This window comes from Spea bombifrons, chromosome 13 (genome assembly GCF_027358695.1).
Source record: "Spea bombifrons isolate aSpeBom1 chromosome 13, aSpeBom1.2.pri, whole genome shotgun sequence".
Taxonomy (NCBI): domain Eukaryota; kingdom Metazoa; phylum Chordata; class Amphibia; order Anura; family Pelobatidae; genus Spea; species Spea bombifrons.
In genome coordinates, this window is record NC_071099.1 from 17,987,441 (window position 1) to 18,104,274 (window position 116,834).

The 116,834-nt window shown below is 43.5% G+C and overlaps 9 protein-coding genes across 13 annotated transcripts; all 9 read left to right on the forward strand.

Moving 5' to 3' along the window:
• Nucleotides 1–3,115: 3,115 nt before the first annotated feature.
• On the forward strand, nt 3,116–33,745 carry LOC128471661 (rho GTPase-activating protein 39-like). 2 transcript variants are annotated; one of them, XM_053453625.1, is made up of 10 exons: nt 3,116–3,290; nt 15,302–15,733; nt 22,178–23,417; nt 25,110–25,662; nt 28,148–28,240; nt 29,109–29,182; nt 30,476–30,675; nt 31,156–31,247; nt 32,817–32,986; nt 33,250–33,745. In XM_053453625.1, exons 1-10 carry the CDS (start codon nt 3,280–3,282, stop codon nt 33,442–33,444), a joined length of 3,060 nt encoding a protein of 1,019 aa, XP_053309600.1. In that variant the 5' UTR covers nt 3,116–3,279; the 3' UTR covers nt 33,445–33,745. The 2 variants fall into 2 exon arrangements, with proteins under 2 accessions (XP_053309600.1, XP_053309601.1); XM_053453626.1 differs by lacking the exons at nt 3,116–3,290; nt 15,302–15,733 and adding an exon at nt 19,450–19,599.
• Nucleotides 33,746–42,529: 8,784 nt separating this feature from the next.
• On the forward strand, nt 42,530–65,481 carry PHF20 (PHD finger protein 20). Of its 4 annotated transcripts, XM_053453274.1 has the most exons (20): nt 42,530–42,830; nt 47,436–47,555; nt 47,744–47,915; nt 49,130–49,214; nt 49,418–49,497; nt 49,635–50,022; nt 50,330–50,437; nt 50,796–51,026; nt 51,422–51,601; nt 53,195–53,251; nt 56,358–56,633; nt 58,203–58,379; nt 58,717–58,809; nt 59,430–59,594; nt 60,043–60,212; nt 61,157–61,256; nt 61,798–61,993; nt 62,107–62,500; nt 63,368–63,542; nt 64,221–65,481. In XM_053453274.1, the coding sequence occupies exons 2-20, from the start codon at nt 47,473–47,475 to the stop codon at nt 64,361–64,363; spliced, it is 3,273 nt and encodes a 1,090-aa protein (XP_053309249.1). In that variant the 5' UTR covers nt 42,530–42,830; nt 47,436–47,472; the 3' UTR covers nt 64,364–65,481. The 4 variants fall into 4 exon arrangements, with proteins under 4 accessions (XP_053309249.1, XP_053309251.1, XP_053309250.1 ...); XM_053453276.1 differs by lacking the exon at nt 56,358–56,633; XM_053453275.1 differs by lacking the exon at nt 53,195–53,251.
• Nucleotides 65,482–68,360: 2,879 nt separating this feature from the next.
• Nucleotides 68,361–70,993, forward strand: LOC128471412 (small integral membrane protein 19). The gene is made up of 4 exons (XM_053453353.1): nt 68,361–68,432; nt 69,636–69,772; nt 69,976–70,100; nt 70,920–70,993. The coding sequence occupies exons 2-4, from the start codon at nt 69,639–69,641 to the stop codon at nt 70,973–70,975; spliced, it is 315 nt and encodes a 104-aa protein (XP_053309328.1). The 5' UTR covers nt 68,361–68,432; nt 69,636–69,638; the 3' UTR covers nt 70,976–70,993.
• A 1,616-nt stretch (nt 70,994–72,609) lies between these two features.
• On the forward strand, nt 72,610–74,562 carry LOC128470923 (proprotein convertase subtilisin/kexin type 4-like). The gene has a single exon (XM_053452776.1). It carries the CDS (start codon nt 72,610–72,612, stop codon nt 74,560–74,562), a length of 1,953 nt encoding a protein of 650 aa, XP_053308751.1.
• A 5,310-nt stretch (nt 74,563–79,872) lies between these two features.
• Nucleotides 79,873–82,056, forward strand: LOC128470925 (proprotein convertase subtilisin/kexin type 4-like). The gene has a single exon (XM_053452777.1). The coding sequence runs from the start codon at nt 79,873–79,875 to the stop codon at nt 82,054–82,056; it is 2,184 nt and encodes a 727-aa protein (XP_053308752.1).
• A 5,283-nt stretch (nt 82,057–87,339) lies between these two features.
• LOC128470926 (proprotein convertase subtilisin/kexin type 4-like) lies at nt 87,340–89,523 on the forward strand. Its single transcript, XM_053452778.1, has one exon. The coding sequence runs from the start codon at nt 87,340–87,342 to the stop codon at nt 89,521–89,523; it is 2,184 nt and encodes a 727-aa protein (XP_053308753.1).
• A 5,466-nt stretch (nt 89,524–94,989) lies between these two features.
• LOC128470927 (proprotein convertase subtilisin/kexin type 4-like) lies at nt 94,990–97,173 on the forward strand. Its single transcript, XM_053452779.1, has one exon. The coding sequence runs from the start codon at nt 94,990–94,992 to the stop codon at nt 97,171–97,173; it is 2,184 nt and encodes a 727-aa protein (XP_053308754.1).
• A 5,102-nt stretch (nt 97,174–102,275) lies between these two features.
• On the forward strand, nt 102,276–104,459 carry LOC128470928 (proprotein convertase subtilisin/kexin type 4-like). The gene has a single exon (XM_053452780.1). The coding sequence runs from the start codon at nt 102,276–102,278 to the stop codon at nt 104,457–104,459; it is 2,184 nt and encodes a 727-aa protein (XP_053308755.1).
• A 5,359-nt stretch (nt 104,460–109,818) lies between these two features.
• Nucleotides 109,819–115,850, forward strand: EDEM2 (ER degradation enhancing alpha-mannosidase like protein 2). The gene is made up of 11 exons (XM_053453809.1): nt 109,819–109,950; nt 110,125–110,235; nt 110,595–110,634; nt 111,261–111,366; nt 112,014–112,139; nt 112,749–112,960; nt 113,309–113,450; nt 113,615–113,739; nt 114,270–114,414; nt 114,927–115,048; nt 115,142–115,850. The coding sequence occupies exons 1-11, from the start codon at nt 109,844–109,846 to the stop codon at nt 115,598–115,600; spliced, it is 1,695 nt and encodes a 564-aa protein (XP_053309784.1). The 5' UTR covers nt 109,819–109,843; the 3' UTR covers nt 115,601–115,850.
• The last annotated feature ends 984 nt before the right edge of the window (nt 115,851–116,834 follow it).

The following is a 116,834-nucleotide window of genomic DNA, read 5'->3' on the forward strand; positions in this document are numbered from 1 at the left end:
TCCAAGCCTTAACGGCTCAAAAATATTTTATATAATCCAAATCTAATTTTAGGACAATCACAATGTTTATGTATTGGACATTTAGTGTGTTCTTAAATAATTATTTTTTTTGTATAAAGCCAACAATTTTAAGCAGTTTGTGGACAAACTAATACTTAAAAAGCTTACAAGGGAAGATATGCATACAAGATTGGGATTGTAAATGAAAAGGGAGATATCCATATGCAAGGAGATTGTAGTGGAAAGTTTGAAAAGTGGTTTTATCACCATAGCAACCCATGGAACAGTCCAGTCGTCAAGGACATGCCATTGTAATGGTGATAAAAGCACTTTTTATACGTAACCAACGATGAGTCTATACAGTACAAATTTAATTAGCACTTCTATTACATCACATCATAGCAAACCCATGCATCAAGAATAATATTTTGTTACACAATACATGGCCCAATTTCCCAATTAAGGAATCTCAAGCTATAATAAGAGAAAAAAATACACGTAGTAATGTATAAATACCTTAATAAAATGCTGGATCATGTTTAAGGAGAAAAATTCTAGTTGTTATAACTAAACTTCATTTGGTGTCCATGGCAACCACTTTACAAGTTTCTTCCAACAATTGCACTAAATAGGGCCCAAAGCATTTTGAGACCCCATTATTTTCAACAGGGACGATTTAACTTTCCTAATATACATTATTAAAATAACCGGTCCATTTTCCTAAATTAAATTAATTAATGGTTATTATATGTAATCTCCCCAACAGAAAATTTTATATAAAAAAAAACCATGGATATTTAATACTCGTAACGGAATCCAGCCAGCTGCTTCCCAGCGCCATGAGAACGTAGGTTTTCAAGGTCTTGTCATATGGCCTCAGGAGGCTCCATCAGTAGTAGACATATCGGTGATGATGACAGAAAGTCCTCAAAATCATCGAACCAAGTTACCAAGTGTTTAACCCCTTAAGGACAATGGGCGGTCCCAAAACCCATTGAAAACATTAAGGGGTTAAAGGAGGAAGTCTCAAGAAACAAATATTTTCTTTTTGAACAAAACGAATAAAACACACGTTGCAGATAAAAACAAACTGACCATCCAGCCTTTTCCTTACGATTATTTACTTGTTTTATCCGTGAATATACAGTTGCTAAATTTTCCTGCTACAGTTCTGATGTACAGCACGGCTGTTTCAATCTCTAGATAGTAAATAAAATGACACAATCAGAAAGCATTTCCACAGCTGCCACCCCAATTTTTTTTTAAATATACAGAGACAGGGAGCAGGAGGGGGGCAATTTTGAAACCAGGGGTCACGACTGATTACAAGGACCTCTGCATTAAAACTTCGTTATTGGTCTGAAATAATTGAAGTCGGCATCACACACTAGATGGAGCTACAATAAATTAATTTACTGTCCACTTAAAGCACTGAGAATTCAGGGAACTTTTTTAATGTACAATAACTTCGTATTATTGGCACTAAAGTCTTGTTTTAAAGTGTCTTCTGGAGTACATCGATATCATGTTTCGTGAATCTGTGGAAGTCCAAGCCTTCGGCGTCTTTCCGCACCTTATAGTCTAGGGAACATGCCAAGTCAGTGTTGGTTTGAGTTGCTCCAAGGTTTAGGACTTCATTAAATGAACTAATTAGAACTTGTTGGTTTTGTGTTTCAAAAGGTTTAATTGCTTTGGAAGAATTGGAAAGGACAATGTTGTAACTGTGGGTTGTTGGGTTCAATGGCACAATGTGGCAAACCCACCATTACTTATTAACTAAACATAGCAAGGATTCATTGCATGCACAGTGAAAACTATAAATATTGGGATTCTGTCACACTATACGGCCATACATTGCTTACCCCAACGCTGCGTCAAAGTACCCAAAACTGCGTCAAGTTTGGCATTTGAACCCAAAAGGAGACTCTCGAGCAATTTAGTTAATTTAGTTGACTGAACTGGAAAAAGTTGCATTTGGGAAAATGAGTGATACTCTTAAAGTTAAGGTTTGACGAGGTGATCTCTGAATCAGGTTATAGTGGGAGCCACCATTTACAGAATTGATTTACAGGCCAAGCACAAGCAATTCACCAAAGAATACAATGGGCAAGTTTTGCTCGGCCAATGTAAGTTCAATTTAGGGGAAAATTCACTTAGATCACTGGCCACTTTAGGTCCTGGCATGTCAACCAAGCTCCAAGAAAGCTTCTCTGTGTTGCACAACTTGGGGAGAATGTTATAAATGGCAACTTATACTCAAGTGGAGCCCCCCCTCAGAGAAACTCAAACAATAGTGTATTCACAAAGCATTACTTGTGATTTTCCCCAATTATGGCTGCCATGTTCAAACTAGCAAGTCAGCTCCATTCTGATGTTCTACAGTTGAGTGAGACAAATTTAGATTTTTGGTTTCTTCTCGGCTATGAGCGTCACTCCAGAAAAGAAAGTTTAATAGGTAGAAGGTCTGGGCCATTCATCGGCTGATCTCATCATAACTTAACAGACTCTAAAGAAATTAGGAATTATGTGCACATAGCGATGACCTCTATCCTGACCGGCAAACATAAGCGATAGAGTGGCCATTCCGTTTTCTGGGTATGGGATGAATAATAAATATATAATAAATAATATACTGAAACTAATCTGGGAGCCCTGCTTCTAAATATACTTCTCTTCGGAGATAATTATGGACATCATTTCTGCAATTGTGTAACATACATAATGATTACTTGAGCTGTGCCAGGTGTGATCACCATGGGTACCTTCTAAACCTAATATGAAAATTAAACATGAGATCTAGAATACTTTCCGGGGGGGGGGAGCTTAGTTACTTGTGGGTCCTGTGCAGTGGAAGGGAAGGCATGTTTGCCAATGACATCTCCATGGGACCTCCTAGATGGGACCCCCCCCCCCTCCACTCCCTCTGTGAGTTAAACCTGCAGAGTGGAGTAAGATTCCCTGGCAGGCAATGGGTTAAGCCCCCTCCCTTCTCCTGCCTCTTTTGTGAGGGGAATGCAATCCATGTCCCAGCTCTGAAGCCAGAGAGGGGGAGGATGTGCTGGGAGTGGAATCGGATTACACATCCTGCCTGGGAAGGGAGAGCCTGACTCACTGCACACACAGGGGAGGGGAAGACACTCTGCTCCCTTACACACTTTACCGAGACTGGATCCCAACTGATCATAACAGGGATCCCAGCACCCAACCGATCCCCAAACAAGGACTAACTGCTGAACTCCTGGCTCTGGACCAGACCATGTGAAGGGGGGCATCAGAAACATGGCTGACAGGTAAGGGGGGTCTGGGCAGCCTGTTGCACAGTGGATGAAGTTGGGGGCACTTCGTGTAAGAAGCGCTGCCAGCATCTCCTAGCTTTGGCTTAGAGCTGTATGGAGTAACATCTGGCTTCAGACCACATGAAATCATTCCCGAGGTGTTCGGTGTGTTGGGACATATTGCCTCTTAGAATCCGAAACCACAAAGTTAAGCGTTTCGGGATCACTCCGGGTCCTGCAGCGGTTAATTCGAATTGGAGCTGTGTAATGTAGCTGTATTAGTGCTTATGGTCTATGGGTAATGGGGACTGTATATGTGATCATTTAATACCTATCTCCATATAGATGTTTGATATATTGTATATAATAATAATATTTGGGTAATCTAATCATGTTTGCTAAACATTATTATTATACTGTGAAAAGTTGTAGCATTGCTCTGTTTTTATATAATGTATGTGTGATATATGTGGATATTTCAGATACAATTATTTCAGTACTGTGTGTGTATGTGTATACACACACACACACACACACACACACACACACACACACATATAGGTATATGTATATATTGCTTTGTGGTGTTGATCTGTGTGTAAATGGTCTGAATAAATATCTGATACTAACTGCATATTCTATAAAAAAAATCTAACTTTTAGATTTAATTGGTTGCTGAAACATGGGGTAGAATACAAAGTTATTGGTACAGTATGGGGAGTCTGGTGACAAGGGAAAGCTGTTTAGATGTGATCGCTAACATAATAAATGTATAACATGAACTGTCCCAAGAGCCAGTCATACTGATGAAGCTGCAGTCCCGTATGCATAAATACAATATGTATAATAAACTTAGGGGAACAGCAGTCTATTTTTACTTAGTGAATTATATTATAGATTCCAGTTGGTAGATAAGTGGAACTGCATCCCAGCAGAAGTGGTAGCGGGAATTTAAATATGCATCGAGTAATCATAAAGCTATCCTGAATCTAAGATGAGGCCAAGGACCGATTAAGGTCTGAGTCGCTACATCAATAAAGACACTGGAAGACCCGATTGGGTCTGATCTGCCATCAAATTCTATCTTTCTATGAAGTAATCTTGTTAGAATTTACCTTGTATGTGGCCAGCTAAAAATAAAAATGGCTAATTTCTAAACGGCTACACTTTACATGTTTATACAAATGAAATGATTTTATCCTGTACATTATTATTATTTATTGTGTTATATAGCGCCATCATATTCCGCAGCGATGTACAATGGGTAAACAGGACATAAGTAGTACATAACAGTGTGACTTACAGAAACAAGGGGCACGGAGGGCCCTGCTCAAAGGAGCTCACAATCTAGAGATCTTTTGGTATTTAACAATAGAAATGGAAATGAGGACAGGACTGGATGAGCATTAGCTGGGAGCGTCTTGTGTTAGGATATAGGGCAGTACAGAGTTGGTAATATTAGAGGGAGACGTAACCGTGTGATTGCAGGCATGGGGCTGGAGGTGGTGAATTAGGGCACATTTTTGGGTCAGATTCTGCATATGGGATTTAACTTGATCTCTTCAAGCAGCAGCTGCAAAACTCTTTAATGAAAGGAGTGTGAATTGTCTTCCAGCCAGGGTTTCGGGGCAGAGCGTCGTCAAACAGGCTTGGCTGATCTCTTCAGAATGTAATAATTGCAGCTTTGACAGAACTTCACAATATTCCCCTCCCCGTTTTTATTAGCCAGAAATGTGAGATATTGATATTAGATTGCAAGCCCTTGTGATCATGAGTTGGTTTTTTTTTTCTATGAACATGAGGAATGGCCCCTTTTAGGGTCGGATGGAGGAGACGTTAAGTGAATATTGTTTCTGGATATGAGAACAGGAGAGTTTTTTTTTTCTGGAGTCTTTCTTTTAGCCGCTTCATTCAGCCGAGTGGATTCCAGAGACTGTAACGTTTTAAACGCACGTTAAATCGCCCTACTTCCTGCTTCTAAAAGACCGTTTGCTTTCAGATACATTAACTTTTAAATATTCCATGGAAAAACAATATGGCCACTGTTCCATTGTATGTCGGCCATAGACATAGGTCCATAGAACATTAACCTGTTCAGTGCCAGGACTTGCATGCAATACGGCTGATGTTAAAGAAATGTATATGTTATTGGGGTAAACATGGAATTTGACAGCAGATAAGAACCATTTGGCCCGTCTAGTCTGCTCGTTTATCCTCATGTAAAGACTCAGACTTTGATCAGTCCTCGTTCTTGTCTTAGGTTCAGGATAACTATATGCCTATCCCATGCATGTTCAAATTTCCTTACTCTATTAGCGTCTACCTCTTCTGCAGAGGAACTGCTCCACTTATCTACTACCGTCTCAGTAAAGTAAAAAAATATTGTCAAATAGCCTTAGGGCCGAGAAACCTTGAGACATATGATTGTATTTGGTTTTCTTTAGTACTTTTGTATGCTTCTAATAACTGTTGGGGGCTGGGAGTTCCTATTCATCTTACTTGCTGGGGGCTTCTCTTTGTGAAATTGGGACGGGATGGTAGCTTAGAAAAGTATGAACCGGTACCCGCTGATTTCCCGGATGGCGGTACGACCAGGGAAGGCTGTATGTTAGGATACGCGTGTGAGGGGTACGGTGGTTACGTTGTTACATGCTATGAAGTTCTAGGCCAGCAATGCCTACTATTCCATTCAGTCAGGCACGATGCGGATGATAGGGATTGTTAATCATCTTAACGCTGCTGCTCTTTCCTCCCCATGGTTTTATGTCATATTGGAGTTTACGAATTGTTTCAGTTGATGCAGGGAAGTACCTCTCAATATTGCGGGCAACTTAAATACTCAATATCATCTTAAGACTTGACGTTGGCAAATGGCCTTCCCCTTCTCAGTCCCAGGATGCCCATGTGATGCCCGTCTCTTTCCCAAACATACAATGCACCCTTCCCTGCATTTCTATTGAGACGGGACTTTCTTGACTGATTTAGGACAGTTGGTCACTAGGCCAGTCAGACTGTCCCATCCTTAGATGTTTGTAGCAAGAATGAACCGTGTATAACAGGAGAAACTTTATTCCATCCGGGGGGGGGGGTACCTGCTCTACAATCCTCCGGCAATGCGGTATGTGATGCAAACATGATCCGGCTTCCACGACACGCAGAGAGCGCAGGTTAAAGTATGAACAGTGCGTGTATTGTTTCAAACCTGTCTTTACTCAGCTGTTTAAGCCATCAGATCAGGTATAAGTGACACGCTAATTATTACGCTGCTCACACGGTCCAGGAATAAGAAGTATTTTGGGGGGGGGGGGTTTTGGCAATTCAAATAGAATCGTGAAGCCGGCCGGGCAATTCTAACTCTGAGCGAAACCAGAAAATGGGGGGGTGGCGGGGGGGTAAGCAGCGCGTTTGATACAGAATTCCTCAACGCGTGTGATTCAGACACATCATTTGAAGCCGACATGTTGAGTCTTGTCCGCACCGTATACCTCTCTCGTCCTGTGGGCTCTTGTCTAAAATATGCTTTTTTTTTTTCTTTTACAATAGATAATCGCACAACAAATACGATTTGAAATGGAATTGGTGGGGAGTTTTTCGGCACCCCAGCTGTGTGTATTCACCTTTTTATTTAGTGTTCAAAAGAAATTAGGAGAAAAGGCTGAATGGAAGTAAAACTGTACATAACAGAGTAGGGGTATTAACTCTTTCTGGTATAGGGCCTGCGGCGGGCTGTGGGCTTCTATTTTTGAATGATTTATCTAACGCATATGAACTAGGTGTCTGCCGGTGTTACGTCTGCGGTGCTCCTTGTTACTAATAATGCGGATAAGTGATACATGTAACTAAAAACCGGCCAGACTTTGTCGGGGACACTTGTGATGAAGCTCTATGTCGGTGCCACAAGGATCAGCGCTGACCCCTGAACCATCAGAGTGGGCATTTTATGGGTGGCGGATCAGGAAACCCATCACCTACTTCTCTTGGACATATATATACGTCACGTGTCGCTAAACTCTACCATTACGTACGGCGAGTAATTGATTCCCTCCTGCGGAGGGAGGGCTGGCCGCGTTCAGCCTGGGGGCAAATCCAGTGCAGTAACCTGGTAATAAATCTGCCCCAGAACCAATTTGCCAGGAAATGTGTGCTCTGTATGTATACTATCCTGCCCCGTCCAAATGTATTTCCAGAACGCATAGGAAATCCAATGAAAACACCGAAAACCTTGAACTCAAAGCAGCCAGGGATTAATTGCCCCTCTGCCCCCTTTCCACCCTTTCCTTGCTCCTCTTGTGAGTTTAAACACCCCACATACTGCGGGGCAGCTCTCTCACCCGTGCTGATCGGCAACACGTGAAACATATATGTGCGCTGGAAAAAAATGGCCGCAGTGGTCACTTTAATGGCAAACCTTTCCCCGGCTGTTGTCGTCTAATAGCAGATCGATGACAGTTTAACCGAAACGTGTTTTTCAAGCTACGTCGCATGCGTTGCGATTCTCCCCCCCTCGCGTTGTGTAACCTGTACACAAGAATACTAAAGACATGGAATTTGCCAAGGGGGATGGCGGGGCGGCGCGTGCGTTTTCCTTTCCGGGGTAGTTACGCAGGGGTATTTTTGCGGTGACTGCAGAGCTTTCCCTCGCTATTTAGTTGGGGATTTCTATGGGAAAATTGTTGTTTTTTTGGATTCACATAATTGACGTCAAAAGTCGATTACAACCCTCTTTATTACAAAATGTACCTTTTTTTCCCCTACTATTCCTGGAGAAAATCCAATTTGTCAGCAATATGCTTTCCTGCATGTTTTAGACTAAACATGTTATGCGATGGGTAACGGGGTAACAGGGCGCTCTTACTGCCCCATTGAAGTTGCCGGCCGGGGGAGGGGCAGCCGATGTGTATTAGCCCGTCTGGGAGCTTTAGGCCAGTGAATGATGATGGTTTTGTGGTCAATTGGCATGCGTGAAGAAGGGGGAGATGTCACACCTTCACAATGAGTCTGGGGCAGATGTGTCTTTTCCTTTCTCAATTCATCAATCACCCCCCTGGGCCTTCTTCCTTCTTACCCCATTGTTCCCTGGGGATGTTTTTTTATGCATTCGCCATCTTATTACTCATTTAGTGGGTTATATCGCGTCAAAACAAATATATATGTTTACAAACATATTGCTGGTTAATTTAATTTGTGTCTTTTTCTGACTGTTACAAAGAATAGATCTTCTCATAACAGCGCACGGGGCTCTAGATATAGAAAATGACATTAAATGTTTTAATTAAAGTACAAGAGCAAAGTTTAATTCAGAGGAGGAGAAATGTTAGAACAAGAGGCCATAAGGAAGGAAGTTTTATTTTTACTGAGAGTGTGGTAGGTAAATGGAACAGCCCTCCTGCCGATGTGGTAGCGGTTGATACAGTTAAGGAGTGTAAACGTGTATTTGTCCCCTGAATCTCAGATTAAGGTTTGAAGGTTTTCTGGGGACGTGACGAGGCAGGGATCGACGCAGATTTGGTGTCCATTGAAATGTAAAGCTGAATTAACCGGTGTCGTGATCTTTTAGGTGCCGGCAGGGAGCGGGGGTCCTGGCACAATAGGCTAGCGTTTCCTTTAAGAAGAGGGATTGCCATTGTCAAAACTAGAATTTGTTGTGTTAGATGAGTGCTTTTCAGGCGATTTGACTCAAAGATGAGGCGTCGTAGACCGGGCACGAGGTGTGTCGGGTAATGCGTTTACACTCATTGTGTTTTGATCGGCTGAGCGTTTGTGTTGGGCCTTGGGAAGTGTCCTCTGCCGAGTAATATCTCATGATCGCTGGAGGTCACGTGTTAATATCTTTCATTTAGAGAATAATGGGCAGAATGGATAACTGAATTCATCCGCATCTCCTTCCTGTCATTAATACGATAGCGATTAGCCGACCTAATTTACTGATAAACCCAATCCATTCAATGATTAACCCTCCGCTGATCTGCTTCCCTTATATGACTTTTACTACGCTCAGCCCTGTTTGTTCAGCCAAATGAGCAACACTTGGAAACGACGACTCTGCTCAGCACACAGCGGGTCCCGGTCTAACTGGCGTCCTATGTTTTCGAAAGAATTTGGCACCAGATCTTCCCCATGAAAAGAGAAAAAACCCATTAGGAATACAGCGTTAATTATTAGTGCGCTTTATTATTATCATTACGGAGATCATTGGAGAGACTTGTCTCTTCTGTTAAATCCAGTGGATTTCTTTAAACATGGCAGCCTTGGGTGCTGTTCTGTTGGGAATTCTAGCTACTGGGTTCCAACTGGGTTTATCTGAAGGGTTACTTCTCTAAGTGATGTGTCTTCAAGCTTTGAACTTACACTTATCTCCTGCGTGCAGCTCAAGTGTTCCTCGGTGAAATGATAGTCTTATTAACCCCCAGATTTTTCCAAGAAACACCACGGAGGAACGCTTCACAACTCGTGGATATGTCTAGAGAAAGAGGGCATAAAACCCCTCATGTTGGTACGTCTTGGCACGTTGTCTTGAATACCCGTCAATTTGAGGGATAATGTGGGGGGCCTTCATGTTATCCCTGAATTAAAAGAGCTCTGGGATCCACTATGGAAGGTGGACAGGGCTTGGTAGGGTTTGTGGTAATGGGCAAGTTGGGCTGAAGTATATTTTTTTATATATAACTTATATATAACTTATTTTTTTGTTTTTACCCTAATCGTGCCATGTGCTGGTCTAAAAAAAGCGGATAAGTGCCTTTGTCTGGGCGCATTCTTGGTAACACATTAATACTGTATTTATATGTTTTGGAGTGACTCCCGGACCTTTTTTTTTTTTAAATTTAATTTATTTCAGATTGCTTGTTATGTTATTTCTTTTTTAATCCCCAATTGACAATTATAATAAGACTCGGGGTTAATACTAAACAGCTGAACAACACATGAAAGTCTGGAAGAACATCATTACTTACAAAAAGCGCCAGCCTGTGTCACAGTCCATAGGAATGCCAAAACACGGAAAACTTACTATTAAAAATGTAGCTCTTCCCGATACTGTTCCAAATATGTGAGTTTATGGTCATAAATAACGACAAATACTTATCAGGCGCTGGTGATGTTTAATGAACTTAATGATGTAAAATATACTCTAACCATATTGATGATTCACAGAAGCAATATAACGCTTTCATTATTCATTGTTCAGGAACAGAGGGAGCTTGTGCTATGGATTACTGGAGATAGGTGAAGTCTACTTGTCCTTCTAAACCTCATTTATTTGTAAAATAAGTAAATAAAATAATCGAACTATTAGTGTCTTTTTTGGTAACTTTTTATAAAAATCTATCACGGTTCGGTGGGGCCATCAGCGGGAAAATTCCATTGGTTCTATATTTAGAATTCCTAGTAAATGTAGCCCAGTGTTGCTTAAACATACTCTTGTGTGCCTGCTCCTTACTCGCGCTGCTCTTCTCGGATGGGATCGCTCATCACCATTGATCTGGTCCTAACAAGGGAGGTTTTTTTTCTCTCAATCGCATGCATGAGACCTCGTAAAACTCCAGTGCCGCTTTAAACAGTCTGTGTATGAGCAGAAACCTATAGATTCGTTGCCTGTAGCAAAGTGGTGGATGGGAAATTCAGCGCAGAGCAGTAAGGGAGAACAGACGCATCATTGTTTGAGATTTTTTTTTTTTTAGGTCGTGTCTCGTGCCTTTTGTTAAGCGAAGCATTTATTTTGGGGCAGAAACCATCGTAACGCGGGGGTCAAAGTAACAAGTTGCAAAACAATGCCAGTGAAGGGGTTAATGATCTCTCTGTCCTGTAAAGATATTTGAACACGTTCCTTATAAAGAAGTTCCACATTTCGGGATTACAATGAGTTTAGGATATCCCCCCCCCCCCGTTTCCCCCTTCGTCGTGGCTTTCTGACCAAGACGGCACATTTGGTTCCGAAGATATTTCCCACTTAATCAAATCCCATCTGCTTTAAATTTTATTTTAAACGTTTTATCTTCCCGTGGATCTGTTGGCAAGTCAGAGGCAAAAATAATCAAGATTTCCATTGTTTTCCTTTTGCACAAAAGCATAAAAACCCAGGGAAGTTTTCTGCACAGTGGCTTGAAACAGAAACGTCTATTAAGTACAGGGTACTGGCAGCCGATGCTCTGGTCTGAGTAGGGACCATGGATGGAAATTTTATTTCCTTGGCATCTGCCTTTTCTTAGACAGCGGCCGGCGGCTGCCTGAGCTTTAGGACTCCAGCCGAGTTCTTATTACTCGACGGATTTTTGGCCGAGACGTTCCTCACGCTAGAGGTTTTTTGTGTAAGGAGTTACATTGACCGCAGTGCCAAGAAGTGAATCGGAAAAAGCAAACTGCAGCCTTCACCCAATTTACTGCCGTGTGCGTGGGGTCACGGGGGGACGATTTATAATTCTTTAAAGGAGTTAATGCCGGTTGTGCTCTTCTAGAAGAAGCCGAGGCTTTGTCTAAACAACTTTATGGTCCTGGGTGCGCCGTGCACCTGTGCATCTGTCACCTATATGGGACGAAAGATAAGTGGACTAAAAATATATATAAAGAATAACACCACTAAAAAAAGACTTGATACTATAAAAAAGTGTAGATTATACCACCATAAGCCTTTACTGCTTTCTGAAATAGCAGAATGGCAGGAAACGCAAAATACATAAAAACCCCAATAACTTTATATAACTTATATAATGGAAAACCATTGATTCCAGATGGCTGAGACACTGAATACTTCATTCAAAACACCAAGTCAACATCCAATTCCAAATGTAATTAAACTCCCAAATACAGTTCTAACAACATATGGCAGTGATTGCAAACATTTTAATGACGAATTATAGCTTTTCCTAAGCCTATGAAAAATGGATCTATTATGGGCGCATAACGTTCTTTATCTTATTTATTTTTTTACAAAAAGAATGAGCAGGGGACGTATGGAACGGTGTAAAGAAAATAAAAGTCTTTATAGCAGAAACAATATGGCAGACTAGATGGGCCAAATGGTTTTTATCTGCTGCCAATTTCTATGTTTCTGCAGTGTCCAGTGAAATGGGTGCAGGTGGATCAGTTAGTGTGTCTCTCTCCAACGTGGGCCAAATCATGAGCCACCTGAACACGTGTAAAGAGTAGTGAAGACTTGGTCCAGTGTTGGGTAACTGAGGTCTAGAACATGACGCCTGTAGTGCAGGTTCTAGGTTGCATAAAGATCAAGATCCCGATAAGTAGAACTCGATGGGTTTGTTCTAGATGGTAGCTCTATCATTCCTTAAAATAAACCTCGCCAAAACAAAATTGACCCCAAATAAAAACCGTTTGGCTGCTGTTTATGTACATCGACAGACTGCCTTTCATTTTCAAAAGGTTTCTGTTAGATGTTTTTTTAGAAATGACGTGAGAAAGAGAAACCCATGCTTGCTGTTGGCATTAGATCACAGCATGAGCGCATCCAACCTGGCACTATACAAAACTAAATCTCAGGGAGTGACTACCCAAACATGTCACGGCTGGATGTATGGGAAGATGCAAACCATAGACCGGCCGCGGTGGAGCGATCTAGTACTGAGCATTACATTCTTCTGAATACTTATTTATGAAGGTGGTTCTGAACATTAACCGACCTCATAAAACCTGTATATCCTCTGTACAAATGGCCAAGTGCCACCCAGCAAAGCTTCTGAAAAGTACAAAGGCCCTGAAGCTACCCGTGTGTCTGCCAGATGACAGGAACAAGTTTCTGAAATAAACTTCAGGGGAAGTTTTTTGCCAATTAGAAGCCGAAACAGTGAGTAAATTTAAACATGTACCGGGTCGGCATACGGCTATCCTGTATCTAAGACAAGACCAAGGACTGAGGCTTTACATCAAAAAAATTAATGATTATCAGCGGTCAGATTCTGTGGTTCTGTGTTACTATTATCTGAAAGGACCAGAGACTCTATTGGACTACAATTCCCATGATGTTGAGGGGAGTTATAGTAAGAAATAGCCAAGAGCAGCCGGGTGGATGTTGTTGCTCTCCAGACATTCAATGCACTTTTAATGCTTTAAATTTAAACAATTTCCCCTTGCGAATTCATGGTGGGGTTCATGAGAATCCCCACTCCGCATGTCCTTATCCGTAAGAGATAAATTCAGCCAGACACATCTCCTGCTTACCTGCGAGCAAGCGTTTTAGGGAGTCACAGAGTACTTTACATGCATTCTTCATTAGACGCTGCGCTGTGTACACGCGTGTATTTATGGCAGCTTTTGTACTCATAACTGTTTAAAGTGGCAAGTTTTGGGGTTTTTTAGAGATTTTTTTTTATGTTCCTGTAAACTGGAAAACAGAAATTCCATTTGTGTTTACCCATTTCCCATTAGAGAAAATCCAGTTAAATATTAACTACTTGAGTAAACCAAGTCCTCGCTATACGACCGAGTCGGCTTTACCGAAACAGAATGTGTGTTGCTTTCATCGGCTCAGTAGGACTCGGCAGGTTCAAGGTGCAGCGGAGAGGAATGAATGGAGGGGGTGATAAAAGTAAATAAACCCAGACTTATGCCTGAACGTCGCTTTTGTAGAACCGTTGTCCACAAAAAATTAAACTTGAAAGGGAAAGCTGATAAAATAATGTGAAAGGGTTCCGTTGTAGCTCTGTTATGGGACCTCACTAATATCAAATATAGCACAGTATCTGTATTGGGTATGGTATGAAAAAATGATTTACCTCTAAAATAAATCCTAATGTATTTAAAATAAGATGTGCACACATTAAAATGTACAAACTAAAGTACCTGGCCAACAATAAACCTTCTTCACCGGTACCGAGAGTTCCTTGCATTACAACAAGGACAGAGGTTACAAGAACTCTGAAAATAGAGCTCTGTATCCCATGAAGAATAGCAGACGGGGGCAGAGAACATTAAATAACAGAGAAAAAAACACATTGGGGTCTTTCGCTAAAAGGCGAGTCGTCAGGAGAGTTGTGATTTCAGCTCCTTGACTTCCCTATATATTATGAAGGATCAACCCCAGCAAGCTTCTGCTGGAAGAAGAGCTTGGCCGGCCCTGTATAATGCATAGCTGAGATCTCTTCAACTATTGAATTATGTTGGGCCAACCCTGACCTGGCCTGCATTGACCTTTCTCAAAAATAGCAGAATAATTTACACACCAGAGCCAAGGGCCCACTGTTACCCCGTCCTGTACTAATGGAATAATGGTGCAAACAATTCTATGCCGTCTTTTCACTAAATGTAGAGTAAGCCCCAAAACAGATTCTAATAAATCTCAAGTGACAATCCAAGCATTATCCAACCTGTCAGACGAACGGAGTGCCCTCTTAACCATCTACCCTGCCAGCTTAATGACAAATCTGGAAAAGCCCATGAAGTTCTCGGAGCTCGCAGCCAACTTGGCAAGGCAACATCCGGGGTCGTAGGTGTACGTCTTAAATGGCCAGTCCTGCCCAAGCACAAGTAGCCAAGTAACGGAGAGTTGGAGACCGTTTAAAGCCAGGATCTCCACGCCATACAATAGCCATAGAAGCATTGGATTTACAAAGATTTCATACGTTTTAGTGGTGTGACACGACGAGGTTAATATTTTGAAAGTTCTTATCACATTTAGAAGGTTTTGGTAATGAAGGCCGCTCTCTGCTACTAGTTACAAGCGAGCGCAGGAAACATTTTCTTCCTCTCTCTTGTAATATAGACACATTGTGTGAAGGCAACATGTGTTATGTAGATAAAACACCCAAAGCAGATCTATAATTTTATCAAATCCAGCATACTTTATAAACCCTTATAATGTTTATATCTTAAAAACAGCAATGTATACATATTAAAACTCATTTTATTTGTGTACCACCATTCGGTTATCCTAACTTTCTTTTTTTCAAGCTATAAGTAGTTTTGTTATTTTAAAAGCTTTGGAGACGCCAGTTACTCCATAAGTCATTAATTACTCTTTGTATCATCATTTAAAAAAAGATTTGTCCTTTATCTCCTGCCCCTTTATTGTTTTGCAGCTCAGACTGGGTGGAAATCATCGAGCCGCGCTCCCAAGAGCGGATGTATGTAAACCTAACAACTGGAGAATGTGGTTGGGAGCCCCCACCAGATGTCCACATCCGCCAATCTGGTGAAAACCAGTGGTGGGAGCTCTACGACCAGCAAAGTGGACGGTTTTACTATTACAATGCTCTGAACCATCAGACAGTGTGGCATCGACCCCAGCAATGTGACATCGTGCCTCTGGCCAAGCTTCAAGCCGTAAAGCGCGCCTCTCAGCCCAATCTCACCGGGCGGGCCAGCCAGGAGCGGATCTCTCATTCCGGCAGCATCGGCAGCGATGGAGGAAACGCGGCGAATGATGTTCTGGTGCTTCAGGATGCTGAGTTTGGAAAGGACGGAAATAAAAGGAAGGGAGACAGCATGGACAGCCGAACGAGTTCAGGGAGGTGAGTCGGTCGTAACTATGAGTGCTGCTGAAATTAAATATCTAATCCATAATATGCCCTACGATGCAATTTGATGTATGCTTGCTTTCCATCCTAACAAAGGCCATCCTTGGGGTCTGGGCAGCACCTTTCTCCTGTGCCCCATTCTGCATTAACCTGCTTGGTAACGGAAAAAACCTACTGGAGGTTTCCCCACAGGTTACCCTTCAAGGCACCTCCTCGGTCACCTCTGTGGCAGGGCTGGCTCTGGTCCTAATTGATATCGATAAATTATTAGACATTTTGGGATGTATTTACAGCCAAAAAAATCTACATGAGTCCAATGTTGCAATAAGTGGGTTATATTGAGTGGTCCCGCTTTCTTCCACCAGCATGGCACGCTGTAAGGCTAATTTCCCCGCTCATTAAGTAGGGGGGTAACAGCCGTGCAGAGTGTTTCACGTAGACGCTGCAGGGCGCATGAATGCTGCGGGGATTTAATTAGTGGAAACTGATGAAAACAAGATGTCGTGACTTTAAAGGCTGCCGGGATAGCAGGGAATTAGCGTCTTTCATGTGACTCAGAGTTATCTAAAGAGGGAAGGAGCGGCTACCGAGTTAGGTGGTTGGAGCTCACAGTTTACCGAGTATACTCTCTGGGGCCCGGGGTTTGTGCAGGTGTGCGGCTCCGCTCAATGAGTACACACGGTTTCTGCTACTTTAAGTTGACTTTTCATTAGCAGATCACCTAGCAGTCACCTGACACAATTACAAGGTGTTCACGTCCTTACAAAAATAAATACCCGGGTTATGACGAACCTGCCAATGAAGTGCTATTACAAACAATGCGGGCAGCTCGCCGTAACAAGGAATCCGCTTGCGGAAATCTGCAGCCGCGGCCCGACCCTGGCGTCTGTGTCCGGGTTTCAGGAGCGCATGCTGGGGCTCACTGCAGCTTGTCCTGCGGGGCTTGCCAAACAGGCCTTTAAAAGATTGTTCACAGCAAACTGGCAAATGGCTCGGGACACCTTTTTTATAGCTAACAGATGTTACCGCTTACACCCATCCTGGATTCCTGATCCAGTATGAACTAGACGGGGAGTGAACAAATCTCCAGTACCATCTGGTACTCGCAGGGTTAAACAGACACACCGGCAGTGTGCATTTATTTCAGAATACTTTAATTTACTTGCCTTTAAAAGTAAATTCTCTAATATTAAGTTACCCGTGACTGTATTTATATGTATTGTGCCCAAGGGCCTGTCCTACTTGAGTTTACAGTGCTTAGTGTTTAAAGTGCCAGCGTGTAGTGTTGTATAATGGACGGTTTTTGGGACATATAGGAATAACACGTGATTACGTATAATGTTTGCGTTGAGCTCTGCTTGCATGCACGCAGATAGCGACACACGTCTCCATGTGCCCGCACGCTGCCTCGCTTACACCCTCAGGCTGGCAGGGTAGCTGGCGCTGTAGCGTTTGCTGACCCGAGCAGCTGTTGCTGGAATCCGTTCAGTCAGCAGATATCCGTGTGTGTCCTATCTTACCAGCCGAACAATGCGGCCTTTCATGAGCGGACTCGCACGGCCCTTGCAGAGAGGACAGCTGCAGCATTGTCTGATTCGGGATTGGAGAGGAAACTAATCGAGATGCCTTCCCGATACCATCACTAACCGCTGTCTGAAAGATATTCCCCTGCGCAGGAACTTTATAATGTCACTAAATGAGCCTTTTATGTTCTTTGAACCCAGATTACCAATCTTCTTCCCGTCGTTGCCATGTGCTTGCTTTCTGGTCCATATGGAGACTACTTACTAAGGCGTATGTTCAGGGTCCCCCTATAGGGGGCATAGTCCTTCGCAGACCTCCCTTATGCCCCTCTTTTTCCAGGAGCTGGGTATGCATATATGACTGTGTGCTACAGCCCTAAAAGTTATAATAATATGTATAAAAAACATTTAAAAAGTCTATTCAGTTGAAATATATTTATTCTTTTTAATTAGACAAATATTTTGCTTATGAGACGAGTAGCTCTGTGTAAAAGCTATCAGAAGCAAAATAAATAATCCTGGTAATAAAGTATCAGTAGTTAGGTGAAGGAGATGCAGGTCCCCCGAATGGAGACGTGCAAATTACTACAATTCAGTTCAAACTAAGAAAACCTTCTTTATAAGTGATGGATTTTATTGTATGCTTAACATTTACTACCCAGCTTTATACACGGCGGTGTACCTTTTAAGCATGGGGGGGAGTGCTTTATGGACAGGTGTTGGACTCGAGCCTTCGGTACAGAAATAGCTCCTGGTTTGTATCGGGCGGCAGGTGCGATTAGTAATTTAGTAAGAGCAGAAATATGAATCAGAGCCGACAGCTGCTGTTTGTTTAGTTTCGATGCCATGTTTAACATGTGTGAGCGAGGAGTAGGACGGGGATGGTTTGTGCTGGGGGGAGAAGGCTGTGTGGAGGGCAAACGAGGGATGATGATGGATGTTGAGACGTCCGTCAGACAAGCAACCCGCTTCTGTGCATTGCATACGATGCTTGCGAGGAGTGTGTCGGGTGTAAGCTGGAGCAGATCCCGCCATAAATCCTGGGAGGAAATTATTCTTCGCGGATGTTCATAAACTCCACCGGCGTACACTTCCTGATTACACAATTCACACTTGTTGTTGTGCTTGTGAATGCACATGCGCGGCAACCGGCACAGATAATGAGTTTACCGACGTAGATCGCTTTCACTATGTAAAGGGCATCGCAGGTAGTTATATGCCCGCTGGTATGAACGCTAGTGCCGACGCAAAGAGGTAAAAAAAAAAAAAAAGCAAAAGAGCTTGAGTGACATATAAATTTATAAAAAACAAAAAAAAATAACACTGGAGGAACATGCTTTCGAAAAGGACAGGACCGTTATTTTATAAACATTAAATAACTGCCCCCTTCTTGTTCCGTTGAATACTCCGAGGGCTATAATTCCACCGTACTAGAAACTATTATTAACACCAGCAAGCGCCGGCGGAAAGATGGCTTCTTATATCCGAATGTCTTCTGCCGGCAGGATCGGTTTTACTCCCTGGATGAATTTCAAAACTTCGCCGCCGCGCCGATAACTCGCTTCTGACCTTCTTGTAATGATAATTACGCTAAATATGGAGGGTGCCAGTTTTAAATCAGTAGTTGAACTCTTTTTATAGGTGGAAACATACTATACTATACTAGTTACTGTGTTAAATCCTCCTGTTCACAATGATTTCAAAAATATTCCGTTTTTATAATGTTTTTTATTGTTTAAGAAAAAAACCTTGAAAATATGTAGACAAGCAGAAAGTTTTGAAGAACAGAACAAGGAGTATCGGGAAGGGATAACTCGGCTTTCATCGTGGTGTTGGTGACAGGTGGAACACATTGTGGATTATTTTCTGTGTCTCTGGAAGGGGCTGTCCGTGTTATGATGTCATAGCGATGCTTTGCCCACATAAAAAAAAAGTTGTTTTTATTTAGAAACAGAACCGGAGTGTTCCCGGCTACGGCTCCGTTTCCTGAAAGCCAAACATAATAAAACGTGTAATTACTGCTTGACAATGACAGGAAGAGCTATTCTGAGGAGGACGGGGCAAGGAAAGTCTTTGGAGGTCGAGCTACTGTGGGAGAAGGTAGTCGCCACATACGAGAGCCGGGGGGTAGAGAGAGAGAGAGAGCGCTGCCCAGAGTCATAAATAGCGGACGGATCCTGAGAGGTCCACATGATATTCCTCCGGGAAAGCCGGACTTGGATAGTTGACTTTGGAGTCCTTAGGAACAGTTAGTAGATTTTCAGCTTAATGCACCTGCGGTCTAGTTTGTACTCGCCGTCAACAGGTCCTGGGCAACATGATCCTGCATGACTCGAGGTGAGAAAAAACGACGTTCTACCACTAGCCCACTCTTTACTTGATAGACATTAGAGATGTTAACTGGTGAGTTCTAATCACAGATTCTTGCTGGTCCTATCTGGCCGAATATAATTAATTAATATAGATTTCCTTTTATATGTAAAGCCAGCCTAACGGAAGCAATTCTATGATTTTGTTATTAAACATTGTCCCTTTATGTACAGCTTCATTCGGGTCTTTATATACTGTATATTTATATAAATATATGTTTGAGCTCTCCGACTGTGCAGACAAACACTCAACATTGATGTAACTTTTATTAGAATGCTGGTGGAAGTCGTGAGCATCGGGACAGTCAGGAGGTATTTTATTACCAAGAGAGAAATATTTGGAATATAAAATTCTTTAAGACTGAGCAATTTGGGTGGTTAATCGCATTCATGGTTATTTTATCAAAAAACCAAAATGTACAGAATATTTGACTGTTGCGTTATTTGTAACCCGCTCCCCTGCCTCGAACGCATTTATTAACGATCCTTTACTATAACGATATTGTTCATATTTGCTTTCTTATTTTTTCGTGGGAATTTTTCATTTATTTTCTTGTCCAGGCTCAGAGAACGTATGAGAAACGTTGATTAGGTGCGGCTGATGCGGGATTCATTATAAATGCCACCTCCACTGGAGGAATAAAATCCAACAAGTGTTCCTCGCAGCGTCTGATGAGTAATATTCAGCCCACATTCACAGAGGTCTGTTTCACGGCGTTCTCATGCGCGGGTGCAACAGCCTCTGCACAGCACAGCCATTTAGGGCTTTGTTTAATAGTTAATAGCTGGGCCAACTCCGCAGCAACTCAATGAATTCACTGTATGCCGAGTTACTTTGAGCCGTTATGCGTTACAACGTACCCTGCCGAGGACTCCGCTGGACTTATTTTGAACCCTGTATCTTCAGACTCTCAGCAAGATCACCGCAAAGCTTTAAAGAAGATCTGCCACTTTCCCCAAATCTTTTATATCTCACGGTTCCGAGAACTAACCCTATGCCATGGCGATTACATATTAAAATAAGCAATCTATACAACGCAGCCCCTCTGCCACACAGCAGGGAGCCAATCGGCCGCTTGGGGCACAGCGCATCGGTCAAAGGTGGAGTGCTGGCATATGACATCATATTCTGGCGCTGAGTGGGCGGCTGGCGGGGCTACCTAGGGTTCGGCCTAGGGCAGCCGTTGGGTTCTGGCAGCGTTTGTAAGAGTAGGTGAGGAGAAAGGAGAGAACGTTAGGAGAGGAAAATGATTACATAAAACTGGCATTGCCACGGGCTGCCACCAATCTCACCTTCTCTGCAGTGAAGCTTTAAGCCAATTACCTGATTGACAAACAAACAAAAAAAAAAGCTAACGGAATAGGGAGTTTTAGTAAAAATATGTAATTATACTAAAAGCCACGAGAGCCTTTCCTCTTTAACACAGAATGTGATCCAAGGAGCCATTGGTTACTTCATTTAACACTTATTGGCAGTTTTAAACTCGGGACTAAACCCATGCCAGTCCTGGCCTTAACTAATAAATGTCTTTGACTAGTATTCTTCGGGGTATTTAAATACGTCTCATACAGAAGTATACGTCTCATGCTGAAAGACTCCTTGTTCTAAATGCATTACAGGGAAAAGTATGTTTTTCGTACGGCGCTGTACACGCTTTACATCTGTGGATTAACCTTAATCTCCAACCATTGTAATTCTGAGGTTAACAAAGTCCTACAGCGGGTTCTATTTACAAAGGAAATCTCCATTTATTTTCCAATTACCAATCTACCCCCCCGCCCCCCCTCTTCTTTATACCGTGTTTATCCTTTTTTTTTAAATTTTTTTTAATCCCTCCTCTATAATTTCACTATTCTCAACTTTCTCTATCTCGCACCAACACAAAAGCTGGATTGTCACCCTTAATCCCCGAAACATTTATCGAGTTCCTATTTCCTGTTGTCCGGAGCGCTGTGGGACCCAACCCAGCCGAGTCCCTGGCAGGCGATTGTGCGAACATTGAGTCTGAAACGTCACAACAATCCCATTGTTCTAATCTGACAGCGGATGCGTAAAGGTCTAAGTGTGAAGGACTGCTAAAGGCTCCCGAAATAGAAAGCAATGCAGTCGTTTTCTCGTCAACACCAACAACTACCGGATAATATAACAGAGCTTGAGGCATTATTTACCCGTTTCTGGATGTTTTTGAATATTTCAACACCTTTTCTTTTTTTTTGTTCATTAAAACTAATCTAATAGCATTCTTTTAATGTGATATTAGAAGAAAAAAATCTAATTGTATGGTAATCTGACTCGATCTGATATTGGATTGTTATCACAATGTATAGCGGGGGGGGACAAGACTATGGGTGGCTTTAATATTTAACATCTAAATATAAAGTAGCAATTTTGCACACTCCAAATCTTAAAAATTACCCATAATAGAGAGGATAATAGGGCCCCTGCCGAACTGGAATCATAAACCTCTCCTGCCCCTTGCGTGTCACAAGTGCCATTGTCCTTACTTTGCCCGTTAAAACTCTCGTTTTATGGTTTTCTCTTGCAGATGGCAGCCCGTGCCCGGGACAAAGGCAGCCATGCTGGTGAAGGTGAACAGTCTCAGGCAGGCTCCTGCATCCCCAACCTGTGCACCCCAGCAAAACAGCATCCCGAAAAACTCTTCTACTAAAACCGCTGGACACGCGCAGCCTTTCGCCGAGAAATCTGGTGGGGATCCCAAGCAGTCCATGCAGATTAAAAAGACTGATAATGGTGGCTTTTGTCTGGTTTTATCCAACGGGGCCAATGGCCAGACCCCACAGAGAACGCCCACAGGCACACTTCAGCCGCCATCTCCCAGATATGGCTCTCCGCCTCCCATATATGACGAACCTTCAATGGATTCTCCCATTTATGATGAACCACCTGCAGAGATGGACTTTGAAAGCATGACTGCACGTTCGGTTTCTCCACCTTTGTCCCCAACCGGTAGCCTCCACAGTCAACCTCTGCCCCCAAAACTCCTTCCCTATCCAAGTGTTCACCAGCATAAACACAAGAGGAACCCATCCGCCACAGAATACAGTCCAGCGGGTAGGGAGTACATTAAGCACATGGTGAATGTTGACCAGTCCTCGAAACAGACTACATCTCCCACTGGGTCCCTTGACGCTCCATCCAGACATCAGCCTGGTCAACTGGCCCTGAAGGAGAGTTTCAAACATTCTTGGAGGGTTTTGGAAGCTAATGTTCTTAAGAACATGGAGGCCCACCATAATCGCCAGAACAGCCTTCCTCAAGACTACCCCACGGTTGTGAGTCAGCAGGATTCCGGCTACTCTACGGGACCTTCCCCAAGCTTGAGGAAAAAGAGGGGTAGGCGGCAAGGTGCTGGTCAGATAAGACCAGGCTCGGTGGGCAGCAGCAGTGAGCTTAATGCGCTGAATGAGAAGCTGATTGCCGAGATGAGGACAGTGGTCACCAGGTCCCCTGTCTGCAGGGGAAGCAAGGCCAGCCTGGACACCGAGATGCTAGAAAGCACTGTTGCTGCCGACAATAATAAAGTGAGGTTTCGGATGGACTCCTTAAAAAAATGTGGTGGGACAGGGTCGAGGGACGATGTCACAGCCAGCAGTAGATCTTTGTACAGACCTGTTCCCGAGCGCCGTGAGAACGTCGGCGTAGAGGCACCAGCACAAGAAGTGGTCCGGCAGAAACGAACGTACGAGAAGATAGATTTCCTGGAGAAAAAGGTCACCAGTCAGATCAGCTTACTTTCATCAGAGTCAACAAAGACGGCATCTCAGGTAAGGAACTCGCAGCCCTTTGTCGTATATTTGAGCAGGTTTGGGTTTTTTAAGGTTACAAGTTGTTTCAAGCCAAGGCATGCAGACACTTTGTTTACTACAGATGTCTAGTCATGTGTTAGGTATGACTTGTTTAAGAAGTGTCTGCCCTATCTGGAGTTTGTCGCCATGTACTATCGAGGCACAAATCTAGATTTAAGCTCTTGTTGCCTAATTCGGCTTGCCCTTAAAGCCTTAAAGTTCGCCGTGAGGTAGCCGGTTAGAAGAGGAGCAGGGAGTTGGGGAGGTGGTGGTGGGGTGGTTTGTTGTATACTTGTTATGGATGGATGTCTGCCATGGGGAGATGACCCAGGAGGAAGTCCTTAGATCTGATTAATGTTTTACTTTGATTTGATGGTCCAGTTTGGTCCAAAATCTGAAATTCACAGGGTCATATCTAGACACTAACCAGGCATTTTTGAAAGATTTTTGTGTTCTTTACAGTTCCATAAATTAAACATCATTAGGTGGATGCCAGATAATTGGGTTAAAAGAGGCTAGTTTTGGGTGCAGGTGACACATTATGCTTTCCATTCTTGTTTTCTGGATTGTGCTGTTATTTAAATATAGAAACCTAATTGTTAAGTGTATTCCTGGACAGCCAAAGGAATTTTAGTTTTGGACCAGCAGATCCCACCTTTAACCGCTGCACCGCACCTTCAGCCACAAACGGATTTATTTTGGTGTGGAAAGCGAAAACCACGGACTGTTATTATTATCCAAGCTTCATTCCAAGTGTGATGGCATAAAGATGAGTGTCCTCCCTGTAACACTGTGCATATTGGATCTATTTGAAGACTTAAATATCCGCTAATCAGATCGTGCCTTTAAGTGCGTGTATGACGTAAAATTTTGTATAGTAAATAAAAAAAACTAAAATGTGCTCCTAAATTTCCTGTTCATTCTCAACCAAAAGAGGCAGGTAACGTTCTATTGGCTGAATCTGTATTTTTTAAATAGTATGTTGGTGGCCGATAATGCAGGTCCCATATCACTGCCCCATTATTGTTCCTCCAGGGCAGGCGGTGACGTGCATAGTTGTGTTACGCTTGTTATATTAATGCACACAAAAAACACTTACATAATCCTTTAATCTATACGTAGAATAGACCGTGTGTAGATCATTGTTTTTTGTGCATCCAGAAGGGAAATAATGTGCAGCAAAGTACACGGCGGTCAGACCTCCCATCACGCCATTTTTATTTATTGTACCATGGTGGGAGCCCCTTGTGTTTTACATTTTCTATTGTTTTACATTTTCTATACTTTAATTGATCACCCAGCGGTTAGATTATATTCTCCCTCCTGTATCTGAACAGCTTCTATTTCTAGATACGCACCAGCACTCCGCCTTTTATTCCTTTCTTCCTCGCTCAGACGCGTCGTGTTATCCTCTGAAGATTAGAAAGGATTTTTGGGGATATTTACAACTGTTTCTGAAGTTAAGAATAATGAGCGTTGTATTGTTCTCTGGATGTAGGTGTTGGTTTGACTACCATTTATCGCTTCCATAAAGCATGATAAAACGTCACAGGGCTCAGCGATACGCTATCAGATACCGGCTACGTGATCTTTGAGGACAAAAGTTTCCATTTGTTAAAATCTTAGTGATACTTTGTGGTGATATACTGACCCGGTGCTCTCTTCTTGCAGAGTGGAACTTTGGAAGCTAACCCAACGTGCGAGAGCCGGGCCCAGACGGGATTTGGACCTGGATACCAATTTCCATATACTACTTTACGGAAACCCCTATCTCAGACTAGCATGGTGGACTGGGCTTCAAAGAACCTTAATATGCACACTCAAGGCATTTTCCGTAGGAGGATTTCCATCTCGAACATGCTCTCGTGGAACGGAGGCTCCATCAAGAAGCCCATGCTGATAACAAGCAACCGTGTCATCAAGAAGGAAGCCTGTGAGATGTTTAAGATGGTGCAGGTCTACATGGGTGATCGCCAGGCAAGGACTGACAGGAACCAGGTGGCGCTGGTCCTGGTGACCAAATGTTGGAGCTTGCAAGGGTTGAGGGATGAACTCTATATGCAGCTGGTGAGACAGACCACCAATAACATGTCCTACCGGAGTTTGTCCTTGGGATGGGAACTCATAGCCATAAGCTTGGGCTTCTTCTCTCCATCGCCTAAATTTCAGTCGTATTTGGAAGGATATATCTACAAACACCTGGACGAAGTCAGCGATCTTAACAGTAAGTTTTCCGTTTGTAGAGACTTTACCCCCAGGCATTGTGTAGTTATTTATGTTGTTAGGTTTGTGTACTTCAACCTGGACCTCACAGCGCACACTCCTGTGTTCTATAATTCCCAGAATGTTTCTTGTTTGTGTCTTACTGTTTGTGGTTATCGGGCCTTTATCTTGGGCCTTGTTTTATATCCCCCTTATTGTTACATCTTGAGTCTCTCTCTGCAAGTTTATAGTGTCCCCTCTCCTGAGTGCACCTCGTTCACCCATGATGGTGCCAGCAGCACTTAGACGCAGTTGAGTTGCCTATTTGCCCACCTCGAAAGCCCCATGCGGCCGCACTGATGCGGTCAAACGTCAGGGTGCATCCCCCATGGCCGCAGAATGTTCTTACAGGATGAGGGTCTGTCCGGGAAGACATGCGCTAAAATGAACGACGCTTTCATATAAATTGTTTCCTGTACGAGTGTAAGAAGCCGTTCCGAATGCCAGCAGGATGTTAGAAGTTGCGTTATCAGGTAAAGCGGAGGGGGTCGTTCCACGGGTCGGCCCTTTCCTGGACTACTCGGTATGCCATCTGAAGAAGAAAATATCAGAAAGCGTAGCAACATGTCCAGCTCAGGGAAATCAGGAGCGGGGGTATGCCGGAATCATTCAAATACACGAAGGGGAGCAACGGAGCGTAGGAGAGACGGAGAAAGGGACGAGACGTCACAGATCTACCGGCTCCAATGTAGTATGCAAAGTATTGCTTCCCAGAGAGGGTGGTAGATAAACAAATAAGGCACGTTTTTCATGCACATATTCAAGAATAATATTAAAAAAAGGTGATGCGTATTTTAGATTAAAATTTTAACATTTTGACAAACTTCAAAAATTGTTCACAAACTTACATAGATAGTTTGAAACAAGTCTTGCTATATAGTTATATCAAATATATATACATTTGGCGTAATTGCCCATAAACCCAAATATTTCCCGCGCTGCACTTATTTCCCCGCACGCGGCAGCGGGGTATTCTGAGATATATTTCATGTGTAGACGGCAGGCGGTATAATCTGCTCGCGCTCTGTAATCAGGGGGTGTCTGATCAGGGTCAGAACGCGTCTCCTGCCATCTATAAACACGGTAATTATACGCCTGCGCGTCTGTCACTTTCTGTATATATTTACTGCATAAATTACGGTGCGGTGTACTTCCGTGTCTTAATAGTTTCCAACAGCCCTGAATTTTCTGGAACAGTCACAGTAACTGGACGGATGTCTGGGAACTCCCGCAGAATGTGCTTTGTTGGTGGGGGACACTGCAATATTGTTCTTGTTTTGTAATCTTCCGCGTGTTCGCTGAGTGCTAGGTACGCCTTTGTATGTGTCAAAGGGGTTCTAGGTTCAGCTGAGTCTAGAACCACTTGATGTGATACAGCTGATACATTTTATATAACGTTGTGACCTATTTAGGTCTGCGTATGTAATTTAATTTCACAGTAATGTGATAACCAGCAAAGCTTCTGAGCTCCTAGAAAAGAGGATTGGGTGCCAAAGGAGTTACTTGGGGTTCATCTGCTGGGAGGCTGTTCCATTAATCTACCACCTTCTCAATCCTAACCTGAAAACTTCAGTTTTATTCAGCACTTTAATTACCTATGTGTTATGTCCAAATACCCCCAACCCCCACCCATAATGTACCCCCACCCCCCACCCACAATGTATTGAAACAGTTTAAAAAAAATAGTTTTAAGTTTATTTTTCCTGGGGTTTCTGATGCAAAAGAGCCGCCGGTAACAGCCTTGAGTTTTGTGTCGGGCGAGCGTGGAAGGGAGGAGCGGATCCAGCCGTTCACAGCGAGATAACACGGCGGGGAAACAGACGGGACGGATAAGGGACAATGCTGCGCATGAATTCCGTTATTAAAGGGGCCGCTGATAGCCCAAACCCCGGGCTGTTTGAAGCCGGCAAAATAAGCAGACTTGTTTATTTTACTTCTGTTCAGCGGGAACGCGGTCCCAAGTTCTGTTTATGATCTCCACTCAAAAGAGAGATTTCTGTCGCTTTCCCCAAATATTACGTTTTGTAGACCAGTAAACTAAATGAACAAACAAAACCAATAACGCAATAATTCAGCGCATGCCCAACAAATACCATTCAAAACCCCCATCTAGGGCATAAATATTGGGGATTCCATCGCATTCATTTTTTTTTTCAAGAAAAGATCTTATTTTCTTAAATAAATGTAACGCTAAAAGCAGTGAAGGTGAGGGGAAGCTGGTTTACTGCTGACCATGCGCAGGGGGTGGAAGACAGTCATGGCAGTCGCCCAGCTGGACAGTCATTCCGGGGTCGAGATTGTCCTGACCGACAACACAAGAGTGCCTGCATCTTTGTACTTTGCACACAAGGGTTCTTTGTGGAAGGGTTTATTAGCGAGAAAGCGAGGGGCTTCCACGGATGAACGGCCTCCGGGATAAACTCTTGTTGTTGTTGTTCGTTTTTCAGTTACCCAGCGGATCGAGGAGTTTCAAGAAATGAAGAACAAGAAGAATTCCAAATCCCGCAAAAAGAGGAAGCAGAATGGGGATGAAGATGAAGGTAAATCCAACCGCAACGACGGCATCCCTCCTAGAAAGATAAGCAGGGTTTATTATAAGACGGGTCAGGCTCCCATTTAACTGTAATTTATCAGATTATAACCCAAAAACTCTCTGCTGCTCTTTCTATCGTTATCCGTGGAGAGGCGCTCTCTGCCATGGGCATGATATATAGCCCCTCGATACTTTGTGTGCCATTTTATTCTCTTGTATATAGAAGCTGGTTTGCGGGTCTCGTGACTTGGTTTCGGGGGTTTTGTTCCCGGGGGGATGCCGTAGCCTGCTTTACGCACATCTGTCTTCTTTCAAACCTCGTTCCCCCCCCTTTGGGGCATATTTGTGTTTATTTTTCCCTAAAATAAATCTACAGAGCAGTGATGTCAGGCTTGTGGTTTCTTACCCCCCGCGTGTCCCGGCACAGCACGGTCTGGAGGATATTAAGCAAAATAATTCTCATCACTGAACCGATATTGAGAAAAGAACGCAGGCAGTGAAATTGTCTTCTATATTGTTTTGGTGAAATTGTATATTTTATGACGTATTACTGCAGGAAAACCTTGTTTATCTGTCCGCTAGGAGCATTTTATACCTGCATGCCACCCACCGTACCCCCAAACGATTCTTTAATCACGTTACAGGTTTCCTCATTATTGCTGGGAATGTTTAATTGTCACGTGACACGAAGGCAGGCACTCATGGGTCGTTGCCATACTGCATGGATTTTAATGGAATTTAAACCTTAAAGTCTTGTTTGCAGTTAGAATTGGCGGATGGTACATAACGTCCATGACCCCGCGTTGGATCTTATTGTCTATTGAGCCTTGGACGCCGCTGAAGCCCGGATCTAATGCCGCTTTATTTTTTTTTAGGTTTAGCCATCAGCACCTATGCCAAGTACTGCTACCGCAAGCTGCAAAAAGTTGCAATTACCGGAGGAAAGAAGGTAAATAAACCAAATAAAAAAAAACCCACGTATACGCTCTGTGTGTGTAATAAGTGACCGCGTCGGCTGCCGGCGGGTTAAACAGAGAGAACCGAACGATGCCCCCAACGTTTCATTCATTAATTCATGAAGGCGGTTAATGTTCAGGGAGGTGAAGTTTTCTTCGCCTTTCTTTGCGAAGCTCGGACGGATTCTCTGGCCCCCGCGCAAGCTGCGGGTTTCGTTCATTTGATTTATTTACTTTGGATTTGGTTGTGGATTTTAACATCCCCATGTAAGGACTCGCCATTAACTCTCAGCAGGGGAGCGCCGGCGGCCGTGCCTCGACGGCCAAACATCTGACAGATCCACCATCGCAAAGGAAGAACGTACGCGCGCTCTAAATATTCTATCCCACCCGCACTCTAAATGTTCGAACCCACCCGCGCTCTAAATGCTCTAACCCACCCGCGCTCTAAATATTCTAACCCAAGCGCGCTCTAAATATTCTAACCCAAGCGCGCTCTAAATACTCTAACCCACCCGCGCTCTAAATACTCTAACCCACCCGCGCTCTAAATACTCTAACCCACCCGCGCTCTAAATACTCTAACCCACCCGCGCTCTAAATACTCTAACCCACCCGCGCTCTACTCTAACCCACCCGTGCTCTAAATACTCTAACCCACCCGCGCTCTAAATACTCTAACCCACCCGCGCTCTAAATACTCTTACCCACCCGCGCTCTAAATATTCTATCCCACCCGCACTCTAAATGTTCGAACCCACCCGCGCTCTAAATGCTCTAACCCACCCGCGCTCTAAATATTCTAACCCAAGCGCGCTCTAAATATTCTAACCCAAGCGCGCTCTGAATACTCTAACCCACCCGCGCTCTTTTAGTTTTAAAAGTCGCCATCTATTTTCAAAGATGCCCGTACTCCGCGTTCACAGAGATTACCAGGGACTTCCGCAGACACCGGTGCACATGTATGGAGAATTTGTTTTACGAGACTATTATTCTTGTTATGTGGAGCAAACTCCATGGGGCTCCTACGATATAGGACAAGGGTGTCCAACCTGCGGCCCTCCAGCTGCTGCAGGACTACATCTCCCATAATGCTCTTTCAGCTAAGGGGCTGGCTGAGGAGGATGGGAGATGTAGTCCTGCAGTAGCTGGAGGGCCGCAGGTTGGACAGCCTTCATATAGGAGAATACGGAATTGACACAAATGTATATTTAAATAGAATTAACGCGTGTTACAGCCTAGGAGAAGAGGGCTTATGGTCATTGCAATTCAATTCTCTGTTACAGGGCCTCAGGAAGCCAACACTCGAGGAGATCGATCAAGCCCGGCAGGCCATTGTGACTCCATCGCTGTTTGGGAGTTCTCTGGAGGAGATCATGGAGCGCCAACGGGACGTTTATCCTGACCGAAGACTGCCCTGGGTGCAGACCCAGCTCTCCCATCAAGTGCTGGCCTTGGGAGGCGAGAAGACGGAAGGGATATTCAGGTGATTAATTCACCAGCAAACGCTTCCACTTATTTATAGAGCCGGCAGATTTTGTAGCGCCAGCACTTACCACGCGCAGGGGCAACCTGGCAGCACATTGCACGTGGAAGGGGTTATGCCCACACGGCTTTTGTGGAACCAACAAGTTCCGTGGTCCTCGTTCACCAAAAGCGAGTGCCATATGAGTGGTTATTCAGCAACAACCGGCTCGTTAAGTATCCTAAGCAGATTGTACATTAATTTATTTACATCTCTGCTGATTTATGTTTATACAGCTAGACCTGAGAAGTGTTATTTGTTAGTATTAAATAAGTGACTTTCTTTAACACAGAATGGAGTCCTCATCACGGAATTCTTAGACTTTGAAACATTTTTGCACTTGACTTTAGCACCGTAACGCTGATGTTGCCAGAGGGGCTAGAAAGAAAGTGCAATGAATGACTGGGCTGTGTTGGTCTGTAACATTTATCTTCTATGCAGGGTCCCTGGAGATATCGACGAGGTGAATGCCCTTAAAGTGCAAGTGGAACAGTGGAGAATACCAGAGAACCTCTCCGACCCAACTATTCCAGGTATAACCGTGCGGCTGTCTTTAAAATCTATCATTATCTCTGTCTCTGTGTCTCTCTGTCTGTCTCTGTGTCTCTCTCTATCTATCTATCTATCTATCTGCATCACTGAGATTTTACTGTGGCCGCGCGTAATGAAGCAGCCCCCCAAACTACTGACACACACGCGTTTCAACGTCTTGCCTTCACTCTACATTATGATGGGCCAACCCCAGCGAGCTTCTTGTCTGACCCTGTATGATGTATACTTAAAACCGTGAGATGTTTTTGGTCTCTTCACCCATTGAACTTCTAACTGGAGGAGCCGGCCTGTGTTGGTGATCACGGCCTGGATTTTATGTAAGAAATGAAGCCGCTGCATAGGGCTGACTCTTATATCATCAAGCGCATGCAGAAGAAAGCCCCAGAGACGTAGCGCACCCTGGGTACTTAAACCCAAGGGGAACCGACAAGCACAAAAACCATGGCAACCATTCTCTTTATTCAGACGCGTTTTTATAATGGTTATAGCGCGGCCGGCGGAAGTTCCTGCTCTCAGCTTTGTGCCCGGTTACTGAGCTGTGAAATGGTTGAAGTTTGCGCTGGGTGTAACGTTATTAAATAGCTTAAGCTTTGAGGAATTTATCCACGCAACAGGCAGAGCTTTATATGTGAGACAGCTGAGCTTTCAGAGTTGGGTCAATCAAACCCTTTTTTACCAAACAAATATGAGATGCATGACCAAAAACCTACAACCTCTTCGTAGCCAGTCCTATGGTGCCTTTCGCTTGGAAACAGACGACCCTAGGCGTATATTTCAGCCTCCATTGGCCTCGTCCGTGGGGCATGTTGGTATGTTGGAGCAAGGAGGTCCATGTCTGGATCGCCTTTACATTTTACAAGACACTTTCTTTGCCAGGGACAGCCACACAAATTGTTACTCACTGAGTGCGGGTAACTGAGTGGAGTGCGGTGGGATTGGGGGAATCTAAGGGCGATGGCCATTTGTTACCAAACAGGTTACTGAATGTAGAGGCCACTTTTCGTGAAGCACACTTGGATTTATGGGACTTTACAAGTCAACGTGGAAAGCAAATAATGACATTTACCAAGGCTCGGTGTCTGATTAAAGTGCCTCCGTCTGTAAACAGAGCGTTTCTGTATGTACATAATGGAAACGGTAACCTATTGATATTGTCAGACTTATCTCTAACAATCCATTCCAAATAATGACTTCCCTAATAATGGAAGCGTTTATTCGCTGATCTGCCGTAATAAGCGCGATAAAATGTTCCAGGAAAAAAAATGCCAGCCGCCTGCGCCGGTTGTGAAACAGGATGGTCCGGAATGATTGTCACCTTGGCGGCTCCTAAACACCTCTAATAATAGACGGGTGAGGAGCTGCCAAGAGCTAGCAGGTAGTTCAGCCACCCAGGGTGTTAGATAAGCATTCAGTCTTAAAAGGTGGGGAACGAGTGTATTGAATCAATTTGTTAAATGAAACGAAACAAAATCACTCGAGAAAATAGTTTCCCGCGCTGTAGCGAGGGCGCTCTGATGCTGTATAACGGAGCCGTCTCTTTCTCCTCCTAGCATCTCTCCTGAAGTTGTGGTATCGAGAGCTTGAGGAACCCCTGATCCCGCAGCAGTTTTACAAGCAGTGCATCAGTAACTACGAAAACCCCGATGCAGCGGTCGCTGTGGTCCAGCAGCTTCCAGAGCTCAACAGACTGGTCCTGTGTTATCTCATCCATTTCCTTCAGGTAGGACAACCGTTTCATGCTGGTTCCTGCTTTCCGTTAAACAGTCGTTGGGCAACAACGATCCTCTAGCTAGTGGGGTAAAATCGTAAATAGAGGTCACGTAGGAGGCAGTTTGTGACCGGACTCTGAGTTACAAGTGGCCCACATGATGAGATGGATGTCCAGCGTGTCTCTTGAGTTCCACCAACGGATCCAACCATTTCTGCATTTATACCTCCAGCTGATTCTATAAATGTATTTAATTTATTTCTCGTTTCCCCTAGATTTTCTCCCAGCCATCCAAAGTGGGCACAACAAAGATGGATGTCAACAATCTGGCCATGGTAATGGCTCCCAATTGTTTGCGGTGCCAGTCAGATGACCCCAGGATCATATTCGAGAACACCCGCAAGGAGATGTCCTTTCTGCGGATGCTGATCGTCCATTTGGACACCAGCTTTGTCAGGGGTTTACTTTGAAGCTGGAGCCCGTTGATGTCTCGGATCTGATTCTTGTTTCATGTACATAATCCATATTTCTCACAAGTGTATAGCCATGGTTCTTTAATTTAAAGCTTTGTCAGAAGTAATCGGGCACTTTGTTCTGTTTTAGATAAGGTTCTGTTACATGTTTCCGAAATCCGTGTGAATTACAGCAGGCTCCAGATTCGAGTCTGGTTTTCCGCAATGTGAAAAAAAAATATTTCTTATTCTGTCCATCAAGAATCTGGTATCAGGAGTTTTACTTTGCAAACAAAGCAGTGAATCTCCAGCTTCTGCGGCAGATAAACCCCTGGCTGGATTTGGAGAAACACAATTCCTTTTTAAAATATTTTTTATTCGCCCGGAGGAATTGCTCCTCCGTATATTTTCATTTTATTTAACTAGAATTGTTACTTTTTGATAGTATCGTGAGGCTAATGTGATTGCCCACAAACAATACATCTATCCACCTGAGAGAGAATACTTTGTAACCTAATAACTGAAACATATTTCTGTGTCTTGGCAAGCAATTTACTGCCGTTTACTGTAAAGATTCTCATTTTAACCTTTTATGATCCAATGTCACTTAGGAGCATGTGGCAGTCAGCAAATGTGAATTGTATTGCTATATATATATATATATATATATATATATATATATATATATATATATATATATATATATATTCTAAAGATCCCCGCTGCAGTGAAATTACCCGTGTAATAAGGCCCTGCATCCAGCTACAATTAACAAAAAAATGACAAAACACTAATTGAATTTGTAAGTGTGCGGTCGTCTATTTATTTATTTTTTTTAATGCTTGACCCCTCTTGAAAACATATTTAAAAATCCATGTTAAAAATGTGGTTGTGTTTAGGTCAATAGGATATTGAGTTTGTTTTATAATATCCCTGGTTACTAATATTCTGAATCTCACCAAAATCTCACAAAAAAGAAGTAATTAAGTGCTCTGTCCGCAGCACTTTCATTAAGATAAATTGTATTTAATATATTTGTGTATATTTATGGCATTGATCCAGTAAGTGTGTGGCTGGATGTATATACCTGTGTGGCTATGCGTGTTTGAATTTGCGTGTGTGTATATAAGTAAAGCGAGATATACATGTATATATACACATGCATGTGGTATATGTAAATATTTGGCACATACACAATCTTGTGATAAAGGGCTCAGCGTGCCTTACGTACAGAGCTGTATTTTTTCCACTTTGCTACCACGGGAAATAGTTTTTTTGTGTATTCTCTTTGTGTTCTATGCTAGCAGGAAGAACATTATAGTTTTACTTGGCCCTCTAGAACTTAATTAGTTAAATGTCCGTTGAAATGGACGCTGCATGTACATTAGGTTGACATGATGGTCACCCTCGTTAAAAAGGGAGCCAAACAGTAGCTCTCCACCTCCGCAGCCCAGTGGTGAATGGTCAGCCGTAGGTTTGCCAAGCGTCATGGCGGTTATATGTCAGCTGGGCAGCTAGCCAATGGCTACCTCTCCATTCCCATGTACATAAAGTCATGGGGTAGATTGCCAAGTCTTCTGCCGAGGTGCTCATCACATTTCATGACAAAGCGCAGAATGACTTCTTCACTGTATGGGGATGAACCACTAGTCCGAGTTACACAAAGTAACACCACTGCTATACTGAACCCAACTTCCACGTTACCTTTGTGAATAGCCGTTATCTACCTGATCGGTGGAAACGTAAGCCAAGTAGTAGTATGGAAAACGTATCCATAGAAATACAAACTGTTGGATTCCGTATATTCATAAATAGCTGGCGGCTGTTAATCAAAAGGGGTCTTGGTAATTTGATTTTAACACGGATCACACGCCTACCCACTTCACGTCAAAGTGGATCATTTCCAAGCCCAACACTTGTATTTTGGGGTTCAGTCATACCCCGGTTTGGAGCGCGGCCGATTGGGAGCGGAAACGTTCTTCTGACCGACTCCTGGCGCATTTCCCAGGATCTTCTGTTTCCCCGAATCCCAGTACCTGCTTATTAAGTTATTCTTTCTTGTTGTTATAACTGTGATCGTTAAATGTTTTTACCGTAGGGCCGCAAGTGACACCGGAAAGCACCTGCTAATGACACGTGTGTATATTCCTAAATGTCTCACTGACCTGCGTGAATGATTATTATATTCTGCATGGGTTAAGAGATGAATAAAGAAAATGCTAGAGTAAATATGACCTTTGTTTGCTGTGGATGGATTGCTTTAGTTGTGAAAGACCTTCGAGGGAAGATTGATGACTTAGAAATGGCTTTTGTGCGCAGTAAGAACCCACGACTATCTTTTTATACCAAGATGTATAAATTACTGTATATAGAATATTAAGTCTATTGATTTTTTATTTTTTTCCCCTTTTTTTTTTCCGTGTCTCGACTGCCACCTTTAGTTAATGTTTAGACCAGCCAAGTGGCAATTCAGCTGCCTTTGCCTCTGTCTCGGCAGCAATGGTGTAAATAATTAAGAAATAACGCCACGTTTTCACATAACGCAGACAGATTGCCCTTAATTCCGAACAGCCTTTCATTGTTGCCTGTTTACAACGTTTGTGCCATTTGGTAAAGTTACTGTACAATATATTTTGGGATTTTAAAGATGATTTGTGCGTTTCTCTAGAGGGCTTTAGCATTTTTTTGATCCTGTTCTTCATGTAAATTACACTGGACCTTTAATTCCGTTGTTTGACGATTACATTGCTGGCGCTTCTGCTTTTGTATTTTGTTCAAATAAAAAAAACTAAACACTTTGCTGCATACGTATACCGCGTCACCTTCATTCTTATTATTCCCATGCCAGGGAAAATGTTTTTTTGGGGACTTGTGCCATTATTGTTCCAAAAAAGCTAGAGGATGCCGTGTTTTTGTGTATGCTTCTTTAATAAACATACTTCTTAGGTTTGTAATAATCAAGGCTCTAAATATTAACATTTTTGCCCAAATTAGTACTTTTAATGTGACCTATTCAGATGTTTAATTATGCCTAAGAATGCAGTTATTGTTACCGAAATCATTCCAAGCTGTTTGTTTTATTTTCGAGTTCAGTTGCAAAGCTTGGAATGAAAAACGATGTAAAAATAGAGGCAAATAATGAATGGAACGCACACTCCGTGTCTGACTCCACGCACCGATCACTTGGATTTACACGTTTAGTATTACTATGTACATGTTGAGCCTTTTGCTTTATCTTTTACATGTTCTCCATCAGCACCTCCAAAACATCAAAAGGAGACATTTATTTTGGGTGGAAGTAGTGGTTTATAGTCACTAGCACTGCATAGCTCTCAACATTTCAGGTGGCCAGAGCTGGGCACTGAGACAGAAGCCAGGATATGATGTCATTTTACAAACTCGAAAAGTTACTCTGTGGCGACAGCACAGACCATCTTGGTTAAAGTGTACATCTAAAAAGTGGACCCAAGCAGCTCTGTCCTTTTTTCTCCTCCGATATTCCTTTTTAGCAAGACTTCAGAATGTTTGGTATGAATACATTATACATTGTTTTATATAAAGCCATCATATTCCATAGCGCTGTACAATTGGTTCTATATACACTAGGGTATTCAGGCTGAAGGCCACCTTAGCACCCCAGCCACCCCTAGCACTCACCTAAGAGGCCGTCGTCCTCTCTGCTGAGTGGCAGGATACAATGTCATATCCTGCCACTTAAGGTCATGCAGTGGGGATAAGACGTGTTATTAAGGCTTTGTGTACAATCTCTGATCTCTCCAACTGGATCACTGGAGTAAACAGTGCACCCGGGGCCTGATCTCCTGTTAGGACCGCAACTTTGTCTGGACTTCGTCTGGATATGAAGCACACAAAATGGTCCAAGTGGTCACCTTAACATGTTTCTGGTGTGATCTATTTCTTTGATACTGAGCTTTATTCTTTCTATTTGATTTGCTTGCGTTTTGCATGCGCATGTTCATCGGACAGCTTCAAAATCTGAATGCAAATGAGAACTTTTGCATGTTTGTGGAGCACAAAGAGACATCGCTGCCTGATCTGTATCGAGACCTGAGGTTTTCAGAAAACAAGAGCTCCCTCTGCTGGCCACATGGCAAATGACACGCTTGTTACGACTACTGTTCACAAAGGGTCAAATAAATGTACAAATGTTGAATTTTTGCTAAATTCCATTCAAGTAAATTCCATTCTTTCCCGTATTTAATAGGACAGTTTAATGTCCCTGACACCCCCAATAATACTAATGAAAAAGGACTTTTAGGCATATAAAATGGATCTTTTAGTAGCTGCTTAGTATGGTTTATATGATATGTATCTCGTTGGTCCATAACTGCACAATACAAATGTAATTAAAAAACAATGCGTGTCCTCTTAGTATAGAACGAGGTGACCCTGTCACATTAATATGTTTTTAAGCTCAGCAGCAGATTGCGTTGCGCTGTTGGCCAGTGGCCGACCAGACATTTGCCCCGGCGTAGCAGGTGGCCACTCCAGGCCCCTGTACAACCACTTCTCATTCGGGAGGACTACGGCCCCTCGGTGGGGACATATTTCAGTCCCACATTAAAGTTAATAATCGAGGAGGAAGCTCAACAGCATAAAGTGAAAAGCCGACCCATCTACTACAAATCACAGATTTAATAAAGACTGTGATAAGTCCAATTTTATTGTACAAAAAAACAAAACCCTCTGTTAAAATGATATGAAGCAAATCAAACACCAAATCTGAGCCAAAAAAAGTTCCAAAATGTAAAAACCACCTGGAAATCCCACACTCCAGCTCAGAAATATTACGACTGCATATTGTTTTTCATGACATTTTAATAGCAGGTCCAGGTTACTCTCCAGGAAAATGGATTAGTTATTTTTATGTGTGTTGGCTCTCAAAGAGATCAGAACCCGACGCATTAGATGCTTTATTCACTGCGGCGTGAAAAGAAGACTGTGGCACGCGTATGAGGGGCGACGCTGTCTCACGTGTACAAAGGTCCTGTATGGATTTGGCGTGGAGGTAAACAGGCAGGCAAAGAAAGGCTACCAGGCACACGGCCAAGGGGCCAGTAACCCCTCCGACACATTTCCAAGGCTGCTCAGACATTTAATGTAATAATGTTGCCTGTGGCCACCTACTGAATACAAGTAGCCACATGCAACATTGTACATCTAGGCAGATGCCAGGCGGCCACAAGCCTGCGATCCGGGGGGTCCAGTGTTGTAAGTGGGAGATTGTCAGGTTCATCATACTGACTCCGAAGGGTACTTTAGTCACATGGACCACGAACAGACAAAGACCAAGAGTCACCAGGTGGGGACTAGGGTAGAATTATAGGTAACACAAGGGTAGGTAAAGGGATGCCCACAATTTATCCTCTAGAATCATCCTGACCCAAATGAAATGATTGCTAAGGAAGATTATTATTGATAAGTGAGCTTTATAATTCAGTGATTAAAATTCAACAGTCACAATGTTTCGGATGTGAAATATCAGATGCAGAGGATTATGTTTCATCTAATATTTACCCAATGCTCTGTGATGTATCATCATCAGGACATCATCTGGAACTGCCAAAGACATTAGGATGTGGAAAATCTATGTTTTTCTCCCAGGAGTTTTCATGCAGTTAATTAAGGCTGCTGTGTTGTAATAGAACATTGTTCTCTTCCAAACTATGGTTCTGTAGATGTAGTTATCACGATTGCCAGGAGTAGCTGTTAGACGCTGCCAAACGGTTAGTTTCAGTGCATACAAATGCTTTTTTCACCCTCAATGTTTCCAATGTTGTCTTCTAGTAAAGATTTAAACCGAGTGAGCGGGTATCACTCTGGGCTCAATGTCTGGCTCCACAACTGTGCCGGTCGGCGCTGATCCAGCTCATCTATCTGGATTTTTCTTATGTGGTGGCAAGTCCAGCTTGGCTCATGCGCAGCTCAAGGAGCCAAGTCAGGGATCTGGAATGGCCCCAGCTTGGCTCCTGCGCCATCATCAGGCTCGTCAACTCTGGTAAGCAAGCATTGTAGAGAACGTTGTATCTGTTAAAGATTGTGCTCATGAGATTAGCCAATCCTCAAACGTTCTACCAATGTCAAACACATGGCTCCGATTTAGGGGCCTGTGAGCCGGGCTGACGTTCCTTGCCAGCAAACCCCTTCTGCATCTCATGGAAATAGATTACTATGCAATGTGCTATAAAATACGTCCATGCGCTCACAATTCTTATGTCTTTGCCATTTACTCCAGTGCCTCTGTTTGTCTCCCTTTGATGGGGTGATGTCAGGACAGTCTCGAAGGGGCCTGCTTTTTTTCCACTGGTTTGTTCCATTTTTACTGCAAACCCCCCCCCCTATATTTCGGAGTCAGATTTGCTTGAGTGTCTAGTTTGAGAGTGAGTGGCTGCTTAGAATCCTGTCATTTATTCTCATCCAACAACCTAATGTGGGCTCTCACATGCTGTTCTTGATTGAGATACTTTGTACCATTAAAGATCGGACGAAAACGCGATGTCCAATCGCTTGCATAAACGGGTTTGTGTGCACAACGGTAGACTTGTGGAAATGGTCCAAAAACGTCAGGTCAGCATTACAATAGAATCCCCGCCTATACGTCTATTGTCTTAGTGTTGTGTATACCCACAGACATAAAAGTGCAACAATGTATGTTATCTTCTGTGAAACTATTTTGTATAAAAGCTATTTATTCATGAGTTTAACAAAACTGTATGAGCTCTTTACTGAAAATCACCTGGCTCGAGTATTTTCTTGGTCATGCCCTCACTTGTATCTCATAAGGAATAAATTACTCACTTGAGAACATAATTAGAATGATTTCAAATCACCTTGGAATGATAAACAACTGAAAAAGCTCTCCGGTAGCTACAAAAAAATATTTGCCTTTTGGACATTAACAGGGAAATTTTCAAGTGTGACTGCTTATTGAAAAATGTACACATGCGCGCACATGACGTCGTATGTCTTAAACAGATCTCACTAACACAAAGGGCTTACAGCGATCAAGCATAAACAGGTTGGGAGGCCATATCTGAAAGAACCACGCGTCATTCATCTTATCCAGAAACCATAGGAATCAAAATCAATAAAATAAAAACCGCCATAGCATGAACAAAAGTGAAAATGGGCGGCTTGTAATTTGAGCGTTATTACAAAAATCTAAAATTCAATAGAGAAAAATGGAATGGTATCTCTCCATCCATGAATTTGGGGAAAACTGTATCGCATACACAGCCAATCACATGCATAGACACAGTCATGTGACAAGGGGAATGCTTGTTAGCACTCCCTTTGTCTCTCGTCTCTGCCTGGTTCCTTCTGACAGCGATCTTGAGCTTTCCCTGGGAAGTTATTTATTTTCCCCTGACCCTAAGGGGTTAATTTTGAGTTTGCTTTTCATGTATTTTGCGTAGTTAGCGTGGCAGCGGTTAGTTGGTGGGGGGGGAATAGAAAACCTAAAACAAATAAAAACATTGCAAAAATATAGGGTGTTTTTTTTTATATAAAGTATATTCTTACAAATAATGTTTTATATATATATTTATATCTTAAAATGGATTTAAAAAAAAGTCATTCTTGTCACCAAAAAAAACAATTATAACGGTTGAAAGTAGACGTAGCAAAAATATGAAAATTGCCCTGGTCCTTAAAGGGTTAAAAGTCCTCTTATGAGCCTAAAACTTGGCATGGCATACTTCCCAATATATCAAACGGCATTCTTATTTTGCGGGGTGTGGTAAGAGGTGCGGCGCACGGCGCAGCTTTTTTAGTTGTTTATCTACCAAGAATTTCTCTGTGACTTCGTTACCCTCTGCTAAGACTTTTAACTCCTGGAAAAAAAAAAAGGACAAGGACTCCGGTCATAAAGGACTTTCCCTCCTACAGGGGGGCGCTTGGGGATCCCGCAGGAGCCACGATATCCACCGTGCCATGCAACAAAACCTACACGACACATACGAAATCTGTAGATCGTCGCCGGTCGGGCAACAAAAATAATGACTGTCCAACCGGTAGCCTTCTGGGCCATTCCTAAAAGCCATAGGGTTCCATTGGCACCAGCCACATCTTATGCTTTATAATGGTCTGTGGCCTTGCATGTATTATTTATTGTTTTATATAACGCCATCGTATTCTGCAGCGCTGTACACCGGGATGAACATAGTTCTGGATAATTTGGCTCATGGTGGTATACTCTGGGTAGATCTCCTTGTTATGGCATGACTGTGCCTAGGGCCCCAGCCTCCCTGCGCTGAGCGCTGTCTAGTGGTTTACTTGTGAATCCAGGCTCTAAAGCAGGGCGAGCGTTTTCTGCGGCGGGCCTCTTCATCAGAAACGTACGTTTGTGCGCGGCTACCGTTGCAGACCTCATGCGGGTCGCCCCTGAAATTCTGGTGCGCTGCATGTGGCCCACGGGCCCCGTGTTGGACCCCTCTGCTCCAAAGGATAACGCACTGGAAGCATGGAACGTACATAACGGATACCGCACACACGGGCAATCAGGGATCCATGATGAAAACCCAGTTTGATAGACTAACAAATATAAATGGGAATAATTGCCCCTTTAATCCGGTCTTTCGCTGAGAAACGCGTTGATCGCCCCTCTTTTGCTGTTATTTTCATAGTTAAATAATCAGCAAATGCTGTAACATAACCCTTGGATACAGTAATACCCAGCAAAGGAAAGACGATTTTGGGCCAAATGAGGGATTCTCACTGCTAAAGAAGGACACTTCTGAGGTATTCTAAGAGGATGCGCAAAAGCCCCGCATTTATTATCCTTTAATAACAATGGCTGCTGAGGATGACACTTAGTGACGTTTGAATTCGAAAGACAATTCCACTCAGAAGCCTTCATTTCACTAACTCCCGAGATACAATACAGAGCCGCAGCCACCCCGACCGCACTCTGCACAATGAGTCAGCAGCAGGATGCCTGGCGCGCCGCTCGCTGGGACCGACCCGCCCTGGTGTATCGACACGAAGGGGATGGAAAGGAAAAGGAAAAAAAAAAAAATCGGCGCCAAACGAGCGTCAGCTGATGTTTCCCGCCTCCAACGAAGGAAGACTACGCCCCGCCCCTATCGCGCGCAACATCCTAGTGGTGTACCCCGGAGCACGCGCCGCCCCCCTCTCCGCTCCACATGCTTGGCTGACAGGGGGCGCGCGCGTTCTCAATCCATCCTCGCTCCATGTCCACGCGCCCCTGCCATGCCGTGCAGTGTTAATGAGGAGGAGGTGGAAGGCAAACTAATAGAAGGAAGCCGCGGAGGTCCTGAGGAGACCGGGTTCCGAGAGGGAAGCAAGACGCGGAATTAAAAAAAAAACAACAAACACCAAAACCGGAAAGGAATGAGAAGACGTCACTGGTCCAATGAACTGAGGTAATTAGTTAATGCATCCCTACGTTACGAGCTCCCTGTTCCTCTGACACGCGTATCCGTGGGCGGCGTGCGCGATTAGAGCAGAAGATGGTTGGCGGAGTTGGATGCGCAGCTGGCGTTTGCCGGTAGTATAGCTGCGTGGGGTGGGAAGGCCGCGGTGGTAGTGACGTAATTTACCAGCGCCCACACTTTTTCTGCCCTCCGTTAGCTCACTGCATGGTCATGAATTGCTGAGGAGACCATAAGGTTGTTGGGGTGTGGGGCCCAAAGCGGCCGGTCTCTTTCCCTGGCTGGTAATGATGGAGACACGGCTATGCCAATCGGCAATCTCTGTGTAGTGACTGACTGATCCACGGGCCAATAGTTAGCTAGGGGCGTGGTTACGCGTTCACACCAGGTCCCTTTAAAGCTGTATCCGTAGACACGTTTTTTTCCGGATTGTTTTTATCCCATTCGTTTAATTTTCGTTATACACCCGAGCAGGTCAATAAACGAAAACGTGATTCTTTTTTCTTTATAGTTTCAACCTCCGCCGGGCGTATTTACAAAAGCTTTATTTATATGACGCAGCCTGTTGGTGGACACTAGTTTCCTGCGATTTCTTACGATCTGTGTGGGCATTAATATTGATGTCACGATAACATTATCTTTACCACTTTTTGATCTGCCATGGGGGTCCTGCGACATCAGCCGCATCCATTACATTTGTCTCCATGTGTCAACAGTCACATGCCTCTGCCTAATCTCCCATAATACTTTGTGTGTAGATTTTTTTTTTTTAATCGAATTACTTTTCACCAGTGATAATGTAATGATTGTATTGTCGTAAAGTGATCGACCCTTCGGTATAAAGTCACGTGGTACACTTACCCTGTGAAATGTCCCCTGGGATTAATGCAGCGCTCGTATGCAGTGTGCTAGCGCTGGATCCTTATACTGTACCCGCGGGGAGGGCTGAGCTTTCCCTCCTGCAGAAGCCTTTGCACAGCCATGAAGCTATTGTCTGGCAGCGCACACAGGAAGCCGTCCTTTGCCGTCAGGCTATGGCTTCCAATAGTTTTGCCCAATGGTAGCTCTCAGCAGGTGCATGTGTCCTATAATTGATCCTCAGTATGTCATATTAAATGATCTTATTCCTCCCCATTACTTGTTTTCCATCCCCAGGCTGGGATACATTCCTAGGTTATCAACAGGAAATCCATGACTGTTTTGTTTTTTTTATTATTATTATTTCCTAAAGCACCATACCAATATATATATATATATATATATATATATATATATATATATATACACCATTATATAAGATCTACAGAGTAGGCAGATGAGGCATGCAAACCGTTGAAGGCAGGTGTAACAGAAAGAAAGGTGTGCTTTATTAACAGATTATATTGCAAAAATTAAGGCGTATTTGCGGCTGCGGATATATTTTTCCTACCATTTCTGCGATTAATTAGAATAAAAGGAAGAAGCAAAGCTGTTCTCAGGCTTAGTGTTTACACTCATGTTTACACCCGGTGTTGGCATCATCTTACGTTTACCTCGCGTTCTGTCAGCGGTGAAGAATAATCGTTCTTTTACGTCTCCGCAATGCGTTCGCTCTCTACTTTGGTAATTAAAACTGTCGCGATGAGACAATGTGACAGTGTCTCTGAACTTACTGTTTGTCAAAATGTGCGTCTAGTCTTTACTTAAGACTTAATTTCATACCCCGACTTAACAATGTTTCAGTTACGTGCTGACGTTAAGTCATAGCTGTGAAATATTTCTTCGTTTAGTTATTTTCTGTGCCGGCTGATATTGGCTTTCTTCTGTCCGCACCTCTGATTTACATATTAGTTCAACTATGTATGTAAGCTTGCAAATGGCTCAGTTATGTTGCTTCTGTTTTTCCCCGACAATGCGAAAGAGAGAGAAAAAAATTAACCCCTTAATGACAAAGCCCGCACATGTACGGGCTCAAAATGCATATATTTTGCATTTGCGGTTTAGGGACCGCCCATTGTCCTTAAGGGGTTAATAAATATTACATTCTTAATAGTGTAAATTAAAGGTGACACCAACCATAAGTCTGCCTTTTTGTTTTAGTCCTCTGCTTGTATAAGGATATCTGGTATAAAGATATACAGTAGCTCTAATGCTATGATTCATATGTATGAGATAACAGGAGAAAAGTATAGTTAAAATGATACCATTTAATATACCGGGTATGATATATACCGGACCTCCCCAGATATGCTTTATGCCCCCTAGAAGTTTCACTCTGCCCCCCTGAAATGACACTCTGCTTCCTAGAAGTGCCGCCCACCCCCGATTTACCAATGCACCCACAGACTCCCTGGTGTCTAGCGGGCCGGTGGGTGGACATCTGCACGATGCGTGCAGGCAACCTCCGCTGCCGACACTTCCGTCGGGGCTTCTATGGTGGAGCACTGGAAGGTTATGTCACGCCGATGCTCCACCATTGAAGCCCTGTCGGAGGTTCCGCCAGCGGGGGTTGTCTAAGTGCATCGCGCAGACGTCCACGGCTGCCGGAGAGGAGGATCCATGTCCCCTGTAGTGCTGCAGGGGACCTGGATCCTAACCCTGCTGCTTACCCACAGCAGGGATAAATGAAAAAGAGAAAAAAACACCCGCCGGACTGCATGTCCCAGGCGTCTGCCGATACGAACTGCGCATCCCTCCGCTAAACCCCGAATATAAGCTGCACCCCCACTTTAAAGACCGGTGCGGGGAACTCTGATCTCTGACAGCCAGGGAAGGTCTGCGCGATGCACGCAGACAACCTCCGCTGCTAGCCACACCTCCTTCCGGCTGCAGTGGAAGTTGTCTACGCGAATCGCGTATACATCTACACGCTGCCCCAGCTGCACACCGGGGACTCTGAAGTACCGGTAAGTGGGGCGGGGGGTTGAGACAGGAGGATCCAGATCCCCTGCAGCTGCGGAGCACCTTAGTAGGCAGTGGTTCCATATTTCTGATGGTTTATGGCAGATTAAAGTCCCTTGCAATGGGCACAACTTAAGTCAATGAAACTGCCTGTTTTTGGTTATTTGTGTTAAGTGCAGTCCCGGAGGTGTTTAGTTTGTTTTCGCCTCCGGGAAGCTGAGATTTGTGTGGCAGGAACAGCATTAACTGATCAATTTCCATTCCACCTCCATGCGCCGTTTAAGTACCGTGGGCATTGTGGGCACTTTCGTGGGTTATCCATCAGGTTAACGGCTTAGGGACTTGTGATGTGTTCAGTCCATACTTTTGTGCTCTTGGTCCATATACTTCTAGTATTGATTTATACAGAGGTAGCCGTTGCTTTACTGCCTAGTTTGCGTATTCAGGTTAACCCCTGCCTAGGCTATCAGTCTGGGCGAAGGGACCCTGTAAGGGGTCTTATCCAAGAGAGTACCGATAAAAGAGCTCGATCTCCTAGCTGTTTGTGTTGGACAAAGGCCAGGAAGCTCGTTTTGGGCGATTTTATGTTGATTCGGTTGAACGTATTCCTTGCCGCTCCTGAGTTCTGTGTATCGTCCAGCGCTAGATGTTTGTGCGTTCTTGAATTAGAAAGTGGCTGATTGCGCAAGGTATTAAGTACGTTTAGCTGCGTGGCTTGTGTATAACGGAAGGCCGCTCTTGTTATGACAGCTGGGTCACTGAAGTGTTCAAAGTGAGCATTATATACAGTGCTGTGTACAGTAATTTACTTTTTTCCTTTTGTTCCCATAAACTTTGTTTATATGCAGACATGGAGGCTGTCGTCCGTGTCGGTTGTGATATTTTGGGAGACTTTACCCTGCACAATCACAACACTGAGCCGATTCCTTGTCAATGAAGTCCCTCGCCGTCTTCGTCTGAGCGATTAAGAATGAGCCATTGTGTCTCCCGCAGGCAGGATTTTAAGGAGTCGCTCTGTTTAGTAGATTAGGCTACGATAACCGAGCTCGACGGTATACACAACATAATACCGTGTCATGCAAAACCTGGAAATGTTTAGAAAACAAAACTTTATGAAAGTGTATTTTTAATCTGATACTAGTAATGAAAAACTGATGGGAGTTCCCCTTTAACATCAAAAGGTATTATTACACTAAGAACGTTGGAAAGCGGGTATTGTTACACCGAGAACGTTTGAAAGCCTGAGAAGATGCTCATGCGTTCTGTGGTTTCTTATGGTGATCGTCTGTGGCCCCCCGAAGACTTGAGGGATCTGCTTGCTGCCAGCAGCATATTTCACCCGTTTTCTTTTTTTTCTTCATATGAAGGCACTAATCTAATGCCCGCCAAAGTTAGCGTACTATGTAAAGTGGCATGGCCGTCCAAAATATATATATATATATACTGCATTAGAGGAGTGAAGATCTTGTGTCATGCAGGTTACAGGGACTCCGGATGCGGTGATTGGGACTGTGGGGAGATTGATGATTTGACCCTTCAGTGAGCTGCTAAAAAAAAACTTGCGCATGTTACAAGCTAGCTGTATTATTTTTGATATGCCGTTTCTTAAAAAAACATTTTTTTCCATTTGACTAATATTTATATATGTTATATATTAAACCCCTCATGTCAACTGTAATTAGGAAAAAGCTAACTTTTGCTTCCCATTTTTCCCAGGTCTTTGAATGGCTTGTTCAAAAGCTGATTGTATAAAATGACAAAAAACCCACCAAATAGGCGAGGAATTACCTTTGAAGTTGGTGCGCAGCTGGAGGCTCGTGATCGATTAAAGAAATGGTATGTAGATATCTGGGATTCCTCTAGACTCCTATGTGGATCTGCTGCTTTGGAAAGCCTGTGTAATCATCGCTCCTATTACATCCCCACTCATGTTGCAAGATAATGCAGCCGCTATAGCATATTGTGATGGTACCGGAGGTGTGCGTCACATCTCTTTGTGACATTTTCCCGTCGCTCTTGTGTAGGTATGCTGCTCATATTGAAGAAATAGACTATGAGGAAGGCAAAGTACTTATCCACTTCAAAAGGTGGAACCACCGTTATGATGAATGGTTTTGCTGGGATAGTCCCTATCTCCGCCCGCTAGAGAAGATTCAGCTGAGACGAGAAGGCTTGGTGGAAGAGGAGCCGCAGGCCGTAAGTACCCTTTGTTCAAATCTCGGCTGTCCTGGCACGTTTATAAAACAAATGTTTTATTCTTCTCTGGTACATAGCTTTCTATGATGGAGGACATTTGGGTATATATATAAACACAATACAATATCAGTGTTACACTCCAATAAAGGAGGATATCAGTTGCATTAACTGATCTTTCCCCCAACCATAAGTTATGGGGCTGCCCCATATCTCTGGAACTCACTTTCACCTAAACTCCAGCTCTCTACCCAGAGCTTACCTGCCACTAATACATCCTCCGCACCAACTCTCCCCTTTCTCCATACATCATGTTTCTCCTTACCCCCTTCCCTCTAGAGTGTAAGCTTGCGAGCAAGGCCCTCTCTACCTAATGTATCGCTTCATTTTAGGCTGGCAGTCCTAGATGTGTCAGACCCCTTGAATGTATGCACTGTGAGAAATGCTGGAGAAACAAATAAAAGATAATAAATATTGCACTGCCTGAGTGCTCTGCTGCTGGCAAATCACACATAATGTAGACCAACTGCTGTCACAATGTGAAAAACATACATCACATTTCACTTCTCTGCAGAACTTTTGGCAGGGTGTGAGTGTGCATTTGTGTGTCCTTATGCACACTTTTTTATGCATGGTGTATAAGAGTAGCTCCTTTATTCTTAAGTTTGTTTTCTTTTCTTCTCTCAAGGAAAACTTAATTACAAAATAAGAGTTGTGCAGTTTTCAGGATTTTAAGATTAAAACACTGTGGCATTTAACCACAAGAGGGCGCTCCCAGGCCTGCTCCCAGGCTTACCCTATTCATTAAAATGTTCTTCCTTTGCCTAAAGAAATGTGGAGATTCTGTAAAGAAAATGTCATATATGACGATATAGATGTTTTGGAAATGACATAGTTAATACAGAGCCGCATGTGCTTTGCTGTCTCTTATCTAACAGAATAAACAACTCAACCAAATTAGTCGGGGGGGGGCTGCATTGATGGGTAAGCCCCCACATAACGATTAACACTGCGTCTTCGATATTGGGTCTGAAGGCAGAAACACACAAAGCCTAACTAGACCTAGCAAGTGCAATGATCTTGTTTGTTCAAAGGTATCCTTTTTGGGGCTAAACCTGCCGAGGTTAGGCGATCTTTCCAGTGGCAAAAGCAGTAAAATGAAATAATTTGTGGTTGTCTTGTGCAAATATTAAATAAGCGTTGTATTTTTTTGATAGGTTTTTCGTGTGAATGAACAGGTTTTAGCTTGTTGGTCTGACTGCCGATTCTATCCAGCAAAAATAACCGCTGTCAACAAAGATGGTAAGAGACCACGTTCCTATTTTCTTATAAAGTGCAGTAACTTACATAGGGGTCCTGTAGCCGTTACTCTGTGCCAGGCCTTAAAAGTAGAAAAAGTAGACATAAAGTAGACGTAAGCAAACGCTGGTCCTTGAATGCCGTATATTGAAGGGGTTGAAAGAGGCTTTCGTATAGGTCCTCGTAACTATTGTTATCCTTTCTAGGTACATACACTGTGAAATTTTTTGATGGAGTAGTTCAGACGGTCAAAAACATTCACGTGAAGGCTTTCTCTAAGGATCAGGTAAAAATATTTGAAGTGTATATATCAGATTTTACTTGCACTGCAGATAAATGTCTGCTTTTAAATTGGGGGCTTTAGAGGAAAAGCTCTTGTGCATGTTTACATTTGGGTTTTATTTATTTTTTGGTTTTCTTCAGTCAAATTTGTCTCGTTCAAAGCCAAGAGAAAGAGGGACTGAAAACTCTTCACCTTCTGACAAGCACAGAGGAAAGTTTAGAGAACAGAAGAAGTCCACAGAGAATACTACGATAGACAAAGAGAAGCCACTAGCCGCTGATCAGAAGCAGTCGGCCCAGTCTGAGAAGGAAAAGAAGCTGTTGGTAAGCGAGAAGAGCAAACCTACTGAAAAAAACATTGCAAAGAATGAGAAGGAGGACAAGGAAAATATATCTGAAAATGAAAGGGAGACCTCTGGGGAAACGCAGCCGGATGACAGGAGCGCACAGAATGACATCTCCAGAGTTCCTCTTGAAAACGGAGAGAGGAGAAGAAAACGTGATCGGTCCTCCTCTTTGCCATCGTCAGGTTGGTGAATTGATGCTTTCTATCCCTGCTAATTACTGGCCGGTACAGCTGAACAACGTTGCGGTCTTTGGGATTTGCCTTTGTCGTCTGGTCATTTAAGGTCGATTGTGTTCTTAGGTGTTAGGAATTACTGGAATTGTAGTTAATGCTACTTGGTCTAAAGGCCATGAGTCTTTTGTAAGAATTCCCAGGAATTCTTGGATCAGTACGACAACACGGCCTAGAGCATCGTCTTGAGCTGTGTAGCCTCTATCGTGTATGTAGTTTTACTGCTTGTCAATTTACCCTTATTTTCGTCTTTCTTCAGAACCTGGATCTCAAACGCTGCAGCCGGTCACGCTGGAACTGAGAAGACGGAAGATCTCCGTAGGGTCAGAAGTTCAAATTAAAAGAGCTCGTCTTGACAAAAGCACAAGTTAGTTTATGAAAATTCTGGTGTTTACCAAAGAACGTGTTCCTTTGTCATTAATACAGATTGGCTGATGCCAAATGTGATACTCAGCTCTAATTCTAAATAAATGGGCATTGTTTTTTTTTTTTTTGCAAAATATTTATATAACTCCTTGCAAACCCACTATATGGTATAGTAGTATTTTCCACTCATCCTAAAACAGCAAAACCTTTACTGGTCAGTGGAAAACTACCCTTAAATATAATTGGCAAAGGTAGAGGGCAGCATTGGATTAACAGGTCACAGTAGTAGAGATTTTTGATGTAACCTAGGAAACATGTTTGCTTTAAGATGTTTAACATATTTAACTGTTTATTTGAAGCGAAAAGTGTTTCTGCCGATGCAACAGAAAAAACTGAAAATGGTGCGTCGGGTGAGGAGCTGAGGCCTGAGGCGGAGGACGTTTGTAAAGATGACGACGACGAGAAGTCATCCCAGCTCCTGGTGAATGAGAAATCTGAAATGCTCGGTGTTGATGAAACGGCTGAGGCACCTGCTGAAAAGGAAGAATCCTTACCAAAAACGGAGCCAGCATGTGAAGAGTTGCAGGAAGGTATGGCGTCCTTTATGTACCCTGTTTATCGGTTACGTGGAATGTATGTTTACAGTTTCAGAATCTTTATGGTTTACATTTATCATACTATTCTTTTTGAATTCTGGTAATTGAATATTTTATTTGACCCATTTTTTTTCTTTTAACCAATTTGGATTGCTGTTGATAGTAACCCATGTGCTTGAGACATCATTCTTGATTTCTGTGCTTATGACACAAGGTTTTGATGCTTGACGTAGGAAGGAGCGGTGGAGCCCTGTGGTCTGCAGTCTACAGAAATCCTGTGCTTAACGTCCTTTTTGCATGTAGCCTGTAGTATAATAGCAGTACGAGGAGGTTTTGTGTGTTTGTGCATTGACTGTTAATAGCTATTTTTTTTCTAATTGACCGTACAGTCAAGACGGAAACCTTGCCAGCAGCTGACGCAGAGCATCTTGAAACAAAGGAACCTTTTAAACAAGAGGACATCGCACGCGAGGCCACAGCTGACATTCCCACCTCCGTCACGGAGGACAAACCTAAGCAGGAGGAGCCATCAGCGCAGAATGAGACTCAGACTGCTGCTCCTGTAACAGGTTAACATCTCTCGCTATTAATCTGTACACACCTGCTGCTTTCATAAATATATTTTGGGGCTGAAACCCCCAAATGGCATTCTTAACTTGTAAACTCTGACAATAGAGGCAAGAGGTGAACATTTCAATCCAACCCTATGATGGGGATTTGTTTTGTCTGTACCAATGTATGGAATAGTTTGCCTCCTTCGTGTCCTGGCGACTTGATTTGCTGTTCCGTGTCTTTTATGGTTGGATTAAAGTTCTTGGATCCCATAAGGCGAGGGTAACGAGCTCGTGGCAATCTAATGTGGGATTGACGTAATATATTCTCTTCTTTTGGTCTTTTACGTGCACACAGTTTGTGGTTATGATACATCGGTGGCTTATTGCCTGTACTAAATAGTCTAGTCTGCAGGTAGAGAAGTAACCTTTTATTTTAAAGATTTCCCTTTAAAATATACGATTACCTGAAATCTCTCTAGACTCCTTGTACTTTGAAAGTTCATATAGCAGTAACACAGTTCACAGATTAAAGGAACATGGTTGTAAGCTTCATTGATCACTGAAGGGGGGGGACTTCACGCGACGTTTGTAATGACCAGAATAGTTTCCATTGAACTAGACAAGGAAATATACGTTACTTTAATGTAACTTTTTTTGTAACCGTGTGCATCTCAAAAGGGGATAGGGCTCACGCTTTATTAAACAGGGACAAACTCTCTAAACTATGCGTTGTAGTGCACTACAGTGGAGTCCTAAACATCACGGTGGGTGGTGGGCATTTTAGATTTATTTTAGATTTCAATTTCATACTACCCAAGCTACAGGGACTCCTGATAATAAGAGTTTGTTGTAGGCAACTATATGCATGTAGACAGAAAGACCCACCGAGTACAAAGCTGTGTGTGTGTGTGTATATAATATATTTATATTTGTTTTGGCAATCATTTGGATTTATTTGGGAAAGGCTGAGTGCAAGCACCTTGGAATATAAATTATATTATATAGGTCTTTAAATTGCACTGTAATGTTATTACCATCAATCTTCATGTTTTGAAGGAAATCCTCTTCGTGTGTGTTTTTTGTGTCTATTGTTTCTTTATAACAGTCTTGGACCCCAAAACAACCTTCCCCACCTTTCACCATGATTGCCAGCACCGTGTCGTGTAAGATTAGCCAGATGCTGAACACTTATGCTAGAGGAATCTCCTCGGGCAACTCTGTCCCTTATCTAAAGCGGCTTAAAGTTCTGAGAATGCGTTTGGCTCTCTTCCCATTCTGGCCAATCTGTCTGAGGCCGATAGTTGATTCCATTGTTACTCTGGGCTTCCAAATTCTGGAATTCCATCATAGATGATTTTAAACTTTTTATTATTATTAGTTATATGCCAACATAGGGAAATAATATAATGGACAGGTAATTGCTGGTAGCGAGCTGCGATATTTATATATAAAGCTTGTCAGTGCAGACTATGGGGGTACGCTTTTTGTCGACTCTCTGGAAATGGTTGTTGGAACCATGCGAACGATTCCGTTTTTTGGGTCAGTACAATTAAATGGATGCAAGCAATCATTGGTTCTAATTTATTTTGTCTGGGTTTTTTTCTCTAGCTCCTCTGAAGCGGAATCCTCGAACTGACCACTCTGCTAAATACAGCAGAGAACCCTGTAAGCAGCTTTATTTTACTACATGCTTGGCACCTTTTAACGTAAAGGGAAGCGCGATATTGCAATTTCCCGGCCCGATTAACATGATGTGCACTTGGCTTTCTGTCACTTGCTTTGTCTCCTTTAGCAGCACTCCAGACCTCTTGCTTCATGCTAATGCTGATCCAAATGCATATTATGTTGCATTAATTTGACGCCATGGGTGGAGTTGTGTAGTAATTTAGTTGGAGGAGTTCACAAACTGCTCAGCGCCCAACAGATTGAGGATCATTTAACGCAGGGCTTGAAAAAAACAACCCATGTTGCCATGGCGATAATAAATTGCGTCCCGGCTCCTAGGGTTTGGCAGGGGTTCCGTTCTGCTTTTCCACTGAAACAGAGGTTAAAATCAATTGTGATTTACAAAAACCTACAGTATAAGTACACAACATCAACATTTTTGGTGAACAATTGAATATTTCAAATGTTTTTTTTTTTAAATAATGCTTTAAGTTTAATTCTCCTGGGTAACATTTTCACCGAAAACAAGATTTGTGATATCTCTCTAGCCTCAGGTTTATATTTTTAAAAAAGAGAAGTAGAATTACTTTAAGCAGATTTACTGGCACATGTATCACATGGCCCTTTGGGGCCAAGCTTTTTGCTGGTTTTCCAGAAGTGTCATGAAACATGGCACCTGATTTATGAAGACATTTTGTGTATATATATATATATGTTTCTATCTTCTCTCTTGTTTTATGTTAGTCTGCATCTCTGCAGGCATAACCTGGTGCGAACTTCCACTAAAGTTAAAAATTGTGATTCGCTTTTCACTTCATATATTTTCAGAGAATGCTTACTTCTCGTGTGCCACAAAAGCATAGTGTGGTTCATGGTTCCTATGGAAATTAATGGGACTTTCCTGTCACTGATTGGCTGATTAAAGCAGCCAAAAGTGATGTGAAAACAGGAATATGCGGGAACGGTTTTCTGCGGCTTCCTCTAAAGGATTCTTTCAGCAGGCTATTTAGTTTGCAAGTTGTAAAAGCTCTAGGGCTGCGTTGAACGCCGGCTATGGCGTCGCTACGGCGACTGCACCGTTCTCTAAGTGCAATCGAGTCCAAGCAGGTTCCCTGGATCATCGACGTGGTTGAAATCACACCCAGCCTCTGAATTTGTTGTATCTTTAGAGTACGTGATTACGTTTAAGGGGTGGGGGGGGCAATCTTTGTCTTACCGCTTTCATATTCTATGAACATCCTTTAACAACCAGCTGTCCGCTTTGTGAAGCTTTTAAATGCATGTGAATGTTGCAGCGTCCCTTTAAATCTACAAGTTTGTCAGCCTGGCATTACCCTGTTGGAAATCATCTTACCTTGATGTGTGTGTGTGTTTTAGCGCTAGGGACATGGTACTTGGCTCCTATACACAGAATCCCAGACAACATATTACTCCACTACAGAGCCTTTTACTATCTAACCATAGAAATCCCCCCCAGAGGTTGCCGCTGTTATCGTTACTATGTAGATGTCATCACGTTGACTTGGTTTGTCATCTGAATTTAGTTTCAGTGTTGCCGCGCATGCATTTCCCCCGTGTTCCTTGTGTAATGTGCTTATGTCTGTCTAGTTACCGTATCCGTGTTCCAGGACGTCTCTTAACCATTGTTTACTTATCATGAAGTTTGCTCTGTGCCAAACTAACTTTGTAGGCTTGGATTGCTTTCTTTGTTGCTTAGTATATTTATGGTGCGTTTGTTCCGCTCATTGGATGTGAAACTGCAACTATTAAGGAATGCTGAAAATGTATATGGCTTTGTTGTGATTTACATTTTGAATATTATATTTCTTATGTCTTCCTTGCAGTATTCTTGTAACGCTGTATGTGTTTTCCCATAAATTAGTGAAATAATCACATGTTCTCATTGTAAGAAATTTCACATATGGTGTTTTCTTTTTTTTCTTTTTTTTTGTTTTTTTGTTTTTTATAAATATGTTTGACTACAATGAGGACCACTTGTTTTATATGTAAAATTATTCGACTACATTTGGCCAAGTATTATAATATTGTGTCTGTGTATAATCATACGTTAACTGCTTCCTACCCTCTCAGAAGACTACCGGTCTGGGCAAAAAATGTCCCTAATTGTGTTTACAGATCAGCTTGCTGAGTGTTATACTCATCGCTGAATCTTTGAACAGATCGGTGAAATTAATTCGGATTGCGTAATAAGTGCACACCTCCGCAACCGGGAAACTGTCTTGAAATCAGGTGGATTAACTGTTAAGGAGAGGGTAGCTGTTGCCTTTAGGATATTTTGAAGTCCTACTTCTGATATCTGCACTTCTCCCACACCGCTGTACCTTTTCTCATTCATACACCTGTTCTTTTCACGCCTTTCTCTTTTTAGACCCTTCCTATGAATCTTTTGCTCTTGTAACCCTAGACCATTTTGTTTCCTTCCTCGCTCCTGACAGTGTCCTCCTCCATTGTCCATTTTATTCCCCTTATTAGTTTTCCTGAGCAGTCGGTGTCCTCTGTCATGACTGAAAAGTAAATATATCCTAATGGGGATCTTCATAGTTTGTGCAAGAAGTCCCATTGTGACGCGCATGCACACATACACCTCCTGTTGTGTGGTTGAGGTCTCTTCCCAGGCCTGTCATACAGCAAATAGGCCTATACTGTGTCCCCTGGTAACAGCCCACCAAGGCCGTGTTCCACATGTTGGACCCCCACCACCCAGTACTCCATTGCCTCCGATCCAACATGTCTGTAGATGGCTCCTTTTTTAACATAGCTTGCATGGTAAGAGCAAGGGTACCTGTATAGCTTTTTTTCCCCTTATGGGCCCTACCTGTTATTCCACCCCTGCCAAATGGTTGGAAGGGACACATGTAGCATTAACTATTAAAAGTTCTTCTCTTTGCCCCTTTGAGGTTAGTCGTTATCTTTCTTTTGGTAACAAACTGGCAGCCTGGATATTACTAACGGTGCCTTTGCTAGTGGACGGAGTTACTATGCAGCGCTTTTTGTTTTTGTTTTGCAATCGCTTTGTTTCCTTTCTGTTTTGTTCCATAAGGACGTTTTGTTTTCATTTTCTTTATTTTGTGTTCTGTTCTTACAGTAACAAATACTTTGAAGAAAACCGATAATCCAGCTCCCAAAGCTGTGACCCTGGAACTGGACCCCAACAGGTTTAAGTGCAAGTTTTTGGATTGCTCCAAATCTTTTCGCAAAGCGAAATTGCTCCATTACCACATGAAGTATTTTCATGGCGTTGAGAAGGCAGAGCAGGATCAGTGCCCCGTGACCAGACAAATGCAAACAAGAGGCTCTTTAGCTCACGAAAAAGCCAACCAAGAAATCACAAAGAGGAGACGGACCACATCTGGTTCCCTACGTAAGAACGTTTGCCTTCTGTCCTGTGGCTCCTTATAGGATTAGATTTTACTTCTGTTGTAATGATGCAGAGTATACATAAATCACTCGTCACTCCCCGAGTAGGTCCGGCTCTTTAGTTGTAGCGCGGTGTGGTGTATTAATGTTGCACGAGTGGTGGCTTTGGACCTTAAAGTGAACCGGTCACCTCTTTGAGTGGCATCCATCTTGGTTTGGTTAGAATAATTATTGACATTCTGTGTGATCTGGGGACATTGGGACTACGTCACACAAAGCATGATTCTTAACTAGTTTGTTCCTAAACTATTTGAGAAAAAATGCTAGCATCATAAACTCCTGGTGTTGTCTACCACTTTTGTTTGGTGGATATTCAATGAAATCAGCACGTCAGTGGGGTAATATCTTTATTACGGTAAAAGGGTCTTTGAGAGCCAGAGAATTATGCGTGGTTCTTTTGTGAAGACCAACATATACGCTCATTTTTCTTCCACATGAAATCCACTTGCTGTTGGGCAGGTTTCACCTCCGACGTTGTATGTGGCTTTGCGTATGTGTGACGTCTGTTATGATAGTGCGGTGTTGTGCGATCTGGTGTTAGGCATCCCATGCTTGGTTTTATGAAGCTAAAATAAGGGATTTGCTACAAACACTGGGAATTCTGGTATTTCTGCTTTTTCGACTGTTCTGAAAGTTTGATGCGTCTTGTGAGGAATTGAGTTTTTAGTCAAAAGTGGTACCTTTTTAAAGTTGCATCATGGCCGGTTAACTGATTGAAAGTGGTGTCTTGCAGCAATTCCTTAGCGTCCTTAAGACTGTTTAACAATTTTGTGAACGGTCTGTGTCCTGCTTGACAGTTAGAATCAGGAGTGTAACGAGAAACCACAGGAAACAATGCCCCGGGGTCCCCTGACATCACAAGAAACATGCGCTGCCGGTGCCCCCAAACAGCGTGCTGCCGGTGCCCCCTAAAGTGGCGGGCCCAGTCGCAGTTGTGACCCCTGCCACCGTGGTTCATACGGCACTGGTTGGAATGCCTGCTTTGCGAACCCAAAATTCCCGTTTCTTGGTTTACATGGCATTTACTTAAAAACTGATCTCTTGTCCATTTGTTTATAACTTCTCATTGTGTTGTTTTGCCAAACAGAACTTACCATGCGCAATTATTCCATCTCTGGCTTTTGGTGGGTAAAAACTCGGTCTGTGTCCCAGAATTGCGGCATCTGAACATCAAGTTACTCATTTAATCGCTTTTTAGCTCCTTTTGAGAAAATCCTCATCTGACCCGTAGTGATAAATTGGACAGGACAATCCTGAGGAATACTGAAAGCTTATTAGATTTTTAGCGCGTTAAGACATGGAATTGCAAACTTTAAATTGTTGGCTAAGGAGTTTCACATTATGTGCATCACTGGAAATGTCTCTTTTGGCATGATGAGTATTTTGGAAACTGCTTGTATTTGCTTAAATGATTCTCCCCTGATCACAGAATGCTTCCAAGTATATTGCTTAAAAACCAATAGGCATACAGCGCATGGGTTCGATATAACTGATTTACGTATTCCCTATTCAGATCACTCACTGCAGTTGTCACTAAGAAGTCCGCCTCACGATGGAAAGGCTGAGAAGAGACGCCATTCAACGTCGTCTTTAAACAATACCAACTCCCACCGCCTGTCTCTGAGAGAGAAGAGCAAGGAGAATCTGATCCAGAAAACTCACCGCAAGCTAGAGAGACTTTCAGATGGCGGTAAGCCTTTCCAATCTCCCACATTCATGTCTTCTGGACCTTAATGACCTTTTGCTGGAAGTCTGACCTCGCTATTTAATGTTCCATGAAGCCGACTTTGAAATAACAAACTTCTCCAAAGTTTACTTTGATTATATTTTGGCTTCTTTACCAGACTTCTACTCCTTCGTTACTAGGTTGGAGCAATGGATCGCTAGGATATATATAGCCTCATGTCTGCTGCACAATGCATTTTTCTACATGGTCATGTTACATATAAAAGGTTAACAGCGTCTAATGTTGTTAAAGAGTTGTTTGGGGAATGGAAACATAATTATCTGCATGTTGTTTTACCCAGTTAAAGACAAGGAGAAGACCAAAGAAAAATGTAAAGATTTCTTGAATCTAAAATCCAAGAAGAAGAAAAAAAAGAAAAAGAGAACAAAGTCTGGTGAGAATTTTGAGTTGATGGAACCTCCAACCTCCACGTTAAAGTAAAATCCATTAGCCGTTTAAATGTTGGCGTGGTCCTATTGTTTTGATTTTTAGTGGTTACTCTTCCATTCTGGTCATTTAAACTAAATGCTGATAATGGGAAATATTTAACACTTCTAATGCCACCTTTGTGTTACTCAAGAGATTCTCTAGTTTGCCGCCATATCAAATACATTCATGCAGTTCTACCTGCTTACAGGGGAGGGTGGGTAACATTTGGCCTACGGGGCAAGCCCAACAGAGTGGCTCAGTAACAGTGCCCCTAAAACACACCTAGAAGAGTCCTCACCCCAAGTTTGAAGGACCCTGCTCTATTAAGCCACCATTTTATGTTAACGGTTATTTACGATTATTCAGTATGTTTCTCCTGAATAACTGACAGTACAGGGTCAACAAATACAAAACATTGAAGGAAATCATCACAAGCGCTTTTATTTATTGGCGGTTCCATGTGTACGTTATCGGTTATGCTATGGAAATGTTATTTGAGTCCATCCCAAAGTTCACCAGAAAGATGGTTTACAGACTGTATTATACGCACTTGCTGATTCAGATTTTTTTCTTTTCACGTCTCAGAACTCTCTGGAAGTGAAGAAAACATTGATATCTCTAAAGAGCTGTCTCCCAAGAAAACATCTCTTACAAAGCTGAATAATGATTACAGAAGCCATTGTCCTTTAAAGAACCCACCACCGAGGAGCTGTGATCATGGATGTCGTAAGGACGCAGCCAGATTAAGTGGTAATCATAACCGTTCTACACTTGACTCAATATGTATCGCCCGTAATTATGGATCCCGTCTTGGGGATCGTTACGCTGGTGGCAGCGTAACCATAGTTGATGTCGTTGCTCATGCTTGGAAACCACCTATCATTCCTGGCCTCCGCACAAATTACCGACCAAACTGATCATTTTGAGTTTAAATAAAATCAAGTAACATAAATTTTATGATGGTAATTGTGGACGGTCCAAAGAACCATAAAATGTTTTCCAGCTGCTATAAATCATCTGCCCCTACTCTGTGTCTATTATTGGTTTCTGTTTCTTACTCGGTCCTAGGTCATCTGTTTTCTTGAATATTATAACATTTCCACTTATTTTGTGAGGCCGGGATTCCCCGTCGTCGGCGTTCCGCACTAACTAATGGCTTTGGTGTTAATCCATTTTACCCCATTGTTACATTTTACAGATGAAGATACATTAAGTGATTCTTGTACCGAAAGCTTGATTTGGAGCGACGAAGATAATGAAGAGATCGACGTTACAAACGCCGATGAAGACATGGATGAAGAGGAAGGTGATTGTGAAATTGTGCGCTGTATGTGTGAAGTGCAGGAGGAGAACGACTTCATGATCCAGGTAGGTGTCTTGCTAACCTTTTGAGGGTTTGTCATGAAACTTGAAAGGCATGTTCTGTAAAACATATTATGTCAGAGCTGTTGGCAAATAAAAGCACAGTCCTACACGCTGATGGCTCTTCTTCACCAGCATTTAAAAAGCAAGCTATGGGTCGCTATTTTATACCTCGAAACTGAAAACGAATATAGTGCTACTGCCTAAAAACGGCTGGAGAACAGACCAGAGAACACTTAACCGTAACTGCAGTCTATGCGTGGTTGGTGGGCAGAACACTCAAAAGATTGAGCTTAAGCCGAACCAATGCTCTGCTGCAACGTTTCAGAGAAAGAGGAACTGTCACTTATCTAAAATATGTTACTGAAACTACCCAGCTACCCAAACAGGCAGGCAAAAACTATATTGTGGCATGAAATAATCATCCAAATCCTGAGGACAGTGACTTAATTGGGTGTTCCCATGAGATGCATATAATAAGGGTTACTAATATGTGTGTGTATGTATATGTGTGTATATATATATATATATATATATATATATATATATATATATATATATATATATATATATATATATATATATATATATATATATATATATATGTGTGTATATATACATAAATAATATAAATATATTTTTTTATTATTCAGAGGGATGCTTAGCTATTTTAATTCGTGAGCTATTTCTGCTCTGCATAGCTAAAAAAAAAGTGTTTTGCGGCGATTTGGTTTAAAAAAGAGGGACTGAAATTAAGACTTGGTGCCTTGTGTTCTACTGAAAGTGGTTCTGTAGTAATGTTAACCCTCGTTATGGTACCATGGGCAAAAAAAGCCCTTGATATTTAATTGTGATCCAAGAACATGGGTACCGGAAGTGGCTACTACTGCATGATCAATCGACTGTCATTTATTTAGGAAGATTAATAGTAGGGCTGTTCTTTTGTGCAGTGTGAAGACTGTCTCTGCTGGCAGCACGGTGTCTGCATGGGTTTGCTAGAAGATAATGTTCCAGAGAAATATACCTGTTATATCTGCCAAGATCCACCAGGTACAACACTGCTGCTGCTTTTCAGTAATGTTTAGGGGCTGCGTTTTAGCTAACCTTGGATACATTCACATAGCATTTAGCCCATAATATTTATCTGAAATACAAAGCCTCATGGTGATCATTCGCTCTCCTTGGCGGTCTGAATCCTTTTAGCATGACATACAAGCACTACACTACGTTGACTGTTTTATTGCAACTATTTTAAAATAGTAACGCAGAACTCAATTAAACTGCATCCACGCATTCCACGAGATCCTGACACTGATCAGACTGCGCTTCGTCTAAAAGCATCATGGAAACCTACATTATGGAGTAAATCTAATCGTCCTCCGTTCTTTCATTGCTACACTCTTATCATTGGCTAAAGTATGGGTCACATGACCGTTCTTTAACTCGTTTAAACGGTGGTTACTGGAAAGTCTATCTGTCCCTTTTATAGACAACAAATCAGAATGATGTCATATACACAGGTTCGTATTTTAGCTGAAATTTTACTGTAATGGCACTTTTTGACAAGCTGTTTTTCTTTTACTGTGTTCAGGTCAGAGGCTGAGTTTAAAGTATTGGTACGACAAGGACTGGTTGAACGAGGGCCACATGCACGGCTTGTCCTTTCTAGAAGAAAACTACTCTCATCAGAACGCCAAGAAAATAGTGGCCACTCATCAGCTTCTCGGAGATGTGCAGCGCGTCATAGAGGTTCTGCACGGACTGCAGCTGAAGATGAGCATATTGCAGTGAGTAATCCCAGTTATGGTTGTTACGGCTTACAGAAAGCCCGTGCCTTGCCGTGGGTGGCTGTGTGTATTCAGAGTTGTGTTCTCAGTGGTAAATGTTGTGTATTACACAGAAGCAAAGAACATCCGGATCTCAAGTACTGGGGGCAGCCGTGGAAACCGCATCTACTCAATGACAAATGCTACATCAAACGCAGCCCTGAGCAAAACTCTTTCAAGGAAGATTCCACCAATTACAGGACTTACAATGGGGCAGCGGATAAGCCATCACCCATTCCTTCTGTGGAGGAATCGTATATCACCAGCGAACACTGTTACCAAAAACCTCGGACCTATTACCCTGCGGTAGAGCAGAGACTAGTTGTGGAAACGAGGAATTCGGCATTGGACGCTGGGGTGGACCGAATCCGGCAGAGCCGGGAAGACTCAATAGCTGACAGACTTGGGTGGGAGTTGGACAGAGAGCTGATAAAGGCTGAGAGCGAATCCAAGCATAATTACTGTAAGGTGAGTTAGTTTCTAAATCACTAGACCGATAAAACCATCCACTTTTTTCACAAAGGAACAGTCATGTGTTGTGCGTTTTTCTGGGTGAACTTTAGTGACCTGACCCTATAGCCGCCTAAGCCAGGAGATACAAACTGCAAATGCTGTTTAGAAACGCCTCTCAAGTAAATGTCGTGGGGTTCCATTGCACTAAATGCTGTTATATTGCCATAGTTGATGTCGTTGACCGCTGTTGCATTAATAATATTTTAGAACTGAAAAGCTCAAATATAGAAACATAGGATTTGACGGCAGATAATTATGCGGCCCATCTAGTCCGCCCCATTAACTCGATGTAAGCCTGTGTCTTGATTCAGGAGCTATATCCCATTCCCGTGTATGTTTAAATCCACTCGCTGTATTCGTCTCTACCACTCGTTAAGGAAATATAATTTAAACGGCAAGGCTTTTCTAACTCCGCACTGTATGGACAGAAGTAGTGGGAAGCCTGAGCGTTACACCAACAGGGACGTTTATAACATTACATTCTAAATACATAGACATTAATATGTATTTGGTCCCCCCTTTGCCGCCATAACAGCTTCCACTATTCTTGGAAGGTTTTCCACATAGTGTTTCTATGGGAATTTTTGCTCTTTCATCTAGTAGAGCATTTGTGAGGTCAGACACTGATGTTGGATGAGAAGAGGGGGGCCGACTACATTTTAACGTTAATGTACTCAGAATGCAATGTCATTGAAGTCCCTGTTGAAACGGTCAGGTCTTCCAATACTTTCGTCCGTGTAGTGTATCTGTTGCTGCCGATCCATGAGTTCTTAGATGCTTCTACTTCCATTGCAAGCATTAATAACACATATAATTCTAAAGGTCAGAGAGAGCCTTGCGAAACGGAATCTGCCGCCACAATCTCCACAGCCGCTGGACAACGGTAACGCAGCAGTCACTTCGCAGCTACAGTGGCAGCTTAACCTCCTGGCCCATCTGGAGTCTCTGCAAGACGAAGTCACTCACAGGATGGATTTCATTGAGAAGGAGCTCGACGGTAAATACATGAGGCTAAAATGCTGTTTTATTTTAAGAGGTTAAAGTGGCTGATTTCCTTATTAATACTGAATATTTTAGGACCAACTGAAATCATCTAATGTCCCTTCAGTTTTCTGTTAAACTGTTTCCATATCAGGACAATAAGTTTCATATTTATATTGTACTTTATTAAATGTTTAACCCCTTAACGACCGATGATGTGCCCAGCAATGACAATGGAGCCCAGCTTTCTAATCGTAATTGTTTTAAAAACATAAATAGAAATTTGGTAACATTTAAAAGCAATTATGCAGTGATGTCACCATCCCCCTGATGGTTCCCCTAACCATCCAGTTCCAACAAAATGTAAATAAAGGAAAAATAAGTTGAAAACTATATATAAATCAAATATTTATAATTAGCACTATATCTTTGCAAAAATCTCCCATACTCCTCAGCTGAAAGAGCATTATGGGAGATGTAGTCCTGCAGCAGCTGGAGGGCCGCAAGTTGGACACCCCTGGCATAGGACATGGGGGCAGAATGACCAGATTTGGGAAAAAAATGGTTTTGAAGTAGCAAAACGCTACTTGTACTTAATGCCCTATAGCTTGCAAAAAAAAAATAGTTTTTATGTTTTCTTTTCTTTATACGTTTCTGACGGTTATACTTTTCTGGTTTTTTTTTTTTACTGCAGTTTTAGAGAGCTTCTTAGACTACACAGGAGAATTAGAACCTCCAGAACCACTCGCACGGCTTCCTCAGCTAAAGCACCGGATCAAGCAGCTTCTCACGGACCTCGGCAAAGTGGAGCAGATAGCGGTTTGCTGCTCGACATGAGAACGCCCAGCGCGTTACGGAAGCGTTTCCACGAGGCTGTAGCAGAGGTTCCAGGCACTTACGGAGCGTTGGGGGAATGGCACGCAGATTGCATGCGCTGCAGCGGAACCTGCTGGGCTGATGGACAGCATCACCTGCTCCCACTACGGCTGCGGATCATAATGTTTAATAATGGATGACATTTTACATGAATGTAGAACCGAGGCTTGTACTTTCTGTTTTGCTTTTGTTCTTGTTTTGGGTTGTCCTCATAATGTTAGTTGCTAATTTTGATTGCAGCTTTTTAACCCTTTTTATACCAGAGGGGTTTCTGCGCTTCAAGAAACGTGTTAGCCTACGGAGTTAAAGATTGGCCAGGAATTTTTTTCTTTCATAAAAAAAATATTTCCTTTCCAAACTGACTTGAAATACTGCCACCCCCCCAAAAAAAGCATCCTTCGAAGCCACGCGCCCGCCGTGGGAATAGCTGCAAACTCTGTTCTTCGTTATGTTTGCGGCTCGTTGTTTTTTTGCATACGTATAGAACAGTATTTAAACAAGATGTAGTCATGACCTTTTTGCTAAGCGCAGTGATGTTCTACTTCTCATTGTATTCTGTTGCTGCGGTGTTAGTAGATATTCCGGTTTAAATAGTTTGCTTGTTGTAATTGCGGTAATGGTACACATACACTGTATCTTACTAGGGCATGATTTCAAACTAAGAATGATCTAGACGCTTTTCATACGAATAATTTCTAATGAATTCTGGCCACGCCGTGCCTACAGAATGAGAAACTAAACGATGTATCGTTGCTGAATGCGATTGATTAGTAATGGCTTTCCAAACAGTTTGGGCTATCTTTGCCCCATATCTGTAAACAGGAATAGCTCTTTACGTCTCTGTTTAATCGTTTGTATGACAGGTACTAACCTCGTCCATCTTCCCGTAACCTTCAGAGAAAGCATCTGAAGAGCTTTATTCATTACCATTCCAGGACATGAGTTGGGTTCCTATACCAAATCATTGACTTTTTTTTCTTTTAAGTTTCTCCCTGTTCTTTAAAACCACACTCTTGTATGTCAAACATACATCATGGTTTAATGCCTAAAGTTAAATATATATTTATATTTTTAATCGCTGCCTGTGATGCTGACGCTCCGCGGGTTCCCTTAACACTTTTTTTTTTTGGCTAGCGGTCTGTATCAGCGTTTGTATTCATTTTCTAAGAACAAATTGGTTTATTTGCTCGATGGATGAAAAGTCCCGTTCTTGGGCTTTCATTTGTAAAGCTGTCGCCGGTAGCTCCAAACGTAGAGAGATGCTAAGCATCTCGGACACATTCTCGTTTCTGCCTTTGTCGTCTTTTATTGTTCTCTGTTCATGTATATTTTTTTTTTCTTTCCTTTTCCGCATGAGTGTTAAACACAAAAGTAAAAAGGGTGATGGGGAAGGACGGGAAGTATCTGTATTGTTTTTGTAACCGGCTGCAAATAATGAATCCTGCGTAAATCTAATAGACTAAAAACACATTTTCAGCAATGTCCTTTTGTTCTTTATAAATGATAACTTTATTCATGTTTTTTTTTTCCATGCAGCTGTTTATTAAATATTGAATGGTACAAACTGATTGACCGATTTGTTCTGAAGGAGTGTGTATTGTCTTCGCTTTTATTGTCTATTTGCCTTTTTTTATGTTACATGCGGTTGTAGGGGGGGCTGATGTTAAAAGTATCCAGTCTGGGGTGAGTTATCAGGGCCAAGAGGTAAGAGGATGACTTCTTGGAATGGTGGTGTTGGGTATTAAGATCCAACACAGACACTTTCCCTATATTAGATGAGAGGTTAATGTGCGTTGCAGTCTTACAAAGCATGGGAAGTATATGTTTTCAGAACTAAGAAAATGTAATATCAAAGGATTCACAACAAACACGACGGGTACAAAAATCATAGCTTAGAAGAAGTTAAAGATCCATTAAAGATTTCTCTTAAGCAGACGCTCCAACCATCGTGTACGCGTTTAATGCGTATGACGGCTGCGTTTAATGCGTATGACGGCTGCGTTTAATGCGTATGAAAGCTGCGTTTAATGCGTATGAAAGCTGCGTTTAATGCGTATGACGGCTGCGTTTAATGCGTATGAAAGCTGCGTTTAATGCGTATGACGGCTGCGTTTAATGCGTATGATGGCTGCGTTTAATGTGTATGACGGCTGCGTTTAATGCGTATGACGGCTGTGTTTAACGCGTATGACGGCTGCGTTTAATGCGTATGACGGCTGCGTTTAATGCGTATGACGGCTGCGTTTAATGCGTATGACGGCTGCGTTTAATGCGTATGAAGGCTGCGTTTAATGCGTATGACGGCTGCGTTTAATGCGTATGACGGCTGCGTTTAATGCGTATGACGGCTGCGTTTAATGCGTATGACGGCTGCGTTTAATGCGTATGATGGCTGCGTTTAATGCGTATGATGGCTGCGTTTAATGCGTATGAAAGCTGCGTTTAATGCGTATGACGGCTGTGTTTAATGCGTATGACGGCTGCGTTTAATGCGTATGACGGCTGTGTTTAATGCGTATGACGGCTGCGTTTAATGCGTATGACGGCTGCGTTTAATGCGTATGAAAGCTGCGTTTAATGCGTATGACGGCTGTGTTTAATGTGTATGACGGCTGCGTTTAATGCGTATGACGGCTGCGTTTAATGCGTATGACGGCTGTGTTTAACGCGTATGACGGCTGCGTTTAATGCGTATGACGGCTGCGTTTAATGCGTATGACGGCTGCGTTTAATGCGTATGACGGCTGCGTTTAATGTGTATGACGGCTGCGTTTAATGCGTATGAAAGCTGCGTTTAATGCGTATGAAAGCTGCGTTTAATGCGTATGAAGGCTGCGTTTAATGCCTATGAAAGCTGCGTTTAATGCGTATGACGGCTGCGTTTAATGCGTATGACGGCTGCGTTTAATGCGTATGACGGCTGCGTTTAATGTGTATGACGGCTGCGTTTAATGCGTATGACGGCTGCGTTTAATGCCTATGAAAGCTGCGTTTAATGCGTATGACGGCTGCGTTTAATGCGTATGACGGCTGCGTTTAATGCGTATGACGGCTGCGTTTAATGCGTATGACGGCTGCGTTTAATGCGTATGACGGCTGCGTTTAATGCGTATGACGGCTGCGTTTAATGCGTATGACGGCTGCGTTTAATGCCTATGAAAGCTGCGTTTAATGCGTATGACGGCTGCGTTTAATGCGTATGAAAGCTGCGTTTAATGCGTATGACGGCTGCGTTTAATGCGTATGACGGCTGCGTTTAATGCGTATGACGGCTGCGTTTAATGCGTATGACGGCTGCGTTTAATGCGTATGACGGCTGCGTTTAATGCGTATGACGGCTGCGTTTAATGCGTATGACGGCTGCGTTTAATGCGTATGACAGCTGCGTCTCCTTGCAGATCCATGGAGGATTTATGCAGAAATGTGAGCAGTTCCAAAAGTTAGATGTATGCATTTATTATATAATATACAGTGTAATATATATTTATACTTCAGGGTGATGTTCAACATGTCATTAACACTTTTGATCTAAAATGCAGCATTAGATGAACCGTTTTCTGCATTTAAAATGACGTCATTAAATCTGATCTGTTTAAAGAGGTGGCAGGGGTTACTGTAGAGTAATTTGGGGTAATAATGATGGTATTTAGAAACGCAGATTGCAGGATTTGAACACAGTGTGATTTAAATATTACCCTACTACCTACACACAGCCGGCATCTACGGCGAGCGGCTAGAAAACAGCACCGTGCGACAGCTGGCAGGTATCCCGGGCCGTGCACCCAGTGTCGCACCTTTAGGATCGCCGGGATTGTTTATCTGATCCCCGGTAATCCGACGCTTCACGTTACCGTTCTGACGCGTGTTTCCTGCTCCGTGAAGCAAAACAAACCCCGTATTCCTCAGCCAATCAAAGCGATGGGCGTGGCTGATGAGCAGGGTTTTCCCTTTCGTAACCCGGAAGTGCGTCGAGCTGAAGTCACAAAGCGCCCGCGATCCTTTACCTTCAAGGAATGAGCTCAGCTCGGTGGTAAGTGATGTTACCCCCCCCGGCGGAGAGGGTCTCCCGTGCGGGCATTATAGGGCACGGGAGATCCTGTGTGATGGGTGTAGGAGAGGAGCCTAATTTTCGGGAGAGGTGGGCGAGCGAGTCCGCTAACGATGTAGGTCGGTGCCCGCGGCAGGGATCCAGTTCGGGATAAGCGTGTTTATTTGGGGCAACTGGCTTGCAGGGAGTTCATTTTGGACAGAAGGGTACTGGTTGGGGTGCTGGCAGTGAAGGGGTGCCAGCTAGTCAATTCACCCAGCCCTAGGGGGTAACAGAAAGCTCAGCTTAACCAGGAAGGAGAATAAAGGCCGGTTCTGTGCGCCGCTGGGAACCTCCAGAAATCAGGTCTTTCTCGCTGATCCTTGTGTTACATAGTTACATAGTTACATAGGCTGAAAAAAGACCGGCGAACATCAAGTTCAGCCTTTCCTATAGCTGTTAATTTATTGCTGTTTGATCCAAAAGAAGGCAAAAAACCCCGGCTTCGCTCTTTCCAATTTTGCACTAACCAGGGAAAAAAATTCCTTCTTCACCCCAAAATGGCAGTCAGATTTCTCCTTGGATCAATAAGCTGTTTCCCCATAATTAAAGATTATATCCCCGAATATTATGTTTTTCCAGGTATCCATCCAGTTGCAGTTTAAACGTCTGCACCGACTCTGATAAAACTACCTCTGCAGGCAGAGAATTCCACATCCCTACTGTCCTTACTGTAAAAAACCCTTTCCTCTGCTTTAGTCTAAATCTCCTTTCTTCCAGTCTGAACGCCTGACCGCGTGTCCTATGCATAGTCCTGTTTATGAACAGATTTCCATACAATGGTTTGTATTGGCCCCGAATATATTTATATAACGTTATCATATCCCCTCTGAGGCGACGTTTTCTAAACTAAACAGATTTAAATTAGTTAACCTTTCTTCATAACTATAGCGCTCCATTCCTTTTATTAATTTTGTAGCCCGCCTCTGCACCCTTTCTAGTGCTATGATATCCTTCTTTAGAAAAGGTGCCCAAAATTGCACAGCATACTCAAGGTGCGGCCACCAGGTGTTGCGGGACCCGGCGGGCTGCGCAGCGTACAACGACAAACGGGGATTTAAACCTCCTTACTTCGTAAAGAATCCGATCTCTACCAATAGCCTGTTTTACCTTTACTGATGCTTTTTGCTCTCTTTTGTTTTGCAGAAGATGGCGGGAGGATACGGCGTGATGGCAGATGATGAAACCATCGATTATTCCGTCCACGAGGCATGGAACGAGGCCACAAACGTCTATTTGATTGTGATTCTCGTCAGCATCGGACTCTTCATGTATGCAAGAAAGTGAGTTACGTTTGTCTTGGTGGGAGATCCTTCACGACATTCGAGCGTTAAAAAAATAAAGAAAATGTGGTATCTAATAATATGTATTAATCCCTTATTTTATAAATAGGTGGCCAATTAGGGCTACTTTGCCGATGGGGGGGGTTATGGGGTGGAATTACTGTCACTCTAGAATACTTTGACCTGTGACTGTTTTTGTGCAGAAATAAAAGAAAGATAATGAGGATATTCACGGTTCCTCCTGCAGCGGAGACGTCATCCGAGACAAACTTCTACGATGACGTGAAGAAGATTCGCCTACGCCAACAACTGGAGATGTATTATATCGGTGAGACTGAGCATAAAGTTAATGGGGGGAGTTAAACTAAGAATGGATTTCTTTTTGTCTATCGAAGTAATATCTAATGCACGTTACCGTCGCTGTATCTGGATATTATTCTATATAAACGAGCAGAAAATAACCTTTGTGCGATACCGCTAGAATTAAAGCAAGTTTAAAGTCCAACAAGAGATTTTAGTATAAATCGCTCCCCCTGCACCTTTCCGCCTATGGAAGTCATAAGGGTCAGAAGCTTAGCTTTACTGAATGGTTGGTAGATAAACGGAACAGCGCCCCATCAGAAATGGTAGAGGCTAGTATAGTAAGGGGATTTAAACATGCATGGGACGGGCATATGGCTCCTGGATGTAAGGATCGAGGACTGGTCAAGGTCTGAAGAATGTGCGGAGTAGACGGGTGGAATGGGTCGGATCTGCCGGCGTGTTCTATGTTTCTAGTCATAGAGCATCCCTTGTATAACCGGCTTCTGCTACAAAGGGTGTGAGAGCGTTACATTTCAAAGTCATTATTTTAAAATGTACAGAATTATTTAAACATAATATGTAACCTTTCATCAAGTCGGTGGGCAACCGGAGCAAAAGTGGTAGATGTGTTAACTTTTGCGTTTTAATCTAGGATGGTGGCCATTGAATCGAAATATCCTCTAGACTGTAACCTTGCGGACCGGTCTCTATTTACTTAACGTAAATGATCGTTTTTAATCTGTCAGTTCTAGTTTTGTCAGACTCTGAATGTATGGACTGTAGGAATATATTCTAAATATATATTATATTATAAATAAAAGATAAAATTCTTGATGTTTTTCAGCACGGAAACACGATCAGCACGGTCAAAGTGACAGCGTCCAGCTTACCGTGGAATGAGGAGAGCTCTGGTCTCGTATATATATAAAGCTTCCGCATGAAGAGGACGTGTTGGCGGGTCACCGCCTGTTACCAGCTGCACTAAACATGTCGGTGTTTTAGCAGCAATCAAACGAGGGACCGGATTATATACAAAACCGAACAACAAATACAGAGTTTTTTTTTTTTTACGTATTTATTTCATGCTTCTAGTGCCGTTCTGTACACCCAGTGCCCTCCCGCGGTCTGCCATCTGTACCTCATCTCAAGGAGCTGCCGTGTTTGTGAGGGCGAAATGTTCACCATAAGCAGACATGGAAGTAGTTGACCCATTAAAACGGATAGTCGGCATAGAAAGTATAAATCAAGCTATTATGTGGCTTTTGTTTATATTATGACTAAAGATCTGAACAGTTTTCAATTATTACAGATGAAATGGAATATATGTATGTACTACATGTCTGTGCATAGATGTATAATAAATGTATGAAACGGATCAGGATTTTGTGTAGTTTTTCTCCCTAATAAAATTCCATGAACCCTGGTTGTGCCTCTCTCATCATGGAGGACATCCTTATTGATCCCACAGGTCCCCCCAGGGTTATATACGTGTGTATGCATTTGCTAACGCTGTGGGTATCACACTGGGAAAAAAAGGGATCATTAAAACATATTTCACTTTGTACATGAAACATACCAATGGGAATCAAAAAAAAAAAAAAGAAACAAAGGAATAGAGTTTGACTGCAGACTCGCATCTTCACTCAGGAGTCGGGATAACAATATGCCGATCCCATTCATATCTATATTCCCTTACTGTGTTAACCGCCACCACTCAGTCAGGACATACAGCTACATGCCATGGATTTGATGTTTTTATCTCCGGAGCCATCTTGGTCAGTGGCGTAAGTACAGGGGCCGACCCTGCGACTGCTTGTCTTCTCGTGCCTTTTTTACACCGTTTTGAACCCTTAATCACGTCGCTTCTTTAAATGTCACTTTATTACTCTGTTAGATTATCTTGATTAGAGTCCCCAAGGGTTTTGTTTATACTTGGCGTTCTCTTGGCAATATATATATATATATATATATAATTATATATATATATATATACTCTACCATTCAAAAGTACGAGGTCACATAGATCTGTCTCTCTTTTTGTAAGAAAACGAATGCTGTCTATTAAAATGACATGAAATGCATCAGAAATACAGCACAGGCATCATTAATGTTATAAATGACTGAATGATTGTAGCTGCGTTCCAACGGCACGTTGTGTTTAATCCAAGTTTAACTTTAAAAGGCTAATCAATCGTTAGAAAACCCCTTTGCAATTGTTACAGCTAGACATTTATTTTCCAAGTGACCCCACATTTTAGAATGGTAGTCTGTGTGTGATTATATATATATATGTGTGTGTGTGTAGATACCGTGTTTATAATATATATATATATATCACACGCTACTGTTTCAGAATTATATACTGACATCATAACTGTAAGCATTTTCTAGCCGGCTTGTCGCTGAGAGTTCCGAGCCCCGCCCTGCTATTGTGATGTAACATATGTGCCACGCCCTTCTACTGTGACATAGTGTAGGTTATAAAAGCACTGGCCGTTAGGCCAACAGATGCTTTTGTAAGCTGACAGTACAAGATGAGGAGCATAGCTCTGGTTTTCGTTGTTACTGTTCTGATCCATGTGATCTTTACTTTGGAGATTTACACAAATAGCTGGGCTGTGCACATACCTGATGGCTCTGTAGAGGCAGAACGTATTGCACAGAAATTCGGTTTCATCAACCTTGGGCAGGTGGTGCTTGGCAGTGATTTCTACCATCTATCTCATCGTGGCGTTCAAAGGAAATCCTTCAGCCCTCACTGGGGTAGAAATATTCAACTGAAAAAAGAACCCAAGGTTAGCTGGTTTGAGCAGCAGACGCTGAGGAGAATGGAGAAAAGACAGCCTGATATGGTTCCCACAGACCCCCTCTTCAGCTTGCAGTGGTACCTGGGTAAAAATTTTCACTTAGGCATCCAGACTGCTTGGAACCGTGGATATACCGGACGAGGCGTGGTGGTGACCGTTGTGGATGATGGGCTTGAAAAGGACCACCCCGATCTCGCATTAAACTATGATCCGGAAGCGAGTTATGATTTTAATGACAATGATCCTGACCCTCAGCCCCGATATAACCCATCTAATGAGAACCACCACGGGACCCGCTGTGCAGGCGTGGTGGCTGCGGTTGCCAATAATGATATCTGCGGCGCTGGAGTAGCATACAACGCTAGAATAGGAGGTGTGCGAATGCTGGATGGGATAACCACAGACATTATTGAAGCTCAGTCGTTGAGTTTGAACCCACAGCATATTGACATTTATAGCGCCAGCTGGGGTCCCTCTAATGATGGAAAGGTACTGGATGGACCAAGAGTGTTGTCTTCTGAGGCTCTTTACAAAGGAATACTAAATGGCCGCCGTGGCCTTGGATCTATCTTTGTTTGGTCATCTGGAAACGGTGGCAGGAAAGACAACTGCAACAGTGACGGCTACGCCAACAGTATCTACACTGTTGCTGTTGGGGGTGCCACAAATCATGGAACAGTCCCTTGGTACAGTGAGCCGTGTGCATGCAAACTTACAAGCACTTACAGCAGCGGTGGTGGTGAGGAAGAGACTTTTATCACCACTGATATACGCCACAGGTGTACAGATCAACACAGCGGGACTTCAGCCGCCACTCCACTTGCTGCCGGGATCCTTGCTTTGGCATTGGAGGCAAACCCAGCTCTTACATGGAGGGATATACAACATATCGTGGTAAGAGCGTCCAGTCCTGCCCACCTAATGGCTGACGATTGGGTCATAAATGGAGTGGGAAGAAAAGTGAGCCACTTTTTCGGCTACGGACTCTTGCATGCTGGACGAGTAGTGGAGCTGGCTGAAACATGGGAGACAACGCAGCCTCAAAGAAAGTGCCTCATAACAATTGTGAGCACCCCCAAAAAAGTGCATTCAGATCTGATTTTGACTTTCAATGTCACTGCCTGTTCTGGGTCCCCCAATCACATAACATCCCTTGAGCATGTCCAAGCAAAAATGTCCCTCAGCTACAGTCGCAGAGGTGACCTGGAAATCTATCTTACCAGTCCTATGGGCACCCGTTCTGTGCTGATGGGCAAGAGACCACATGATAACAGCACTGATGGGTACAGAGATTGGTCCTTCATGACCACACAATCTTGGGATGAAAATCCATTGGGCCTTTGGACTTTAGAATTTAGGAACAGAGGAAGCTACGCCAACCACGGATTTCTAAGTCACGTCACGTTGATTTTGTACGGGACAGATGAACACATGATGTCCAGGAAAATCAAGAAGTCTGTCGTGAGAAAGTGTCTGAGGCGGGATAGAAATGGGTCAGGCATAGAATCTGCCTCCCCAAGTGTAGACTTCCAGAACGCCTCATTCATCCGGATCCCTCAAACAACATTAGTGGCAGTGATAATGAGTGCGGCCATTATGGTAATGGTTATGGGAGCGCTGATGGTTTTCATTCACTGGTATCTAGGAAAAAGATCACGAGTAGACCCCAGTCCCGTCTGATGGGCAACCACCGTGCTCTAAATCAGATCTGGAATCTGCGCAGGGAGGAGATTTCCTCTGCTTTTGAACGCTGATGAGGACAAATTCAACAAGGGAGAGTAGAGACCCAACCTGACGCGGATAGCACTGTTACACCAATAAAATTCCTTTTACTATTTGGCAAAAATACCTTTTCCTTGCTATATTTTACAAATTTAGATTTTAAGTACCTGGAAATTTTATGTTGAATAATAAAACAATTAAACCGCGCTCGCATGCGTGAAGGAAAAGCTTAGACCGATCTCAGATTTCATATCTTGTGTGGATTCCAAAACAAGAAGCAAGCATTCTATAGCAATGCACATTGATTAAAGATTGGAAATACATCATTTTTATGTGACTTAATGTCACCACTGACATGTTTTTTTTTTTTGCATTTAAGTGACTTAAAAGTTATGTAATACCCCAGAGGCTATTCCACTTTACATCACACGTAATCATACAGAAAAATATTTTGTTATATCTTACAGAAAATATATTTTGAGCATGAATGTCTAAGTGTAAGGGTGAGTGAGCATGGATAAAGTATTATATATTGGAAACAATATTTATTTTATTCAACAATCGTTTTGCTTCAGATAATAAACATATAGACAGTGTTATGAGAATCCACACGAATTCCGTACACAAAACAGATAAATGAAAAAGCAACGGTTCACGCAACAGTAGCGTAATGGCTGCCAGGAATAAAGATGGCGGGTGCGTATTGCTATTGGGAGGACGTGTCATCAGTTCTGACCAATAATGAGCGAGCATTCAGCCGCTAGAATGCGTGGACCAATCCCAGCGCTCTTTTCTCGCCAGCTGAGCAGGAAGCAGGAAGCGACGTTGTGTCAGAATGCTGTGAGGGACTCCGGTACGAGTGACAGGACATGAACCCGCTCCTGCTCCCTGTGTGTTTGGGGTTCGTGGTCGCCCTGCCACCGGTACAGAATGCCAAGGAGAGCCGGTTTAGTGAGCAGGACGCGGCGCATTACAGGTAGAGATGGCGCTGCCGGTGACCGCGTTCCTTTATGTTTAAATGGGCCGGTGTTGGGGCTCTTGGAAGTCTGTAGTACCGCCAAATACCTTTATTCTGCATCCGCGCTACCGGCGGTCACAGGTTTCACCTGCACATTCACACTCATTTGTAATGTTCGTGTTTGCGTGAATTAGTAATTATATGGCGTCATTAGAGCTCATTTATGTCATAAGAGAACTGAAACATGGTACATGCTAACAGGGAGGATAAAAAGGAAGGCCGTAGGCCGTAGACTATAATAAAAGGGGCATAAAAAGTGATTTTTTTTTTGAATTTTTATAAACCCTACATCTTAAAGTTTTAAGACTATTCCATTCCTCTTAGGATGCCCCCTCCTTATAGGAATGTTTTGCTATAATTCTTGTGTCCCGGAGTAACACGAGCACTTTGTGTGGTCAGGAGATTGTTGTATACCCGTGTAGTTTACGGTGTTGCCGTGTTGTTACCGTTATGTCGGCGGTGCGGAGATGTATGCGGGTCCGCGCCTGTGTGCGCCGCTGGAGATAGCGGTTTGTGGGATCATTAGAGGAGGTTCTGGGTCCCTGACCGTTATTCACAGTTAGTGTGCCAGAAGGGGTCCGCGATGTGTCTGTTCCAGATATTCTATTATAGTGCTTGTTTTTTTCCCTTCTTTTAAGGATCGACATTATTATGTATCTCCAGCGCTGAGTGTACTTTTGTTTTGTTTTATTATGTTCTGTGGTCAGTATGGCTAGCAGGTAATCTCTTTAGTGCCGGTATATAGACAATGGTCGGGGCGCATAGATATGTGGGAGAAAAAGTAAAACAAATATAGTTTAATAAGTTCGTACAAAAAATTTAAAATTTGAGGTATTTGTTGCACTCACCTTCAGCTAACAATGGTTCTTTACAAGGATAACAAACCCTAGTTGCTATACTGCAAAGGGACTCATATCTCCAGCTCACACAGGTCCCTTAGAGGGATAGAAACTTGACGGTTTATAGTGAGAAATCTAGTTTCCATCCAGCTAAAGGACTCTTACACCTTCAGCTAACAATGGTCCTTTACAAGGATAACAATCCTTAGTATCTATACTGCGAAGGGACTCATATCTCCAGCTCACACAGGTCCCTTACAGGAATAGGAACTAGACGGTTCATAGTGAGAAATCCAGCTTCCATGGTCTTGCCATGGTCATAAAGGCAAGAAAAATTCCAGAAACATTGTGTATTAGATTTTATTTACTCTAACGCGGTTTCACATATAACATACCCATAGATATTCCTAATAATAATTGTGTTAATGGGTACCAACATGTCCAATTGTCTTCCATCTGTCGTGGATTCACACCTTAACCCTGTGTGGTCCCTAATCTGAGCAGGAGAAAGACACAACCAATGGAGCCTTTCTTGGATATTCTCCCTTGTGTATGGCGGTCCGACGCACACAGCTCAGCTGTTCCCACTAGCTTTGGACTTTCCCGCTGCACAACACTCCGTGGGCAACAGTTTATGCCTGGCTCCTATTCCAAAAAGCCGCCACCATGAGGACGTAATCTATTAATCTACCCACGTCACTAAAAAGCTAATGTTTTGAGAGTGGTTGAGATAGACTGTAGAAGAAGAAGAAAAGAGTATAAACATCTATTTAAAGAAAAGAAACTGATTTTTAATTGCAATTCCAGATATATTATATGCGTTATGTTCATTTAATTATTTGTGAACATATATTATTATTATTATTACTATTATTTTGAAACATATACAGCTGTTGCTTTATTTTATCACATTCTCATATACATTGTGAAGATCTCAATTACAGACGTGGCATTTAGTCTATAACAAATGAGTCTATTCACTAAAAAATGATGTGCAGTAGAGTTGAGATCCCTGGCTTAACTAGAGTGAGTTATCTCTCTCTCTAGGCGCGCGCACGCGCTCTCTCTCTCGGCGCGCACGCGCTCTCTCTCTCGGCGCGCACGCGCTCTCTCTCGGCACGCGCTCTATCTTGGCGCGCGCACGCGCTCTCTCTCTCTCTCTCTCGGCACGCGCTCTCTCTCGGCCCGCACTCTCTCTCTCTCTCGGCGCGCGCCCGCACTCTCTCTCTCTCTCTCGGCGTGCGCACGTTCTCTCTCCCTTTCGAGGCGAGCGCAAGCTCTCCCTCTCGAGGCGAGCGCACGCTCTCCCTCTCGAGGCGAGCGCACGCTCTCTCCCTCTCGAGGCGAGCGCACGCTCTCTCTCTCTCTCGAGGTGAGCGCACGCTCTATCTCAGAGAGAGAGAGACGCACTTACTGACACAGATAGAGAGAGAGACACTCACTGGCACAGAGAGAGAGAAACACACTCACTAGCACAGAGAGACACACACTCACTGGCACAGAGAGAGAGACACTCACTGGCACAGAGAGAGAGACACTCACTGGCACAGAGAGAGAGCCCATTTTTAGTCATTTGCACGTCCCGCGCTGCTGCTTCTTCCTCTTCCTGTAGTTCTTTGTACCACACTCACTGGCACAGAGAGAGACACACACTCACTGGCACAGAGAGAGAGACACACACTCACTGGCACAGAGAGAGAGAGACACACACTCACTGGCACAGGGAGAGAGACACACACTCACTGGCACAGAGAGAGAGAGACACACACTCACTGGCACAGAGAGAGAGAGACACACACTCACTGGCACAGAGAGACACACACTCACTGGCACAGAGAGAGAGCCCATTTTTAGTCATTTGCACGTCCCGCGCTGCTGCTTCTTCCTCTTCCTGTAGTTCTTTGTACCACACTCACTGGCACAGAGAGAGACACACACTCACACACACTCACTGGCACAGAGAGAGAGACACTCACTGGCACAGAGAGAGAGAGACACACACACACACACACTCACTGGCACAGAGAGAGAGAGAGACACTCACTGGCACACAGAGAGAGACACACACACTCACTGGCACACAGAGAGAGAGACACTCACAGGCACAGAGAGAGAGAGAGAGAGACGCTCACTGGCACAGAGAGAGAGAGAGAGAGACGCTCACTGGCACAGACCAGAACCTGCATAAGTACACACTCCTGTGAAAAGCGCTTTGGGCATGCGCACGTTGACGATTGAAACACATAATATAGGCATTTAGATTGTTAGTGTATATTCTCATTAAAATTAGGTCATCATGGAGGACCTTGTAGATCCCACAGGTGACCGTCCCCAGGGTTATATATGTGTGTATGCATTAGCTAACACTGTATCACACTGGGAAAAAAAAGAGCTCATTAAATCATATTTAATTTTGTACAGGAAACACAGGAATAGAGTTTGACTGCAGACTCCGACCTTAATCAGTCCTTGGTCGCATCTTCACTCAGTCGTCGGGATAACAATATGCCGATCCCGTTCTTATCCCAAGACCTTGCTAGGACATACAGCTACATGCCATGGATTTGATGTTTTTATATCCGGAGCCATCTTGTTCAGTGTTCAAGGGTTGACCCTGCGACTGCTTGTCTTCTCGTGCCCTTTCTACACAATTTTTAACCCTTAATCAGGTCGCTTCTTTAAATGTCACTTTATTACTCTGTTACTTTATTACTCTTAGATTCTCTTGATAAGTGTCCCCAAGAGTTTTGTTTGTATTACCACTTATGAAATACTTGGCATTATATCTATCTATCTATCTATCTATCTATCTATATATATATATATATATATATATATATACATATCTAACTCCATCATCCAAAAGTATGAGGTCACATAGAACTGTCTCTGAAAACAAATGTTGTCCATTAAAATGACATGAAATGCATCAGAAATACAGCACAGGCATCATTAATGTTATAAATGACTGAATGATTGTAGCTGAAAACGGCTGATTTTTCAGAGGCTCTTTATCACTCCCATCATTCCTGCGTTCCAACGGCACGTTGTGTTTGCTAATCCAAGTTTAACTTTAAAAGGCTAATCAATCGTTAGAAAACCCCTTTGCAATTGTTATTTTCCAAGTGACCCCATATTTTAGAATGGTAGTCTGTGTGTGATTATATATATATATATATGTGTGTGTATATACCGTGTATATATATATATATCACACACTACTGTTTCAGAATTATATACTGACATTATAACTGTAAGCATTTTCTAGCCGGCTTGTCGCTGAGAGTACCCAGCCCCGCCCTGCTATTGTGATGTAACATATGTGCCACGCCCTTCTACTGTGACATAGTGTAGGTTATAAAAGCACTGACCGTTAGGCCAACAGATGCTTTTGTAAGCTGACAGTACAAGATGAGGAGCATAGCTCTGGTTTTCGTTGTTACTGTTCTGATCCATGTGATCTTTACTTTGGAGATTTACACAAATAGCTGGGCTGTGCACATACCCGATGGCTCTGTAGAGGCAGAACGTATTGCACAGAAATTCGGTTTCATCAACCTTGGGCAGGTGGTGCTTGGCAGTGATGTCTACCATCTATCTCATCGTGGCGTTCAAAGGAAATCCTTCAGCCCTCACTGGGGTAGAAATATTCAACTGAAAAAAGAACCCAAGGTTAGCTGGTTTGAGCAGCAGACGCTGAGGAGAATGGAGAAAAGACAGCCTGATATGGTTCCCACAGACCCCCTCTTCAGCTTGCAGTGGTACCTGGGTAAAAATTTTCACTTAGGCATCCAGACTGCTTGGAACCGTGGATATACCGGACGAGGCGTGGTGGTGACCGTTGTGGATGATGGGCTTGAAAAGGACCACCCCGATCTCGCATTAAACTATGATCCGGAAGCGAGTTATGATTTTAATGACAATGATCCTGACCCTCAGCCCCGATATAACTCATCTCATGAGAACCACCACGGGACCCGCTGTGCAGGCGTGGTGGCTGCGGTTGCCAATAATGATATCTGCGGCGCTGGAGTAGCATACAACGCTAGAATAGGAGGTGTGCGAATGCTGGATGGGATAACCACAGACATTATTGAAGCTCAGTCGTTGAGTTTGAACCCACAGCATATTGACATTTATAGCGCCAGCTGGGGTCCCTCTGATGATGGAAAGGTACTGGATGGACCAAGAGTGTTGTCTTCTGAGGCTCTTTACAAAGGAATACTAAATGGCCGCCGTGGCCTTGGATCTATCTTTGTTTGGTCATCTGGAAACGGTGGCAGGAAAGACAACTGCAACAGTGACGGCTACGCCAACAGTATCTACACTGTTGCTGTTGGGGGTGTCACAAATCATGGAACAGTCCCTTGGTACAGTGAGCCGTGTGCATGCAAACTTACAAGCACTTACAGCAGCGGTGGTGGTGAGGAAGAGACTTTTATCACCACTGATATACGCCACAGGTGTACAGATCAACACAGCGGGACTTCAGCCGCCACTCCACTTGCTGCCGGGATCCTTGCTTTGGCATTGGAGGCAAACCCAGCTCTTACATGGAGGGATATACAACATATCGTGGTAAGAGCGTCCAGTCCTGCCCACCTAATGGCTGACGATTGGGTCATAAATGGAGTGGGAAGAAAAGTGAGCCACTTTTTCGGCTACGGACTCTTGCATGCTGGACGAGTAGTGGAGCTGGCTGAAACATGGGAGACAACGCAGCCTCAAAGAAAGTGCCTCATAACAATTGTGAGCACCCCCAAAAAAGTGCATTCAGATCTGATTTTGACTTACAATGTCACTGCCTGTTCTGGGTCCCCCAATCACATAACATCCCTTGAGCATGTCCAAGCAAAAATGTCCCTCAGCTACAGTCGCAGAGGTGACCTGGAAATCTATCTTACCAGTCCTATGGGCACCCGTTCTGTGCTGATGGGCAAGAGACCACATGATAACAGCACTGATGGGTACAGAGATTGGTCCTTCATGACCACACAATCTTGGGATGAAAATCCATTGGGCCTTTGGACTTTAGAATTTAGGAACAGAGGAAGCTACGCCAACCACGGATTTCTAAGTCACGTCACGTTGATTTTGTACGGGACAGATGAACACATGATGTCCAGGAAAATCAAGAAGTCTGTCGTGAGAAAGTGTCTGAGGCGGGATAGAAATGGGTCGTGCATAGAATGTTTGGCACCATATTATACCTTTGGAAAGCTCTGTCTATCTTACTGCCCTGCCAAATACTTTAAGTCTACGCAGAGAGCGGAGGTGTCAGAGCCCAGCAGCTTTCACCTTGTTCGTTCTTGTGCCGCTTGCCACCCATCCTGCTTTACGTGTAAAGGGTCGTCTGCCAATAATTGCACTTCCTGTTCCCCTTTATACGAATATAATGGAAAAGACAACTCATGCGTAAGATCTGCCTCCCCAAGTGTAGACTTCCAGAACGCCTCATTCATCCGGATCCCTCAAACAACATTAGTGGCAGTGATAATGAGTGCGGCCATTATGGTAATGGTTATGGGAGCGCTGATGGTTTTCATTCACTGGTATCTAGGAAAAAGATCACGAGTAGACCCCAGTCCCGTCTGATGGGCAACCACCGTGCTCTAAATCAGATCTGAAATCTGCGCAGGGAGGAGATTTCCTCTGCTTTTGAACGCTGATGAGGACAAATTCAACAAGGGAGAGTAGAGACCCAACCTGACGCGGATAGCACTGTTACACCAATAAAATTCCTTTTACTATTTGGCAAAAATACCTTTTCCTTGCTATATTTTACAAATTTAGATTTTAAGTACCTGGAAATTTTATGTTGAATAATAAAACAATTAAACCGCGCTCGCATGCGTGAAGGAAAAGCTTAGACCGATCTCAGATTTCATATCTTGTGTGGATTCCAAAACAAGAAGCAAGCATTCTATAGCAATGCACATTGATTAAAGATTGGAAATACATCATTTTTATGTGACTTAATGTCACCACTGACAAATGGGTTGTTTTTTTTTTTTGCATTTAAGTGACTTAAAAGTTATGTAATACCCCAGAGGCTATTCCACTTTACATCACACGTAATCATACAGAAAAATAATTTGTTATATCTTACAGAAAATATATTTTGAGCATGAATGTCTAAGTGTAAGGGTGAGTGAGCATGGATAAAGTATTATATATTGGAAACAATATTTATTTTATTCAACAATCGTTTTGCTTCAGATAATAAACATATAGACAGTGTTATGAGAATCCACACGAATTCCGTACACAAAACAGATAAATGAAAAAGCAACGGTTCACGCAACAGTAGCGTAATGGCTGCCAGGAATAAAGATGGCGGGTGCGCATTGCTATTGGGAGGACGTGTCATCAGTTCTGACCAATAATGAGCGAGCATTCAGCCGCTAGAATGCGTGGACCAATCCCAGCGCTCTTTTCTCGCCAGCTGAGCAGGAAGCAGGAAGCGACGTTGTGTCAGAATGCTGTGAGGGACTCCGGTACGAGTGACAGGACATGAACCCGCTCCTGCTCCCTGTGTGTTTGGGGTTCGTGGTCGCCCTGCCACCGGTACAGAATGCCAAGGAGAGCCGGTTTAGTGAGCAGGACGCGGCGCATTACAGGTAGAGATGGCGCTGCCGGTGACCGCGTGCCTTTATGTTTAAATGGGCCGGTGTTGGGGCTCTTGGAAGTCTGTAGTACCGCCAAATACCTTTATTCTGCATCCGCGCTACCGGCGGTCACAGGTTTCACCTGCACATTCACACTCATTTGTAATGTTCGTGTTTGCGTGAATTAGTAATTATATGGCGTCATTAGAGCTCATTTATGTCATAAGAGAACTGAAACATGGTACATGCTAACAGGGAGGATAAAAAGGAAGGCCGTAGGCCGTAGACTATAATAAAAGGGGCATAAAAAGTGATTTTTTTTTTAATTTTTATAAACCCTACATCTTAAAGTTTTAAGACTATTCCATTCCTCTTAGGATGCCCCCTCCTTATAGGAATGTTTTGCTATAATTCTTGTGTCCCGGAGTAACACGAGCACTTTGTGTGGTCAGGAGATTGTTGTATACCCGTGTAGTTTACGGTGTTGCCGTGTTGTTACCGTTATGTCGGCGGTGTGGAGATGTATGCGGGTCCGCGCCTGTGTGCGCCGCTGGAGATAGCGGTTTGTGTGATCATTAGAGGAGGTTCTGGGTCCCTGACCGTTATTCACAGTTAGTGTGCCAGAAGGGGTCCGCGATGTGTCTGTTCCAGATATTCTATTATAGTGCTTGTTTTTTTCCCTCCTTTTAAGGATCGACATTATTATGTATCTCCAGTGCTGAGTGTACTTTTGTTTTGTTTTATTATGTTGTGTGGTCAGTATGGCTAGCAGGTAATCTCTTTAGTGCCGGTATATAGACAATGGTCGGGGCGCATAGATATGTGGGAGAAAAAGTAAAACAAATATAGTGTAATAAGTTCGTACAAAAAATTAAAAATTTGAGATATTTGTTGCACTCACGAGTGTATTAGAAAATGAAAGCTCGTCAGAAGTCCACACTCTCTTTCGTCTTTGGAACTTCCGTATAGAAGATAGGAAACGAAATAGTGCGATAAAACTAGATATGGTTTAATAAATATAGATAAAAAACTTACAAACAAGTAGGCATAACGACTGGGTTATGCGTAAAAGCAATGTCCTTCACAAAGGTAAATGGATGATCAGCAAGTCCTTGTAAAGTCCAGGTTTCGATAGTTATAAAGTTTCTCAAAGTATCTCAACGCGTTTCGCCGATTTTTGTCTCGGCTTCCTCAGGAGAAAATCAAAAATCAATCTGTATCCTGTCTGTGTATTTACTCTAACGCGGTTTCATAACATACCCATAGATATTCCTAATAATAATTGTGTTAATGGGTACCAACATGTCCAATTGTCTTCCATCTGTCGTGGATTCACACCTTAACCCTGTGTGGTCCCTAATCTGAGCAGGAGAAAGACACAACCAATGGAGCCTTTCTTGGATATTCTCCCTTGTGTATGGCGGTCCGACGCACACAGCTGAGCTGTTCCCACTAGCTTTGGACTTTTCCGCTGCACAACACTCTGTGGGCAACAGTTTATGCCTGGCTCCTATTCCAAAAAGCCGCCACCATGAGGACGTAATCTATTAATCTACCCACGTCACTAAAAAGCTAATGTTTTGTGAGTGGTTGAGATAGACTGAAGAAGAAGAAAAGAGTATAAACATCTATTTAAAGAAAAGAAACTGATTTTTAATTGCAATTCCAGATATATTACATGCGTTCTGTTCATTTAATGATTTGTGAACATATATTATTATTATTACTATTATTTTGAAACATATACAGCTGTTGCTTTATTTTATCACATTCTCATATACATTGTGAAGATCTCAATTACAGACGTGGCATTTAGTCTATAACAAATGAGTCTATTCACTAAAAAATGATGTGCAGTAGAGTTGAGATCCCTGGCTTAACTAGAGTGAGTTATCTCTCTCTCTAGGCGCGCGCACGCGCTCTCTCTCTCGGCGCGCACGCGCTCTCTCTCTCGGCGCGCACGCGCTCTCTCTCGGCACGCGCTCTATCTTGGCGCGCGCACGCGCTCTCTCTCTCTCTCTCTCGGCACGCGCTCTCTCTCGGCCCGCACTCTCTCTCTCTCTCGGCGCGCGCCCGCACTCTCTCTCTCTCTCTCGGCGTGCGCACGTTCTCTCTCCCTTTCGAGGCGAGCGCAAGCTCTCCCTCTCGAGGCGAGCGCACGCTCTCCCTCTCGAGGCGAGCGCACGCTCTCTCCCTCTCGAGGCGAGCGCACGCTCTCTCTCTCTCTCGAGGTGAGCGCACGCTCTATCTCAGAGAGAGAGAGACGCACTTACTGACACAGATAGAGAGAGAGACACTCACTGGCACAGAGAGAGAGAAACACACTCACTAGCACAGAGAGACACACACTCACTGGCACAGAGAGAGAGACACTCACTGGCACAGAGAGAGAGACACTCACTGGCACAGAGAGAGAGCCCATTTTTAGTCATTTGCACGTCCCGCGCTGCTGCTTCTTCCTCTTCCTGTAGTTCTTTGTACCACACTCACTGGCACAGAGAGAGACACACACTCACTGGCACAGAGAGAGAGACACACACTCACTGGCACAGAGAGAGAGAGACACACACTCACTGGCACAGGGAGAGAGACACACACTCACTGGCACAGAGAGAGAGAGACACACACTCACTGGCACAGAGAGAGAGAGACACACACTCACTGGCACAGAGAGACACACACTCACTGGCACAGAGAGAGAGCCCATTTTTAGTCATTTGCACGTCCCGCGCTGCTGCTTCTTCCTCTTCCTGTAGTTCTTTGTACCACACTCACTGGCACAGAGAGAGACACACACTCACACACACTCACTGGCACAGAGAGAGAGACACTCACTGGCACAGAGAGAGAGAGACACACACACACACACACTCACTGGCACAGAGAGAGAGAGAGACACTCACTGGCACACAGAGAGAGACACACACACTCACTGGCACACAGAGAGAGAGACACTCACAGGCACAGAGAGAGAGAGAGAGAGACGCTCACTGGCACAGAGAGAGAGAGAGAGAGACGCTCACTGGCACAGACCAGAACCTGCATAAGTACACACTCCTGTGAAAAGCGCTTTGGGCATGCGCACGTTGACGATTGAAACACATAATATAGGCATTTAGATTGTTAGTGTATATTCTCATTAAAATTAGGTCATCATGGAGGACCTTGTAGATCCCACAGGTGACCGTCCCCAGGGTTATATATGTGTGTATGCATTAGCTAACACTGTATCACACTGGGAAAAAAAAGAGATCATTAAATCATATTTAATTTTGTACAGGAAACACAGGAATAGAGTTTGACTGCAGACTCCGACCTTAATCAGTCCTTGGTCGCATCTTCACTCAGTCGTCGGGATAACAATATGCCGATCCCGTTCTTATCCCAAGACCTTGCTAGGACATACAGCTACATGCCATGGATTTGATGTTTTTATATCCGGAGCCATCTTGTTCAGTGTTCAAGGGTTGACCCTGCGACTGCTTGTCTTCTCGTGCCCTTTCTACACAATTTTTAACCCTTAATCAGGTCGCTTCTTTAAATGTCACTTTATTACTCTGTTACTTTATTACTCTTAGATTCTCTTGATAAGTGTCCCCAAGAGTTTTGTTTGTATTACCACTTATGAAATACTTGGCATTATATCTATCTATCTATCTATCTATCTATCTATATATATATATATATATATATATATATACATATCTAACTCCATCATCCAAAAGTATGAGGTCACATAGAACTGTCTCTGAAAACAAATGTTGTCCATTAAAATGACATGAAATGCATCAGAAATACAGCACAGGCATCATTAATGTTATAAATGACTGAATGATTGTAGCTGAAAACGGCTGATTTTTCAGAGGCTCTTTATCACTCCCATCATTCCTGCGTTCCAACGGCACGTTGTGTTTGCTAATCCAAGTTTAACTTTAAAAGGCTAATCAATCGTTAGAAAACCCCTTTGCAATTGTTATTTTCCAAGTGACCCCATATTTTAGAATGGTAGTCTGTGTGTGATTATATATATATATATATGTGTGTGTATATACCGTGTATATATATATATATCACACACTACTGTTTCAGAATTATATACTGACATTATAACTGTAAGCATTTTCTAGCCGGCTTGTCGCTGAGAGTACCCAGCCCCGCCCTGCTATTGTGATGTAACATATGTGCCACGCCCTTCTACTGTGACATAGTGTAGGTTATAAAAGCACTGACCGTTAGGCCAACAGATGCTTTTGTAAGCTGACAGTACAAGATGAGGAGCATAGCTCTGGTTTTCGTTGTTACTGTTCTGATCCATGTGATCTTTACTTTGGAGATTTACACAAATAGCTGGGCTGTGCACATACCCGATGGCTCTGTAGAGGCAGAACGTATTGCACAGAAATTCGGTTTCATCAACCTTGGGCAGGTGGTGCTTGGCAGTGATGTCTACCATCTATCTCATCGTGGCGTTCAAAGGAAATCCTTCAGCCCTCACTGGGGTAGAAATATTCAACTGAAAAAAGAACCCAAGGTTAGCTGGTTTGAGCAGCAGACGCTGAGGAGAATGGAGAAAAGACAGCCTGATATGGTTCCCACAGACCCCCTCTTCAGCTTGCAGTGGTACCTGGGTAAAAATTTTCACTTAGGCATCCAGACTGCTTGGAACCGTGGATATACCGGACGAGGCGTGGTGGTGACCGTTGTGGATGATGGGCTTGAAAAGGACCACCCCGATCTCGCATTAAACTATGATCCGGAAGCGAGTTATGATTTTAATGACAATGATCCTGACCCTCAGCCCCGATATAACTCATCTCATGAGAACCACCACGGGACCCGCTGTGCAGGCGTGGTGGCTGCGGTTGCCAATAATGATATCTGCGGCGCTGGAGTAGCATACAACGCTAGAATAGGAGGTGTGCGAATGCTGGATGGGATAACCACAGACATTATTGAAGCTCAGTCGTTGAGTTTGAACCCACAGCATATTGACATTTATAGCGCCAGCTGGGGTCCCTCTGATGATGGAAAGGTACTGGATGGACCAAGAGTGTTGTCTTCTGAGGCTCTTTACAAAGGAATACTAAATGGCCGCCGTGGCCTTGGATCTATCTTTGTTTGGTCATCTGGAAACGGTGGCAGGAAAGACAACTGCAACAGTGACGGCTACGCCAACAGTATCTACACTGTTGCTGTTGGGGGTGTCACAAATCATGGAACAGTCCCTTGGTACAGTGAGCCGTGTGCATGCAAACTTACAAGCACTTACAGCAGCGGTGGTGGTGAGGAAGAGACTTTTATCACCACTGATATACGCCACAGGTGTACAGATCAACACAGCGGGACTTCAGCCGCCACTCCACTTGCTGCCGGGATCCTTGCTTTGGCATTGGAGGCAAACCCAGCTCTTACATGGAGGGATATACAACATATCGTGGTAAGAGCGTCCAGTCCTGCCCACCTAATGGCTGACGATTGGGTCATAAATGGAGTGGGAAGAAAAGTGAGCCACTTTTTCGGCTACGGACTCTTGCATGCTGGACGAGTAGTGGAGCTGGCTGAAACATGGGAGACAACGCAGCCTCAAAGAAAGTGCCTCATAACAATTGTGAGCACCCCCAAAAAAGTGCATTCAGATCTGATTTTGACTTACAATGTCACTGCCTGTTCTGGGTCCCCCAATCACATAACATCCCTTGAGCATGTCCAAGCAAAAATGTCCCTCAGCTACAGTCGCAGAGGTGACCTGGAAATCTATCTTACCAGTCCTATGGGCACCCGTTCTGTGCTGATGGGCAAGAGACCACATGATAACAGCACTGATGGGTACAGAGATTGGTCCTTCATGACCACACAATCTTGGGATGAAAATCCATTGGGCCTTTGGACTTTAGAATTTAGGAACAGAGGAAGCTACGCCAACCACGGATTTCTAAGTCACGTCACGTTGATTTTGTACGGGACAGATGAACACATGATGTCCAGGAAAATCAAGAAGTCTGTCGTGAGAAAGTGTCTGAGGCGGGATAGAAATGGGTCGTGCATAGAATGTTTGGCACCATATTATACCTTTGGAAAGCTCTGTCTATCTTACTGCCCTGCCAAATACTTTAAGTCTACGCAGAGAGCGGAGGTGTCAGAGCCCAGCAGCTTTCACCTTGTTCGTTCTTGTGCCGCTTGCCACCCATCCTGCTTTACGTGTAAAGGGTCGTCTGCCAATAATTGCACTTCCTGTTCCCCTTTATACGAATATAATGGAAAAGACAACTCATGCGTAAGATCTGCCTCCCCAAGTGTAGACTTCCAGAACGCCTCATTCATCCGGATCCCTCAAACAACATTAGTGGCAGTGATAATGAGTGCGGCCATTATGGTAATGGTTATGGGAGCGCTGATGGTTTTCATTCACTGGTATCTAGGAAAAAGATCACGAGTAGACCCCAGTCCCGTCTGATGGGCAACCACCGTGCTCTAAATCAGATCTGAAATCTGCGCAGGGAGGAGATTTCCTCTGCTTTTGAACGCTGATGAGGACAAATTCAACAAGGGAGAGTAGAGACCCAACCTGACGCGGATAGCACTGTTACACCAATAAAATTCCTTTTACTATTTGGCAAAAATACCTTTTCCTTGCTATATTTTACAAATTTAGATTTTAAGTACCTGGAAATTTTATGTTGAATAATAAAACAATTAAACCGCGCTCGCATGCGTGAAGGAAAAGCTTAGACCGATCTCAGATTTCATATCTTGTGTGGATTCCAAAACAAGAAGCAAGCATTCTATAGCAATGCACATTGATTAAAGATTGGAAATACATCATTTTTATGTGACTTAATGTCACCACTGACAAATGGGTTGTTTTTTTTTTTTGCATTTAAGTGACTTAAAAGTTATGTAATACCCCAGAGGCTATTCCACTTTACATCACACGTAATCATACAGAAAAATATTTTGTTATATCTTACAGAAAATATATTTTGAGCATGAATGTCTAAGTGTAAGGGTGAGTGAGCATGGATAAAGTATTATATATTGGAAACAATATTTATTTTATTCAACAATCGTTTTGCTTCCAATAATAAACATATAGACAGTGTTATGAGAATCCACACGAATTCCGTACACAAAACAGATAAATGAAAAAGCGACAGATCACGAACAGTAGCGTAATGGCTGCCAGGAATAAAGATGGCGGGTGCGCATTGCTATTGGGAGGACGTGTCATCAGTTCTGACCAATAATGAGCGAGCATTCAGCCGCTAGAATGCGTGGACCAATCCCAGTGCTCTTTTCTCGCCAGCTGAGCAGGAAGCAGGAAGCGACGTTGTGTCAGAATGCTGTGAGGGACTCCGGTACGAGTGACAGGACATGAACCCGCTCCTGCTCCCTGTGTGTTTGGGGTTCGTGGTCGCCCTGCCGCCGGTACAGAATGCCAAGGAGAGCCGGTTTAGTGAGCAGGACGCGGCGCATTACAGGTAGAGATGGCGCTGCCGGTGACCGCGTTCCTTTATGTTTAAATGGGCCGGTGTTGGGGCTCTTGGAAGTCTGTAGTACCGCCAAATACCTTTATTCTGCATCCGCGCTACCGGCGGTCACAGGTTTCACCTGCACATTCACACTCATTTGTAATGTTCGTGTTTGCGTGAATTAGTAATTATATGGCGTCATTAGAGCTCATTTATGTCATAAGAGAACTGAAACATGGTACATGCTAACAGGGAGGATAAAAAGGAAGGCCGTAGGCCGTAGACTATAATAAAAGGGGCATAAAAAGTGATTTAATAAATTTTTATAAACCCTACATCTTAAAGTTTTCAGACTATTCCATTCCTCTTAGGATGCCCCCTCCTTATAGGAATGTTTTGCTATAATTCTTGTGTCCCGGAGTAACACGAGCACTTTGTATGGTCAGGAGATTGTTGTATACCCGTGTAGTTTACGGTGTTGCCGTGTTGTTACCGTTATGTCGGCCGTGTGGAGATGTATGCGGGTCCGCGCCTGTGTGCGCCGCTGGAGATAGCGGTTTGTGTGATCATTAGAGGAGGTTCTGGGTCCCTGACCGTTATTCACAGTTAGTGTGCCAGAAGGGGTCCGCGATGTGTCTGTTCCAGATATTCTATTATAGTGCTTGTTTTTTTTTCCCTTCTTTTAAGGATCGACATTATTATGTATCTCCAGCGCTGAGTGTACTTTTGTTTTGTTTTATTATGTTCTGTGGTCAGTATGGCTAGCAGGTAATCTCTTTAGTGCCGGTATATAGACAATGGTCGGGGCGCATAGATATGTGGGAGAAAAAGTAAAACAAATATAGTGTAATAAGTTCGTACAAAAAATAAAAAATTTGAGATATTTGTTGCACTCACCTTCAGCTAACAATGGTTCTTTACAAGGATAACAAACCCTAGTTGCTATACTGAAAAGGGACTCATATCTCCAGCTCACACAGGTCCCTTAGAGGGATAGAAACTAGACGGTTCATAGTGAGAAATCTAGTTTCCATCCAGCTAAAGGACTCTTACACCTTCAGCTCACACAGGTCCTTTACAAGGATAACAATCCTTAGTATCTATACTGCGAAGGGACTCATATCTCCAGCTCACGCAGGTCCCTTACAGGAATAGGAACTAGACAGTTCATAGTGAGAAATCTAGCTTCCATGGTCTTGCCATGGTCATAAAGGCAATAAAAATTCCAGAAACATTGTGTATTAGATTTTATTTACTCTAACGCGGTTTCATACCCATAGATATTCCTAATAATAATTGTGTTAATGGGTACCAACGTGTCCAATTGTCTTCCATCTGTCGTGGATTCACACCTTAACCCTGTGTGGTCCCTAATCTGAGCAGGAGAAAGACACAACCAATGGAGCCTTTCTTGGATATTCTCCCTTGTGTATGGCGGTCCGACGCACACAGCTCAGCTGTTCCCACTAGCTTTGGACTTTCCCGCTGCACAACACTCCGTGGGCAACAGTTTATGCCTGGCTCCTATTCCAAAAAGCCGCCACCATGAGGACGTAATCTATTAATCTACCCACGTCACTAAAAAGCTAATGTTTTGTGAGTGGTTGAGATAGACTGTAGAAGAAGAAGAAAAGAGTATAAACATCTATTTAAAGAAAAGAAACTGATTTTTAATTGCAATTCCAGATATATTACATGCGTTCTGTTCATTTAATGATTTGTGAACATATATTATTATTATTACTATTATTTTGAAACATATACAGCTGTTGCTTTATTTTATCACATTCTCATATACATTGTGAAGATCTCAATTACAGACATGGCATTTAGTCTATAACAAATGAGTCTATTCACTAAAAAATGATGTGCAGTAGAGTTGAGATCCCTGGCTTAACTAGAGTGAGTTATCTCTCTCTCTAGGCGCGCTCTCTCTCTCTATCTCAGCGCGCGCACGCGCTCTCTCTCTCGGCGCGCGCACGCGCTCTCTCTCGGCACGCGCTCTATCTTGGCGCGCGCACGCGCTCTCTCTCTCTCTCGGCACGCGCTCTCTCTCGGCCCGCACTCTCTCTCTCTCTCGGCGCGCGCCCGCACTCTCTCTCTCTCTCGGCGTGCGCACGTTCTCTCTCCCTTTCGAGGCGAGCGCAAGCTCTCCCTCTCGAGGCGAGCGCACGCTCTCCCTCTCGAGGCGAGCGCACGCTCTCTCCCTCTCGAGGCGAGCGCACGCTCTCTCTCTCGAGGTGAGCGCACGCTCTATCTCAGAGAGAGAGAGACGCACTTACTGACACAGATAGAGAGAGAGACACTCACTGGCACAGAGAGAGAGAAACACACTCACTAGCACAGAGAGACACACACTCACTGGCACAGAGAGAGAGACACTCACTGGCACAGTGAGAGAGACACTCACTGGCACAGAGAGAGAGACACTCACTGGCACAGAGAGAGAGCCCATTTTTAGTCATTTGCACGTCCCGCGCTGCTGCTTCTTCCTCTTCCTGTAGTTCTTTGTACCACACTCACTGGCACAGAGAGAGACACACACACACACTCACTGGCACAGAGAGAGACACACACACACTCACTGGCACAGAGAGAGAGACACACACTCACTGGCACAGAGAGAGAGAGACACACACTCACTGGCACAGGGAGAGAGACACACACTCACTGGCACAGAGAGAGAGAGACACACACTCACTGGCACAGAGAGAGAGAGACACACACTCACTGGCACAGAGAGACACACACTCACTGGCACAGAGAGAGAGCCCATTTTTAGTCATTTGCACGTCCCGCGCTGCTGCTTCTTCCTCTTCCTGTAGTTCTTTGTACCACACTCACTGGCACAGAGAGAGACACACACACACACACACTCACTGGCACAGAGAGAGAGACACTCACTGGCACAGAGAGAGAGACACACACACACTCACTGGCACAGAGAGAGAGAGAGAGACACTCACTGGCACACAGAGAGAGACACACACACTCACTGGCACACAGAGAGAGAGACACTCACTGGCACAGAGAGAGAGAGAGACACTCACTGGCACACAGAGAGAGACACACACACTCACTGGCACACAGAGAGAGAGACACTCACAGGCACAGAGAGAGAGAGAGAGAGACGCTCACTGGCACAGAGAGAGAGAGAGAGAGACGCTCACTGGCACAGACCAGAACCTGCATAAGTACACACTCCTGTGAAAAGCGCTTTGGGCATGCGCACGTTGACGATTGAAACACATAATATAGGCATTTAGATTAATGTTAGTGTATATTCTCATTAAAATTAGGTCATCATGGAGGACCTTGTGGATCCCACAGGTGACCGTCCCCAGGGTTATATATGTGTGTATGCATTAGCTAACACTGTATCACACTGGGAAAAAAAAGAGATCATTAATTCATATTTAATTTTGTACAGGAAACACAGGAATAGAGTTTGACTGCAGACTCCGACCTTAATCAGTCCTTGGTCGCATCTTCACTCAGTCGTCGGGATAACAATATGCCGATCCCGTTCTTATCCCAAGACCTTGCTAGGACATACAGCTACATGCCATGGATTTGATGTTTTTATATCCGGAGCCATCTGGTTCAGTGTTCAAGGGTTGACCCTGCGACTGCTTGTCTTCTCGTGCCCTTTCTACACAATTTTTAACCCTTAATCAGGTCGCTTCTTTAAATGTCACTTTATTACTCTGTTACTTTATTACTCTTAGATTCTCTTGATAAGTGTCCCCAAGAGTTTTGTTTGTATTACCACTTATGAAATACTTGGCATTATATCTATCTATCTATCTATCTATCTATCTATCTATCTATCTATCTATCTATCTATCTATTTATATATATATATATATATATACATATCTAACTCCATCATCCAAAAGTATGAGGTCACATAGAACTGTCTCTGAAAACAAATGTTGTCCATTAAAATGACATGAAATGCATCAGAAATACAGCACAGGCATCATTAATGTTATAAATGACTGAATGATTGTAGCTGAAAACGGCTGATTTTTCAGAGGCTCTTTATCATTCCCATCATTCCTGCGTTCCAACGGCACGTTGTGTTTGCTAATCCAAGTTTAACTTTAAAAGGCTAATCAATCGTTAGAAAACCCCTTTGCAATTGTTATTTTCCAAGTGACCCCATATTTTAGAATGGTAGTCTGTGTGTGATTATATATATATATGTGTGTGTGTGTAGATACCGTGTTTATAATATATATATATATATCACACACTACTGTTTCAGAATTATATATTGACATTATAACTGTAAGCATTTTCTAGCCGGCTTGTCGCTGAGAGTTCCGAGCCCCGCCCTGCTATTGTGATGTAACATATGTGCCACGCCCTTCTACTGTGACATAGTGTAGGTTATAAAAGCACTGACCGTTAGGCCAACAGATGCTTTTGTAAGCTGACAGTACAAGATGAGGAGCATAGCTCTGGTTTTCGTTGTTACTGTTCTGATCCATGTGATCTTTACTTTGGAGATTTACACAAATAGCTGGGCTGTGCACATACCCGATGGCTCTGTAGAGGCAGAACGTATTGCACAGAAATTCGGTTTCATCAACCTTGGGCAGGTGGTGCTTGGCAGTGATGTCTACCATCTATCTCATCGTGGCATTCAAAGGAAATCCTTCAGCCCTCACTGGGGTAGAAATATTCAACTGAAAAAAGAACCCAAGGTTAGCTGGTTTGAGCAGCAGACGCTGAGGAGAATGGAGAAAAGACAGCCTGATATGGTTCCCACAGACCCCCTCTTCAGCTTGCAGTGGTACCTGGGTAAAAATTTTCACTTAGGCATCCAGACTGCTTGGAACCGTGGATATACCGGACGAGGCGTGGTGGTGACCGTTGTGGATGATGGGCTTGAAAAGGACCACCCCGATCTCGCATTAAACTATGATCCGGAAGCGAGTTATGATTTTAATGACAATGATCCTGACCCTCAGCCCCGATATAACTCATCTCATGAGAACCACCACGGGACCCGCTGTGCAGGCGTGGTGGCTGCGGTTGCCAATAATGATATCTGCGGCGCTGGAGTAGCATACAACGCTAGAATAGGAGGTGTGCGAATGCTGGATGGGATAACCACAGACATTATTGAAGCTCAGTCGTTGAGTTTGAACCCACAGCATATTGACATTTATAGCGCCAGCTGGGGTCCCTCTGATGATGGAAAGGTACTGGATGGACCAAGAGTGTTGTCTTCTGAGGCTCTTTACAAAGGAATACTAAATGGCCGCCGTGGCCTTGGATCTATCTTTGTTTGGTCATCTGGAAACGGTGGCAGGAAAGACAACTGCAACAGTGACGGCTACGCCAACAGTATCTACACTGTTGCTGTTGGGGGTGTCACAAATCATGGAACAGTCCCTTGGTACAATGAGCCATGTGCATGCAAACTTACAAGCACTTACAGCAGTGGTGGTGGTGAGGAAGAGACTTTTATCACCACTGATATACGCCACAGGTGTACAGATCAACACAGCGGGACTTCAGCCGCCACTCCACTTGCTGCCGGGATCCTTGCTTTGGCATTGGAGGCAAACCCAGCTCTTACATGGAGGGATATACAACATATCGTGGTAAGAGCGTCCAGTCCTGCCCACCTAAGGGCTGACGATTGGGTCATAAATGGAGTGGGAAGAAAAGTGAGCCACTTTTTCGGCTACGGACTCTTGCATGCTGGACGAGTAGTGGAGCTGGCTGAAACATGGGAGACAACGCAGCCTCAAAGAAAGTGCCTCATAACAATTGTGAGCACCCCCAAAAAAGTGCATTCAGATCTGATTTTGACTTTCAATGTCACTGCCTGTTCTGGGTCCCCCAATCACATAACATCCCTTGAGCATGTCCAAGCAAAAATGTCCCTCAGCTACAGTCGCAGAGGTGACCTGGAAATCTATCTTACCAGTCCTATGGGCACCCGTTCTGTGCTGATGGGCAAGAGACCACATGATAACAGCACTGATGGGTACAGAGATTGGTCCTTCATGACCACACAATCTTGGGATGAAAATCCATTGGGCCTTTGGACTTTAGAATTTAGGAACAGAGGAAGCTACGCCAACCACGGATTTCTAAGTCACGTCACGTTGATTTTGTACGGGACAGATGAACACATGATGTCCAGGAAAATCAAGAAGTCTGTCGTGAGAAAGTGTCTGAGGCGGGATAGAAATGGGTCGTGCATAGAATGTTTGGCACCATATTATACCTTTGGAAAGCTCTGTCTATCTTACTGCCCTGCCAAATACTTTAAGTCTACGCAGAGAGCGGAGGTGTCAGAGCCCAGCAGCTTTCACCTTGTTCGTTCTTGTGCCGCTTGCCACCCATCCTGCTTTACGTGTAAAGGGTCGTCTGCCAATAATTGCACTTCCTGTTCCCCTTTATACGAATATAATGGAAAAGACAACTCATGCGTAAGATCTGCCTCCCCAAGTGTAGACTTCCAGAACGCCTCATTCATCCGGATCCCTCAAACAACATTAGTGGCAGTGATAATGAGTGCGGCCATTATGGTAATGGTTATGGGAGCGCTGATGGTTTTCATTCACTGGTATCTAGGAAAAAGATCACGAGTAGACCCCAGTCCCGTCTGATGGGCAACCACCGTGCTCTAAATCAGATCTGGAATCTGCGCAGGGAGGAGATTTCCTCTGCTTTTGAACGCTGATGAGGACAAATTCAACAAGGGAGAGTAGAGACCCAACCTGACGCGGATAGCACTGTTACACCAATAAAATTCCTTTTACTATTTGGCAAAAATACCTTTTCCTTGCTATATTTTACAAATTTAGATTTTAAGTACCTGGAAATTTTATGTTGAATAATAAAACAATTAAACCGCGCTCGCATGCGTGAAGGAAAAGCTTAGACCGATCTCAGATTTCATATCTTGTGTGGATTCCAAAACAAGAATCAAGCATTCTATAGCAATGCACATTGATTAAAGATTGGAAATACATCATTTTTATGTGACTTAATGTCACCACTGACAAATGGGGTTTTTTTTTTGCATTTAAGTGACTTAAAAGTTATGTAATACCCCAGATCCTTACATCACATACAGAAAAATATTTTGTTATATCTTACAGAAAATATATTTTGAGCATGAATGTCTAAGTGTAAGGGTGAGTGAGCATGGATAAAGTATTATATATTGGAAACAATATTTATTTTATTCAACAATCGTTTTGCTTCAGATAATAAACATATAGACAGTGTTATGAGAATCCACACGAATTCCGTACACAAAACAGATAAATGAAAAAGCGACAGATCACGAACAGTAGCGTAATCGCTGCCAGGAATAAAGATGGCGGGTGCGCATTGATATTGGGAGGACGTGTCATCAGTTCTGACCAATAATGAGCGAGCATTCAGCCGCTAGAATGCGTGGACCAATCCCAGCGCTCTTTTCTCGCCAGCTGAGCAGGAAGCAGGAAGCGACGTTGTGTCAGAATGCTGTGAGGGATTCCGGTACGAGTGACAGGACATGAACCCGCTCCTGCTCCCTGTGTGTTTGGGGTTCGTGGTCGCCCTGCCACCGGTACAGAATGCCAAGTAGTGCCGGTTTAGTGAGCAGGACGCGGCGCATTACAGGTAGAGATGGCGCTGCCGGTGACCGCGTTCCTTTATGTTTAAATGGGCCGGTGTTGGGGCTCTTGGAAGTCTGTAGTACCGCCAAATACCTTTATTCTGCATCCGCGCTACCGGTGGTCACAGGTTTCACCTGCACATTCACACTCATTTGTAATGTTCGTGTTTGCGTGAATTAGTAATTATATGGCGTCATTAGAGCTCATTTATGTCATAAGAGAACTGAAACATGGTACATGCTAACAGGGAGGATAAAAAGGAAGGCCGTAGGCCGTAGACTATAATAAAAGGGGCATAAAAAGTGATTTTTTTTTTGAATTTTTATAAACCCTACATCTTAAAGTTTTAAGACTATTCCATTCCTCTTAGGATGCCCCCTCCTTATAGGAATGTTTTGCTATAATTCTTGTGTCCCGGAGTAACACGAGCACTTTGTATGGTCAGGAGATTGTTGTATACCCGTGTAGTTTACGGTGTTGCCGTGTTGTTACTGTTATGTCGGCGGTGCGGAGATGTATAAGGGTCCGCGCCTGTGTGCGCCGCTGGAGATAGCGGTTTGTGGGATCATTAGAGGAGGTTCTGGGTCCCTGACCGTTATTCACAGTTAGTGTGCCAGAAGGGGTCCGCGATGTGTCTGTTCCAGATATTCTATTATAGTGCTTGTTTTTTTTCCCCTTCTTTTAAGGATCGACATTATTATGTATCTCCAGCGCTGAGTGTACTTTTGTTTTGTTTTATTATGTTCTGTGGTCAGTATGGCTAGCAGGTAATCTCTTTAGTGCCGGTATATAGACAATGGTCGGGGCGCATAGATATGTGGGAGAAAAAGTAAAACAAATATAGTGTAATAAGTTCGTACAAAAAATTAAAAATTTGAGATATTTGTTGCACTCACCTTCAGCTAACAATGGTTCTTTACAAGGATAACAATCCCTAGTTGCTATACTGCAAAGGGACTCATATCTCCAGCTCACACAGGTCCCTTAGAGGGATAGAAACTAGACGGTTTATAGTGAGAAATCTAGTTTCCATCCAGCTAAAGGACTCTTACACCTTCAGCTAACAATGGTCCTTTACAAGGATAACAATCCCTAGTTCCTATACTGCGAAGGGACTCATATCTCCAGCTCACACAGGTCCCTTAGAGGGATAGGAACTAGACGGTTTATAGTGAGAAATCTAGTTTCCATCCAGCTAAAGGACTCTTACACCTTCAGCTAACAATGGTCCTTTACAAGGATAACAATCCCTAGTTCCTATACTGCGAAGGGACTCATATCTCCAGCTCACGCAGGTCCCTTACAGGAATAGGAACTAGACAGTTCATAGTGAGAAATCTAGCTTCCATGGTCTTGCCATGGTCATAAAGGCAAGAAAAATTCCAGAAACATTTTGTATTAGATTTTATTTACTCTAACGCGGTTTCACATATAACATACCCATAGATATTCCTAATAATAATTGTGTTAATGGGTACCAACATGTCCAATTGTCTTCCATCTGTCGTGGATTCACACCTTAACCCTGTGTGGTCCCTAATCTGAGCAGGAGAAAGACACAACCAATGGAGCCTTTCTTGGATATTCTCCCTTGTGTATGGCGGTCCGACGCACACAGCTCAGCTGTTCCCACTAGCTTTGGACTTTTCCGCTGCACAACACTCCGTGGGCAACAGTTTATGCCAGGCTCCTATTCCAAAAAGCCGCCACCATGAGGACGTAATCTATTAATCTACCCACGTCACTAAAAAGTTAATGTTTTGTGAGTGGTTGAGATAGACTGTAGAAGAAGAAGAAAAGAGTATAAACATCTATTTAAAGAAAAGAAACTGATTTTTAATTGCAATTCCAGATATATTATATGCATTATGTTCATTTAATTATTTGTGAACATATATTATTATTATTATTACTATTGTTTGAAACATATACAGATGTTGCTTTATTTTATCACATTCTCATATACATTGTGAAGATCTCAATTACAGACGTGGCATTTAGTCTACAACAAATGAGTCTATTCACTAAAAAATGATGTGCAGTAGAGTTGAGATCCCTGGCTTAACTAGAGTGAGTTATCTCTCTCTCTCGGCGCGCGCTCTCTCTCGGCCCGCACTCTCTCTCTCTCTCGGCACGCGCTCTCTCTCGGCCCGCACTCTCTCTCTCTCTCGGCGCGCGCCCGCACTCTCTCTCTCTCTCGGCGCGCGCATGTTCTCTCTCCCTCTCGAGGCGAGCGCACGCTCTCCCTCTCGAGGCAAGCGCACGCTCTCCCTCTCGAGGCGAGCGCACGCTCTATCTCAGAGAGAGAGAGACGCACTTACTGACACAGATAGAGAGAGAGACACTCACTAGCACAGAGAGACACACACTCACTGGCACAGAGAGAGAGACACACACTCACTGGCACAGAGAGAGAGACACACTCACTGGCACAGAGAGAGAGCCCATTTTTAGTCATTTGCACGTCCCGCGCTGCTGCTTCTTCCTCTTCCTGTAGTTCTTTGTACCACACTCACTGGCACAGAGAGAGAGACACACACTCACTGGCACAGAGAGAGAGACACACACACACTCACTGGCACAGAGAGAGAGAGACACACTCACTGGCACAGAGAGAGAGAGACACACACTCACTGGCACAGAGAGAGAGAGACACACACTCACTGGCACAGAGAGAGAGACACACACACACACACTCACTGGCACAGAGAGAGAGAGAGAGAGACACTCACTGGCACACAGAGAGAGACACACACACTCACTGGCACACAGAGAGAGAGACACTCACAGGCACAGAGAGAGAGAGAGAGAGACGCTCACTGGCACAGACCAGAACCTGCATAAGTACACACTCCTGTGAAAAGCGCTTTGGGCATGCGCACGTTGACGATTGAAACACATAATGTAGGCATTTAGATTAATGTTAGTGTATATTCTCATTAAAATTAGGTCATCATGGAGGACCTTGTGGATCCCACAGGTGACCGTCCCCAGGGTTATATATGTGTGTATGCATTAGCTAACACTGTATCACACTGGGAAAAAAAAGAGATCATTAATTCATATTTAATTTTGTACAGGAAACACAGGAATAGAGTTTGACTGCAGACTCCGACCTTAATCAGTCCTTGGTCGCATCTTCACTCAGTCGTCGGGATAACAATATGCCGATCCCGTTCTTATCCCAAGACCTTGCTAGGACATACAGCTACATGCCATGGATTTGATGTTTTTATATCCGGAGCCATCTTGTTCAGTGTTCAAGGGTTGACCCTGCGACTGCTTGTCTTCTCGTGCCCTTTCTACACAATTTTTAACCCTTAATCAGGTCGCTTCTTTAAATGTCACTTTATTACTCTGTTACTTTATTACTCTTAGATTCTCTTGATAAGTGTCCCCAAGAGTTTTGTTTGTATTACCACTTATGAAATACTTGGCATTATATCTATCTATCTATCTATCTATCTATCTATCTATCTATCTATCTATCTATCTATCTATCTATCTATCTATCTATATATATATACATATCTAACTCCATCATCCAAAAGTATGAGGTCACATAGAACTGTCTCTGAAAACAAATGTTGTCCATTAAAATGACATGAAATGCATCAGAAATACAGCACAGGCATCATTAATGTTATAAATGACTGAATGATTGTAGCTGAAAACGGCTGATTTTTCAGAGGCTCTTTATCACTCCCATCATTCCTGCGTTCCAACGGCACGTTGTGTTTGCTAATCCAAGTTTAACTTTAAAAGGCTAATCAATCGTTAGAAAACCCCTTTGCAATTGTTATTTTCCAAGTGACCCCATATTTTAGAATGGTAGTCTGTGTGTGATTATATATATATATGTGTGTGTGTGTAGATACCGTGTTTATAATATATATATATATATCACACGCTACTGTTTCAGAATTATATACTGACATCATAACTGTAAGCATTTTCTAGCCGGCTTGTCGCTGAGAGTTCCGAGCCCCGCCCTGCTATTGTGATGTAACATATGTGCCACGCCCTTCTACTGTGACATAGTGTAGGTTATAAAAGCACTGGCCGTTAGGCCAACAGATGCTTTTGTAAGCTGACAGTACAAGATGAGGAGCATAGCTCTGGTTTTCGTTGTTACTGTTCTGATCCATGTGATCTTCTCTTTGGAGATTTACACAAATAGCTGGGCTGTGCACATACCTGATGGCTCTGTAGAGGCAGAACGTATTGCACAGAAATTCGGTTTCATCAACCTTGGGCAGGTGGTGCTTGGCAGTGATGTCTACCATCTATCTCATCGTGGCGTTCAAAGGAAATCCTTCAGCCCTCACTGGGGTAGAAATATTCAACTGAAAAAAGAACCCAAGGTTAGCTGGTTTGAGCAGCAGACGCTGAGGAGAATGGAGAAAAGACAGCCTGATATGGTTCCCACAGACCCCCTCTTCAGCTTGCAGTGGTACCTGGGTAAAAATTTTCACTTAGGCATCCAGACTGCTTGGAACCGTGGATATACCGGACGAGGCGTGGTGGTGACCGTTGTGGATGATGGGCTTGAAAAGGACCACCCCGATCTCGCATTAAACTATGATCCGGAAGCGAGTTATGATTTTAATGACAATGATCCTGACCCTCAGCCCCGATATAACTCATCTCATGAGAACCACCACGGGACCCGCTGTGCAGGCGTGGTGGCTGCGGTTGCCAATAATGATATCTGCGGCGCTGGAGTAGCATACAACGCTAGAATAGGAGGTGTGCGAATGCTGGATGGGATAACCACAGACATTATTGAAGCTCAGTCATTGAGTTTGAACCCACAGCATATTGACATTTATAGCGCCAGCTGGGGTCCCTCTGATGATGGAAAGGTACTGGATGGACCAAGAGTGTTGTCTTCTGAGGCTCTTTACAAAGGAATACTAAATGGCCGCCGTGGCCTTGGATCTATCTTTGTTTGGTCATCTGGAAACGGTGGCAGGAAAGACAACTGCAACAGTGACGGCTACGCCAACAGTATCTACACTGTTGCTGTTGGGGGTGTCACAAATCATGGAACAGTCCCTTGGTACAATGAGCCGTGTGCATGCAAACTTACAAGCACTTACAGCAGCGGTGGTGGTGAGGAAGAGACTTTTATCACCACTGATATACGCCACAGGTGTACAGATCAACACAGCGGGACTTCAGCCGCCACTCCACTTGCTGCCGGGATCCTTGCTTTGGCATTGGAGGCAAACCCAGCTCTTACATGGAGGGATATACAACATATCGTGGTAAGAGCGTCCAGTCCTGCCCACCTAATGGCTGACGATTGGGTCATAAATGGAGTGGGAAGAAAAGTGAGCCACTTTTTCGGCTACGGACTCTTGCATGCTGGACGAGTAGTGGAGCTGGCTGAAACATGGGAGACAACGCAGCCTCAAAGAAAGTGCCTCATAACAATTGTGAGCACCCCCAAAAAAGTGCATTCAGATCTGATTTTGACTTTCAATGTCACTGCCTGTTCTGGGTCCCCCAATCACATAACATCCCTTGAGCATGTCCAAGCAAAAATGTCCCTCAGCTACAGTCGCAGAGGTGACCTGGAAATCTATCTTACCAGTCCTATGGGCACCCGTTCTGTGCTGATGGGCAAGAGACCACATGATAACAGCACTGATGGGTACAGAGATTGGTCCTTCATGACCACACAATCTTGGGATGAAAATCCATTGGGCCTTTGGACTTTAGAATTTAGGAACAGAGGAAGCTACGCCAACCACGGATTTCTAAGTCACGTCACGTTGATTTTGTACGGGACAGATGAACACATGATGTCCAGGAAAATCAAGAAGTCTGTCGTGAGAAAGTGTCTGAGGCGGGATAGAAATGGGTCGTGCATAGAATGTTTGGCACCATATTATACCTTTGGAAAGCTCTGTCTATCTTACTGCCCTGCCAAATACTTTAAGTCTACGCAGAGAGCGGAGGTGTCAGAGCCCAGCAGCTTTCACCTTGTTCGTTCTTGTGCCGCTTGCCACCCATCCTGCTTTACGTGTAAAGGGTCGTCTGCCAATAATTGCACTTCCTGTTCCCCTTTATACGAATATAATGGAAAAGACAACTCATGCGTAAGATCTGCCTCCCCAAGTGTAGACTTCCAGAACGCCTCATTCATCCGGATCCCTCAAACAACATTAGTGGCAGTGATAATGAGTGCGGCCATTATGGTAATGGTTATGGGAGCGCTGATGGTTTTCATTCACTGGTATCTAGGAAAAAGATCACGAGTAGACCCCAGTCCCGTCTGATGGGCAACCACCGTGCTCTAAATCAGATCTGAAATCTGCGCAGGGAGGAGATTTCCTCTGCTTTTGAACGCTGATGAGGACAAATTCAACAAGGGAGAGTAGAGACCCAACCTGACGCGGATAGCACTGTTACACCAATAAAATTCCTTTTACTATTTGGCAAAAATACCTTTTCCTTGCTATATTTTACAAATTTAGATTTTAAGTACCTGGAAATTTTATGTTGAATAATAAAACAATTAAACCGCGCTCGCATGCTTGAAGGAAAAGCTTAGACCGATCTCAGATTTCATATCTTGTGTGGATTCCAAAACAAGAATCAAGCATTCTATAGCAATGCACATTGATTAAAGATTGGAAATACATCATTTTTATGTGACTTAATGTCACCACTGACAAATGGGTTGTTTTTTTTTTTGCATTTAAGTGACTTAAAAGTTATGTAATACCCCAGATCCTTACATCACATACAGAAAAATATTTTGTTATATCTTACAGAAAATATATTTTGAGCATGAATGTCTAAGTGTAAGGGTGAGTGAGCATGGATAAAGTATTATATATTGGAAACAATATTTATTTTATTCAACAATCGTTTTGCTTCAGATAATAAACATATAGACAGTGTTATGAGAATCCACACGAATTCCGTACACAAAACAGATAAATGAAAAAGCAACGGTTCACGCAACAGTAGCGTAATGGCTGCCAGGAATAAAGATGGCGGGTGCGCATTGCTATTGGGAGGACGTGTCATCAGTTCTGACCAATAATGAGCGAGCATTCAGCCGCTAGAATGCGTGGACCAATCCCAGCGCTCTTTTCTCGCCAGCTGAGCAGGAAGCAGGAAGCGACGTTGTGTCAGAATGCTGTGAGGGACTCCGGTACGAGTGACAGGACATGAACCCGCTCCTGCTCCCTGTGTGTTTGGGGTTCGTGGTCGCCCTGCCACCGGTACAGAATGCCAAGGAGAGCCGGTTTAGTGAGCAGGACGCGGCGCATTACAGGTAGAGATGGCGCTGCCGGTGACCGCGTTCCTTTATGTTTAAATGGGCCGGTGTTGGGGCTCTTGGAAGTCTGTAGTACCGCCAAATACCTTTATTCTGCATCCGCGCTACCGGCGGTCACAGGTTTCACCTGCACATTCACACTCATTTGTAATGTTCGTGTTTGCGTGAATTAGTAATTATATGGCGTCATTAGAGCTCATTTATGTCATAAGAGAACTGAAACATGGTACATGCTAACAGGGAGGATAAAAAGGAAGGCCGTAGGCCGTAGACTATAATAAAAGGGGCATAAAAAGTGATTTTTTTTTTGAATTTTTATAAACCCTACATCTTAAAGTTTTAAGACTATTCCATTCCTCTTAGGATGCCCCCTCCTTATAGGAATGTTTTGCTATAATTCTTGTGTCCCGGAGTAACACGAGCACTTTGTATGGTCAGGAGATTGTTGTATACCCGTGTAGTTTACGGTGTTGCCGTGTTGTTACCGTTATGTCGGCCGTGTGGAGATGTATGCGGGTCCGCGCCTGTGTGCGCCGCTGGAGATAGCGGTTTGTGTGATCATTAGAGGAGGTTCTGGGTCCCTGACCGTTATTCACAGTTAGTGTGCCAGAAGGGGTCCGCGATGTGTCTGTTCCAGATATTCTATTATAGTGCTTGTTTTTTTCCCTTCTTTTAAGGATCGACATTATTATGTAACTCCAGTGCTGAGTGTACTTTTGTTTTGTTTTATTATGTTCTGTGGTCAGTATGGCTAGCAGGTAATCTCTTTAGTGCCGGTATATAGACAATGGTCGGGGCGCATAGATATGTGGGAGAAAAAGTAAAACAAATATAGTGTAATAAGTTCGTACAAAAAATTAAAAATTTGAGATATTTGTTGCACTCACCTTCAGCTAACAATGGTTCTTTACAAGGATAACAAACTCTAGTTGCTATACTGCGAAGGGACTCATATCTCCAGCTCACACAGGTCCCTTAGAGGGATAGGAACTAGACGGTTCATAGTGAGAAATCTAGTTTCCATCCAGCTAAAGGACTCTTACACCTTCAGCTCACACAGGTCCTTTACAAGGATAACAATCCCTAGTTCCTATACTGCGAAGGGACTCATATCTCCAGCTCACGCAGGTCCCTTACAGGAATAGGAACTAGACAGTTCATAGCGAGAAATCTAGCTTCCATGGTCTTGCCATGGTCATAAAGGCAAGAAAAATTCCAGAAACATTGTGTATTAGATTTTATTTACTCTAACGCGGTTTCATAACATACCCATAGATATTCCTAATAATAATTGTGTTAATGGGTACCAACATGTCCAATTGTCTTCCATCTGTCGTGGATTCACACCTTAACCCTGTGTGGTCCCTAATCTGAGCAGGAGAAAGACACAACCAATGGAGCCTTTCTTGGATATTCTCCCTTGTGTATGGCGGTCCGACGCACACAGCTGAGCTGTTCCCACTAGCTTTGGACTTTTCCGCTGCACAATACTCTGTGGGCAACAGTTTATGCCTGGCTCCTATTCCAAAAAGCCACCACCATGAGGACGTAATCTATTAATCTACCCACGTCACTAAAAAGTTAATGTTTTGTGAGTGGTTGAGATAAACTGTAGAAGAAGAAGAAAAGAGTATAAACATCTATTTAAAGAAAAGAAACTGATTTTTTATTGCAATTCCAGATATATTACATGCGTTCTGTTCGTTTAATTATTTGTGAACATATATTATTATTATTACTATTATTTTGAAACATGTACAGCTGTTGCTTTATTTTATCACATTCTCATATACATTGTGAAGATCTCAATTACAGACGTGGCATTTAGTCTATAACAAATGAGTCTATTCACTAAAAAATGATGTGCAGTAGAGTTGAGATCCCTGGTTTAACTAGAGTGAGTTATCTCTCTCTCTAGGCGCGCGCGCTCTCTCTCTCGGCGCGCGCACGCGCTCTCTCTCTCGGCACGCGCACGCGCTCTCTCTCGGCACGCGCCCTCTCTCGGCACGCGCTCTCTCTCGGCGCGCTCTATCGCGGCGCGCGCACGTGCTCTCTCTCGGCACGCACTCTCTCTCGGCGCGCGCCCGCACTCTCTCTCTCTCGGCGCGCGCACGTTCTCTCTCCCTCTCGAGGCGAGCGCAAGCTCTCCCTCTCGAGGCGAGCGCACGCTCTCCCTCTCGAGGCGAGCGCACGCTCTCTCCCTCTCGAGGCGAGCGCACGCTCTCTCTCTCTCTCTCTCGAGGCGAGCGCACGCTCTATCTCAGAGAGAGAGAGACGCACTTACTGACACAGATAGAGAGAGAGAGACACTCACTGGCACAGAGAGAGAGAAACACACTCACTAGCACAGAGAGACACACACTCACTGGCACAGAGAGAGAGACACTCACTGGCACAGAGAGAGAGAGAGAGACACTCACTGGCACAGAGAGAGAGCCCATTTTTAGTCATTTGCACGTCCTGCGCTGCTGCTTCTTCCTCTTCCTGTAGTTCTTTGTACCACACTCACTGGCACAGAGAGAGACACACACACACTCACTGGCACAGAGAGAGAGACACACACTCACTGGCACAGAGAGAGAGACACACACATTCACTGGCACAGAGAGAGAGAGAGACACACACACTCACTGGCACACAGAGAGAGAGACACTCACTGGCACAGAGAGAGAGAGAGACACTCACTGGCACACAGAGAGAGACACACACACTCACTGGCACACAGAGAGAGAGACACTCACAGGCACAGAGAGAGAGAGAGAGAGACGCTCACTGGCACAGAGAGAGAGAGAGAGAGAGACGCTCACTGGCACAGAGAGAGAGACGCTGACGGGCACAGAGAGAGAGACGCTCACGGGCACAGAGAGAGAGACGCTCACGGGCACAGAGAGAGAGACGCACTCACGGGCAGAGAGAGAGACGCGCTCACGGGCACAGAGAGAGAGACGCGCTCACGGGCACAGAGAGAGAGACGCACTCACGGGCAGAGAGAGAGACGCGCTCACGGGCACAGAGAGAGAGACGCGCTCACGGGCACAGAGAGAGAGACGCACTCACGGGCAGAGAGAGAGACGCGCTCACGGGCACAGAGAGAGAGACGCGCTCACGGGCACAGAGAGAGAGATGCGCTCACGGGCACAGAGAGACGCTGTCACGGGCACAGAGAGAGAGACGCTGTCACGGGCACAGAGAGAGAGACGCTCTCACGGGCACAGAGAGAGAGACGCTCTCACGGGCACAGAGAGAGAGACGCTCTCACGGGCACAGAGAGAGAGACGCTCTCACGGGCACAGAGAGAGAGACGCTCTCATGGGCACAGAGAGAGAGACGCTCTCACGGGCACAGAGAGAGAGAGAGACGCTCTCACGGGCACAGAGAGAGAGAGAGGCGCTCTCACGGGCACAGAGAGAGAGAGAGACGCTTTCACGGGCACAGAGAGAGAGAGACGCTCTCACGGGCACAGAGAGAGAGAGACGCTCTCACGGGCACAGAGAGAGAGAGAGACGCTCTCACGGGCACAGAGAGAGACGCTCTCACGGGCACAGAGAGAGACGCTCTCACGGGCACAGATAGAGACACTCTCACGGGCACAGATAGAGACACTCGAAGGCACAGAGAGAGAGAGAGAGAGACACTCGATGGCACAGAGAGAGAGAGAGACTCGATGGCACAGAGAGAGAGAGACACTCGATGGCACAGAGACTGAGAGAGAGAGAGAGACACTCACTGGCACAGAGAGAGACACTTACTGGCACACAGAGAGAGAGACACTGGCACACAGAGAGAGAGACAGAGAGAGACACTCACTGGCACACAGAGAGAGAGACAGAGAGAGACACACTCACTGGCACACAGAGAGAGACACACTCACTGGCACACAGAGAGAGACACTCACTGGCACACAGAGAGAGACACTCACTGGCACACAGAGAGAGACACACTCACTGGCACACAGAGAGAGACACTCACTGGCACACAGAGAGAGACACAGAGAGACACACTCACTGGCACACAGAGAGATAGAGACACAATCACTGGCACAGAGACAGAGTGAGAGAGAGAGACTCACTGTGAATTATTTCACAGATTCAAGTTTCCTTCTGCCTCCATGATATTCTGTATTTTCAGTACTTCTGTTAAAACTGCATCCTCACATCCCACGTTATTGAAAAAGAAACAGCAGCTCAGCACAGCTCAGCTCATTTGTAGTCATTTGCACTTCCCGCGCTGCTGCTGCTGCTGCTTCTTCTTCTTCCAGTAGTTCTTTGTACCATGTGACCAAACAGTCACATGGTCTGCTGACATCACCAGAGTCCTTCTACTGGGTAGGAAGTAGCCGCTACCGTGAGGGGAATCCGGTACGAGTGACAGGACATGAACCCGCTCCTGCTCCCTGTGTGTTTGGGGTTCGTGGTCGCCCTGCCGCCGGTACAGAATGCCAAGGAGAGCCGGTTTAGTGAGCAGGACGCGGCGCATTACAGGTAGAGATGGCGCTGCCGGTGACCGCGTTCCTTTATGTTTAAATGGGCCGGTGTTGGGGCTCCTACCGGAGTCGTCATTGTGGGTGTCTGTAGTACCGCCAAATACCTTTATTCTGCACGAGTCTAGTTAAACATTCGGGGATTAATGTTTCTTTTTTCCTTTTTCATCCTCAGGGATCGAGTGAAGTCCATGTTTTATCACGCTTACAACAATTACCTGGAGAATGCCTTCCCGTATGATGAGTTGCGACCTCTTACCTGTGATGGACAAGATACGTGGGGCAGGTGATGAGACCGCATCGAGAAAAACATGATTAAGTAGTAAATTGCCGAATATTGTAGGAGAGTACCAGACAATAGAGAAAGATTAAATAGGAATGAAGAAGGAATGTTAGTCACCCAGAATAAATGTAGTTGATTGTGGGGAATATGAAGATGGGTATTGGAGGCTATGAGGGCTGTAATAGAGAGAGTTACATACTGGACAGGGGCAGATATAGGAGAGAAGGGGTTATTGGAGCAGAAAGATAGAAAGTAAAATATAACTCACTTAAGTAGTGACCGGCATGACATAAATTTTACCAAATAAAAATCAGTGAAAATAGCTTTCTCTCTCTCTCTACCGTTCTGTTTTTGTCTTTCAGTTTTTCTTTGACATTAATTGATGCTCTGGATACGTTACTAGTGAGTGTACATTTCATCTTGGGTGTTTGGGAGTCACAATGTATTTTCTGTATGGAGGTGGCATTATGCATTGAAAAGATATTTACATTAAAAGTGTATCCTACCTAACTTTAATCTCAGCCTAATATGTAAAGGATACATAAAGTTACTCCTGTGACCTAGTGAATGTTTTCATCGCAACTTTAGAAGTAGCTTCTTTTTATCTTTCTGCATTTCAGTGGATATATATAAAAAAATATATATATATTAGCTTTATTTTGCTAACAACCCAGGAAAATAATTGCCAGATGGGCGCATGAAGAACAATTAACAATACTGACCCCCTTCTTGTCTATATCACATAAACGACATGTCCTCCACTCCCCACCACTTGGAAGTAGTTATATCGGGGGAAACAATTGCTCTTTGTCACTTTTCCTTCAAGAGTTGCTCAAGTGGTTTGGGGGAGTTTGGTTTTAGTCTTATCTACAGGGTTAATACCTGTGCCCGGAGCCCTGTCAACCTAACTCCTTTGCTCCAGAATATTGCCTTGCGCTAGGAGTAATACATTTGAATGCAGGGTATGTTAGACATTTCTGGACACGGGGGTCACGTTTAGAATATTCACTTTGACTTCTAACCTTCAGATAATTGGGAACATCACTGAGTTCAAGAGGGTTGTGAATGTTCTACAGGACACACTGGATTTTGATATTGATGTGAATGCTTCAGTGTTTGAGACCAATATTCGAGGTCAGCATTTGATACCCCTCACTGTTAAATGTACACTATTATTCCTGTTTAGTATATTTTTTTCTGGTTGCTATGGTTATTGGTCCACATTTGGCACCTTGCCCCTGGAATGGTTCTAAATATGAACATCAGGATCAGAAAGCTCTTATATTTACTTAATGGATTGGGGGGGGGGAACTATAGCATGTCCAAAACTAAAATGTTGTGTGTAAGATGATACCATTGAGCCAATGTAGGTAAAGATGACAAGTCACAATAGTTTACAGGTTGTCAGAGGTCTTTTGTCTTCCACCTGTAGAAGGGAGCTCTGAGGTTCTCAAATCGTGTGTAACATCAGGTTATGTCTATGTTGGCCAAATAAAAGGTTTTACTATTGTCTAAAAACTGAAAGCTCTCATAAATGTCTTATTCACTAGGGGAGAAAGCAGATTGTAAGTATGAGTCGCTTCCTCAAAGTTCCAAGTGCATCTTGCACAGCGATTTTAATTCCCTAAATGTGACCAAAACTCCCCAGAGCTGCCATCTCTCTCCCCATATCTTCTGTTTTTAGTTTCCCCAGTGAATGTTTCCTTTTTCTTTGTTTTGGTATGTTGTGTTTTTCTTTTTACCTATTTTTAAAGATTAACAGGTTATTATATTTTTGTTAGTGGTTGGAGGTCTCCTGTCTGCTCATCTCCTTTCCAAGAGAGCTGGCCTGGAGCTAGAAGCTGGATGGCCTTGCTCAGGACCCCTACTTAGGATGGCAGAGGGAGCTGCCCGCAAACTACTTCCAGGTCAGCAAAAATGGTTTCTTATGATTACTAGGAGTCTGGCAGGAAGGTCTGGGCTAAGACAAAGAAGTTGGTGCGTTTTGTACCATTTTATGAAAGGGTGACATCTCGCTAGCCTTGGTAGTTGACTTGACCTGATGGTAGATTTACAAATATCATGAACGATGGCTTCTTATCCTCCCATGATGTGTAGTTCAATTGAGGAGGAAATCTCACAGATTGTACAATGCATTATCCTTTCTTGCTGGTACGGTGCTTCATTGTGTATATTGTGATCTTGCAAGTCCAGAGTACCGGTATTATTCTTAAAAAAATTAAAATAAATAAAAAATAATAATAATAATAACCCCCCCCCCTCAGCCAAATAAACAGGTTGTATACATGCGTATATAAGTGTATGGCATTGGAGTGGCTGTGCAGCCCTGGAGTGAGTGCCGCCTGGGCAAGTTGCTGCAGGCCGGATAAAAACTTGCGTAGTTTGGAGAGCCCTGATGTAGACTGTTCTATGAGGGATCTATAGATACCAAAGTTTGGTGCATACTTTTATTTTGATTTAGTTGTAAGTCTGCTTTGTATTATTCCTTCGTACCTCATTAGTTAATGTTCCTACAGCATTTGACACGTCTACAGGGATGCCTTTTGGGACCGTGAACCTTTTGAATGGAGTCAATCCAACAGAAACCCCTGTGACCTGCACAGCCGGCATCGGAACCTTTATTATTGAGTTTGCCACCCTGAGTCGTCTGACTGGGGACCCGGAGTTTGAGAGGGTAGCAAAGCGTGCACTCGGAGGATTATGGGAGAGCCGCTCTGAGATTGGACTAGTAAGCAAAATCAAACAGCTTGGAATTTAATCTACTTAGAATTCTGTGTCCAGAATTCAGGAATGCACATTGATGAAAGCTAACCTGACGTTTGGAGACGCTGGCTGACATCAACTAAGAATTTGTGCCGTTTCTATAATAATTACAATAAGTTGGCTTTTTGTTTGGGGCTGCTGTCTCACTGAATTTTAGCCATTACAGAAAAAACTCTTTAATCAGTTTGTCTCATATTTGATCAGAGAATATATAGTTTTTATGTGATTTAATGTCACCGCTGACAAATGTATTTTTGAATTTAAGTGACTTAATAGCTATGTATTTAATAAGAAGATTTTTTTGCATTTACAGGTGGGAAACCATATCGATGTCATGACATCCAAGTGGGTTGCCCAGGATGCTGGCATAGGAGCTGGCGTTGACTCGTACTTTGAATATCTTGTTAAAGGGGCAATTCTGCTGCAGGATGAAGAGCTGATGTCTATGTTTTTGGGTAGGTTGCCATGGCAACAGACACCTGAACATTTCTGTTAAGAGGGGTACTTACGAGGATTGTCAGACATAAGCATCCATTGACATAATTTTCTAATACTTTGTTTTGTTGTTACATCAATACATATATTTTTTTTTACATCTAAATCAATGATCTTGGTTCAGAATACAACAAGGCCATCCAGAACTTTACCAAGTACGATGACTGGTACGTGTGGGTGCAGATGTATAAGGGCACGGTGTCCATGCCAATATTCCAGTCTTTGGAGGCCTTCTGGCCAGGATTGCAGGTAACGTGTTTATTCAGTAATAAGACAGTTTGCTGTAGCACAGTTATATATGTCATATTAAGCAAATAATTATTGATCTGATCATTGAAGCAGCTGAAATGATAGCAAATCCATATTTGTATTTTTGGTTTTTTTCCTCCTTTTATGTCTGATTTCTTGAAATGCTGTCAACAGTCATATCTATAGTATGCAATCCCTCAAATAATCAATTTTAACATTGTTTGGCAGAGAGAGTGTTCCATGAGAGACGTGTAATTTTATTCTTTCCGTTATTTAACCCCTTAAGGACCAGGCTGTTTTTTTTTTCTATAAAAAAAATATATATTTTACTCATCGTAGATTATTTTCAATGAAAGGACGTGCCTGGTCCGTCATTGGTCGTCACCTGACCATTTTTGCGTGACGTGCCTGGCCCGTCAATGGACGTTAAGGGGTTAAATTGCAGCCAAGCGGTATACGGTACAACATGTTTTACTCCTCTGTACGTAGTGTTACAAACTCTTTCCTTTTAATGATATGTCTTCCTGCAGAGCCTGTTTGGGGACATTGGTAGTGCCATGAGAACATTTCACAATTATTACACTGTGTGGAAACAGTTTGGAGGATTGCCGGAGTTCTACAATATTCCTCAAGGGTTCACTGTGGATAAACGAGAAGGCTACCCGCTCCGGCCAGGTACCTAAAGCTACTACTTTAGATCCTGGAATATTTCATGCACCTGGTTTTAAGTAACTCCACGCAGTAGGGTTAACATTTACAGCACATACCCCTGAAATAATACATTGACCAACTACAGGGCTTCTGAGCAGCATAGTGTGTGTAGTAATATTATAGAAATATCATTCAGGAAGTTTTGTGAATTTAAAGAGATGGTGTTTTCTTAACGCTGCTAATGTGGATGATCACCATGTGCATTTTTTATAGAGTCTGCAGCTTTATTTATTCAGTGTTTATATACACACACAATACAGATGCTACGTCAAAGCATTGTAGGTGTGGAGCACATAAGGTGTTTCTTGATCCCTTTTCCCCCCCTTCGTTGTGTGCATATGATAATAAATGTAATACATTTGTAGATTCAGCAAAGATCTCACATACAGCCCTCTAATGGGCTGAAAAAGCATTGTTTTGGAATTCTGAAGTCTGTTACATTGACATAAATATTTTTTATTTGCTTTTTGTGACAGAGCTCATAGAAAGTGCAATGTATCTGTACAGGGCCACTCGGGACCCCACGCTGTTAGAGCTTGGGAGAGATGCTGTGGAATCCATCGAAAGAATTAGCAAAGTTGACTGTGGGTTTGCTACCGTAAGTATCTCATACTAAATGAGGATTAGGGCATGAATATGATGTTTGCATTTTAAGTAAAAATTCACTGATTGTCATCTTGTTGTCTTGTAGATTAAAGATGTCCGTGATCACAAACTCGATAATCGAATGGAATCTTTCTTTCTTGCGGAAACCATCAAATATCTGTATTTACTGTTTGACCCAGACAACTTCATCCACAACGATGGCTCAAGCTTTGATTTGGTGATGACACCCTACGGGGAGTGTGTCTTAGGGGCAGGGGGCTATATCTTTAACACGGAAGCCCACCCCATTGACCCCGCAGCCCTTCACTGCTGTCACAGGGACACTAAAGAGCAGTGGGAGGTGGAAGATCTTGTGAGAGAATTTTTCTCAATCAAGAGGACGGAGAAATTAAGAAATCCAGACCCTGGAAATAATGGCCAGCAAGATCCCAGCACCTCTGACTCCCACAACAGAACAAGCGCTAAAAGGACTTCACTGCTTAGTTGCCCTAGTCAACCATTCAGTTCTAAACTTTCCATTTTTGGCCAAGTGTTTCTGGACTAATATTGGCAGATCTGTCAGATTTTTCAAGACTTTGTCCTCATTACTGGGCTTTCCACCAACTGCATACATTGTGCTATTATTGAGTACATTTGAGTATGTTTTAGGTGAAATTTATGAGGATTGGAAGGCTTTCTGTTTGAACGCAGATATAAAAAGTACATTTTTTGTTCTTGTATTTGTTAGAACAATCTGTGTTTTATATCGTTGTACATAATTTGTGACCTTTTAAAGAACGTGTATGTGACTCTGAGCTGATTTTAAGCCGTGTTTCCTTTCATAGTCCTTGATTCACCTGTTTCCTATTCTCTGTAGTTAGTGGCGGCTCAATCTCCTGCATCAAGCTTTGGAGCTGTTCAGTGATTAAATGAACTCGGAAGGGGCACCACAACTTGCTTTAAAATGTCTTGGGTGTTAATACTTTCCCTTTTTGTTTAGAGGGCTGATGTGAGCAGTGTTTTTTTTTTTTTTCTTTTTTGGTAAGGGAACAGCTCTCCCAAGTAAGATGATAATACACTCATTGGATGCAGTTGGTTCTGGACTGGTAAAGCATAAAAGCAGCAACTAGGATTGCAGGGGGTCCATAGTTGTCAACATCTGGGAAAAAATGAACAGGGACACTTTGCCGCTGAGCTTTAACTTTCACCACACCCACTGCCCAAAGGCCACGCCCACTCCCCCCACATTTGTCCACATAGTTGTTATGGTGCAGATTTTATCATCAAGTTTCCATCGACATTACCATACATCCTAGTGTTCTTTAAAACAACACTAAATAGTCACTTCAGGTTAAATTGGTGTTAGAGTGATTCATTGTAGTCCATTTAGACCCCAAACGGTAAAATTACGCATATGTATACATACTTTCCTTACGAATGCCTGTCCATACACAGGCACGCTAATGCCTATACAAATTTGCAGGCTCCAAAGATGTCCCCAACAGCACATGGGGGACAGAATGGCTAGATTTGGAAAAATAAACTTTGAAATCGCAAAACTTATTTCCCTATAACGTGCAAAAAAAAACCATAAAAACATTGGGTATTTCTAAACTCAGGACCTTTTGTATTTGGGTAAAATATATTTCAAATAAAAGCGAGAAGTGTTTTTTTTTTTTTTACCATATTTAATTTTAATTTTTTTTATTTTTTATATAGGAAATATGATCAGAAAAATGGTATCTGAAGAAAGCTATTCTTATTCTGAAAAACACGATATATACCTTGTCCGGGTTCAC

Bases quoted from the DNA above. Each gene is read 5' to 3' on its own strand.
- LOC128471661 (XM_053453625.1), top strand. The intron at 15,734-22,177 runs GTGAGTCGGTCG...TTTCTCTTGCAG, and splicing joins AGCCGAACGAGTTCAGGGAG to ATGGCAGCCCGTGCCCGGGA. The intron at 32,987-33,249 runs GTAGGACAACCG...CGTTTCCCCTAG, and splicing joins ATCTCATCCATTTCCTTCAG to ATTTTCTCCCAGCCATCCAA.
- PHF20 (XM_053453274.1), top strand. From the start codon at position 47,473: ATGACAAAAAACCCACCAAATAGGCGAGGAATTACCTTTGAAGTTGGT. The intron at 49,215-49,417 runs GTAAGAGACCAC...TATCCTTTCTAG, and splicing joins AACCGCTGTCAACAAAGATG to GTACATACACTGTGAAATTT. The intron at 49,498-49,634 runs GTAAAAATATTT...GGTTTTCTTCAG, and splicing joins AGGCTTTCTCTAAGGATCAG to TCAAATTTGTCTCGTTCAAA.
- LOC128471412 (XM_053453353.1), top strand. From the start codon at position 69,639: ATGGCGGGAGGATACGGCGTGATGGCAGATGATGAAACCATCGATTAT. The intron at 69,773-69,975 runs GTGAGTTACGTT...GTTTTTGTGCAG, and splicing joins CTCTTCATGTATGCAAGAAA to AAATAAAAGAAAGATAATGA. The intron at 70,101-70,919 runs GTGAGACTGAGC...GATGTTTTTCAG, and splicing joins ACTGGAGATGTATTATATCG to CACGGAAACACGATCAGCAC.
- LOC128470923 (XM_053452776.1), top strand. From the start codon at position 72,610: ATGAGGAGCATAGCTCTGGTTTTCGTTGTTACTGTTCTGATCCATGTG.
- LOC128470925 (XM_053452777.1), top strand. From the start codon at position 79,873: ATGAGGAGCATAGCTCTGGTTTTCGTTGTTACTGTTCTGATCCATGTG.
- LOC128470926 (XM_053452778.1), top strand. From the start codon at position 87,340: ATGAGGAGCATAGCTCTGGTTTTCGTTGTTACTGTTCTGATCCATGTG.
- LOC128470927 (XM_053452779.1), top strand. From the start codon at position 94,990: ATGAGGAGCATAGCTCTGGTTTTCGTTGTTACTGTTCTGATCCATGTG.
- LOC128470928 (XM_053452780.1), top strand. From the start codon at position 102,276: ATGAGGAGCATAGCTCTGGTTTTCGTTGTTACTGTTCTGATCCATGTG.
- EDEM2 (XM_053453809.1), top strand. From the start codon at position 109,844: ATGAACCCGCTCCTGCTCCCTGTGTGTTTGGGGTTCGTGGTCGCCCTG. The intron at 109,951-110,124 runs GTAGAGATGGCG...TTTCATCCTCAG, and splicing joins CAGGACGCGGCGCATTACAG to GGATCGAGTGAAGTCCATGT. The intron at 110,635-111,260 runs GTGAGTGTACAT...TCTAACCTTCAG, and splicing joins ATGCTCTGGATACGTTACTA to ATAATTGGGAACATCACTGA.